The 144,179-nt window shown below is 48.6% G+C and overlaps 1 protein-coding gene across 3 annotated transcripts; it reads left to right on the plus strand.

The window, feature by feature from the left end:
* The first annotated feature begins 9,157 nt into the window (after window positions 1-9,157).
* Window positions 9,158-87,053, plus strand: lpar2a (lysophosphatidic acid receptor 2a). 3 transcript variants are annotated; one of them, XM_041177233.1, is made up of 3 exons: window positions 9,158-9,214; window positions 52,221-52,996; window positions 86,508-87,051. In XM_041177233.1, the coding sequence occupies exons 2-3, from the start codon at window positions 52,264-52,266 to the stop codon at window positions 86,813-86,815; spliced, it is 1,041 nt and encodes a 346-aa protein (XP_041033167.1). In that variant the 5' UTR covers window positions 9,158-9,214; window positions 52,221-52,263; the 3' UTR covers window positions 86,816-87,051. The 3 variants fall into 3 exon arrangements, with proteins under 3 accessions (XP_041033167.1, XP_041033168.1, XP_041033166.1); XM_041177234.1 differs by lacking the exon at window positions 9,158-9,214 and adding an exon at window positions 11,756-11,854 and having other exon boundaries at window positions 86,508-87,053; XM_041177232.1 differs by lacking the exon at window positions 9,158-9,214 and adding an exon at window positions 48,173-48,234 and having other exon boundaries at window positions 86,508-87,053.
* Window positions 87,054-144,179: the final 57,126 nt, after the last annotated feature.

The raw sequence follows: 144,179 nt of genomic DNA on the forward strand, positions 1-144,179 counted from the left end.
GAGAGAGAGAGAGAGAGAGAGAGGTGGAGTGGGGGTGTGGTTGTAGGGACAAAGAAGCAGTGATAGAAGCAGATCATCAAAAGATGTCAACAACAATAATACAAAAGAACACATAGGTGTTAAAGTTGGTGATATTATCTAAACGAATGCGCTAATTAAGAATGGATGGTAGGGCACTCAACGTATAGCTCTAGTGGGGGTGGGGAGAGCATAAAAGATGTAAAAAAAAAATTAAAATAAATAATTTTTTTTTTCTTTTTCTCTTTTTATAATGGAAATAGGTGGGAAAAGGAAAATCTTTATAATTTATTGGAAAAAAATTTATTTCCAATAAATTATATAGATTTTCCTTTTCCCACCTATTTCCATTATAAAAAGAGAAAAAGAAAAAAAAAATTATTTATTTATTATAATTTTTTTTTTACATCTTTTATGCTCTCCCCACCCCCACTAGAGCTATACCTTGAGTGCCCTACCATCCATTCTTAATTAGCACATTAGTTTAGATAATGTCACCAACTTTAACTTTAACACCTATGTGTTCTTTTGTATTATTGTTGTTGACATCTTTTGATGATCTGCTTCTATCACTGCTTGTTTGTCCCTACAACCACACCCCCACTCCACCTCTCTCTCTCTCCGCCCCCCACACACACACCTTAAACCAGCTTATATTTCAACTCTTTCTTGGACTCGAACTCAAGTTCTGTCGAAGGGTCATGAGGACTCAAAACGTCAACTCTTTTCTTCTCCGCCGATGCTGCCAGACCTGCTGAGTTTTTCCAGGTAATTCTGTTTTTGTTTTTGTTTTGGATTTCCAGCATCCGCAGTTTTTTTGTTTTTAGCCCCGATGCCATGCTCGTTGATGCATTTCCCAGTGCGGTGCTGAACTGTACAGAGAGGGGACTTTCAGCATTCAGAGAAGGGGTTGTTATTGGCCTCAGAGTTTCTGGAGGTGAGGGGTAGGGAAACAGCTGTGGTTCACACTCCCTCAACCCCCACCCACCTGGACCATCCAAGTATCCGGCCATCCAGTGAGGGCTGGATTAGGCTTGGTGGTGCTGCCCTTCAGAGTCAATTAGTTACACTCGCTTCTGCTTGTTCATAAGGAATGGCTACATGGCTGAGATCCTTGGCTGTGAGACTTGTAGCCCAGGAGGGGAGGGGAGGGGAAGGGAGAGGACATGAGCCAGGGGAGGCCAAAGTGACCTTTCCATTTTTCTGGACAACTGGTGAGAGTTTATACTTCAGCCATGGGATAATTGCAGCATTCTCCAGCTCCCATCTGCTGCCACTTGCTCTCTTATACGACCTCTTAATCTGCTATTTCCACAAGATTTGGATCTGCCCTTGGGCTATCAGGCAGTCCGAGGCAGACAGTCAGATTGATGCAAATCTGTCCAGAACCCAATCGGCACCTGTTTGAAAGGAGCTGTGATTTCCCCCCTCCATAAACTTGCAGTTATATAGCACCTTTAACATAGCAAATGTTCCAAGGCACTTAACAAACACAATTTATCAGACAAAATTTGACACAAGAAGACAAAAGGTAGTTTTTAAGGAGCATCTTGAAGAAGGCGAGCCAGACAGCTGGAGAGGTTTAGGAAGGGAATTCTAGAGCTTAGGGCCCAGGCAGCTGAAGGAACGGCTGCCAGTGGTGGAGCAACTAAAATTGGTGAAGAGCAACAGGCCAGAATTGGAGGAGTGCAGAGATCTCGGAGGTTGGTTAGACTTCAGGAGGTTGCAAAGATCAGGGAGGAGTGAAGCCATGGAGGGATTGGGGAGGGGACATGGATGAGAATTTTAAAAATGGACCAGCAGCCAATGTTAGCTCTGTTAGTCGTTGTGGAATCACACATTGCTTCGAAGGGATGAGGGTTTATTTGGGCAAACTTCGCCATTGGTGTCAGGGTGTCTGACACCAGTCCATTGCACGCCGTCTCTAATTCTTCATCCTTTTGTCCAAATCATCATCAAACATTAACTCTTTTAAAAAGAAAACTTGCATCTCTATAGTGCCTTTCATAATCTCCCACAGGGCTTTGCAACCAATGAAGGAACTTTGAAGTATAGTCACTATTGTAATACAGGAAAACTGGCAGCCAGTTTATGCACAGCAAGATCCCACAAACTGCAACGTGGTCGTGACCAGGGTTTCCTTTAATTGATGTTCGTTGGTGGGTGGAGAGTGGGAGAATAAATGTGGGCCAGGGCATTCAACATCAGTGATCTGTACATCTTACTATGTGATTATACCCTCCCATGCTCTCTTCTTCCCCCCACCCCCACGCACTCTATGCTCTTCTTTTCCTCCCACTCTTCCCCCTTCCCTTCCTTTCCCTCCCTTCCAACTCTCCACTCCACTTCCCTCCTCCTTCCCCTCCGTTGTCTTCACTCCTCTTCCCTTCCCTTGCCTCACACCCCCTGCCTCTCCATTGCATCCAGCTCTCTCTTTTCCTTGCCCTCGCCCCACATCCAATCCCTCCTCTCACCATGCTTTTCCTGCTGCATCCTCCCCAACCCTCCCCTCCTGGTCCTGCGCACTTAGAATAATATCGTGGGATCTATGAATTAGAGTTCTGGGATATTTGAATAGTTATGGATACCTTTGGATACTCCTCTTGAACTCCTGAAAAATTGAACTTTGGTTTAATATCAGCACCAAAGGATATCTCTGGGACTCTTGCCTGCTGTAGCCAGTTGTTTTGATCCCAGCTGAGGTTACTTCTGGACAAACCTGATCCCAGGGTGGAACCCAGCTTGGTAGATCCTAACTTTTATTTTGTTTAGATACGTGGGGATGGGCTACTGAACAGAGTCACAGGAGTCAGCTGATGAACTTTTAATGGAAGAATAAAACATTTATTAAACAAGAAAAGATGAACTATGTTAATACTCCTTCACCCACAGCTATATCTTTACAGATATATACAAATTTGTAAGGATAACACAAGTTGCAAAAGCTATCTTATACTTTAATGTTCACAGTAAGTACACAGTCCATGTAAACCAAAAGGTGACCTGTGGTCAGACACACCACACTCTGAAACCAAGTGAAAGATGCCACCTCAAACGGGTGCTATAGATCTCTCACCAACTCCCCCCAGACACTAGTCACACTGTGTGCCAACCGGTCTTATTGAATTCCATCTTTCACACAAGAGCTTCTAATCTCCACTCTCCAAGAACTTGCTTTGGAATCTCCTCCCAAATCAACGCTTTCTCTCGGACACCTTCCCTGAGGGTCCATCTCCAGGGTTTCGAACCCTCCTTCCAATGTTCCTCTCTCTCTGGATTGCCACATGCGTTCAAGCTTTCTTCCATGCACACTGTCACTGACTTAGCTGTCAGTAGTACACCACTGCTTCACATGCCCATAGCAGAGTTACAGACCAGGGAACTATATTGTTTCTTAGGTGCAGAGCTTTGGCATGGTCTCATCAAAGCCCTGCACAATTGCAGCAAGACTTTCTTACTCTTATACTCCAACCTCCTTACACTGAAGGCTAACGAACATATCATTTGTCTCCATAGTCACTTGCTATACTTCCATTTTAACTTTCTGTGGTTTGTTTACAAGGACGCTCCAATCCCTCTGATACCTGCATTTCCCTGTCTCTCACCATTTAAAAAATATACTGCTTTTCCATTCCTTACACAATATTAGAATGTGGTCTTGTGGTGCAGTGGGTAGCGTCCCTACCTCTGATTCAGAAGCTCTGGGTTCAAGTCCCACCACAGGACTTGATGGTCAAGAAAGTTGCATTCATAAGGCAGCCAAACAAGTTGAGTATCAACCTGCAAATCCCTCCAACATATGCCACTGGCAGGGCGGTAAGAGTGAGAGTGATTCCTGGTCAGCCATGTGACGGAAAGAAAATTGGAGCCTCCTGCCATGGCTCCAGACAACATGCATGTAAAAATGTATGTAGCCACAGCAACTTTGACTCCTTGGGGACTGGTTGGCTGGACAGCCAGTGTGGAGATCAGTGCCAGCAGCACGGGTTCAATCCCTGTTTCAGCTGAGGTGGATTTAGGATCTGCCTCCTTGCTCTACCCGTGGTGGAGGTCGCTTTGGGTTGGATCTTGCTTCGGCTCGGGCAGACAATTGAAGGGGATGAACATGATAATAGGTCAAAAATAAACTTTTTCCTACTTGAATCCTTAGCAAATTGTTCCAAGAAACTGTTGAATGAATTCCATGAACTTATCCTCCTAGCTCCTTTTGCCAATTTATTTTGCCCAGCTACATGAAGATTAAGTTTCCCATAATTATTTCACCACCCTTGTTATAAAGTCCTCAAATTTCCTAATTTATACCAACATTCACCCCTCCAATCCTCTTAGTCACAGAATCTCCTAGATTTGGCAACAAAGAAAAAGACTTAATTAAGAAATATAACATAATATTTATATAGCGGTTTTGTTGTAGAAAATTGAACAATATATCTGCCAGACTGGGTCTGCAGCAGGGGGTAAGAGAACCAACCAGAAGGAAAAACTTGCTTGTCCTCATCCTCACCAATCTACCTGTTGCACATGCATCTATGCATGACAGTATTGGTAGGAGTGACCACCACACAGTACTTGTGCAGATCAAGTCCCATTTCCACACTGAGGATACCCTTCATTGTGTTGTCTGGCTGTACCACTGTGCTAAATGAAATAGAATCAGAACAAATCTAGCAGCTCAAAATTGGGACTCAGTGAGGTGCTGTGTGCTATCAGCAGCAGCAGAATTGTATTCAACCATGATGTGTAATCTCATAGACTGGAATATCCCCCACTCTATCATTACTATCAAGCCTGATTCAATGAGGAGTGCAGGACAGCAGGCCTGGCATACCTAAAAAAATAAAGTGCCAACCTGGTGAAGCTACAATACAGGATTACATGCCTGCAAAACAGTGGAAGCAGCGTACAATAGAGCTAAGCAACCCTACAACCAATGGATCAGATCATGAAAGGTGGTGGACAATTAAACAACGAAGTAAGGAGGAGGCTGCAAAAACAGCCCTATCCTCAATGATGGAGGAGCCCAGCACATCAGTGCAAAAGACATTACTGAAACGTTTGCAACCATCTTCAACCAGAAGTGCCGAGTGGATGATCCATCTCAGTCTCCTCCTGAGGTCCCCAACATCAAAGATACTAGACTTCAGCCAATTTGATTCTCTCCATGAGTTTCATGAAATGGTTGAAGGCACTGGATACTGCGAAGGCCAGGGGCCCTGACAACATCCTGACAATAGTACTGAAGACTTGTGCTCCAAAACTAGCCATGCCCTTAGCCAAGGTGTTTCAGTACAGCTACAACACTGACATCCACCCAGTAATGCAGAAAATTGCCCAGGTATGTCCTGTCTACAAAAAGCAGGACAACTCCAACCTGGCCAATTACCACCCCATTAATCTACTCTCGATCATCAATGAAGTGATGGAAGGGGTCATCAACAGTGTTATCAAGCAGCACTTGCTCAGCAATAACCTGCTCACTGATGCTCTGTTTGGGTTCTGCACAGTGCTCCCTCTCAGCTGTGCAGCTGCATAACAGCCCAAAAGGGAAGTCTACAAAGGGCTATAGATAGGGGCCAAAGATCTGGCAATGGAGTATAATGTGGGGAAATATGAAATTGTCCATTTTGGCAGGGAGAATAAAAAGCATATTATCTAAATGGTGAGAGATTGCAGAGCCCTGATCTGCAGAAGGATGGTGAGAGGCTTGGGCTGATAAGTGGCAAATAACATACATGCCATGCAAGTGCTAGGCAGTGACCAACAAGTGGGAATCTAACCATCTCTTTTTGACATTCAGCGGCTTTACCATTGTTGAATTCCCCCACCATCAACCTCTTGGAGGTTATCATTGAGCGGAAGCTGAACTGGCAAGCCATATAAATACTGTGGCTACAAGAGTAGGCCAAAGGCTGGGAATTCTGCAGTGACTAACTCACCACCTAACTCTTCAAAGTCTGTCCACAAGACAAGTCAGCAGTGTGATGGAATACTCTCCACTTGCCCTGATGAGTGCATCTCCACTTACCCTCCAGAAACTTGACACCATCCAGAATAAAACAGTCCCTTTGCACTCCATCCACCGTCTTATATATTCGCTTCCTTCCCCACTGACGCACGGTGGCAGCAGTGTGTACCATCTACAACATGCTCCACGGTAACTCACCAAGCCTCCTTCGACAGCACCTTCTGAACCTGTGACCTCTACTACCTAGGGGAACATGGGCAGCAGGTGCATAGGAAGACCACCACCTGCAAGTTCTCTTCCAAGCCATACACCATGCTGGGTGTACCCACACCACATGGATTACAGTGGTTCAAGAAGGCTGCTCACCACCACCTTCTCAATGGCAGTTAGGGATGGGCAACAAAAGCGAAGCAAAGGATGAGCAAAAATTGATAAAACGGGGAAAAACGAATATGAGAGTAAACTGGCAAGATATATAAAATCATATTGTTAGAGCTTTTACCAGTATACAAAAAGGGAGAGCTAAAGTAAAAGTAAATATTGGCACTTTAGAAGCTGAGACAAGAGAAATTATAATGGAGAAAAATGAGCTGGCAGAAATATTAGATAAATATTTTGTATCTTGTCTTCACAACAGAAGACACAAAGCATACCCAAAAATAGTTGGTAACTGAAGGTCTATTGAGAGTGGATTCTGTCCCTCTCCCCTTCAAGTCTGCTATTGTCGCCTCTATCCTCAAAAATAACTAGCCCTTCAGCCCACCGCCTTTGCAAGCTACAGCCCCCTCTCCAATCTCCCTTTCCTCTCCTAAGTCCTTGAATGCATTGTTGCCTCTCAATTATATGCCCATCTTTCCTGGATCTCCATGTTTGAATCCATCCAATCAGATCTCTGCCCCTGCCACAGTGCCAAAACGGCTCTTATCCAAGTCACAACTGACGTCTGATGTGACAGTGACAAAGGGTAAACTTTCCCTCCTGATTCTTCTCCATCTGGCTGCAGCCTTTGACAGGGTTGACTGACCATCCTGCTCCAATGCTTCTCCACTGTCATCCAACTGGGTGAGACTGCTCTCACCTAGTCCCGTTCTTCTCTCATTGTAGCCAGAGTATCACTTTCAAGGGTTCCTCTTCCCCCTGCTTCTGCAGCAACACCTCTGGTGTCCCCAAGAATCTATCCTTGGCTCCCTCCTATTTCTCACCTGCACCAATTCCACTTCCCCTCAACAAGACCATCTGAAGGCATCTGTACGCTGACGACACCCAGCCCTATCTCACCATCACCTCTCTCGACCCTCCACTGACTCTGAACTACACAACCGCTTATCGAACATCCAGTAGTGGATGAGCACAAAATTCCTCCAATTAAATTTTGGGAAGACTGAAGTCATTGTTTCTGGTTGCCATTCCAATCTCCATTCCCTAGCTTCCAACTCCCTGGCACCTGTCTGAGGCTCAACCAGCCTGTTCACAACCTCGGTGCCATATCTGACCCCAAGATAAGCTTTCAGTCACTTATTGGTGCCATCACTAAAACTGCCTGTTTCTACCCCCATGACATGACCTGACTCTATTCCTGCCTTAGTTCATTTGCTGTTGAAACCCTCATCCATGTGTGTGTTACCTCCAGACATGACTATCCTAATGTATTCCCGGCTGGTCTCCTCTCTGCAAACTTGAGGTCATCCACAAATCTGCTGCCCGTGTCCTTACAGCAAGTCCCGTTCACCCTCACTCCTGTGCTTGGTGACCCACATTGACCCCTGGGTTAACCAACTCCTTGTTTTCAAATCTCTCTGTGGCATCACCCCCTCTTTAAGACCATAAGATATAGGAGCAGAAATTAAGCCATTCGGCCCATCGAGTCTGCTCCGCCATTCAATCATGGCTGATAAGTTTCTCAACCCCATTCTCTCACCTTCGCCCCGTAACCTTTGATCCCCTTACCAATCAAGAACCTATCTATCTCGGTCTTAAATATACTCAATGACCTGGCCTCCACAGCCTTTTGTGGCAATGAATTCCATAGATTCACCACTCTCTGGCTAAAGAAGTTTCTCCTCATCTCTGTTCTTAAAGGTCTTCCCTTTACTCTGAGGCTGTGCCCTTGGGTTCTATTCTCTTCTACTAATGGAAACATCTTCCCCAGGTCAACTCTATCCCAGACCTTTCAGTATTCTGTTAAGTTTCAAGCAAATCCCCCCTCATCCTTCTGTAATCTCCTCCAGCCCTCCGAGATATCTGCGCTTCTCTTGTTCTGACCTACTGAGCATCCTTTGATTTTAATTGTCCCGCCATTGGTGGCCGCAACTTCAGCTGCCTGTGGCCTATACTCTCCCTGTACCTTTCTCCCTCTTGACCTCATTTTCCTTCTTTAAGGCACTTCTTAAAACCTACCTCTTTGACCAAACTTTTGATCACCTCCTTGTATGGTTCAGTGTCATATTTTGTTTTACAATGCTCCTGTGCAGTGCCTTGGGATGTTTTACTATGTCCAAGGTGCTATATGAATACAAGTTGTTGTTTTTGTTGTTGTCTGGCTTAACATTGTGCTGGCTTATTGGTGGCAGCCAGTCAGCCCCTTGAGCTTGCTAAATCATTCCGTTAGTAGTGTGTCTCTTAACTTTTGCCAGGCACTTTTACTCCATATTCCTATAAATCATAGACTAGCAAATTTAAAATGATTAACTTAAAAAGATTTACCACTTTTTGTGGGAGAGTTCCACACATCTAGCACCCTTTGAAGCAGTGCTTTCTAACTTCTCTCCTGTACGGTCTGGCACTGATTTTCAAGATATCTTCCCCCCCTTCTCCCAGACTTCCCCCAGCCAGCAAAAATTGTTTCTACCTTCAACTTCTCAATTCCTTTAAAAATCCTAAGAAGCTCACTCCTAATATTCCAGGGAATCTCTCCTCACAATCCAAGCCCCAGTGACGTTCTGGTGAATCCAGAAACTAGGGATGGGCAAATGAATGCCAACATCCCAAAAGGAAATGAATGGCCCAGCATCACTACCTCCTACTTGACTTGGTTGCAGTGAATGAGAGTGTCGGGTCAGCTCAAGGGGGAGGGGGGCGTGGTCACCAGTGGTGGGGCGTGGCCTTCCATGCTAATGAAGTGCCTTCGGATTGGTTGCTGCTGTTGTGATTGACTGGGACAGACAAAGGGGGCGGGGCCACAGCTCCTGGAGCCCCCCCAGACAACCGCGAGCGTCCGGAGGAGCAACTCCTGTGAGTAACTTTTCAAAAAGTTTGTCTAAAACTTTCTTATGGAAGGGAAGGGGCTGTTTTTTTCCCCTCCCTCCTAAGGATGATTCCACTTCTGTTTTAAGACAGCAGGGATGCGAAAGCAAATTTGGTTCCTCACCAGCAGACAGTTTCAAAATTTATTTCAGGAGTTGCAGGTAACCAGAGGGACCGAAACTAACCAGATTGAAACTGACGGAGGCAAATTAGTTTGTGCACATGGTGAAACTTTTTCCTTTGAATTTCCGACTCTCTTTAACCTTTGTTTTTCGAACCGTCCCTTTGTGTGTGTGTGTCAAGGAAATCTCTTAATTTGCTCTCCGAAAATCGTTCTGCGGTTCGGTTAGAGAAATGTGGGATTAAAACCTAGATCTGAAGCCGCATCAAACTTTTGCAAAGTCCAGCCTTATGGGTTGCTGTCTCGCCCTTAAAGCGGTGTCTCCGGTTACCTGGGAGAGTTCCTGTGCACTGTAAATCTGGCTGCATCAACGCTGGAGTGGCGCCTTTAAGAGTGTGTGAGGGTTGGGGGGGGGGGGGGGGGGGGGAGGAATCCTGAGGCGTGTATCCTGTGTCCAGGCAAATGGGAGCGGATTTGAAAATCCCTTGGCGAGGTTTGAGAGCGCCTAGGGCAGAAGCCAGTACCTCCCCTCCCCAGTGTGATAAGAAATGCCATCGCTGGGCTCCCCGGGGGAGTGGGGAGGTGTTCCCTGGCAGAGATTCTCTATGCCTAGCAGGGAGCTCCTGCCCCACTCTTGCATAGCCCTCATTAACACAGAAAACAACTCGACACACAATCCTGGTCACTTAGCAAGGGAGAGGGCTCCCTTTCTGAGGCTGCTAACCAGAGAGATGAAAACATTTCCCCATCTATCTTCTCCTTATAATGCCCCCTCTTTTCCTCCCCCTCCTCTCTCTCTCCCCCCCCCCCCCCCAACCACCAGATCCACTGTCCAACTTCTTTCCCAGCTATGATCACCCTAGACAATGATCTGGGATGAAATTATAACATCCCATCATCGCTGGTCAGTTTTCAAGTCTTGACAGGAGCTGGCACTTTGTGTATTGAAAGCATTGCTTGAAAACTTGTTATAACCTGGAGAAGGGGTTGTTTGTTTGTTTTGTCCCCCCATTATGATTCTTTTTGGGATGGGGGCGTTTTGCCAGCACCCCAGTGTAGTGCTGAGAGAGTGCTGCACTGCCAGAGGTGCCATCTCGAGACTCGGTCTGCCTCCATGAGTTGATGTAAAAGATCCCACTGCCTCTGTTTAAAGATGAGCAGGGGAGTTTGCCTTGGGTGTCCTGGCCAATGTCGACCTCTCAACCAGCAGTGCAAAAACAGATTATCTGGTCGTTCTCACTTGGTACTTATGGGAGTTTCCTGTGTGCAAATTGGCGGTAGTGCTTCGTTTGTTATAACAGCGACTGAACTTAATTGGGCGTAAAGTGCTTTTGTCTGCCCTGAGGTTTTATAAATGAAAGTCCTTTCTTGTGAGGTGGTCAGTATGGAAGCCTGGGGACAGGCTGGGTGTGGGCGTTAACCAGCCTGCTGTACATGTATGTCTCTGTTCTAACTGGATTGTGTGTGAGGGGCTGCTGTGTTCGCACGCCTGTGAGTGTTTCCCTGCAAGCGCAGTCTCCCATAGAAGCATAGGACTTAGGAGCAGGAATAGGCCATTCGGACCTTTAATCCTGCTCCGTCAGTCAATAAGATCATGGCTGATTTGACTGTGGCCTCAACTCCACTTTCCTGTCTGCCCTCCCCAATAAGCATTAACTCCCTTGCCTAACTCAGCCTTGAATATATTCAAGGACACAGTCTTCACTGCTCTCTGGGGAAGCAAGTTCCACAGACTAACTGAGAAAAAAAATTCTCCTCATCTCTGTCTTGAAAGGGAGACCTTTTATTCTTATACTGTGTCCCCTGGTTCTAGTCTCCCCCACAAGGGGAAACATCCTCCAGCTATCCATGCTATCAAGTCCCCTCAGGATCTTGTATGTTTCTATAAGATCACCCCTCATTCTTCTAAACTCTAGCGGGTATAGGCCCAACCCCTTCAACCTTTCTTCACAAGACAAGCCCTTCATCCCAGGAATGAGTTGAGCAAACCTTCCCTGAATCCTTTTTCAAATAAGGGGACCAAAACTGTACACAGTATTCCAGATGTGGTCTCACCAATGCCCTGTACAGCTGCAGTAAAACTTCCCTACTTCTGCATTCCCTTCCCTTTCAACAAATGCCAACGTTCCATTTGCTGTACCTGCATACGAACAGTTCTGGGTTAAGTCGCAGCCGTGACTTTTAATTCACTGGACCTGGGCTCAGATGCCCATGGTTTATGGTTAAGGGGAACCCAAAGGCACATCGGAAAAGGAGAGGCCATTCAGCCCCTCAATTCAATTAGATCTTGGCTGATCTACACCTTCCTTTCATTTACCTGACTTTGCTCCATAGTGTTTGATCTACACTAACCTAACAAAAACCTATCGATCTGAGTCTTGAAAATGTCAATTTTTTTAATACTTCAGGGAGTATAAGCTGAGTCTGTGCAGCTGGAAATATCTGTTGAGAAAGCTTCATCCTGGATCAGACTCGGAGAAGCTTCGTCCAAGCAGTCAGCCTGAGAGGTACTGGTCCGAATTTTAGGGCAAGGACAGGATCTGGAGTGATACAAATCTGGTGTTGGAAAGGATTGCCTTTATTCCTCAGCCGCATTCTGGCATTTCCAATGACGGCCACTGGGTGCTGATCAGGAGCTCTGACAGCCAGCCACAGCTCCCTGGCTGTGATTGGCCAGCTCGGCACTGAATGGAGGGATCAGCCAGGTACCCTCTGCGTCTGGGGTCGAGCTGTTGGGTGTTGTCATGACATTGTCTGCTGTGTGATTTTAATCTTAACTCTCTCTCTCTCTCTCTCTGTCCCTGTGAGGAATGCTCACTTTAAACTTCTAAATTTTCTCTCTCTCATTCTTTTCCTTTTAAACAAATCTGTTTTCCACGCTCTCGAGCAGGGGCTCTTGCTGGGGTTTGATTCCATGGGTACAAGCTACTGTGAATGGGTGGACTCTGTGTGAGCTTGGGCGCAGTGTGTTTGCAGGTACCTTCCCTAAGGCAGTTAGGGATGGGCAACATACTACATCACTTTGGCAGGAAGAGCTGAAAAGCAGAGTACTACTTAAATGGAGAAGGCTTGCATAATTCAGAGGTGCAGAGGGATCTAGGTGTTCTAGTACATGAGTCACAAAAAGATAGTATGCAAGTTAGGTTAGTTAGGTACAGCCAGTAATTAAGAAGGCTAATGGAATGCAATCCTTTATTACGAAAGGGATTGAACATAAAAGTAAGGATAAAAACAAAAAAACTGCGGATGCTGGAAATCCAAAACAAAAACAGAATTACCTGGAAAAACTCAGCAGGTCTGGCAGCATCGGCGGAGAAGAAAAGAGTTGACGTTTCGAGTCCTCATGACCCTTCAACAGTTCTGTTGAAGGGTCATGAAGACTCGAAACATCAACTCTTTTCTTCTCCGCCGATGCTGCCAGACCTGCTGAGTTTTTCCAGGGAATTCTGTTTTTGTTTTATAAAAGTAAAGATGTTATGCTTCAGTTATACAGAGCTTTGGTGAGACCGCACCACGAATACTGTGTGCAGTTTTGGTCTCCTTATTTAAGGAATGATGTAAATATATTGGCGGTTCAGAGGAAGTTTACTAGACTGATGCCTGGAATGAGTGGGCTGTCTTATGAGGAAACGTTGGACAGACTGGGCTTGTTTCCACTGGAGTTTAGAAGAGTGAGAGGTGATTTGATTGAAGTATATAAGATCCTGAATGGCCTTGACAAGGGGGATGTCGATAGGATGTTTCCTCTTGTGGGTGAGTCCAGAACTAGGGGGCACTGTTTTAAAATTAGGGGTCGCCCTTTTAGGACAGAGATGAGGAGAAATTTTTTCTCTCAGAGGGTTGTGCACCTTTGGAACTCTCTGCCTCAGAAGGTGGTGGAGGTGGGGTCATTGAATATTTTTAAGGCAGAGGTAGACAGATTCTTGTTCAGCAAGGGAATCAAAGATTATCAGGATTAGATGGGAATGTGGAAATCGAAACACAAGAAGATCAGCCATGATCAAGAGGCCGAATGGTCCACTCCTGTTCCTATTTCTTATGTTCTTACTGGCCTTGCCAGCAATGTTCTGTTCCCATGGAAGAATGAAAAGTATTTGATCACAAAGGGTATTGTGGTACAGTTAAATCTGCCCTTTAATGTCCACCTAACCCATGTATCCCTCTCCACTCTCCCACCTTATCCTCCTCCTCTCCCTTCTTCTTCATCTGCCGCTGACCATTTAGACCATAAGACATAGGAGCAGAAATTAGGCCAATCGGCCCATCGAGTCTGCTCCGCCATTCAGTCATGGCTGATAAGTTTCTCAACCCTATTCTCCCGCCTTCTCCCCATAACCTTTGATCCCCTTACCAATCAAGAACCAATCTATCTCGGTCTTAAATACACTCAATGACCTGGCCTCCACAGTCTTCTGTGGCAATGAATTCCATAGATTCACCAATCTCTGGCTAAAGAAGTTTCTCCTCATCTCTGTTCTAAAAGGTCTTCCCTTTACTCTGAGGCTGTGCCCTCGGGTCCTAGTCTCTCTTACTAATGGAACATCTTCCCCACGTCCACTCTATCCAGGCCTTTCAGTATTCTGTAAGTTTCAATCAGATCCCCCCTCATTCTTCTAAACTCCATCGAGTATAGACCCAGAGTCCTCAAATGTTCCTCATATGTTAAGCCTTTCATTCCTGGGATCATTCTCGTGAACCTCCTCTGGACCCTCTCCAGGGCCAGCACAACCCTTCCTGAGATACGGGGCCCAAAATTGCTCACAATATTCTAAATGTGGTCTGACCAGAGCCTTATAAAGCCTCAGCAGCACATTCCTGCTTTTATATTCTAGTCCTCTCGAAATAAATGCCAACATTGCATTTGCCTTCCTAACTAACGACTCAACCTGCAAGTTAACCTTAAGAGAATCCTGGACTAGGACTCCCAAGTCCCTTTGCACTCCAGATTTCTGAATTCTCTCCCCATTTAGAAAATAGCCTATGCCTCTACTCTTCCTACCAAAGTGCATGACCTCACACTTCCCCACATTGTATTCCATCAGCCACTTCTTTGCCCATTCTCCTAACCTGTCCAAATCCTTCTGCAGCCTCCCCACCTCCTCAATACTACCTGCCCCTCCACCTATCTTTGTATCATCTGCAAACTTAGCCAGGATGCCCTCAGTTCCTTTATCTAGATCATTCATGTATAAAGTGAAAAGTTGTGGTCCCAACACTGACCCCTGCGGAACTCCGCTAGTCACCGGCAGCCATCCTGAGGAGGACCTCCTTATCCCCACTCTCTACCTCCTGCCAGACAGCCAATCTTCTATCCATGCTAGTACCTTGCCTCTAACACCATGGGCTCTTATCTTACTGAGCAGCCTCCTGTGCGGCACCTTGTCAAAGGCCTTCTGGAAGTCCAAGTAGATAACATCCATTGGCTCTCCTTTGTCTAACCTACTCGTTACCTCCTCAAAGAATTCTAACAGATTTGTCAGGCATGACCTCCCCTTTATGAAACGATGCTGACTTTGCCCTATTTTACCACGCACTTCCAAGTATTCTGAAATTTCATCCTTAATAATGGACTCTAAAATCTTACCAACGACCGGGTCAGGCTAATCGGCCTGTAATTTCCCATCTTTTGCCTCACTCCCTTCTTAAACAGGAGGGTTACATTAGTGATTTTCCAGTCCTCTGGGACCCTCCCTGACTCCAGTGATTCCTGAAAGATCACCACTAACGCCTCCACTATCTCTTCAGCTATCTCCTTCAGAGCTCTGGGGTGTAATCCATCTGGTCCAGGTGCTTTATCCACCTTCAGACCTTTCAGTTTTCCTAGCACCTTCTCCTTGGTAATGGCCACCATACTCACCTCTGCCCCCCGACTCTCTTGAACTTTGGGGATGTCACACATGTCTTCCACTGTGAAGACTGAAGCAAAGTACCTGTTCAGTTCCTCCGCCATTTCTTTGTTCCCCACTACTACTTCTCCAGCATCGTTTTCCAGCGGCCCAATGTCCACTTTTGCCTCTCTCTTACCGTTTATATGTCTAAAAAAACTCTTGCAAACTTCTTTTATATTACTGGCTAGTTTACCCTCATATTTAATCTTCTCCCTCCTTATTTCTTTTTTAGTTGTCCTCTGTTGGTCTTTGTAGGCTTCCCAATCCCCTGGTTTCCCACTGCTCTTCGCCGCATTGTATGCTTTCTCTTTAGCTTTTATGCTGTCCCTGGTTTCCCTTGTCAGCCATGGTTGCCTCGTCCTCCCTTTAGTAAGCTTCTTCTTCCTAGGGATGAATTTTTGCTGTGTCTCCCAAATTATTCCCAGAAACTCCTGCCATTGCTGTTCCACTGTCTTTCCTGCTAGGCTCATCTCCCAGTCAATTCTGGCCAGCTCCTCCCTCATGCCTCTGTAGTTGCCTTTATTCAACAGTAATACCGTTACATCTGATTCCAGCTTTTTCCTCTCAAATTGTAGGGTAAATTCAATCATATTATGGTCCCTTCCTCCTAAGGGTTCCTTCACCTTAAGCTCCCTTATCAAATCTGCCTCATTACACATCAATAAATCTAGAATTGCCAGTTCCCTAGTGGGCTCCACCACAAGCTGCTCCAAAAAGCCATCTCGTAGTCATTCCACAAATTCCTTTTCTTGGGATCCACTACCAACCTGATTTTCCCAGTCTAACTGCATTTTGAAATCCCCTATGATCACTATGACCTTGCCGTTCTTACACACCTTTTCTATCTCCTGGTGTATCTTGTGCCCCACATCCTGACTACTGTTCGGAGGCCTGTACATAACTCCCATTATGGTTTTTTTACCTTTGCGGTTCCTCAACTCTACCCACACAGATGCTACATCATCTGACCCTACATCATTTCTTGCTATTGATTTAATTTCATTTCTTACTAACAAAGCAACCCCAGCCCCTCTGCCAACCTGCCTATCTTTTCGATAGGATGTATATCCTTGGATATTTAGCTCAGTCCTGATCCCCTTGCAGCCATGTCTCCGCGATGCCCACCACATCATACCTGCCAATTTCAATCTGTGCCACAAGCTCATTTACCTTATTTCATATACTGCGTGCATTCAGATACAACACCTTCAGTCCTGTGTTTCCTGTCCCCTTTCTCATTGTCGTCCCTTTATCTGATGTGCTTGAAGTTAGATTCCTGCCCTTTCCAAACACTCTGTCCTATTTTGTGTTCTGGAGACTTTAATAGCCTCTCCTGGGCTCTCCTTTCTTTTCAGTTTTTTCATAATTTTCCATGAAGTTGTATCCACCTCCCCCACTTGCTAACCTGCTGCTTTGCTTCCCATTAGTCATCCTTCTTGGAGTTTTACCCTTCCCTCCCCCCACTTTCTAGTTTAAAGTCCTGTTGACCACCCTATCTACCCTTTTCACGAGAACATTGGTCCCAGATCAGTTCAGGTGGAGACCGTCCCAACGGTACAAATTCCCCTTGTTCTCCTCCTGATCCTCTTCCTCTCTCTCTGTCTCACACACTAATGTTCTTTGGGAAGGAAATCTGCTGTCCTCACCTGGTCTGGCCTACATCTGACGCTAGATCCACAGTAATGTGGTTGACTCTTCAATGCCCTATGAAATGGCTGAGCAAGTCACTCAGTTGTATCAAACCGCTAAAAAGTCAATGAAAGGGAATGAAAAAGGATGGATCACCCGGCATCAACTTAGGCACCGGAAATGACAATGGCAAATTCAGCCCTGTCAACCCTGCAAAGTCCTCCTTAATAACATCTGGGGGCTAGTGCCAAAATTGGGAGAGCTGTCCCACAGACCAGTCAAGCAACAGCCTGACATAGTCATCCTCATGGAATCATACCTTACAGATAATGTCCCAGACACACCATCACCATCCCTGGGTATGTCCTGTCCCACTGGCAGGACAGACACAGCAGAGGTGGCGGCACAGTGGTATACAGTTGGGAGGGAGTTGCCCTGGGAGCCCTCAGCATTGACTCTGGACCCCATGAAGGCTCATTGCATCAGGTCAAACAGGGGTAAAGAAACCTCTTGCTGATTACCATGTACCGCCCTCTCTCAGCTGATGAATCAGTGCTTCTCCATGTTGAACACCACTTGGAGGAAGCACTGAGGGTGTACTCTGGGTGGGGCACTTCAATGTCCACCACCAAGAGTAGCTCGGTAGCAACACTACTGATTGAGCTGGCTGAGCCCTAAAGGACATAGCTGCTAGAGTGGGTCTGCAGCAGGTGGTGAGGGAAAAACATACTTAAACTCATACTCATCAACCTGCCTGCTGCAGATGGATCTATCCTTGACAGTCTCGGTAGGAGTGACCACAGCATTGTGGAGACAATGTCCCATCTTCACGTTGAGGATACCCTCCATTGTGCTGTGGCACTACCACTGTGCTAAATGGGATAGATTTTGAGCAGATCTGGCAACTCAAGACTGGGCATCCATGAGGTGCTGTAGGCCATCAGCAGCAGCAGAATTGTACTCAAACACAATCTGTAACCTCATGGCCCAGTATATCCCCCACTGAACCATTACCACCAAGCCAGGGGATCAACACTGGTTTAGTGAAGATTGCAGGAGGACATGCCAGGAGCAGCACAAGGCCAACTAGAAACGTGGTGCCAACCTGGTGAATCTACAACACAGGATTACTTGCGTGCCAAACAGCATAAGCAGCAAGTAATAGAAAGAGCTAAGCGATTCCACAACAACAGATTAGATCCAGTCATGAATGGCGGTGGACAATTGAACAACTCACTGAAGGGGGAGACTCCACAAATATCACCATCCTCAATGATGGGGGAGCCCAGCACATCACTGCAAAAGATGAGGCTGAAGCATTAGTAACAATCTTCAGCCATAAGTGCCGAATGGACGATCCATCTTGGCCTCCTCTAGAGATCCCTGGCAATACAGGTGCCAGTCTTCAGCCAATTCAGTTCATTCCACGTGGTATCAACAAACGGCTGAAGGCACTGGATAATGCAAAGGCTATGGGCCCTGACAATATTCCGGCAACAGTGCTGAAAACTTATGCTCCAGAACTTGCCGCACCTCTAGCCAATCTGTTCAGTACAGCTACAACACTGGCATCTACCTGGCAATGTAGAAAATTGCCCAGGTATATCCTGTACACAAAAAGCAGGACAAATCCAACCCGGCCAATTACTGCCCCATCAGTCTACTGTCCATAATCAGCAAAGTGATGGAAAGGATCATCAGCAGTGCTATCAAGTGGCACTTGCTTAGCAATGACCTGTTCACTGACACTCAGTCTGGGTTCTTTAGCTTCTGACCTCATTACAGCCTTGGTCCCAACATGGACAAAAGAGCTGAACTCCTGAGGTGAGGTGAGAGTGACTGCCCTTGACATCAAGGCAGCATTTGACCGAGTGTGGCATCAAGGAACACGAGCAAAATTGGAGTCAATGGGAATCGGGGAAAATTCTCCATTGGTTGGAGTCATACTTAGCACAAAAGAAGATGGTTGTGGTTGTTGAAGGTCAATCATCTCAGTTCCAGACATCACTGCAGGAGTTCCTCAGGGTAGTGTCCTCGGCCCAACGATCTTCAGCTGCTTCATCAATGACCTTCATCATGAGGTCAGAAGTGGGGATGTTCGCTGATGATTGCACAATGTTCAGCACCATTCGCAATTCCTCAGATACTGAAGCAGTCCATGTCCAAATGCAGCAAGATCTGGACAATATCCAGACTTGGGCTGACAAGTGGCAAATAACATTCGTGCCACACCAGTGCCAGGCAATGACCATCCCCAACAAGAGAGAATCCAACCATCGCCCCTTGACATTCAATGACATTACCATCGCTGAATCTCCCACTATCAACAGAAACTGAACTGGACTAGCCATATAAATACTGTGGCTACAAGAGCAGGTCAGAGGCTAGGAATCCTGTTGTGAGTAACCCACCTCCTGACTCCCCAAAGCCATCTACAAGGCACAAGCCAGAAGTGTGATGGAATACTCTGTACTTGCCTGGATGAATGCAGCTCCAACAACACTCAAGAAGCTTGATACTGTCCAGGACAAAGCAGCCTGTTTGATTAGTACCCCTTCCACAAACATTCACTCCCTCCACCACCGGCACACAGTGGCAGCAGTGTATACCATCTAGAAGATGCACTGCAGAAGCTCACCAAGGCTCTTTAGGCAACACCTTCTAAATCCATGACTGCTACCATCTAGAAGGGCAAGGGCAGCAGATAGATGGGAACACCACCACCTGGAAGTTCTTGTCCAAGCCACTCACCATCATGATTTGGAACTATATTGCAGTTCCTTCACTGTTGCTGGGTCAAAATCACAGAATTGTTCTGGCACAGAAGAAGGCCATTCGGCCCATTGTGTCTGCATTGGCTCTCCAAATGAGCATTATGACTCAGTACCATTCTCCTGCCTTTTCCCCATAATCCTGCACATTGTTTCTATTCAGATAATCATCTAATGCCCTCTTGAATGCCTTGATTGAACCTGCCTGCACCACACTTCCAGGCAGGGCATTCCAGACTTGAACCACTTGCTGTATGAAAAAGTTTTTTTCTCACATCACATTTGCTTCTTTTGCAAACCACTTTAAATCTGTGCCCCCTCATTCTTGATCCCTTGACAAGTGGGAACAGTTTCTTCTGATCTACTCTGTCCAGCCCCCTCATGATTTTGAACACCTCTGTCAAATCTCCTCTTAGCCTTCTCCTCTCCAAGGAGGACAGTCCCAATCTGTCCAATCTATCTTCATAACTCAAGTTTCTGATCCCGGTAACCATTTTTGTAACCTTTTCTGCACTCTCTCCAGTGCGATCACATCCTTCCTATAGTGTGGTGCTCAGAACTACACAGAATAGTCCAGCTGAGGTCTAACTAATGTCTTATATAAGCTCAGCATAGCCTCCTGCTCTTGTACTCAATGTCCCTATTTATAAAGTCCAGGATACAGTATGCTTTATTGCGCTCTCCACCTGTCCTGCCACCTTCAATGACCTATGCACATATACACCCAGGTCCCTCTGCTCCTGCACCCCCTTAAGAATTGTACCCCTTACTTTATATTGTCTATCTGTGTTCTCCCTCCTAAAATGCAACACCTCACACTTCTCCGCATTGAACTTCATCTGCCACCTATGTGCCCACTCCACCAACTTCTCTTTGTCCTTTTGAAGTTCTATATTGTCCTCCTCACAGTTTGCAATGCTTCCAAGTTTTGTATCATCTGCAAACATTGAAATTGTCCCCTGCACACCAAGATCTAGATCATTAATATATATCAGGAAAAGCAAGGGTCCCAATACTGACCCTTGGGGAACTCCACTGCAGACCTTCCTCCAGCCCAAAAATTATCCATTAACCATTACCTTCTGTTTCCTATTACTCAGCCAATTTTGTATCCACATTGCTGCTGTCCCTTTTATTCCATGAGCAATAACTTCTCACAAGTCTGTTGTGTGATACTGTATCGAATGCCTTTTGAAATTTAAGTACATCACATCAACAGTATTACCCTCATCAACCCACTCTGTTACTGCTTCAAAAAACTCCAAGTTAATTAAACACGATTTCCCCATTAGAAATCCATGCTGGCTCTTCCAAATCAACCCACATTTTTTCATGTGACTACTAATTCTATCCCAAACCATTTTCTCTGGAAGTTTCTCCACCACCGAAGTTAAACTGACTGGTCTGTAATTGCTGGGCTTATCCTTAGGACCTTTATTGAACAAAAGCGTAACGTTTATAATTCTCCAGTCCTCTGGCACCACCTCTAAATCTAGGGAAGACTGAAAAATAATGGCCAGAGCCCACACAATTTGCGTCAATATCCTTGGATGCATCTCATCTGGTCCCAGTACCATGTCAACTTTAAATAATGACAGTGTATTCAACACTTCCTCCTCATGAATTTTGAACCCTTCTAGTGACAGTTTCCTCCTCTGTCACCATGGCCTCAGCATCTACTTCCTTGGTAAAGGCAGGTGCAAAGTATCCATTTAACACCTCAGCCAAATGCCCACTGCCTCCATGTGTAAATCCCCTTTTAGGTCCCTAATTGGCCCTACTTCTCCTTTTACCGCCCTCTTACTAGTTATGTGCCAATAGAAGACTTTGGGATTTCCCTTTATGTTGGCTGAGATGTTCTCATGAACACTCTTTGCTTCTCCTATTTGCTTTTTCACCTCCACTCTGAACCTTAAATCCTGGAACTCCCTAACAGCACTGTGGGTATACTGACACCAAAGGGACTGCAGCGGTTCAAGAAGGCAGCTCACCACCACCTTCTCTAGGGTGATTGGGGATGGGCATTAAACGCTGGCCCAGCCAGCGGCACCCATATCCCGTAAAAGAAATGTAATTCTGCAAAATGGTCTTTAGCGCGTCAAGGGTTAAATTGTTGTAGGTTGAATATTTGTCAGTATAAAAATGCTGTTTGGAAGTGAGGGGTGGTGCTTTTGACGCTGAGGACATTGTGTGAGTGGAGAGTTAATTGCTAACAGGAACATGCTGGCATGGTGCCTGTGAAGCTTCCCATTCATAAAGCTCCGAAATTCCCCCTGGGCTGTGTTCTTCCCAATCCTGGCACAGCAGCCTAAAGCATTTCCCATAATGAGTAAGTTTAGTGAGGAAGAGCTCATATCATATGAATGTACATGAACGATGACAGACTGGGAAAGAGCCCTTGGTCTGTCCAGCCCCTGCACAGCTGTGATACCTTATACACCACAATATACACACTCCCCATTCCAACCAAAGCCACCTGATCTGCTGCGGATAAAATAAACCCAGGCCAAACTGAGGTTGGGGGGAGTGGGGTGGGGGGAATCTAGGAAATTCCTCCCTGAATCTCCCCTCCCCCTAGGTGATCAAAACTATTTCAGGAGTCCACGCTTGTCCTGATAATTCTACGCCCTTTCTACACTTTGTACAAGGTGATAACTTCTTAGAGCTTAAAAATTACGAGTCCCTGACCTCCTTAATTGGGATAAACTGTTAGCTCGAACACAATCTACTTCCTCCATCGTTTTAGAAACCTCAATCTGATCAACTTTGAAGTCTATGCTTCTGTAAATGGTAAAGTCCCAACTCTCCGCCTGTCTTGCCAACTAAGATACCTCCCCCCACCCAACCACCCTTAGCACCTTTTCCAAAGTCTCAATCACCATGTGTAGAGACTAAAATTGGACACTGTATTCCAAATGAGGCCTGACTGAGAGCATGTGCAAGGACAGGATAATGAGCCCTGTTTTATAGCGGTCTGTAAAATATTTGTGGTCAAATTATTATCTTTATTGCAACAGCACTTCTTTAAATACAGGACATCTAGTTATTCTGGTCACCAAAGGATTTAACACGATGAAAACTTATCACTCTGGAAAAAGCTACATAAAGCTGTCCGTGTGTAAGATCTAGGGATAGAAATACGAGGTTTGCCAAGAGTCTAGCCTTGGGGCTTTTTATAGCCTTAGAATATGAAAGCCTAATAGGGAACTGTATTTCCCTGAGTTGGAAAGGCATAATGCAACTGATGGGCTCATAATAATTGAGGAATAAACACTCTATGAAATTTGTCCGTTATAATTTCAGCATCTTCCTGGAAGAAACCAGCTTCCTAACAACTAATCTTGTCCCATGGCACAGTCTTTGTTTAGGATTCAAATTCTGTGGCACCATTTTAACTGCTCCCTCTCTGACTTTAGGTTTGTGTGGTGATATGCTCATTGGACTTGGACTTTGTAGAAACACTCCAGGGTATAGAATGTTATCATTTTCTTCATCCATAGAGTCATCGCTGACGTATTTTAATTTATCCGAGCTTTTCTGGACCCTTTTTGTTCAATTCTAGTGAGTCTTCATTTTTAGCACCAAGAGCGGCTTTTGATTAATAATTTGTATCAAATTATTGTCCCTCACGTTTTGCCACATTTATAACCAATTCCATCATCTCATCCGCATCCCTTTCCTCCCATCAATCTTATCCCATCACTCATGGAAACAAATATCTCCAGCGAGGGGAACTTTGTTGCTGGGCTCCCCTGACGTTCCGCTGTTTTTATTCTCCACTAAATTCTCCCCCCTCCACCCCCAACCCCGTTACCACTGGCATCACCAATTCTTGGCAGCTGCACACGCGTTATCTGCTTTGATCCACTGTGTGCCTCTGTGTGCGCCAGGCACCACTCACCAACCAACGTACCCTTTCTATGGACCAATCTAAACAGGCTGGACAGATGAAATCTATTATTATTACAGAACATTGTCCTTTAAATGCACTCCAATGCCCTGTTCACTAGCCATTGCTTCACGGCACTGCTCATGTACTTTTAGAGCTGTATGCACTAGAACGTCAGGTCTCTCATTTTCTCCCCTTTCCTTAATGATTTCCCCTGAAGGGCATGTGAATGTTGAAAACGTTCCTGCTGCCCAAATGCGTAACCATAGAAACTAGGAGCAGGAGTAGGCCATTCGGCCCTTCGAGCCTGCTCCGCCATTCATTATGATCATGGCTGATCATCCAACTCAATAGCCTGCTCCTGCTTTCTCCCCATACCCTTTGATCCCTGTAGAAACTAGTGGGCCTATCGTTACCCAAGTCTGTCTTGGCTCCTCTTTTTTTTAAAGATTGGTAGCCTCCTCCCTCCTTACAATCCAAAGGAACAGGCGCCGTTAAAGATACAGGCATGAGTTTCCAGCAGCACCTTCCCCATCTCCCTGCGGGTGGCTATTATCTGGACCAGCTTTCTCATAGTAGCTAACACAATATGCTCACCTCTGTTAATAGTATTGGTCTGATCAGCGTCACTGAATTCTGATGGTCAAGGGAAGACTGCTGCGAAAAACTATTTTAGTATTTCCTCCAACCCCATGATCTTTTGTAAATGGTCTGTGATCATCCGTCGCTCCAGCCTTTGATGGCTCTGTAGCTCTTCACATCACTGAGAAAAGCCTCTTCTCCATTACGCCCACAATTGCTTCCAATCCTCTTCTCCATTTGCCTTTCAGCTGGAGGTCTTTTGAAAGGGCAGGACTTGCATTTAGGTAGCGCCTTCCACATCCTCAGAACCTCCCAAAGAGCTTTAAAGCTGATGAGATCATCTGAAGTGCAGTCACTGTTATATAAGCGAACGTAGCAGCCATTTTGTGCACAGAAAGATCCCACATATAGCAACAAAATAGCGGCCAGATAACCTTTTCTTAAATTCTTTCATGGGATGTGGGCATTGCTGCCATTTCAGAAGGCAGTTAAGGGGCAACCCACATTGCTGGGGGTCTGGAGTCTGTTTCAGTGATGTCAGTAGAGGGGAGAATATTAGCCCAAGGACATGAAGGAGAGCTCCCCTGCACCTCTGTGAATAATGCCATGGGATCTACCTAAGGGGCCAGATGAGGGGGAGGTCCAGGTTGAACATCTCATCCAAAAGAAGTAACCTCCAACAGTGCGGCCTGCCCTTGGTACTTCACCAGGAATGTCAGCCTGGATTATGAGCTGAAGCTTGTGGGGTGGGATTGAACTCATGACCCCCTGACTCAGAGGTCAGAGTGTTACCCACTGAGCCATGGCAGACGCAAGATAAGAACATAAGAAATAGGAGCAGGAGTAGGCCATTCAGCCACTCAATGAGACCATGGTTGATCATCTTCTTCAACACCATTTTCCAGCACTATCCCCATTCCCTTGATTTTTTTTTAATATGTAGAAATTTATCGACCTCAGTCTTGATGGCTGATCCTCCACTGCCCTCTGGGGCAAAGAATTCCAAAGATTCACCGCCACCTGAGCTAAGAAATTCCTCTTCATCTCAGTCCTAAATGGCCTGCCCCTTATTCTGAGGCTGTGTCCCCTGGTTGTAGATCCCTGTGCACCACCCCCCCACACCAGCTAGGGGAAAGATCCTTTCTGCATCGACCCTGTTGAGCCCTGTAAGAATTTTCTATGTTTGAATGAGAGCACCTCTCATTCATCTAAACTCCAGAGAATGAAAGCCCAGTCTGTTGAATTGTTCCTCATAAGACAATCCCTCCATCTCAGGAATTAATTTTGTGAGCCTTCGCTGCATGGTCTCCATGGCAAGTATGTCTTTCCTTTGGTAAGGAGACCAAAACTGCACATAATACTCCAGGTCCGCTCTCACCAAGGCTCTATACAATTGAAATAAACAGTAAGATGCATAAGAGAAGAAATGTTTGAACACAAAGTTGCCCCATTTAACCCAGGTATACTGGGGTAAAGCTCCTGGTGACTGGGCCAAGACACACAAGGGTCTGGTCTTGAATCCTGGCCTGTGCTGATTCTCACTAGTGGGCTGACAGGTGGGCTGTGTAGGGAGGAAATAAACCTCCTTTATCTTCTATTATCAGAAATGCCCATGACAGGATGTAAACTGGGTACCCAGTGGCCTTAGCTGTTGCTTAGTGGGTTTAACTCTCACTTCGGAGTCAGAAGGTTGTGAGTTCAAGTCCCCACTCCAGAGACTTGATGACATAATCTAGGTTGACGCTCCCAGTGCAGCACTGAGGGAGTGTGGCTCTGCCAGAGTTGCCATCTGTCGGCTGAGAGGTTAAAACGAGACCTTGATGGACGTAAAGAATCCCACCGCACTAAGAGCGAGGGGTGGGTGGTGGTTAACCCTGGTGTTGTGGCCAATACTTATTTCTCAATTATTATTTAAAAAAAAAATGGAGGTTGCTGTGAAAGGCACTATATAAATGCAAGTCTGCTGGGAACCTGGCATCCACGTGCTCTCTGTCTGCTCACCAACCTACTCACTCTCTCTGCTCCCTATCTCTCTCTATCTTGCCATCACATCCGCCTTCCAATTCACGAGGAGTCTGTGTGTGTGTGTTTCTCTCTCTCTCTCCCTCCCCCCCTCTGCCTGCCCATCTTTTCTCCTCTCACTCCGCCCCTCCTCCCCCTCACAGAGATCATGAGCCGTGCTGTTTGTGCTGTGCAGTAAAATACCAAACCTGATTAAACCAGATGTAACAGTCTATTGTTGTAGCTTAATACCTGGCTGTTACCTGATGAAGGTTCTGTTCTTGGTTTTCCTCCGTTCTTGCCTCACTAGCTATCTCTTATCCCTACCTTGTTTATCTGCTGTCAAGGCTGCTGCTGAGATACACTTGCTCCATGCTTCACTAATGCTGCCTCTGGTTGCTCCTTGAATGATTCTATTGTTTTAGTTTCCCTTACTCTGCTTGGACTTTGTTCTGTGCACACGAAGGACTTCCAGATACCAGTCTTCCATTTCAAAGCAGAAAGACAGACTTGCATTCATATAGCACCCAGTTTCTTCAGCTGCACTCCATTTGCTTTAAATGGTGCACAAGACTTTGGAGTTTTGATCCGTGACCCCTTCCTTATTCTATTCGCACTGTTTAAATTAATATTCCACATTAACCCTTTCCATATTATTTTACTGCCTTGTCTAACTCTCACCCCTAAGGGTGCTAGCATTCTCGCCTCTGAGTCTGAAGGTTGTGTTTGAGTCCCACTCCAGTGCAGTACTGAGGGAGTGCTACACTGACAGAGGTGCCATCTTTTGGATGACAGTTAAATTGAAGCCTCAATGCACCAGTGAGCAACGGCCCTACCTAAAATTCCTGTTTCTTGCTGTGCTTCCTTTTCTTGCTCCTCTCCACACCCCCAGCTCTCACCTCACTCCCCCTCCCCTCACCTCGCTTCGCGCCCCCCCCCCCCACCATGGTCTCAATTCCACCAGGTCTTCCAGGGAAATGAAGAATTTATTGGGACGTTTGACAAGCACCTTTGAAATATGTCAATGATTCACCATCTCCTTTATTACCTTTTTGTGGTTAATCTATTTATAGGTGGCTTTATATTTCTTCAATATCCCTTGACCTTAATGTGACTGTGAAATTTTATTTGACGATGTACCTACGGCTGATTCACTATGTTCACTGGTCCTACAAGTTTTGTTGGTGACGTCTTCCATTTTCACCTGTGTGAACCCTACCTTGTTTGTATATCCTCCTCACTCCAGATGTTACCTGTTACTTTGTACTTTGCAAATAATTACTAACATTGGGCAATCTTCCCCACATATTCATAGCTCAGTCAATCTTACTCTAGCTTTTTGAGTCAGAATTTTATTCAATGCCTTTGACAAGTGCTTTGCAGCCATTGAAATATTTTTGACGGTTTTAATTTAGGAACTTAGAAAAGTTCTGCACAGCCAGATCCCACAAACAATGATTGAGATCATGACCACATGATCTGGCCTAGTGATGGTGGCTGACAGGGGTCCTCCTCCAGTTCTGTCTCCAGGGTATGTGAAGATCATCCATGTCTGTGCCCAGAACTGAATCCAGTGCCCTGTGTGTTTGTCTGTCTGTCTGTGTGTCTGTGTGCACAAGTGTGTTTGTCTGTCTGTGTGTCTGTCTGTCTGTGTGTGTGTGCATGGGTGTGTGTCTGTGTGTGCGGGTGTCTGTTTGGCTGTGTGCATGCGCGGGTGTGTGTGTTTGTCTGTCTGTCGGTGTGCGTCCCCCCTCCCCCCTCTCCGTCTGTCTATGTGTGCTCCAAACCCTGTCCTGTGGGGTTCACTGCCTCCTCTGATTTGTATTCCGCTGATTAGATGTAGGTGTTCATCCTGTTAGCTTTGAGTGCCAATGTATAGACTGCCATTCACTGTAGCATGTGACAGATGCCTTTAAAATTCCATTTCCTGCTCCTTTCATTGTCTTCCTTAGAATTCCACTCCTAATGTTGTTTTAATCACCCTTCAGCCTGCTGGGTCATTCCTCGACTCATTTTCTTGCACACGTTTCCTCCTCTCCCTATTTATTCCCCATCTCCCTCTCAAAAATAAAATAGTCATAGGAATAGTCTTCCTGTAAATTCGCACTTGATAACCGGGTGTCTGTTTTTGTTGTTTCATGGAATGTGGGAATCACTGGCAAGGCTGGCATTTGTTGCCCATCCCTAATTGCCCTTGAACTGAGTGACTTCCCAGGCCATTTCAGAGGGCAGTTCAGAATCAACTACATTGCTGTGGGTCTGGAGTCACATGTAGGCCAGACCGGGTAAGGATGGCAGATTTCCTTCTCTGAAGGCCATCAGTGAATCAGTTGGGTTTTTACAACAATCATGGTCACCATTACCGAGAATAGCTTTATCTTCCGGATTATGAACTGAATTTAAACTCCACCAGTTGCCATGGTGGGATTTGAACCCGTGTCCCCAGAGCAATGATCTGAGCCTCAGGATTACTAGTCCAGTGACATTACCACTACACCATCATCTCCCCCTTTGTTGGTTTGCATGCTCCATCTTGCACACTCGTTTGTCAGGCCTGAATCCAATAGGATGCTTAATTGCTTAATCCTGTTAAAGTGTGACCTACCTGGATCCGAGTGGTGGGACAGCAAAGACTGAGGGGTGTTCGGATCATTTTTGTTTTCAATTCCCTCCATGGCCTTGCCTTTCCCTATCTCTGTAATCTCCTCCAGACCCACAAATGTCCGAGATGTCTGCACACTCCTAATTCTGGCCTCTTGTGCATTCTCACTTATAATCGCTCCACTGTTAGTGGCTGTGCTTTCAGTTGCCTCAGCCCCAAGTTCTGGAATTCCCTCTCTACCTTGCTTTCCTCCTTAAAGATACTCAAATGTTGCTGAAAATAAAGACATGTTGCTGAAGTTTTTCATCTTGCACTCATCAGGACAAACTCAAAAATGCCAAATTTCAAACCATCACGACAATTTATACCACAGGAGAAAAGTGCTGATTGGCCAAAGCGTTGCCATGGAGAAGGCAATGGGGAACTAAAGGCACAAGGCTTGAACATGTACCTTCAATCGTTCCTGATAGGCAGAGTACAGACCACACTCATCCAGCCTGTGCTGGCTAAACTTGAAATGTAACTGAAGGAACATGTTCAAACCTGCTTATAGTTCCCCATTGCTTTCTCCATGGCAATGCCTTAGCCAATCAGGGTTGAATTACCAACCAATCCACTGTTATTCTGTGGTTGGGTAGCACTTGCTGAACAATCCTGAGTGTGCTAATAACTACATTAACAAGCAATTTAAGATAATCAGTGGAGCCCATAAAGCAGCTCATTTCTGCTTGCTAGAAGTGACATATGTTCAGACACAGGGACCCATTCTCTATAAACAAAAAGAATATTCGAGCCTTGGGCATTTTTTGAATCACCCAGGAGCTTGGGGAGCCTATAGTTCCCTGCTGCTTTCTCCATGGCAATGCCTTGGCCAAACTGATTTGACTTGCTTATCAATCAGCACCCTTTTCCCCTGCAGTATAAATTGTTGTGATCATTTGAAATTTGGCATTCTTGCATTTGTCCTGATGAGTGCAAGACAAAAGCTTCCACAACTTGTCTCTCTCTCCAGCAATATTGAAGTTCTGTGTTACCTTGCAAAATGAGGAGAAACTGTTTCTGGTGGCAGAGAAGGGGGCAGGGATTTAAGATAATTGGCAAGAGCCAGAGTCAACATGAGGAAACGTGTTTTTTTTTAACACACAGCGAGTTGTCATGAGTTGGAATGCACCGCCTAAGGAAACAGTTTCTGTAGTAATGTTGAAAAGAGAATTGGATAAATTCTTGAAGGAAATGAGTTATAGGGCTACCGAGCATGTAAGGGGAGTGGGATTAAATGGTTAGAGCTTTCAAAGAGCTAGGATGGGCATGATGGGCCAAGTGGCCTTCTCTGCTGTAGGATCCTGTGAGAGAATGTTTGCAAAGCTCAGGATATTAATGCTGGTGTTTTTGTTGGAAAATAGAGGACTCTGGTCTAGTTCTCATAGTGATTGTGCTGGTGTGTTTACAGTAGCTGTTCAGCTGTAAATTGCAGTTGGTTACTGCCAGTCTGTCCTGGCCTTGTACCTAAGTAACTGTAAGGACTTACTCCTTCCTGAGGTGTCTGCACGCTGGCTGTTTTTAATGTGAATGTGAGTCAGAGTCCCTGCGTTTACCGGGCGGTGCTATATCGCACGGAATGAGAATATTCCTCTCACAAAATTCCAGGAGCACATGTTGGCCCAGATTTTGGAGCAGTTAGGAGAGTTTAGAGAGGCTGACAGATTTTGATTGAACTGTGTCCTCAGGTTATCAGCAGTCACGTTGTTTCTAATCTTCTCAGCTCTTAATTGGTTTGTTTATTGTTGGTTGTAGTGAGTGGTCGATTGGTCGGTCAGGCTGGTTTGTGTATTGAACTGTGATTGAATCATTCATATAGCTGTAACTATGAGATTGATGGATCATCCGTACTCTTAACTGTAGGGTTATTGCTCTACAGGGAATTACAGGAAAGCACTCTGCAGTCCATCTGACTGCACCCAATGATGACTCAGCTACCTACCATGTTCGTGCCGGTAGTAGTGATTGTGGTACAGCTGGGTCACACAACTTGTATCGATATTAAGTGGCAATTTTTAAAATGAATCGTTCAAGGGGTGTGGGTGTCGCTGACAAAGCAGCATTTGTTGCCCACCCTCAATTGCCCTTGGGAAGGCGGTGATGAGCTGCCTCCTTGAATTGCTGAAGTCCAGATAATGTCGGCACACCCACAGTAGTGACTCGATACGACTGAGTGGCCAAATTCAGAGGGCAGTTAAGAGACGACCACGTGAAAGATGGCAGAATTCCTTCCCTGAAGGACATTAGTGAGCCAGAAAGATTTTTAATGACAATCGGGTAGTTTCATTATTATTAATGTTGATTTTTTTTTAAATCCTCAGATTTATTAATTCATTGAATTTAAATTTCTTCTGTTTCTGTGGTGGGATTTGATCGTGTCTCCAGAGTGTTAGTACAGGCCTCTGGATTACTAGGTCGGTAACATTACTACCGGGCTACTGTTCTTCTGTGCACATCTGCCCTTTGCACTGAGCAGGAAGAGGCTGTTTACAGTTGGCCATTGTCCTCTGTGGATTTCTTGCATCCTGTCTAGTTCTAAGCCATGGACCATGCTTCTGTGTTGACATCTTTCCTCTCCCTGCCCAGTTCTGGTGGGTTGGTCACCTATTCTAGTGATTGATTTTGCCAAGGAGTTTGGGGACAGATGTGGGAGTTTAGCAGAGGGTACTGCTGTGAGGTACAGTAACGTTAAAGTGTATTGTGCTCACTTTATGGGTGAGCAGCCCAACTAACTCATCCTCCATCGGAAACCAAGCCTTCTCCCCAACCCCATCATTGACTTAACTGTCTTGTAACATTCTCCCCCCACTCCCCCACCACCACCACCATCCCTGCCCCAACCAGAGTCATTCAGAGGATGTGATGGCACTTGAGGAGATTTACAGGGATGTCTCCAGCACTGGAGAATTTTATTAATAAGGAAAGATTGAATGGACTGGGGTTGTTTTTTCTGGAACAGAGGAGGCTGAGAGGAGATTTAATTGAGGTGTATGAAACAATGAGGGGTCTAGAGAAAGTGGATAAGGAAGGAGCTGTTGCCTTTGGCAGAGGGATCAATAACCAGGGGGCATAGATTGAAAGTAACGGGCGAAAGAATGAGTGGGGAGTTGAGGAGAAATTGTTTTCACCTAGCGGGTTGGTAGGGGTCTGGAGGTCACTCCCTGAAAGGGGAGTAGAGGCAGGAGAACCCTCATCACATTGAAAAAAAATACTTAACCATGAACTTGAGGTGCTGTAAGCTACAGGGCTATGGACCACAGGCTGGAAGGAGGGATTAGGCTGGATCACTCTTTTTCCACTGGCAAGGACACAATGGGCTAAATAGCCTCATTTTGCGCAGTTGATCTTTGTGTTTCTCTTCCCAGGTGCCAAGCACCCTTCATGTGAAGGGTTTCCTGACATTCCTTGTAAGACTGTCTTTCTCCAGTCTGGACCTCTGCAACTGTGGTTGAGGTAATGACTGAAGACAAATCTTTCTCTCCTTGCTACAGGGTTCAATCACCAAGCTTGATGGTGATTGTTATCTTCCTGCAGTTTACTGTGCGGGGGGCGGGTGGGTCACAGTGACCAGGACAACATTGCAATAAATGTCCATCATCATTTTTGTGCTATTTCTCACCCCGACACTTCCTCGATCGTTCAGGTAAATCATTGCCAGTGATTGAGTCCTGTGGGCCAAGTAATTCTCTGGTTAATACCTGATCAGTGGTGCTTTGCTGCCTTGTCCTTCCATTTGGGAAATAGCCCTGCTGCCCCCTGCTGTTGTCCTGACTCCTCCACTTTCTCCCCAAATCCTTTCACTCCCTTTAATGTCATGATCTTCAGCTGTCTTGGCCCCACCTTGTAGAGCGTTCCCCCCGCCACACCATTTTAAGAGTCGGTCTTCACAAAATCTGTACCTAGCCTTCCCTGAAAGACTGTGCACTTGGTTTGGAGGGGGAGGTGTGGGTGTTGGGTGGGGAGGGGTGGGGGGAGGTGTGGGAGTTGGGTGGGGAGGGGGGAGGGGGTTGTCAGGGTCAGTTGTAAATTTTCAATGCTGGAGATGGTATCAAGGGACGTGGATCAAAGATGGGTAAAGGAAGTTGAGGTACAAGTCAGTCATGATCTAATAGAATGGCGGAACAGGATTGAGGGGCTGAATGGCTTGTTCCTCTCATTGGCTAACCAAGGAATATGATAGTGTACTGGTTACTGGACTAGCGATCCGGAGACTGGGAACACTCAAATCCCAACACTGGCCGTTTGAGAACTTGCCTTCAGTTAATGTCACTGTGAAACCTTTGGCCTGACGTAAATTCCTTCACCAGTCCTTAAGGGGAGGAGACTTGCACGTCCACAGCCTGGCCTGTATGTCACTCCGGTTCCACACCAACATCCGTGACTGACTTGGATGAGCAAATCACTCAGTTCCATCAAACATCCAGAAAGGAAGACCACATGGACTGCAGGGGTCCAAGAAGGCAGTTGGCCACCACCTCCTGGAGGGCAATGAGAGGAGTAGGCAATAATTGCCTGTCCTGCCAGCGACACCTGCATCCTGAGAAATGATCTTATGTAAGTCAAAGAAATAAGACCAGGAGTAGGCCATTCGGCCCTCGAGCCTGCTCCACCACTCCGTAAGATCATAGTTGATCTGATGGTGGCCTCAACTCCACTTTTCTGTTCCTCCACCATAACCCTCGACTTTCTTGTCAATTAAAAGTCTGTCTAACTCAGCCTTGAATATATTCAATGACCCAGCCTCCGCTGTTGTCTGCGGAAGAGAATTCCAAACACTAACGACCCTCTGAGGGAAGAATATCCTCCTCGTCTCTATCTTAAATGGGAGATCCCTTATCTTTAAACTGCACAATGTAGTTCTAGATTCCCCCGTGAGAGGAAACATCCTCTCAACATTTACCTTGTCAAGTTCCCATAGAATCTTGTGTTTCGATAAGATCGCCTCTCATTCTTCTAAACACTGATGGGTGGAGGACCAACCTGCCCTCAAAGGGCAACCCTGTCATCTCAGGAATCAGCTCCGTGAACCTTCCCTGAACTGACTGGTGATTTGTCTTGGACCTTCGGCTAAGCTGTAGCTCTGCTTGCCCTGTAACTGGGCCACTGGGTCTGTGAGAGGCAACAGCTTTCCCTCAACACAGGTGCCACCTTAGTAACTGGGACAACTTGGTCTCCAGTAGTTTTCTCTCTCTACCCTTTGTTGAGGAAAGGGATCAGAAATGGCACCGAGCCCAACTCATGACTGCCCCCAAAATCAAGGGCACAATACAGAACGAGACTGTTGTTAGATCAGTGAAGGAGAAATAGACAGAGTGTGTTGCTGATTGTGATCGAGAATTGTTAGCACATAGAATGCTACTTATAACTTAATGAAGACTTTGGTTTACTGGGCTCCTGCATGTCAAACCTGTATATTTATAGCACTCAGTCGCTAGTCAGTGTGGCTCTATCAATCTGTGGCTTTTGTGTTAGTCGTGTCTTTTTTTCTTTCAAAGCCATGCTGAGCGATTCCGCTATCTGAAGAGAGTTTGCAAAATGCCAGGCTGCTTCTTTCCAGTTCTAGTGTTTGTGGCTCTGAGGAGGACTGATGAGTCTCACAGCGTAGGCAACCACCCCTCCCCCACCACACACACACACCTTCCCCCCCCCCCCCCCCCCCCCCCCCCCCCACACCCCCCCACCACCACCCCCCACCCCCCCCACCCACCACCCCCCGCCCGTTTCGGGAGGAGAGAACACTTCATGTTTTGCTTCTGTTTGGCAGTGGCTCTGTGGGTAGCACTCTCAACCCTGAGTCAGAACATTGTGGCTTTGGTTCAGGGATTTGAGATCATAATGCAGGCTGACGCTCCCAGTGCAGTACTGAGGGAGTGCTGCACCATCAGGGGTGCTATTTTTAATGATATTCAGTGATTGGCGGGGTTGGGGAGAAGTTTCCCCGATTGGCAGGAGTGCAGGGGAGGCTGCCCTCTGATTGGCGGGGGCGCTGGAGGCTGAGGCGGCCCAGTGGTTGATGGGGCCACAGGGGAGGGCTCCCACGATTGGCGGGGGTGCAGGGAAAGGCTCCTGCGATTGGCGGGGGTGCAGGGGAAGGCTCCCGCGATTGGCGGGGGTGCAGGGGAAGGCTCCCATGATTGGCGTGGCCACAGGGAAAGGCTCCCACGATTGGCGGGGCCACAGGGAAAGGCTCCCGCGATTGGCGGGGGTGCAGGGGAAGGCTCGGTGGGGGTGCAGGGGAGGGCTCCCACGATTGGCGGGGGGGGGTGTTGGCAGGGGAAGGCTCCCTTGATTGGTGGGGGGGTAGGGGGGCGGCCCTGTGTTTGACATCAGAACTTAAAGGGATGATGCATGAGGGAAGATTAGTTAACCTTGGGGCCTGATTGCTCCTGAAAATCGTGACGATGTGATGGAAGTGTTTAAAATGTTTGGATAAATTGGTCCTGAGTGAGGTTTCCTGAGTGCTTTGTACATAATAGAAGCACAACGGGAGAGGGGTTGCAGAGAGACCCTATTTATAAATGCTTATTACTGTGTGGTTCCTTATTTCTGCTGGCCTGGTTCAGCACTTCTTTCTGGAGCCTTTCTCTTCCCCTCAGTTAAAGCTGGAGTAGGCAGCTCCGTGTGTTTAAATAAGCAGCAACAAAAACACAAAACAGCTGAAATTGCCACACTCCTAGAAAGGTGTTCGTAAACCAGTTGTTCAATGACCCAGTGACATCAATCCAGTAAACTCTCTGGTATGTGTTGTTTTGAGATGGTCCCTTTGACCTGTGGAATCTAGGCGTGGTAATTGGTTAGTAGACAAACTGTAGGCATACTCTGAAACTTGCTTAACACTTGTTTATTAGTACTCTTTCTTGCTCCCTCTCTCCCTCTCTCCCTCTCTCCCTCTCTCCCTCTTTCCCTCTTTCCCTCTCTCCCCTCTCTCCCCTCTCTCCCCTCTCTCCCCTCTCTCCCCTCTCTCCCCTCTTTCCCTCTCTCCCCTCTTTCCCTCTCTCCCCTCTTTCCCTCCCTCGCCCTCTCTCTCCCTCTCGCCCTCTCTCTCCCTCTCGCCCTCTCTCTCCCTCTCGCCCTCTCTCTCCCTCTCGCCCTCTCTCTCCCTCTCGCCCTCTCTCTCCCTCTCGCCCTCTCTCTCCCTCTCGCCCTCTCTCTCCCTCTCGCCCTCTCTCTCCCTCTCGCCCTCTCTCTCCCTCTCTCTCCCTCTCGCCCTCTCTCTCCCTCTCGCCCTCTCTCTCCCTCTCGCCCTCTCTCTCCCTCTCGCCCTCTCTCTCCCTCTCGCCCTCTCTCTCCCTCTCGCCCTCTCTCTCCCTCTCGCCCTCTCTCTCCCTCTCGCCCTCTCTCTCCCTCTCGCCCTCTCTCTCCCTCTCGCCCTCTCTCTCCCTCTCGCCCTCTCTCTCCCTCTCGCCCTCTCTCTCCCTCTCGCCCTCTCTCTCCCTCTCGCCCTCTCTCTCCCTCTCGCCCTCTCTCTCCCTCTCGCCCTCTCTCTCCCTCTCGCCCTCTCTCTCCCTCTCGCCCTCTCTCTCCCTCTCGCCCTCTCGCCCTCTCTCTCTCTCGCCCGCTCTCGCCCGCTCTCTCTATCTCCCTATCCTTCCCTGGTACCTGTCCTGCCTGATTCACCTTGAACGATCTTTAATCTTAGCTGTGTTTATTAAGCTGGTTCCCCCTGTGCACTATTGGTAGTGAGGGAGGGGTGAAGGACGGGAAGGGGTGGGGGTTGGCGGGGGGCGGCGGCAGTGGAAAACCTGCGGGTGGCTGCTTGTGCTCGCCGGGCGGGTGGCAGTGCCGGCTGGGCTGATGTATTGGGTCCAATTTAATGCACCCGCAAAGTTGTTGCAGGAGCAAGAGTTCACAAAATGCGTCAGAGACATCGCAGAGAGCCCAGGGTGGGTTCTCGGTAATGGGGGGGGGTGGTGGTATCATCAGTGATTGAGGGGTGGTGCCGGTAATGGGGGGAGGAAGTCCTAGTAATGGGAGGGGGGGATAGGGGGAAGATTCTGGTAGCAAGTTGGTGAGGGACGGTTCTGGTAATGGAGGGGGGAATAGTGGGGAGAGGTGCCAGTAATGAGGGATGGTGGGAGTCTGGGGAAGGGAGGCAGGTCCCAGTTAGGAGGAGGGGAGGCCCCATGATGAGGAGGGAGGGGCAGTCCCAGAACGAGGCAGGGGGCACAGGGGAAGGGGCCAGACCTGGTAACACGGAGGGGAGTTCCTGCTAATGGTGAGGAGCAATGGGAAGGGAGGAGGCAGATTGGGTAATGAGAGAGAGGGGAGGTCTTGATAATTGTGGGAATGGGGCGGGGGGGATGGGGGGTGGGGGGGTGGACCGGAGGGAGGGAGCGAGCAGCCCTGGCAAAGAGAGGAGGGGAAGTCCCAGTAATTTTAGAGGTGCTGGGGGAGGGGGCAGATCCAGTAATGGTGGGGGTGGGTGGAGGAGTGCTTTTGGGAGCTCCTGTAAACACTTGAGAGGTTTTACAATTTGAACAAGGACTTGAGTGAGTTACGGCCAGTTGGACAATGTGGGTCAGTGAGATACAGTTTGCTGGGCAGAGACTGGGAAAGCAGCAAGAGAAGCCGGATTTCTCCTGAGATTCAAATATCTAATGAGGCTGACAGCGCCTCTGAATTTAAAGAGTGGCTGCAGGTCACTGACCATCGCTGTACATCCACCCTTACTCAGAGGGAGGGAGGTTAAGAACTGATTAAAACTGCCAGAACTTGAAGAATGGAGCCAAAGCCTGTGGAGAAAAAAAAAATAAGGAAGGATGTGGTTAGGGACACAAACAACCAGCTGCCAGGAGTCTGAGGGTTTAAAGTCAAATTAGGGAATGTATGAGCTTAACTATAGAGCGGTGAGCTTAATGTCAGTGATGGGGAAAGTCTTCAGAATAATTTTTGAGAGATCGGGAGGGTGGAGTGGTGTTGAACACTTGGTAAAGTCTAAACATTACTGGCAAATGTTGACAAATGGACATCCGTCTGAGCTAACTGGCTTGTGTTCAAACAGATGATTGCCTTGGCAGACGGATTACATTCAATTTGTTATGTACCTGGCTTCTCAGAAAGCTTTGGACCCAGCTCCCTCATGCTGGCTCCCAATCTGGCAAAATCTCAATCTTAAAATTCTCATCCTTGGTTTCGAGTTCCTCCATGGCCTCGTGCCCAGCCCCGCCCCACCCCACTCCACCCCACCACAGCTCTATCTCTATAACCTCCAGCCCCATAACCCTCTGAGATAAATGCACTCCTCTAATTCTGGCCTCTTGAGCATTCCCAATTTTAATCACTCCACCATTGGCCGTGCCTTCAAGCCCCGGAATTCCCTCCAAGCCTTTCCTGCCTCTCTCTCCTCCCTTAAATCCACCTCTGACTACGTTTTTCGTCAGGAAGGATACATTGCTTTTTTTGACTGCGTCGGGGGATAGATGGGCTAGCAGGATGGGCACACAAGTGGCAGATGGAATTTGATACAGAGAAGTGTGAGCTGATGGATTTTGATTGAAGCGATACAGGCAATATAGACTAAATGGCACAGTTCTAAAGAGTGCGGAGGAACGGAGGGACCTCTGGGCGTTCATTGCGTATCGATCTTTGAAGGTGACAGGACATGTTGACAGAGTAGTTAGCAAAGCATATGGGTTCTCGGGCTCCATAAATAGAGGTATTGAACACAAAAGCGGCGAATTTATGCTGAACCTTTATAAAACTCTGGTACAGCTCGTGTATTGTGTCCATCTCTTGTCACTGCACTTTAGGAAGGATGTGAGAGTCCTTGAGAGAACCAGAGGGGAAGTGAAGAAACTAATAAGTAAAGCAAAGAGAGAGCATGAAAAGAGGCTGGCAGTGAGCATAAAAGAGAATCCCAAGGCCTTTTATAGGAATCTAAATAATAAAAGGGTGGTAAAAGAAAGAGTAGGACCGATTTGGGACAAAATGGGGAGCTTGCATGTGGAGGCTGGAGAAATAGCAAGAGGTGTTGAACCAGTACTTTGCGTCTTTCTTTACAAAGGAAGAACTTGCTACCCAGCCAAGGTGAGAGAGGAGGTAACTGGTATACTAGAATACCTTACAATCGAGAGGACGGAGGTGTTGGAAAGGCTATCTTTACTTAAAATAGATAAGGTACCAGGACCGGATGAGATGTATCCAAGGGTAAAACAAAAACAGAATTACCTGGAAAAACTCAGCAGGTCTGGCAGCATCGGCGGAGAAGAAAAGAGTTGACGTTTCGAGTTCTCATGACCCTTCGACAGAACTTGAGTTCGAGTCCAAGAAAGAGTTGAAATATAAGCTGGTTTAAGGTGTGTGGGGGGGTGCGGAGAGAGAGAGAGAGAGAAGTGGAGGGGGGGGTGCGGTTGTAGGGACAAATAAGCAGTGATAGAAGCAGATCATCAAAAGATGTCAACAACAATAGAACAAAAGAACACATAGGTGTTAAAGTTGGTGATATTATCTAAACGAATGTGCTAATTAAGAATGGATGGTAGGGCACTCAAGGTATAGCTCTAGTGGGGGTGGGGAGAGCATAAAAGATTTTAAGATATTTAAAAATAATGGAAATAGGTGGGAAAAGAAAAATCTACATAATTTATTGGAAAAAAAAGGAAGGGGGAAACAGAAAGGGGGTGGGAATGGGGGAGGGAGCTCACGACCTAAAGTTGTTGAATTCAATATTCAGTCCGGAAGGCTGTAAAGTGCCTAGTCGGAAGATGAGGTGTTGTTCCTCCAGTTTGCATTGGGCTTCACTGGAACAATGCAGCAAGCCAAGGACAGACTAGGCTGTCCCCCCCCCACCCACCCACACACACACACACCTTAAACCAGCTTATATTTCAACTCTTTCTTGGACTCGAACTCAAGTTCTGTTGAAGGGTCATGAGGACTCGAAACGTCAACTCTTTTCTTCTCCGCCGATGCTGCCAGACCTGCTGAGTTTTTCCAGGTAATTCTGTTTTTGTTTTGGATTTCCAGCATCCGCAGTTTTTTTGTTTTTATCTCTGTATCCAAGAGTAGTTCAAAAAGGGTGCAAGTATAAAGCCAGCAGCTACAGGCCAGTCAGCTTGACCTCAGTGGTAGGGAGACTTATGGAAACTGTAGTAAGGGATAAAAATCAGTAGTCACTCAGAGAAGTGCAGGACAATTAAAGAAAGCCAGTATGGATTAATCAAGGGAAGATCATATTTAAGCAACTTGCTGGAGTATTTTGAAGAGGTAACAGAGAAAGTTGATAAAGGAAATGCTGTATATGGATTTTCAAAAGGCATTTGATATAGTGCCACAAAACAGACTTGCGAGCAAAATTCGAGGTCATGGAATAGGAAAGTAGGCACTTGGATAAGAAATTGACAGGAAACAGTGGTGATAAATGGTTGTTTTTCACATTGGAGGAAGGTTTGTAGTGGAGTTCCTCAGGGGTCAGTGTTGGGACCCTTGCTCTTCCTGATATATATTAATGACCTGGACTGTGGTGTGCAGGACATGATTTCAAAATTTGCAGACGAAAAGAAGATTGGAAATGTTGTCAACTGTGAAAGGGATAGTCTTGAACTTCAAAAGGACATAATCATGTTGGAGGATTGGGCAGACAAGTGGCAGGTGAAGTTCAATGCAGAAGAGTGTGAGATGATTTGTTTTGGCAGGAACGATATGGTGAGACAGTATAAAATAAAGGGAGAGCCTCTAAAGGAGGTGCAAGAACACAGGGACCTCAGAGTATACATAGGTTATTGAAGATGGCAGGGCATGTTGAGAGAGCAGTTAATCAAGCATATAGTATGTTAGACTTTATTAATAGGGGCATTGACGCAAGAGTAATGAGGTCATGTTGAACTTGTATAAGACACTAGTTAGGCCTCATCTGTGGAATACTGTGTCCAGTTCTGGGCGCCTTACTTGAGGAAGGATATGAAGGCATTGGAGAGAGTGCAGAGGGGATTTAGAAGAATGATTCCCAGGGTGAAGAACTGCAGCAATGAGGGTAGATTGGAGAGATTGGAACTGTTTTCCGTGGAGAAAAGAAGGCTGAGAGGAGACTTGATAGAGGTATTCAAGATCCTGAGGGGGATGGACAGGGTAAATAGTGAGAAACTGTTCCCACTCAAGAGAACATCAAGAACTAGAGTGAACAGATTCAAAATAACTGGCAAAAGGAGTAAAAATGATGTGAGGAAAATTTTTTTCACCCAACGGGTGGTTGGAATCTGGAACAAACTTCCTGAAAGGGTAAAACAAAAACAGAATTACCTGGAAAAACTCAGCAGGTCTGGCAGCATCGGTGAAGAAGAAAAGAGTTGACGTTTCGAGTCCTCATGACCCTTCAACAGAACTAGGTGAATCCAAGGAAGGGGTGAAATATAAGCTGGTTTAAGGTGTGTGTGTGTGTGGGGGGGGTTGGGTGGGGGGAGAGAATTGGAGGGGGGTGGTGTGGTTGTAGGGACAAGCAAGCAGTGCTAGAAGCAGATCATCAAAAGATGTCACAGACAAAAGAACAAAAGAACACATAGGTGTTAAAGTTGGTGATATATATCTAAACGAATGTGCTAATTATGAATGGATGGTAGGGCACTCAACGTATAGCTCTAGTGGGGGTGGGGGAGCATAAAAGATTTAAAAATGTTTAAAAATAATGGAAATAGGTGGGAAAAGAAAAATCTATATAATTTATTGGAAAAAAACAAAAGGGGGAAGAAACAGAAAGGGGGTGGGGATGGAGGAGGGAGTTCAACACCTAAAGTTGTTGAATTCAATATTCAGTCCGGAAGGCTGTAAGGTGCCTAGTCGGAAGATGAGGTGCTGTTCCTCCAGTTTGCGTTGGGCTTCACTTGTTTTTATTCCTGAAAGGGTGGTGGAGGCAGGTTCGATTGAGGTATTCAAAACAGAATTGGATTGCTACCTGAAAAGACAGAATGTGCAGGGTATTGGGGATAAGGCAGGGGAGTAGGACTAGGTGGAATGCTCTATCAGAGAGCCAGTGCAGACTCAATGGGCCGAATGGCCTCCTGCACTGTAAAGATCCTGTGATTTACCAGAATGGCTCCAGGGATAAGGGATTATCGCTACAAGATTAGATCGGAGGAGCTGGGGGAAGATTTGATCAAGGTGGACAGAATAATGACAGACGTGGATAAGGTGAACAGAGAAAGAGAAAAATGTTCACATTAGCTGATGACAGAAGGACCAGGAACACCCAGCTGTAAGGTTTTGGGCAAGAGATGCACGGGAATGAGAGGAAGAATTATTTTTAAGCAGGGAGTGGTAATGACCTGGAACTCGCTGCTCATGAGGGTGGTGGAAGCCAAGATGATCGATAATTTGAAAAGAAAATTGGAATGGACACTAGAGGGAAAGAAACTTTCAGAACTATGGTGATAGAGCGGGGGAAATGGGACTGATTGGTTGCTCTACAGCGAGCTAATATGAGCCGAGTGGTGTCCAATGCAGTTTTGACAGAGTGGAAACATTCTTTCTACGTCTATCTTGTACGAAGCATTCATAATTTTAAAGACCTCTTTCAGTTACTTAAGAAAAAGGCCCCAATCTATTCAATATTTCCTGACAGCTATAATCTTTCAGTGCTGGTACCCTTCTTGAAAATTTTTTTTTGCACTTTCTTCAGTGTTTTAATGTCCTTTATATACCATGGAGACCAGCACTGTGCACAGTACTCTCAATGCAGTGTGACCAGCGTCTTAGACCAGTTTACCATGGTTTTTTTTAATGCTATACCCCTAGAAATAAATCTCACTGTTTTGGATGTATTTTTAATTGCCTTGGGACATCTGGAGGTCACGCAAATTGCTTGTATGAGTCCAAGTCTTTTCTCCTTTTACTTGTGAGCTTAATGCCAAAAGATTCGCTCTGGAGCTAACCTGAACGGGTTGTAGGACAAGAGGCAGTCGAGTATGGAGTGGAGCATTTGTTCATCGCTGCTCCTGGGTACGGCCAAAGTCAGGGGTTGATAATTCCTGTGGTTGCCTGGAACCTTGACTATGGTGGTGACTGGAGGAATGCTGACTGCAACTGATGAATATCTTTGGTCCTCCAGGGCTTTGAAATGAACTTGTGTTTTTGTAGGATGTGTGGGATTCATTTGAAGGAAGGAGTGGGAGGCCAATCTCCTCCCAGTCCCTTCAGCTCTTTTTGTTTTAAATCTATTTTTAGCTAGTTTCAATGTAGAACCTCCTAGTTTCCCCAAGTTACCACTCCCTCCTCTCCTCCTGTTCCTTTCTGCTGGCTTTCTGGAACCTTGGACAAGAGGGAATGTAGAATAGAATCACAGGAAATTTACAGCACAGAAAGAGGCACCTTGGCCCATTGTGTCTGCGCTGGCTGAAAAAAACCAGCCTCCCAGCCTAATCCGACTTTCCAGCATTTGGCCTGTAGCCCTGCAGGTTACTGCACTTGAGGTTCATATCCAGACACCTTTTAAATGAGTTTGGGGTTTTAGCCTCTACGTTTTCAGGTGGTGAGTTCCAGATTTTGTATCTCAGTCTTGTCCCTCAATGTCCTTGTCTGGAAACCAACCCAGTGATCTTTCCACATGGGGGACAGGAGCAGAGACCCTTGACGCTGAGTCAATGGGATGAAACCAGCCAGGGCAGGTTTTGTAAGAGATGCTGAGCATGCTGGCAGGAGCTGTGATATGTAGGGGTCTGTTAAATCTGAGTGGCGTTAGGAATGAATTCAATCATGATACAATCAGCTTAATGCACCGCTTACTCCCATCTCTGTAATATCGCCTGTCTGTGCCCTGCCTCAGCCCACCATCCAGACTCCACTCTTCCTGCACTTCCCTGCTCCATCTCTCATCTTCCACTCAACCGTGACCTTAAACTTGTCTAAAATTTTCGTAGTGAATCCCGGTTGCCTATCACCCCTTTGCTCGCTGACGTACATTGGCTCTCCGTCTGACAACACGTGGAATTTAAAATTCTCACCCTTGTGTTTAAATACCTCCATGGCTTTGCTCCTCTCTCTGTCTATAATTGCCTTCAGCTCTAAAAGCTCTCCAAGACCCCACTCTTTCAAATCTGACCAACTGTGCATCCCCTGCTTCCTTCATTCCACCATTGACGGTAAGCCTTCAGCTGCTTGGGCCCGAAGGTAAGGAATTGCCCCTCTGCCTCCCTCGCTCTTCTTTAAGATGCTACTTAAAAAACCTACCTCTTTGACCAAGCTTTTGCTCACTGGTCTTAATTTCTTTTCATGTGGCTCAGTGTGAAATATTTGTCCGATAATGCTCCCCTCAAGCCCCTTGGGACATTTTACTATGAATGACCAGCCAATCGCATTGACCCTAGTTCAGCAAGCTGGCAGTTTTAAGCTCATGTGTCACCTTGAGCAGTCTGTCCACCTTGGCCACTGGGATCACAGGAGGGAGGCCATTCAGCCTTTTTACTCTATTCCACCACTTAATTACACCATGGCTGATATGGTATCTCGATGCCGTTTCCAGATCTTTGCTCCATTATCACCGAAGACAGAAAGCATACTGAGTTCAGCCTTGTAAGTTTCAATTCCAACAACCCTTTGGGAGTGGGAGTTCCAGATTTCCACTACCCCTTGTGTGGACTTCCCAATTTCATTGACCTGACTAGGATGCAAAGGTGACATTGGACTCGTGCAGGCTGCCTGGACAAGAGGCTGATCCCTCGTGTCGGAAGGGAGGCTTTGGCACAGGGTGGAGGCGAGGTGGGCACAGGACATTGGAGGTAGGTGTGATGACCACACAATGACTGGCGGAGATAAACGAGATGGCAGATGATGTTAAAGGGGTGGCTCTCAGGAGTGGGATACAGGGGTGTGGGTTTGGGGTGGGATGGGATTGTGCAGAAGGCTTTTCAGGCACAGCCAGGAATGGGCTTCTGTTAGTGTAATGAGTTAAACCCAGGTTGCTATGATAGGGTAGCCAGGGTTGGGTGACTGAAATGGAGATGGATGTCCTTATTCACCCTAATATCGATAAATCCATCCAACCTAACCTGTGCTGCATTTCCTTCATTATTCGTTCATAGGCTGTGGGTGTTGCTGCCTAGCCCAGCGTTTGTTGCCCATCCCTAATTGCCCTTGAGAAAGTGGTAGTGAGCCGCCTGCTTGAACTACTGCAGTCCATGTGGTGTGGGTATACCCACAGTGTTCAGAAGGGAGTTCCAGGATTTTGACTCAGCAGCAACGAAGGAACAGCAATTATAGTTCCTGTGAGGTTCTTGGGATGAGCAACAACCAGAGATGGACCCGAATTACAAGTGGCTTCCTTTATGAAGCAGCTTCTTCAGACTCTGCTTCTGCTTGCAGACTCTCTCTGCTGGTACAATTCTGTATGGTAGCTTCATGTGACCAAATGTACATTGCACTTTTCAAAACACTGATACACTTTAGTTCCAAGTCAGGAGGCTTGGAGGGGAGCTTGCAAGTGCACAGGGAGGGAGACTGCTCAAGGGTGAATTCTGAGCATAACACCTGAGTCAAGGATGGCTGGTCTGGCACTTGTGCTGGAAGCAATCAGGATGAGGTTTTTGAATAAGAATCAATCTGACATTTTAGATCCTGGGAGATAGGATCCTTGCTCCCCCACACGGCGTCAATGAGCAGCGTTACTGTCAAATTAGTTGTTCGCATTTATTCGCTCACCTCCCCTCAACCGCAGCCTCCATAGCAATACAGAGCACCCTCCCTGTGGAGGCTGATGAATCATGAGCGAATAATATTTGGTGAGGCCCTGACTCTTGGCCACGGGAACCTGTGAAAATGGAGCAACCTGGAGTAACAGTGGCTGGAGGTGGTGGGGTGAGGGCAGAGGGAGAGTTGGACATAGGACAGGCTCCTCACTGGGCAGTCTGAATAACTAGTATTCTTTAGTTGGTTTTTCCACCACCCCCAAGAGGGTGTGTGTGTGTGTCGCTCATATTCTGCAAGAAACTCAGCAGGGCTAAGATTGAAGGGTTTTCCTGTTTTGGTTAATTTTAGTTCATTTCCATGGGGGTGTAGGTCACGGTCAAGGCTATGTGTGTCTCTTTCTTGGTCCAAATGCTGATGTAGATCCCCTGTCCCTCCCCCTCCCTCACAGCCACATCTCCGAGGTGAGAGTGTTGGCACTGTGCCATGGCTGGTGTCTCCTTCGTACTCGATTAACCTTTCCCCTGGATTTTGCAGGTCCTTGGTGTTTTGTTCTTGCCCAGGGCCTCCTCAGTCCCACTGCCGCTGAACCATACGGGCACTGAGAACGCATCTGCCTTGTCCTCCCTCGCTCTGCCCCACCTGCCCTGCTATCACTCAGCTCCCATGTGACAGGAAATCCACTCCGAAATTCTCATCCTTCTCTCTGGTCCTGCCCATGTCCTGGGCTCTGGACACACTGTGCTTCCAACACCTCTAACAATGGCTCTGTTGTCGGCTGCAACGATCCCAGGGCTTCAGACTCTCAGCTGTCCTGATAAAATTCCAATGAGTCGCTCCCCTTTGTCTTCTCTGCCTCTCTCTCTCTCTCTACTACGCCCACTGTCTCTCTTTCCCTTTTGCTCATTCTTGCTCTTCACCTTTCATGTGCGCTCCCTTTACCCTCTAATCTTTTTCCTTCTCCCCTTCTTTCTCGCTCTTTTCTTTCCCCATCTCTCTGTATCCCATCTCCGCCTGTATTTTGTTTCAAGTTAAGTTTGCCTTTGGGCATAGACAATACTGAAGCAGGATGTTTGCTACTTTGCAACTACTTTGTGCCTATCCAGGGCCCAGCTCCAGAGTTTCCCTTTGTGTTGCTGCCTGTTGCATGATGTGTGTGGCCATCGATGTTTAAACTTGTTCAGTATCAGAATGGAAATAATCGCAGCCCAGTGAGCTGACCGATGCAAGGCTGAAATGATTCGATGAACCAGTTACACTGATCAGTGTCTGCACCTGTCTCTCCCTCTCTCTTTCTGCCTGCGCCTGTCTCTCTCTTGCTCTCTCTGCCTGCGCCTGTCTCTCCCACTCTCTCACTCTGTCTGCGCCTGTCTCTCCCACTCTCTCTCTGCCAGTGCCTGCCTCTCCCTCTCTCTCTGCCTGCGCTGCTCTCTCCCTCTCTCTCTGCCTGCGTCTCTCTCTCCCTCTCTCTCTCTCTCTCTGCCTGCGCCTCTCTCTCCCTCTCTCTCTCTCTGCCTGCGCCTCTCTCTCCCTCTCCCTCTCTCTCTCTGCCTGCGACTGCCTCTCCCCCTCTCTGCCAGTGCCTGCCTCTCCCTCTCTCTCTCTGCCTGCGCCTCTCTCTCCCTCTCTATCTGCCTGTGCCTCTCTCTCCCTCTCTATCTGCCTGCGCCTCTCTCTCCCTCTCTCTCTCTCTGCCTGTGCCTCTCTCTCCCTCTCTCTCTCTCTCTCTCTGCCTGCGCCTCTCTCTCCCTCTCTCTCTCTCTGCCTGCGCCTCTCTCTCCCTCTCTATCTGCCTGTGCCTCTCTCTCCCTCTCTATCTGCCTGTGCCTCTCTCTCCCTCTCTATCTGCCTGCGCCTCTCTCTCCCTCTCTCTCTCTGCCTGTGCCTCTCTCTCCCTCTCTCTCTCTCTGCCTGCGCCTCTCTCTCCCTCTCTCTCTCTCTGCCTGCGACTGCCTCTCTCCCTCTCTGCCTGCGCCTCTCTCTCCCTCTCTCTCTCTGCCTGCGCCTCTCTCTCCCTCTCTGCCTGCGCCTCTCTCTCCCTCTCTGCCTGCGCCTCTCTCTCCCTCTCTGCCTGCGCCTCTCTCTCCCTCTCCCTCTCTGCCTGCGCCTCTCTCTCCCTCTCTGCCTGCGCCTCTCTCTCCCTCTCTCTCTCTCTGCCTGCGCCTCTCTCTCCCTCTCTCTCTCTCTGCCTGCGCCTCTCTCTCTCCCTCTCTCTGCCTGCGTCTGTCTCTCCCTCTCGCTCTCTGCCTGCGTCTGTCTCTTCCTCTCTCACTCTCTGCCTGCGCCTGTCTCTCCCTCTCTCACTCTCTGCCTGCGCCTGTCTCTCCCTCTCTCACTCTCTGCCTGCGCCTGTCTCTCCCTCTGTCTCTCTGCCTGCGCCTGTCTCACCCCCTCCCTCTCTCTGCCTGCGCCTGCATCTCCCTCCCTCTCTGTCTGCCTGAACCTGCATCTCCCTCCCTCTCTCTCTCTGCCTGGGCCTGCATCTCCCTCCCTCTCTCTCTCTCTCTCTGCCTGCGACTGTGTCTTCCACCCTCTCTCTCTCTCTCTGCCTGCACCTGTCTCTCCCTCTCTCTCTCTCTCTCTCTCTGCCTACGCCTGCGTTGCTCCCTCCCTTCCTCTCTGTTCCTCTCTCCCTGTTGGCATCTGTGTGTGTCGCTCCCAGACACTTTCCTCTCTTCGCTCCCAGCCCCTCCTTCCCTCTCCTGCTTGCACCCAACGCCCCCATTCTCCCCCCCCCCCCCCATCTGTGCTCCTCTCTTTGTCCACCTGTTAGTATCATGAAGTGTAAGACTGAAAGATGAACAGATTCCCCATGGGGAGCAGTCAGACTAAATCATTTGACTGACTGTCAACACAAGCTGAAGGGAGCTGAGCAAAGGTATATGGGTTGGGGGCGGAGTTGGGAGAATTTCTGGAAGTGCCAGCAGGGTGTTGTTCATGGCTTGGGAAGATCAGGCCCCATCTCCCACCTCGGTCAGGGGAAGCATTGTGTTGGGAAGGCCCTGATGAGTGTGGGTGGGAGCTGGCAGCCCTGGTCTGTTGTGTTTGTGTTGTCCACTTGGAGCGGGCACTCTGGTGGGGGAGTGGGTAGCTGCATGACCTCACCAACCAGCAGCCAGAGCTCTGCTTAACAATGGCCCCCAGTGTTCAGGAGTTGGCACGGCTGCTCCCAGAACGGCCATCTATCCCCAGCTCGGAACAAGGCTGGTTTTAATCTCCTTATTTATGTGGTGAGAGCCTTGACTCTTCCCCCAGTCTGAGCTGTGTTCAGACTCACCTTGTTGTGACTGTCCCAAAGGCCCTTGGCCCAGTTTCTCCTCCTCCTGGTTTTATTTGTGCGACTCACAAGAGCTCTCTCTGTGCCCCTGGGCAGGACGACCAGACACGAGCAGTAAATAGCGTGATGTTTACTCGTGGGCGCGCTGGGTTTACACCACGTCTGAGTCCCGTAGAGCACCTCTGTCTCCCCCCCCCCCCACGAAAGATCTGATTTGCCCCTGTGTCCGGGTCACTGTTTCGGAGGATGAGGCCACATGGCCAAGGTCGCCCCAGGCTCGTTGCTGAGGCAACAGCCAGGGAGGCGATTGGGTTGCCAACCCTGGCCAAGAATTGAAGATTAATCTATTGATTAATTGAAGGTCTGGTGAAGACTAATCCATCATTACAGCGGCCTCGTAGTCTGTACTTCTTTCATTTTCTTTGAGCACTTGCGTTAGTTATATAAATATTGCAGATGGAGTGAGGGAATAAAGCTGTTTAACAGACAGGAGTCATCCAATCGAGCAATGCAGAACCTCCCTTTCCATTGACTGTAGGCAAGTAGGTATTGTGGGAAGGGACATATCAGGCAGCCAGTGGCGTTTGCAGGGAGGGTCATGTGATGAACCTTGTTTAACTGGAGTTGGCAACCTTAGCAAAGGAAGGAAACATAACTCCTTAAGGCAGAATGAGTTGAGAGTTGTGTCTCATTGGTTTTATTTTTTATTATTCTTTGAGATGTGGGCGTCACAGGTAAGGCCAGCATTTGTTGTCCATCCCTCATTGTCCTTGAACTGAGTGGCTTGCTGGGCTGTTCCGGAGGGCAGTTAATCAGCCACGTCGCTGTGGGTCTGGAGTCACATGTAGGCCAGACTGGGTAAGGACGGCAAGTTTCCTGCCCTAAAGGGCGTTAGTGAGCCAGACGGGTTTTTACAACATTCAACGACATTTTCATGGTCGCCACTACTGAGATTGGCTTGTTTTTCCTGGAAATCCATGTTTAAATCCCTCCAATCGGGTTTTTCTCCCTGCCACAGTATTGAAGCACAAATGATGTCCTATGTGACTGTGACAAAGGGTAAACTTTCCCTCCTTGTCCTTCTCGATCTGTCTGCAGCCGTTGACATGGTTGACCACACCACCCTCCTCCAACGCCTCTCCAATGCTGCCCAGTTGGGTGGTACCTGCCCAGTTGGGTGGTACCTGCTGCCACCTGGTTCTATTCTTATCTCTCTAATCATAGCCAGAGTATCACTTGCAATAGCTTCCCTTCCTGCTCACACACCGTTACTTCTGGCATCCCCAAGGCCCCATTCTCATCTCCTCGGCAACGTCATCCAAAAGCACAGTGTTAGGTTTTACACGTATGCTGATGACACCCAGCTCTACCTCGCCACCAGTCCTCTCAGCTCCTCCAATGTCTCTAAATTATCAGATGGCTTATCTGGTATCCAGTGCTGGATGAGGAGAAAGCTCCTGTACCTAAACATTGGGAAGACTGTGAAGCCACCGTCTTTGGTCCCCACTCCAAACCCTGTCCCTTAACAACAGACTCCGTCCCTCTCCCTGGCAAACTGTCTGAGGATGATCCGGCTCTTTGGTGTTATATTTGACCCTGAGGTGAGCCCCAATCACATCCTTTGCCATCTCTAAGACCACCTATTTCCACCAATGTAACCTCACCCCTGTTTTAGCTGCTCTGCCGCTGAAACCCTCAGTCATGTATTTGTTACCATGCAGTAGGTCCCTGCTGCACTGACCACGATTTTTAAATTCTCACCCTTGCTTTCAAATCCCACCAGGGCCCTGGTCCCTCCCCATCTCTGTAATCTCCTCCAGCCCCACAACTCTCCGAGACATTTGCACTACTCCGATTCCCATCTCTTGAGCTTCTCCAATTTTAATCACTCAACCATTGGCAGCCGTGCCTTTAGCTGCTCGGCTCCAAGCCCTGGAATTCCCTCTGTAAACCTCTCCAACTTTGCTTTCCTCCTTTAAAGTGCTCCTTACCTCTTTGCCTAAGCTTTTGGCCTTCTGCCCTAATATCACCTAATATGACTGTCTAATTTTGTTAATCTGTCTGTGAAGTACCTTGTGGTATTTTGTTCCCATAAAGCACCATATAAATAAATCCAGTTTGTTGTTTATAAACTGGTAAGACTGGAATGATCAAACAAAAGTTTTGAACTGGTTTGAATTTGCGATTTGGAAATTTTATATCTCTACTTCAGAACTTAACTGTACCAAACAGCTTGTGGTGAATGTTCAAGAGTTGTCGGGGTGGTGTAAATCGATTTAAAAACAGAGACTGCAGTTCAACAGTGGCTGTAAAAGCTCTTTGCAATGTGCCCTGCGGACCCCCTCCCATGTGCCCAGTGCCCCACAGACCCCCTCCCCATGTGCCCAGTGCCCCACAGACCCCCTCCCCATGTGCCCAGTGCCCCACAGACCCCCTCCCCATGTGCCCAGTGCCCCACAGACCCCCTCCCCATGTGCCCAGTGCCCCACAGACCCCCTCCCCATGTGCCCAGTGCCCCACAGACCCCCTCCCCATGTGCCCAGTGCCCCACAGACCCCCATCCATGTGCCCAGTGCCCCACAGACCCCCCTCCATGTGTCCAGTGCCCCACAGAGCCCCCTCCATGTGCCCAGAGCCCCACAGAGCCCCCTCCATGTGCCCAGAGCCCCACAGAGCCCCCTCCATGTGCCCAGAGCCCCACAGAGCCCCCTCCATGTGCCCAGTGCCCCACAGAGCCCCCTCCATGTGCCCAGTGCCCCACAGAGCCCCCTCCATGTGCCCAGTGCCCCACAGAGCCCCCTCCATGTGCCCAGTGCCCCACAGAGCCCCCTCCATGTGCCCAGTGCCCCACAGACCCCTCCCCATGTGCCCAGTGCCCCACAGACCCCTCCCCATGTGCCCAGTGCCCCACAGACCCCTCCCCATGTGCCCAGTGCCCCACAGACCCCCCTCCATGTGCCCAGTGCCTGGCAGGGAGCCCTTGTGCCTGGTGGGTGGGGGGGTGGTGAGAGGTTCCCAGGGGGTCAAGGGGGTACCCCCCCAAGTGCCTGGAGCAAGAGGTGAGGGTGTGCCCCCATGTGCCAGGGGGGAGGGAATGTGAGGTTGTGCCCCCCCCATGTGCCTGGGGAGACACGAAGGGGTGCCCCCACCATGTGCCTAAGGGGGATGGGTGGGGGTGCCCCCCAGCTGCCTGTGGGGAGCCCCCTGTGGCCAGCACTCCCTTTGCACCCCCCTCCCCCCTTATTCTGCAGATCAACATATGACAAAGCCCTACTTGAAATACTTGAGCAATTGTTTAGTAACCATGATCTTCTGAGAGAAAAATTTCTCCTCATCTCCGTCTTAAATGGGAGACACTTTATTCTTAAACTGTGCCGCCTGGTTCTATTTCATGACTGGGTCATGCTTTCTCTTTGCTGTTGTTTGAGGCCTGAACATTAAGGAAATAAGGGGAGGAACTTGGTGGATGTAGAGGTGGGCAGAGAGAGAGAAATGAGTTGGTTTAGAGATGATTGATCATAAACCAGATCAAGTTTGAAGAATAAATTGTGGTTTTTTTTTAGGTTTGACATTGTTTTGATTTTCAGGTGCAAGCCAGGATTGGCCAAGTGAGAGAGGGAGGGAGACAATATGGGGGAGTGCCACTACAACCAGTCCGTCTGGTTCTTCTACAACAGCACAGGCAAAGAGCTGAGCCCATTTTGGAGGACCAAGGACAAGCTGGTGGTCTCCCTGGGCCTCTTGGTGTGCGTGATCATCATCCTGGTCAACCTTCTAGTCATCGTGGCTATTGCCATCAACCGGCGTTTCCACTATCCCATCTTCTATCTGCTGGCTAACCTTGCAGCTGCTGATCTCTTCTCCGGCATCGCCTACATGTTCCTCATGTTCCACACTGGGCCCCGCACCATCCATCTCAGCGTGGGCACCTGGTTCATTCGACAGAGCCTCCTCGACATCAGCCTGACTGCCTCAGTTGCCAACCTCTTGGCCATCGCAGTGGAACGCCACCAGACTATCTTCCAGTTTCAGCTGCACAGCAAGATGAGCAATCAACGGGTGATCATCCTCATTGGCTGCATCTGGTGCACGGCTGTATTGATAGGCTTCATCCCGCATTTGGGTTGGAACTGCATCTGCCATTTGGACAGCTGCTCGCGGATGGCACCTCTCTACAGCCAGAGCTACCTGGTTTTCTGGGCCATCTCCAACCTTGCAATCTTCTGTGTTATGCTGTTGAATTACCTGCACATTTACTACTATGTCAAGCAGAAAACCAAGCTAATGTCCCGGCACACATCCTTCCAAAGTCGACACAAGGAGACCGTGATGAATCTCATGAAGACTGTGGTCTTTGTTTTGGGTGAGTCTTTTCATGCTCCCATTTTTTTATACAGCATTTCATAGTATTTCCAGCACAGAAACAGGCCATTTGGCTCAGGTGGTCTATTCTGCATCTTCCCATCCTACTTCATCGAATCCTAGCCGCATCCTGCTATTCCTTTCTCCCTCCTGTGTTCATCTAGCTTCCTCTACACTATTGGCCTCCACCACTCCCTGTGGCAGAGAGTTCCATTTTCTCACCACTCTCTGGGTAAAGAAGTTATTCTGAATTGCCTTCTGAATATATTTATGACCCCTAGTTTTGGACTCCCTACAATTGGAAACAACACCTCCACATCCATCCTCATCAAACCCTTCCATAATTTTACAGACCTCTACCAATTCCCTCCTCGATCTGTTTTTATTCTGGGGATAAGCGCCCAAACCAGTTCATTCTGTCCTGATATCCAGAACCTCTCAGACCTGGTATCACCTTTTGCACCTCCTTCAGTGCCTCAATATCATTTTTTCTTTTGTAAAGTGAAGCCCAGAACGGAATACAATATGCCAAGTGTGGTCAAACTAAGATTTGATCCAAGTTTGACATAACCTCTCTCTCTCTTCCCTAATTCCATTCCTCTAGGAGTCAACCCCAGTGCTTTGCGTTAATTTATGACCTGTGTTGCCACCTGTAATGATTTGTGAATCTGTACACCTAGATTCTTTTTGCAGCTCCTACCCCTTTTACATTCCTATCCTCCACAGAGTATGTGCCCCCCCCAACCTTTTCCTCTGTGTTCCACCTCACATTTAAAGTATATTGAAATACCTTCAGCTCTGAAGAGTCATCGTAAGGACTTGAAACATTTTTAATGCTTCTCACTCCACAGACGCTGCCAGAACTGCTGAGTTTTTCCAGCATTTTCTGTTTTTATTTCAGTTTTCCTGCATCTGCAGTATTTTGATTTTATATTATATTAAAATTCCTGTTGCTTAACACCTAGTCTACAAGTATATTAATGTTGTCTTCTATTTTGTTGCAGCCTCCCTGAGTATTTCATATACATTTCTAAACCCTGAGCTTATTATTTTTAAAAGTTTATGTAGAAAGATTAACTTGCACAACATGTTTAAAAAAAGTTTGTCTCAATAAATATATTTATTTGTATATTTTTATATGTTGTGTGTGTCTATATATATTTACATATAATGATAGAGATGTATAATTATAATGCCTTTCACCTCTTTGAGATGTCCCAAATGCTTAAAGACACATTGGAAGAATTTCTGAAGTTTAATCACAGTTAGGGAGCATTCTTGGCAACTGGGTAGTGCACAGTGGACCACCCCCCCCACAGAACAGCGATTGAGATGAATGAGTGAGTAATCTCCCTCTCTCTAGCTGAGAGAGGAATCTAGGCCAATGTACCCTCCATTTCGAACAGTACTGTGGGATCATTTGTCTTGTCCAAACAATGTGCCTTCTTTGACAGTGCAGCACTCCCTCAGTACGATGCTGGGAATGCCGGTCTGGATTATGTGGGAGTTGAACCCACAATCGTCTGACCATGCAAGTGACAGTTCTGCCTATTGAACCTGTAGTGGAATTGCTTTATCCACAATCCAACCGAAGCAGATGAGACCTTGGGCCTCAAATGGAAGTACTGAGAACAAAAGTAGGGAAATAAGAGTGTAAATGTTACACTGAGGCTTTATAAAGCTCCAGTTAGGCCACAACTTGTGTATTGCGTCCAGTTCTGGTCACCACACTTTGGGAAGGATGTGAGGACCCTTGAGTGTGGGCAGAGGAGATTTATCAGAATGGTTCCAGGGCTGAGGGATCTTAGCTGCAAATTTAGTTTGAAGAAGCTGGGGATGTTGACCTTGGAGCAGAGAAGATTAAGAGAAGATTTGATAAAGATGTACAAGATTATGACAAGTTTGGATAAGGTAGACAAAAACTGTTTGCATTAACTGATACGACAAGAACTAGTGGACACACATTGAAGATTTTAAGCAAGAGATTGGAGGGGGTGGGTGGTGCAGTGTGATGAAGACGAGCTTCTTAATGCAGTTCTCTATTCCAGAGAGCTGCGGAGATTCAAGTCATTGAGTATGTTCAATACTGTGATCGGTAGATTTCTAGATATTACAGATATTGAGAGATATGGGGATAGTGCAGAAAAAGGGCATTGAGGTAGATCATCAGCCGTGATCTCATTGAATGGTGGGGCAGGCTCGAGGGGCCAAATGGCCTACTACTTCTCCTAGTTCCTATGTAATGCCCTGGAACTCTTTGCCTATGAAGAAGGTGGAAGCGGAGATAATCAATGATTTCAAAAGGAAATTGGAGGGGCACTTGAGGGAAATAAACTTTCAGGGCTATGGGGAAAGAGTGGGGGAATAGGATTGAATAGATTGTCTACAGAGAGCTGACGTGGACTTGATGTGCCTTATTAACCCTAAGCCTCTGACTCTAAGGTGTCTCCATTGAAACTTGATGAGTTGGAAGCAGAAGTTGAGGCTAAAATGGCGCAGTGTATGTAGAGGGGTTTGGGATATAGCGAAAGAAAGAAACAGCAAGAGAGAGAGAGAGAACAATGGTGGAGGTGAGAGAGCAGTTCTTGGCAGGTATATCATGGATAGAGTTGTGACCGTGGGAACCTCTGCCTCCACTGCTTGAACACTGACTGATTTATTATCTCCAGTACTGTGGACAGTAGTTCGGTTCCAGCAAGAGTGACTCATGGCTTAGGCTCAAGTACGTTGAAACACTAAGTAGATTAGTTCGAATGAAATTAGTTATTTACTAATCAAGTTTCCTCAAGTCTTAGTTCCACTTCCGATGTCTTAAACAAAGAGGATAGTTTAATTCATTCACCACACCAATATCTGCATTTCCCATCATTGTTTGCCATCACACAATTGACTTGGGTCACATGAGTCACAGAGGTCGACAGCACAGAAAAAGGCCCTTCGGCCCATCGAGTCTGCGCCGGTCAAACAAGTTCCTGACTATTCTAAGATAAAAGCAAAAATAAAAGCAAAAAACTGCAGATGCTGGGAATCCAAAACAAAAACAAAAATACCTGGAAACACTCAGCAGGTCTGACAGCATCTGCGGAGAGGAACTATTCTAATCCCATTTTCCAGCACTAGGCCCATAGCCTTGTATGCCACGGCATTGCAAGTGCACATCCAAATACTACTTAAACGTAACGAAGGTTTCTGCCTCTACCACCCTTTCAGGCAGTGAGCTCCAGATTCCCATCACCCTCTGGATGAAAAAATTCTTCCTCACATCCCCTTTAAACCTCCTGCCTCTTACCTTAAATCTATGCCCCCTGGTTATTGATCCCTCCACCAAGGGGAAAAATACCTTCCTGTCTACCTATCTGTGCCCCTCAGAATTTTATACACCTCAATCATGTCCCCCCTCAATCTCCTCTTCTCTGAGAAAAATAACCCCAGTCCATCTAATCTCCTCATAAATAAAACTCTCCAGCCCAGGCAACATCCTGGTAAATCTCCTCTGCGCTCTCTCTAGTGCAATCACATCCTTCCTATAATGCGGTTTCCAGAACTGCACGCAATACTCTAGCTGTGGCCTAACCAACGTTTTATACAGTTCCAGCATAACCTCCCTGCTCTTATATTCTATGCTTTGGCTAATAAAGGCAAGTATCCCAAACGCCTTCTTAACCACCTTATCTAACTGTCCCACTACTTTGAGGGACTAGTGGACATGCACACCAAGGTCCCTCTGATCCTCGGTATTTCCCAGGGTCCTACCATACATCGTGGATTCCCGTGCCTTGTTTGTCCTGCCCCAGTGCATCACCTCACACTTATCCGAATTAAATTCCATTTGCCATTGATCAGCCCGTCTGACCAGCCCGTCCATATCCTCCTGTAATCTAAGGCTATCCTCTTCACTATTTATCACCCGACCAATTTTCGTGTCATCCGCGAACTTACTGAACAACCCTCCTACATTAAAGTCTAAATTCTTATATATACCACAAACAGCAAGGGACCCAATACCAATCCCAGTGGAACCCCACTGGACACAGGCATCCAGTCACAAAAAACACCCCTCAACCCCTCTGCTTCCTGCCACTCAGCCAATTCTGGACCCAATTTGCCAAATTGCCTTGGATCCTATGGGCTCTTACCTTCGTATCAGTCTCCCATGCGGAACCTTATCAGAAGCCTTGCTGAAGTCCAAGTAGACTACGTCAAATGCTCATCTACACACCTGGTTACCTCTTCGAAAAATTCAATCAAATTGGTCAGACATGACCTCCCCTTAACAAAACCATGCTGACTGTCCTTGATTAATCCCTGCCTACCCAAGTGTATATTAATTCTGTCCCTCAGAATTGCTTCCAATAGTTTCCTCACAACTGAAGTTAGACTGACTGGCCTGTAGTTCCCTGGTTTATCCCTTCCTCCCTTCTTGAATAACGGTACCACATTGGCTGTCCTCCAATTCTCTGGCACCTCTCCTGTGGTCAGAGAGGTATTGAAAATTATTGCCACCGCCCCTGCTATCTCCTCCCTTGCCTCACGCAACAGCCTGGGATACATTTCATCTGGGCCTGGAGATTTATCTACTTTTAAGACCACTTAGAACCTCCCCCCTGTCTTAGCCCATTTGCTGAAAGCCTCATTTGTGCCTTTGTTACCACGAGACCCTACTAGTCCAATACACTCCTGGCTGGCCTCCCACATTCTACCCTGTGTAAACTTGAGGTCCCCCAAAATTCTGCTACCCGTGAATTAACTGGCAATAAGTCCCCGTTCCTCCATTACCCGTGTGCTCGCTGAACTACGTTTGCTCCCAGTCAATGATGTCTTGATTTTAAAATTCCCATCCTTGTTTTCAAATCCCTCCATGTCCTCAGTCTTCCCAATCTCTGTAATCTCCTCCAGCCCCATTAACCTTCTGAAGTATCTGCGCTCCTGTAATTCGAGCCCCTTGATCATCCTCAATTCTCGTGTCTCCTCCATTGGTGGCCGTGCCTTCAACTACTTAGGCCCCAAGCTCTGAAATTCCCTCCCTAAAACTTTCTACCTCTGTCCCTCACTTCCATCCTTTAAGACATTCCTTAAAACCCACCTCTTTAATCAAGCTTTCAGGTCATCTTGCCTAATATCTCCCCTTATATGACATTTGTTTTCTGATGTTCTTGTGAAATATTTGCGGGTGTTTTGTTGCGTTAAAGGTGCTATACAAATATAAGTTGTTATTATTTCTCATTTCCTTCATGTATATCTCCAATCATACACTCCAAATGTCATTCCCTCAGTATCCTTCAATTCCCCAAACACAAATCTAGCTCCCTGTTTGTTCTCCTCCAATTGATTTTGAAGGTATAGCCAAAATTGCAGACCCTATCCTTGCCTCCTCCTTCATTACCCAGAAATAAGAACATAAGAATTCTTTTTGTTCATTGATGGGATGTGGACATCACTGGCCAAGTCCAGCATTTGTTGCCCATCCCTAATTGCCCTCGAACTGAGTGGCTTACTAGGCCATTTCAGAGAGCAGTTAAGAGTCAGCCACAATGCTGTGGGTCTGGCATCACCTGTAGGTCAGACTGGGTAAGGATGGCAGATTTCCTTTCCCTAAAACACATTAGTGAACCAGATAGGTTCTTACAGCAAATGGTAATAGTTTCATGGTCACCATTACTGAGACTAGCTTTCAATTCCAGATTTAGTAATTTGAATGTAAATTCCACCAGCTGCCATGGTGGGGTTCGAACCTGTGTCTCCAGGTTAAGGATGACACACACACTCTACAGAGGGATTATAGACAGGTTAAATGAGTGGGAAAAAACTTGGAAGATGGAATATAATGTGGCAAAATGTGAAGTTATGCACTTTGGCAGGAAGAATAGAGAAGCTGAATATTATTAAATGGAGAAAGACTGCAGAAAGCTGCAGCACAGAGGGATTTGGGAGTCCTCATGCATGAATCCCAAAAAGCTAACATACAAGTTCAGCAGGTAATAGGAAAGGCAAATGGAATGTTGGCCTTTATTTGAAAGGGAATGGAGTATAAAAATAGGGAAGTCTTGCTAAAACCATACAGGGCACTAGTTAGACCACACCTGGAATACTGTGAACAATTTTGGTTCCCTTATCTAAGGGAATTATACTGGCATTGGAGACAGTCTAGAGAAGGTTCACTAGGTTGATCCCTGGTATAGAGGGATTTTCTTATGAGGAGAGGTTGAGTAGGTTGGGCCTGTGTTCATTGGAGTTTAGAAGAATGAGAGATGACCTTCTTGAAACATATAAAATCTTAGAGGGTTTGACAGGGTAGATGCTGAGAGGACATTTCCCCTTGTGGGAGAGTCTCGGACCAGAGGGCATAATCTCAGAGTAAAGGGTCACTCATTTAATACAGAGATGAGGAAGAATTTTTTCACTGAGGGTAATGAACCTGTGGAATTCTTTACTGCAGAGGGCTATAGAGGCTGGGTCACTGAATATATTGAAGGCTGAGATAGACAGATTTTTAATCAGTAAGGGAATCAAGGGTTATGGGGAAAAGGCAGGAAAGTGGAGTTGAGGTTTATCAGATCAGACATGATCCCATTGAATGGTGGAGCTGACTCAATCGGCTGAATGGCCTACATCTTATGGTCTTACAATACTCTGGGCCTCTGGATTATGAGTGCAGCGATATTACTATTATGCCACCATTTCACCAAAATAGGAAGAGGAGTCGTCTAGAGACTAAAAATCTTGAATGTACTCAACGACAGAACATCCAGTGATAGATAATTCCAGAAGTTCACATCTCTGAAGAAATTTCTCTTCAGGCCATCAGCTTCTAACTCAACTAGGTCAGTGATCCTGTTTGCTGGTTATTTGTGGTTTTTGTTGTTATTGGCTATAGCACCTGGCTAATTGTGGCCAAATGTGAGTTCTCCACAGGCTCCCCGCCCCCCCCCCCCCCCACACACACACACCCTTGTTTCAATGGGAAAGATTTTTTTCTAAATTTGCTCACTGTTACTTTCACATTCTTGTATGAACAAGAGGAACACAGCACCGAAAGTTTAGCTCAAAGAGAGAGGCTCATTGATTAGCTCAACTGCACAAGAAGATCCCAAAATCCATTCTGTGGCAGCACGGAATGGTGCCCATTGTTCGGTCAGTGATGGAACAGGTATGTGGCTGGAGGCTGATCTCAGACCCAGATATGACAGCAAGTTTGTGGGCGGTCTGGTTCAGCCTTAGACAATTGCCATGGAGGGGGATAGAGTTGGTAGCTGGGGAATAGAGTTTGTGGTGGAGACTGAGGACAATGGACTTGGTCTTTGCATTAATTAAGTCAGATCTGGGTTTAGTCTTCCCAACACTTATTCTGTCGATCTAGGAGTGGATGTTGGTCGAGTAGTCCGCCAAGCCTACTTTGACTTCTCACCCGGCAACACCTCAATTTTAAAAAAATCTCTTCTTTTTTCAAATTTCTTAGTCCCTATCTCTCTCACTTGCTCCAGCCCCACAACCCTCCGAGATATCTGCACTCCTTAACTCTGTCCACTTAAGCATCCCTGATTTTAATCGCTCCATTATTAGTGGCTGTGCCCTCAGCTGTCTAGGCCTTGTGCCCTGGAATTCCTTCCCTTAATCTCTCTGCCTCTATCTCTCTCTCTGTCTCTCCTTTTAAGACACTCTTTAAATTCTACCTCTAGGTACTTACACTTTATCAGATTTTGTTTGATAACACTCTTGTGCAGAATCTTTGGGATGTTTTACTGGTTTGAAAATGCTATATGTATGCAAATTGTTGGAGAAAGAGAGAGGGGGAGGGAGAAAGAGAGAAAAAACAATGGAAGGGGGAGGAGTGAGAGGGAGAGAGAGAATCCAAATGTGGGGGAGGGTAGGAGAGGAAATCCCCTAGAAAGCGTGCAAGGATGTTAAGCTTTAGACTACCACACAAGATACCATCTTTAACTCTTTGCCTGGGTAGAGGTAGATAAAGGCTAAAGAGGAAAGGCAATTAAGTTGGCTGCTTTGCCTTTTTAAGTTGCTAAGGTTGGAGCTTGAGTTTAGGAAAGCTGGTCAGGCTCCCAGAACGGAGCCGGTGTCTGTCTGGGTGCCGTACTGTGGCTATATGTGAAATGTGATCTGCCAAGTTTACTTTTAGCCTTTTGTTCCACCCTCTAATCTCTCAACCACCAAAATGTTTTCCAGGGTTTTAAGAAATCTCGTCATAAACTGATCCTTGAGATGTGGTGGGTGTGTATACGCGCATGTGGTTTATACTTAAATGGTTATTTTTCACTGTTGCACGCCAGCCCAAGGGCCTGATGCTTGCTGCCAAGCCTGAGGCCTACACGGCCAAACGTTTTTATACGTTGGTGGGTGGTTGGCGGGGGGGGGGGGGGGGGGGGGGGGGGGGGGGGGGGGGCGCGTTGGGTTGGGGTGGGGGGCGGGGGGGTGGTGTGGGGAGGTTCTATTTTGATTCAGATGTCGGTGGATGAGGGAGACTTTTAGCTACCAGCATGCATAATTTGGTTCTCAATACTGGAGATTCACCACCTTTTCCTCCACCCACATCCCAAAAAAAAACTTGGCCCAAGAACAAGCCTCAAAGTTTGGGGAACTAGGTTGGGTAGTTTACCCACAGAGAGTCAGCTCAAGGAGACTGGCCTTCTCTAATCTGAGCGTTGCAATGTTAAACTTTGTATTTCCAAATTTCAACTGTCTGGTAATCCCTACCTAACACCAACAGCAGATGGCCAGTAATCTGTGGGAATTCCCACAGATATAATTAAAGGTGATGAGGCAAACCACAGTACACTGAGCTTGCCTGCTTGCCCCTAAAATAGAGCTAAGCATCTCTCTAAATCACCAGACTATTGTTTTGGATTAGTTGAAGAATTAAGAGCTAGATTGACCGTGGTCATATTCTGGGCTGGGTTTTACCTGAGCTTTGCATTGTGGTGTAGGGGTAAAGGTACGTGAGGTGGTCCCTGTTTATTCTAAGCTGTGCCTCTCTGAAAGCTGGGAAGATGCCTTTTCTTTGGGTGTCCTCTGAATAGAGATAGAAGGGCAGAGTTGTTGTCTGTCCCCCAATTCGAGGTTGACATCTACTCAAGAGTTGCGAATTTCTGCCAAGGGCCTTCATTTGACTGAACAGGGCAATTCTTGATCCTCATGGGGCAGGATGTCTCATGAGGTAGTGGGATCTGGAGTACAGGATTTGGCATCCTTTTCTTTCCTCCTCTGTCATTGCTCTGCCTCAGCGTTAAGACATTAGAACTCGAAGTGTTGATGGACAAGTTGTCGACATTCTGAGTTAGCCAGCTCCACTCAGTCATTAAGGTCATTGCTGCTGCACTTCAAGGAGAACTTCAGAGTGCCTTTGACGCATTTTCTTTGTCCTCCCCTGGAATGTTGGCCATTCGAGAGTTAGGAAAAGCGAACCTTGTCGGGGAGGAGCCACCCATTCCATGTAATCGCAGTCGGAGATTGATGGATATTGAGAGTTTGGACTGATGTGCCTTTTTTGATATACCATTTTTAGATCTTGTTTATTGACCTCGGAGCGACCCAAAGTAGCTTGCAAGAAACGATATCGGAGCAGGAGTAGACCATATGGCCTGTTGAGCCTGCCCAGACATTCATTATGACAATAGCTGGTCTTGGGCTTCAACTCCATTTTCCTGTATGCTCCCCTGATTTCCTGAGAGACCAAAAATTTGTCTATCCCAACCTTAAATGTAGCTAATGATGGAGCATCTACATTTGGGGTAGAGAATTCCAAGATTCATAATCTTTTGAGTGAAAGAATTTCTCCTCATCTCTGTCCTAAATGATTAACCCCTTATACTGAGACTCTGCCCCCAGCCAGGGGAAACAACCCCTGTGTCCACCCTGTCAGACCCCTTCGGAATCTTGTATGCTTCAATGAGATTGACCCTTTTTCTTCTTAATGCTAGAGAACTCATTTTCTAGACCCTTACCAATTTGGTCCAGTCTAAATGATGATTAATGTCCCTTGCTCCTCCCTCCACACAACTTACTCAGCCTATCATCTTAGGACAATCCTCTCATCTCAGGAACCAGTCTAGTGAACCTTTGCGGAACTGCCCCCAACACAAGTCTATCCTTCATTAAATATAGAGACCAAAACTGCACACGCTACTCCAGATGTGGTCTCACCAAAGCCTTGTACAATTGTAGCAAGACTTCCTTATTCCTGTACTTCAATTCCCCTGCAATAAAGGTCATTTGCTTTCCTAAATGCTTGCTGTACCTGCATGTAAACTTTGAGTTCCTTGCACGAGTACATCCAAGTTTCTTTGAACATCAACATTTAGAAGTTTCACCCCTTATTAAAAAAAAATTTTCTTCTATTGCCATCAAAGTGAATAACCTCACACTTCCCTACATTATACTCCAGCTGCCATCTTGTTGCCCACTCACTTAACCTATCTGTATCTCTTTGCGGCATCTCTGCGTCTCCCCCGCAACTTACATTCCCATCTAGCTTTGTATCATCAGCAAACCTAGGTGCGTTACTCTCCATCTCTTTGCCTAAGTCATTAATATTCGATTGTAGACAGCTGAGGCCCCAGCACTGATCCTGGTGGCACTCCGCTAGTCACATCCTGCCAATTTGAGAATGCCCCATTTATGGCTACTCTTTGCTTCCTGTCCATTGATCAATCCTCTACACATGCTGATATAATATCCCCAACTCCATGAGCCCTTATCTTGCCTGTTAACCTTTTTGTGTGGTACCTTGTTGAATTCTTTTTGGAGATCTAGGTATACTACATTTACTGATTTTCTCTTTATCCACCATACTAGTTGCATCCTCAAAAACCTCTAATAAATTTATCAAACATTATTTCCCTTTTGTAAAACCCATGCTGACTTTGTCTGATCATATTATGATTTTCTAAGTGCATTGTTAAAACTTCTTTAATGATAGGTTCCAGCACTTTCCCAATGACTGATGTCAGACTAACTGGCCTGTAGTTCACTAGCTTTTCCCTCCCTCCCTTTCTTGAATAGCACTGTTAACGTTCCAATCTGCTGGGACATTCCAGAGTCTACGGACAGCTAGCATACAAATTCAGCAGGTAATAGGAAAGGCAATGGAATGTTGGCCTTTATTTCAAAGGGAATGGAGTATAAAAATAGGGAAGTCTTGCTAAAACTATACAAGGCACTAGTTAGACCACACCTAGAATACTGTGAACCGTTTTGGTCCCCTTATCTAAGGAAAGATATACTGGCATTGTAGGCAATCCAGAGAAGATTCACTAGGTTGATCCTGGGTATGGAGGGATTTTCTTACGAGGAGAGGTTGAGTAGGTTGGGCCTGTACTCATTGGAGTTTAGAAGAATAAGAGGCAACCTTATTGAAACATATAAGATTCTTAGGGGGCTTGACAGGATGGATGCTGAGAGGTTGTTTCCCCTTGTGGGTGAGTCTAGGACCAGAGGACATAATCTCAGAGTAAAGGGTCGTCCATTTAAGACAGAGATGAGGAGGAATTTCTTCTCCGAGGGTAGTCAATCTGTGGAATTCTTTACCACGGAGAGCTGTAGAGATTGAGTCGTTAGGTATATTGAAGGCTGAGATAGACAGATTTTTAATCAATAAGAGAATCAAAAGTTATGGGGATAAGGCAAGAAAGTGGAGTTAAGGATTATTAGATCAGCCATGATCTCATTGAATGGCAGAGCAGACTTGATGGGCCAAATGGCCTACTTCTGCTCCTACGTCTTATGGTCCTTACTGATGCACAATTACTGTTAAACTCTCTGACCCTTCCTGTCCCACTCTGCTTGCTTTTATCAGCATCACTACACTGTTCTGTTGACATGATTTTTCTCTTTGGGTTTCTCAATCTCCCTTTGCCTGCTCGCTGTGCTCCTACTCTTGCAGCCAATGAAGTCTTTTTTGAAGTGCAGTCACTGTAGAAATGCAGGAAACGAGGCTGACAATTTGCACGTGCAAGATCTATGAGCAGCAGTCATGTAAATGGGCAGACAGTCTGGTGATGTTGAAAGGAAATGCTGAAAATACTCAGGTCCAATAGCATCTGAAGAGAGAGGAAGAGAGTTGAGGTTCCGGGTCGGAATTTGCTTATGTGGTGTTGATTGAGGGGTAAATACTGTCCAGGCTGGTGGGGTGAAAGAATGCCCGTTCAACTACTCTTTGTTGTAATGCTGTGGAATCTTTTACATCATCCTGGGAGGGCAGAAGGGGGCCTGAGTTTAACGTCTCCTCTGAAAGTTGGCATCCCTGGCAGTTGTCAGGAAGATCTAATAATTTTCATAATGTTATTGGAATTTATTGTATAATAGTTGTGTCTGTGTGTGTGTGTCTTAATTGGATTAAATGCAGCTGGTCTGAAGGCATTGATGTGGTAGAAGATGAGCTAGGTTTGAAATGTTAAGTAGGTCAACATTGGTGTGAAGAGAATATTTGCATTTTTAAATAAACCAGGCTAGATTGTTATCAAAGAAGGGGTGAAATGTGTCAACTAGCCAGATGAAGTTCAGAAACAGTGTGTTTATTTTACCCAAAGGTTACTGGTAAAACTTAGTAATATGCAAGATTTTTATTATCAGAAAGGTAAAGTCCAAAGACATTGTGAAACAATGGGAATTTGAATTCAACAGGGAAAATATGTATAAAGAAATGAAAGCTGCGTGTAAAGGTAGGTATTTTAAGATCCAACAAGTGTGAAAAGCCTTCAGCATCTATGCCTCAAGCTGCTGTCTACAAGTAACTGAAATTAAGGAAACTCACTTTGAATTTGACTGTTCAGGGTATCATGTTTCTTTGCCTGGGTCTTTTAAAATCCAAGTGTCTTACTGTTGCCTTAACAAAAGTGTAACTGGGAGTTAGATTAAGTACGGGATTTAGAAGTTATCAGAGTGGTAATTTGTAGATCTATGTATGTGCTTAATCATTTTTCTCATTAATAAATGTTTAATCCAGTTTTGTATCAACCAATGAGACTTGGTCTTATTACTACTGAATTCAAGGCACGCATCTCGAAATTTATACAATATGCAAAACAAGTTGTGGCAGTTATTTCAAGTTTCCCTTCCCTTGTGTCCTTGGCTACGTCTGTCACCTATGATTGGTATTTCTCAATCTGCTGATTTAGTAGATTAGCAACTTGTCTTTAAATTAAATGAGGCAGTATGGCGAGTGGCTGGGGAAAACCCATCGGGTAGGAGGTGTTTTCTAGGGTGGCTGCTTCATTGTTCATGTACACCTGCATCTCTCCTTGTTTATATCTGATTCTATATGGGGGGGAGGGTTGGCTGGCAGGGGGTGGAGGGTGTAAAATTGGGTGACATGGTGAGGGGGGGGTGGTGTAACCATCACCTACCTGCCTCTGCTGGAATTTTACCAGCTGGGTAGGTGTCAGGCACCTGCATTTGGGCCAGTGGGCCTTAGGTGGCCAGTGAACATTTCATGTCTCCTGCCTCGACTGGTAAACCCTGGTGGCCTTGTTATGAGCTGGTGCGGGGTGGGCGGGGGTCCCTTAGTTAACTGAGGCTCCCTTCATGGTACTCCCTGCCCCCACGTGTTTTCTTCCCCGCTCCCCTGATTGTTGCACCTTCCTTCCCTCCAAACCCACCAGCGCTGGGGTCTTCCAGACAAGACCCGGCGAAACACCTCCACTCGCCTTGTGACACCTAGCTCCAGCATTGATGGGCATTGACTGTGTGCGGTCGCAGCAGTGGTCACCGTTCCTGGTGGCGCTGCTGAGACTAGAGAGCTGTCAGCCAACTGGCTCTTTGAGGGGGTGGTTGGGCAAGATCCTGCCCTGAGCCCGTTAACACCGTGATAGCTATTTAATCGCTGTGGGGCTTCCCGGCTGCCCCCCACCACCCCCATCCTGAGTTTTCAGCTGTCGAATTCCAGCCTGTGTGTGTTTGTGTGTGCTCAAATTTCTAAGGCCAATTGAGCTGCAGGACGAGATATTAGTGTGGGGTTAACATTTGGTTTGAAGGAGAAAAGTGAAGTGGAGAGGTTGAGGGAGGCATTTACAGAACTTGGGGCCTGCTGAGTGAGAGCAGAGGCTGTACTGAATGCTCAATGAATTCTGAACTCCAGTTAATTGTTGACGAATATTGACCAGTGCTTAAAATGGCAGCAGACTGATTTTTGAACAGAGAGCAGTAATGTAATTGCTGGGAAGCCAATCCCACCACATCATCCAATCAGGTACTTGCTATTCAGGTAGATAACAAAATGGAGGGGAGCTATGCTAGATTTAGATTATAATTTAGAAAGGCTTCTCCATTGGGACATCCCACATGAGCCTGATCTCTGTCCTCCCTGGATTTACCCACATAAAACTGGAAGCGAGAACCCCTGCCTTACCTGCCCTGGGATAATTCAGATAATTAAAGCTTCCCTCAGCATTGGCAGTGTTTGGTGGGCAGCACTCACGCCTTGGAGTCAAAAGTTGTGGGTTCAAGTCCCACTCCAGGATTGGAGCACAAAACCCAGGCTGACAATCCGGTGCAGTACGGAGGGAGTGCTGCACTGTTGGTGATGCAATTTTCTAGATGTTCATCTGAAGCCCTGCCTGTCCCCTCAGGTGGATGTAAATGATCCCACCATGTGTTTTGAAGATGAGCAGGAATGTTATCCCTGGTGTCCTGGCGGATATTTATCCTTCAACTTAGAGCTGATGAACTATCCATTCATGTCCTTGCTACTGGTGGAATCTTGCTATGACAGAGTGGCTGCTGGGCTCGCTTTTTAACAGTGGCTGCCCATCGAAGTAGTTCATTGTGTATGAAGTGCTTCAGGAGATAGATAAGACACCATAGAAATGTGGGTTCTACATCTGGCATCTCAACCGAGGTAAACTAGCTCAGGATAGCCCAGTCACTGTGGGTCATCTGTTCACTGGACGATGTCTGTGACGCTGGTTGGCCGTTTCTTAGTGTAGTTTTAAAACTCTGACTCTGGTGTTCAAATTCTTCCATGGCCTCATCCCTCCCCATCTCTGTAATCTCTTCTAACCCCACAACCCTCCACAATATCCGCACTCCTCCAATTCTGCCCCCTTGTAAATCCCTGATTTTAATCGCTCCACCACCAGCAGCCTTGCCTTCAGCTGCTGAGGCCCCACGTTCTGTAAATGCCTCCGTCAACCTCTCCACTTCACTTTTCTCCTTCAAACCAAATGTTAACCCCACCCTAATATCTTGTCCTGCAGCTCAATTAGGCAAATTAGGCTAAGGGATAGGTCAAGAGAGATACAGTGGCTGACATTTAAGGGGATATTACAGAATAGATACATTCCAACGAGAAAAGAAAAATTCTAAAGGGAGGACCCACCATCCATGGTTAACTAAAGTAGCTAAAGATAGTATCAAACTTTAAAGAGAAAACAAAATTGCGCAAGGTTGGATGGCAGGTTCGAAGATTGGGCAGAATATAAAAAACAGCAAAGAATGACTAGAAACAAAAATAAGAGTACGAGAGGAAGCTAGCTGGAAATATAATGATAGTAAAAGTTTCTACAGATATTTCATTTAAACAAAGAGTTAATTAGTTGAGCGTCGGTCCCATAGAAAGTGAGTCTGGGGAATTAATGATGGAAAATAAGGAGATGGCAGGCGAATTGATCAGGTATTTTGCATTGGTGTTCACTTTGGTGGATACAAGTAACATCCAGAAATAGCTGTAAATCAGGAATTGGAAGGGAGGGAGGGACTCAAGAAAATTATGATCACCAGGTGTTATGACACAGCAGATGGTTAAATGCTGAGCTGTTCAAATCCCAGTGGGAAACTTGAAACAACTAATTTTCAATTTGTATGTTTCGAGATGCGGGCTTTGAATTCAGTAATAAGACCAACGAGACTTAATAGGTTTTTATAAGACTAAATTAAACATTTATTGATAAGAGAAATGATTTTAAATACTTACATAGGTCTACAAATTACTACTATGATGACTTCTAAATCCACCAATCAATCCACCTCCCAGTTACACTTTACTTAAGGTAACAGTAAGACACAGATTTTAAGATAAAAGCAAAAAACTGCGGATGCTGGAAATCCAAAACAAAAACAAAAATACCTGGAAAAACTCAGCAGGTCTGGCATCTGCAGAGAGGAACACAGTTAACATTTCGAGTCCGCATGACTCTTCAACAGAACTTAGGAAAAATAGAAAAGGGGTGAAATATAAGCTGGTTTAAGTGGCGGGTGGGGGTGGGGGGAGAGAGAAGAAGAGCTGGATAGAGGGCCAGTGATAGGTGGAGATAACCAAAAGATGTCACAGACAAAAGGACAAAGAGGTGTTGAAGGTGGTGATATTATCTAAGGAATGTGCTAATTAAGGGTAGAAAGCAGGACGAGCAAGGTACAAATAGCCCTAGTGGGGATAGGGTGGGGTGAAGGAATCAAAAAAGGCTAAAAGGTAGAGATAAAATAATGGATGGAAATACATTTAAAAATAATGGAAATAGGTAGGAAAAGAAAAATCTATATAAATTATTGGAAAAAACAAAAAGGAGGAGGAAAATCGGAAAGGGGGTGGGGATAGAGGAGAGAGTTCATGATCTAAAATTGTTGAACTCGATATTCAGTCCGGAAGGCTGTAAAGTGCCTAGTCGGAAGATGAGGTGCTGTTCCTCCAGTTTGCATTGAGCTTCGCTGGAACAATGCAGCAGGCCAAGGACGGATATGTGGGCATGAGAGCAGGGTGGAGTGTTGAAATGGCAAGCGACAGGGAGGTCTGGGTAATGCTTGCGGACAGACCGAAGATGTTCTGCAAAGCGGTCACCCAGTCTGCGTTTGGTCTCTCCAGTGTAGAAACTGCATTGGGAGCAACGAATACAGTAGACTAAATTAAGGGAAGTGCAAGTGAAATGCTGCTTCATTTGAAGTGAGTGTTTGGGCCCTTGGACAACCGTAAAAGATGCAACACCTGCCCCTTTACTTCCCCTACGCTCACCGTCCAAGGGCCCAAACACTCCTTTCAAGTGAAGCAGCATTTCATTTGCACTTCCCTTAACTTAGTCTACTGCATTCGTTGCTCCCAATGCGGTTTTTACATTGGAGAGATCAAACGCAGACTGGGTGACCGCTTTGCAGAACATCTTTGGTCTGTCCGCGAGCATTACCCAGACCTCCCTGTCGCTTGCCATCTCAACACTCCACCCTGCTCTCTTGCCCACATATCCGTCCTTGGCCTGCTGCATTGTTCCGGTGAAGCTCAACGCAAACTGGAGGAACAGCATCTCATCTTCCGACTAGGCACTTTACAGCCTTCTGGACTGAATATTGAGTTCAACAATTTTAGATCATGAACTCTCTCCTCTATCCCCACCCCCTTTCCGATTTTCCTCCTCCTTTTTGTTTTTTCCAATAATTTATATAGATTTTTCTTTTCCCTATTTCCATTATTTTTAAATGTATTTCCATCCATTGTTTTATCTCTACCTTTTAGCCTTTTTTGATTCCTTCACCCCACCCCACCCCCACTAGGGCTATCTGTACCTTGCTCGTCCTGCTTTCTACCCTTAATTAGCACATTCCTTAGATAATATCAGCACCTTCAACACCTCTTTGTCCTTTTGTCTGTGACATCTTTTGGTTATCTCCACCTATCACTGTCCCTCTATCCAGCTCTTCTTGTCTTCCCCCACCCACCCCCCTTAAACCCCCCCTTATATTTCACCCCTTTTCTATTTTTCCTTAGTTTTGTTGAAGAGTCATGCAGACTCGAAATGTTAACTGTGTCCCTCTCCACAGATGCTGCCAGACCTGCTGAGTTTTTACAGGTATTTTTGTTTTTGTTACAGATTTTAAGATACCCTGAACAGTCAGATTCAAAGTGAGCTCTTAACTTAAGTCCCTGGAGGCAGCAGCTTGGCACACACAGGCTGCAGGCTTTTCACACGTTGGAACTTACAAACAGTTTTCTCTCCTTTATACATATTTTCCTCTTTGCATGCAAATTCCCTTGTTTTATGATGTCTTTTGAACTTTATCTCTCTACTAATTAAAAAAAATCTATCCTGGTACCAATTCCACCAGTAATCTTTGGGGGAAAATAAATAAACACACTATTTCTTACTACTTCGGCTGGCTTTGTATACATTACACTCCCTCCTTTGAATTCGAGCCACTATAGTTTGTTTAAAAATGCAAATGTTCCCTTTGCACTTCACACCTCAAACTTCCAATGTTTACCTAATTAACAGTTCAAACCTAACTTTCTCTTTTTACATCAAAGTGCCCAGATTAGCTGTCCCTAATTCAATTAAGTCTCTCACAGACTCCCACATAGACATATCCCACTACTACTATTTTACAATAAATTCCAATAACATTTTGGAAGTGATTATATCTTCCTGACGCCAGGGAAATGGTAGTGAGCAAATTGTTAGAGCTGTGAGCTGACAAGTTCCCAGGCTCTGATGGACTTCATCCTAGGGTCTTAATAAAGGGGCTAGTGAGATAGTTGACATTGGTTTTAATTTTCCAAAATTCCCTAGATTCAGGAGATGTTCCATTAGATTGGAAAATAGCTAATATAACTCATTTGTTCAAAAAGGGAGGGAGACAGAAAGCAGGAAACTACAGGCCTGTTAACTTAACATCTGTCATAGGGAAAATGTTAGATGCTGTTATTAGACATTATAGCAGGGCACTTAGATGTTTAACCTAATTATTAGATTTCTCTCAAGAAGTAACATGTGCTGTGGGTAAAGGGGAACCGGTGGATGTTCTGTACTTAGATTTTCAGTTCGCATTTGATAAGGTGCCACATCAAAGGTTATTGCAGAAAATAAAAGCTCATGGTTTAGTGGGTAACATTTGCCATGAATAGAAGATTGGCTAGCTAATAGGAAACAGTAGGCATAAATGGGTTATTTTCTGATTAGCAAGATGTAGCAACTGGTGTGCTACAGGGATCAGTGCTGGGGCCTCAACTTTTACAATTTATATAAATGACTTGGATGAAGGGACTATGGTTGCTAAATTTGCTGATGACACATAGGATAGTAAGATGCAAAGAGGACATAAGGAGGCTACAAAGGGATATAGATAGGTTATGTGAGTGGGCAAAGATCTGGCAAATAGAGTGTAATGTGGGCAAATGTGAAATTGTTCATTTTGGCAGGAAGAATAAAAAAGCATATTATCTAAACAGTGAGAGATTGTAGAGCTCGGAGATGCAGAAGGATCTGGGTGTCCTAGTGCATGAATTACAAAAGATTAGTATGCAGGCACAGCATGTAATTCAGAAAGTTAATAGTAAGTTATTACTTATTGCAAGTGAACAAAAACATAGAGAGATTATGCTTCGGTTATACAGGGCGTGAACACATCCCGAATACTATATACAATATTGGTCTCCTTATTTAAGGAAGGATTGCTGAAAAAAGACATTTTTGTCAAAACTTTTCATCTTGCACTCATCAGGATGATTTGCAAGTAAATACCAATATCTGGGGAAATAACATATTTATACTGTATGTGAAGAGAGTGCTGATTGGTTGGCAAATGGACTCTAATTGTTAGAGGCATTGCCATGGAGAATGCACAAGTTGATGGTGACTGACAGTTAAATGCTGAGCATTGTTTGAAATTTAAAGCAGGCAGCCTGACTGATTGGTTAAGACATTGCCCTGGGGAGTGAACCAGTGAATGGATGTCACTTATTTTGTTTAGCTGAAATAGGCGCAATGTGTATACATGTTCTTCCAATCTGCCAATCAGCATTGACTTCTCATACAGTATAAACATGTTGTTTCCCCTGACATTGGTATTTTGTTGTGAATTGTCCTGATGAGTGCAAGCTGAAAAGCTTTGACAAAAGAAGTCTCTCTTTTTCAGCAATACTCAAGTTCTTTACTACGAAACGAATGTTAAGGAAGGATTTAAAAGCATTGGAAGCAGTTCAGAGAAGGTGTGCTAGAATAACACTTGGAATGGGTGGCATGTCTTATGACAACCTTTCCTTCCGGGAGCGGAAACAGCAGAGCCTGCGAGGGACACCTCTACTTGGGCAGTAGGCTGAGTTTTTAAAAATCCAGGAGTGACATCCACAGGGAAACTGTAAGTTCATTGTCTGGTGAGAAGCTGCTGTTAGGAAGCGTGTTTAAATAGTTTAAAATGAGAAAAATGTATCATTTATAGTAGATGCTTTGATTTCAGGAAGGAACACTAGCAATAGGGAAGTAAAGTTAAATCAAGTCAAAGTGAAATAGAATAATAATGGAAACCAAAGTAAGATAAAGTTAGCCTAAGTGTACTAAAGTCGTTACTAGTCATTTATTCTATTCATTCTACTTACTCTAAGTGCAATTCATAGTTTTTAGAGTTACAGGATGGCAGGTTGACTCGGCCAACTGCAGTGCACATCCTGCGGTACATGTGAAGTTGTAGACAAACCCATGTATTCCAGACAAACACGTCTGGAGGAAGTGTCACCAGCTGCACAAGCTTGAGCTCTGGGTTTGGGAACTTGAGCGGCGGCTGGAGTCACTGTCCTGCATCTGTGAGGCAGAGGACTGTGTGGATAGCACGTTTAGGGAGGTGGTCACACCGCAGGTCAGAAGCATACAGACGGAGAGGGAATGAACCAGGCAGGTAGTGCAGAAGTGCCCTGAGTCTATCCTGCTTGCTAATCGGTTTTCCATTTTGGATGTTGATGAGAGTGATGGTTCCTCAGGGGAGTGCAGCCAGAGCCAAGCTTGTGGCACCACAGGTGGCTCAGCTGTACAGGGGGAGGAAGGAGAATGGAAGGGCAGTAGTGATAGGGGATTCCATAGTCAGGGCATCAGGCAGGCGTTTCTGCAGCAGTAAATGTGCTTCCCTGGTGCCAGGGCCAAGGATGTCACGGAGCGGCTGCAGGACATCCTTTGGAGGGAGGGGGATCAGCCAGAAGTCGTGGTCCGAGTTCTGGTCCACATTGGTGCCAGTGGCATAGCTAGGAAGAGGGACGAGGTCCTGAAAGCAGATTTCAGGGAGTTAAGAAGGAAATTTAAAAAGCAGGACCTCAAGAGCAGTAATCTCAGGATTACTCCCAGTGCCACGTGCTAGTGAATAGGAGGATTGATCGATTAAATACGTGGCTGGAGAACTGATGTAGAAGGGAGGGCATCAGATTTCTGAGGCATTGGGACATGTACACGCTGGACGGATTACATCTTAACAGGACTGGGACTGATAAACTTACAGGGAGATTTGCTAGTGCTGTTAGGATGGGTTTAAACTAGCTTGTCAGGTGGGTAGGAACCTGAGGCGTGGCCCAAATTGGAAGGAAGTAAAGTTGGTAACGGAGTAATAGTGAGACTAGAAGGCAGGAGAAACAAAGCAGAGCATTGAGTATGCTTCAAATGCGTAATGATGTCAAAAAGACAAGGGCACGCTACCTGAATACAAGCAATAAGGTGGATGATCTCTAAAGGCACAAACAGAGGTAAGTGGATATGATATGCAGACACATGGCTGCAGGGTGACCAAGACTGGGAGCTGGATATTTAAGGATGTTCGACATTTAGGAAGGACAGGCGAGAAGGGAAAAGAGGTGGAGTTGCACTGATAATAAGACATGGGATCAGAGCATTAGCAAGAGAGAGGATCTCTGATCGGACGAACAATGTATGGAATCTGTTTGGGGGGAGTTAAGAAACAGCAAAGAGCAGCAGACATTGGTTGGAGTTGTTTATGGGCCGCCTAATGGTAATGTTAGGCATGGTGTTAATCGGGAGATGAGAGAAGCATGCAGCATGGGCAATACAGTAACCATGGGTGACTTCCATTTGCATGTAGACTGGTTAAACCAATTGATCACTAATGCTGTGGAAGACTAGTTTCTGGAGTGTGTTAGGGTTGGTTTTCTAGTGCAGTATGTTGAGCCGACTGTAGGACAGGTTATTTAGATCTAGTATTATGTAATGAAAAAGGGCTAATTAATAATCTTGTTGCAAAAGAACCTTTAGGGATCAGTGACCACAATATGATAGAATTTTACATTATGTTTGAAAGTGAGGTAGCTCACTCTGAGGCAAGGGTGTTAAAGTTGGATAAAAGAAATTATGAAAACATGAGAGACAAATTGGCTGAGGTGGATTGGGAAAATACATTAAAAGGTATGACTACACAGGCAATGGATAGTCTTCAAGGAGCTATTACATAGCTTACAGCACCTATACATCCTTCAAGGTGTAAAAACCCCAAAAAAGTCAGTTAACCGTGGCTGACAAAGGAAGTTAAGGGTTGTATAAGATTAAAAGAAAAGGCTTATAAAGTTTCCAGAAGTAGTAGTAACCCTGAGGATTGGGAGGTTTTTAGAATACAGCAAAGAAATACCAAGAAACTGGTGAAGAAAGGGAGAATAGAATATGAATGCAATCTAGCAAAAAATATAAAAATGGACTGTAAACGCATGTAAAAAGAAAGCATTTAGCAAAGACAAATGTGGGTCCATTACATGCAGAGTGAGGAGAATTCATAATGGGGAATAGAGAAATGGCGGAGAAGCTAAATGATTACTTTGTGTCTGTCTTCACTGAGGAAGATATGAGAAATCTCCCAGATTTAGAGATCCAAGGGACTTGGGAGAATGAGGAGTTGAAGGAAATTTGTATTAGCAAGAAGGTTGTATTGGAGAAATTAATGGGACTAAAAGTTGATAAGTCTCCAGGACCTGATATTTTGCATCCCAGAGTGTTGACAGAGATTGCTATGGAGATAGTGGATGGATTGGTGATCATTTTCCAAAATTCTACAGATTCTGGAATGGTTCCTGAAGCTTGGAAGATAGCAAATGTCATTCCACTATTTAAGAAGAGAGGGAGAGAGAAAACAGGGGAACTACTGACCTGTTAGCCTTACAACAGAAAATGCTAGAATCTATTATAAAGGATGTGATAAATGGATACTTGGATACTCATGATCAGATTAGGCATAGTCAGCATGGATTTGCAAATGGGAAATCATGTTTGACGAACTTGTTGGAGTTTTTTGAGGGTGTTGCTAACAAAATTGATGAAGGAGAGTCGATGGACATAGTATACTTGGATTTGCAGGAGGCTTTTGATAAAGTCCCCCACAGGAGGTTGATTAGCATAATAAAAGCACATGGGATAGGGGGCAATATACTGGCATGGATTAATGATTGGCTAACAGTCAGAAAACAGAGAGGAAAAACAGGTCATTCTCACATTGGCAGGCTGTGGGGTATCGCAAGGATCACTACTTGGCCCCAGCTGTTCACAATATATATCATTGTTTTGGGTGTGGGGACCAAATGTAATATTTCCACGTTCACAAATGATACATTCCCACCTAGCTTTGTATGTTGTTAGGAAGACGTAAAGTGGTACAGGAGGATTTGGACAGACTTAGTGGTCAAGAACATGGCAGATGGAATATAATGTGGAAAAATGTGAGGTTATCCACTTAGGTAAAAGGGGCAGATGTGCAGAGTATTTCCTAAATGGTAAGAGATTGGGAAGTCCATAAGTCACTGAAGGTTAACAAGCAGGCGCAGCAAGCTATTAGAAAGGCTAATGGAATGTTAGCCTTTATCACAAGAGGGTTTGAGTACAGGAGTAGTGAAGTCTTGCTTCAATTGTGTAGAAGCATGGTTAGACCACACCTGGAGCAGCATGTGCCGTTTTGGTCCCCTTACCTCAGAAAGGATAATATTGGCATAGAGGGAGTGCAACGAAGGTTCACCAGACTTGTTCCGGGGATGGCAGGGCTATCTTATGGAGAGAGATTGGGAAAACTGGGCCTGTAATCTCTAGAGTTTCAAAGAATGAGAGATGATCTCATTGAAACCTACAAAATACTTAAAGGAATAGACAGGGTAGATACTGATAAGATGCTTCCCCTGGTTGGGGAGTCTAGTACAGGGTACACAGTTTCAACATAAGGGGGGAGCTACTTAGGACCGAGATGAGGAGAGTTTTTTTTAACTCAGAGGGTTGTGAATCTTTGGAATTCTCTCCCCCAAAGGGCTGTGGAAGCTCAATCATTGAGTATGTTTAAAGTAGAGAGTGGTAGATTTCTAATTAACAATAACATAAAGGGTTATGGGGATATTGTGGGTAAAAGGCATTAAGTGTTCAATCGGCCATGATTGTATTGAATGGCGGAGTAGGCTCAGTGGGCTGAATGGCCCTCTTCTGTTCCTATGGGCAGGCTAGGCTTGTATCTGTTGGAGTTTAGAAGAGTAAGAGGCAACTTGATTGAAACATATAAAATCCTGAGCAGCCTTGACAGGGTGGATGTGGAAAGGATGTTTCCTCTTGTGGGAGAATCTAGAACTAGGAATCACTGTTTAAAAATAAAGGGTCGCCTCATTTAAGACAGAGATGAGGAGAAACTTTTTCTGAAGGTTGGGAGTCTTTGGAACTCTCTTCCTCAAGAGGCAGTGGAAGCAGAGCCTTTGAATGTTCTTAAGGCAGAGGCAGATAGGTTCTTGGTAAGCAAGGGGGTGAAAGATTTTTGGGGGTTGGTGGGAATGTGAAGTTGAGGCCACACCAGATCAGCCATGATCTTATTGAATGGCAAGGGGCTGAGTGGCCTACTCCTGCTCCTAATTTGTATGTTTTATAACGCTTCTGTGAAGCAGCTTGGAATGTTTTACGATATTAAAAGCGCTACATAAATACAAATTGTTGCCAACAGGAATCACATTCTAAGGGTGAGGTTGTGCATTCTCTCCCCATTGTTCTCCTGTTTCCAGGGTCCTGCCACCACTCAAATGAGATGAAGAGAGGAAGTAACAAGGAGATTTAACAGTGGTAGTTAACATCAAGAGATGGGACAAGATGGACAGAATCGGACTGTTTCCAATACTTCCTCGGTCTCAAACAGAGCTTTTGAAAGTTTTTTTCAGCTCTCTCGTGGGATGTACGTGATGCTGACAAGGCCAACATTTATTGTCCATCCCTAATTACCCTCAGTTACTAATTACTAGGCCATTTCAGAGAGCAGTGAAGGAGTTAATCACATTGTTGTGGGTCGGAGTCGCATGTAGGCCAGACCTGCTAAGGACAGATTATTTCCTTCCCTAAAAGACATGAGTGAACCAGATGTGTTTTTATGACAATCAGTGATAGTTTCATGGTCACTATTACTGAGACTACCTTCATATTCCAGATTTATTAATTGATTTTAAATTTTGCTGAAAAAAAGAGACACATTTTGTCGAAGCTTTTCGTCTTGCACTCATCAGGACAGTTCACAAACATACATGTTCTTTGTGGACAGAGCACGTAAGCACACTGCGATTGTTTCAGCTAAACAAAATAAGTGACAGACATTCGCTGGTTCATTCCCCAGGGCAGTGCCTTGACCAATCAGTCAAGCTTCCTGGTTTAAATTTCAAACAATGCTTTGCAGTTAACTGTCAGTCACCATCAACTGGTGCATTCTCCATGGCAACGCCTCTACCAATCAGAGTCTACTTGCCAACCAATTGGCACTCTCTTCTCATACAGCATACCTTTAGATTTGGTATTCTTGCGAATTGTCCTAATGAATGCAAGATGAAAAGCTTTGACAAAAAATCTCTTTCTTTCAGCAATACTCAAGCTCTATACTACCCAACGACTATTTGAATTTAAGTTCCACCAGCTGCCAAGGAGTCTCAAAAAAGGTTGAAATGGATATAAGTTTACAGGAGAGGTTTAGAACAGGACAGGAGAAGCATTTATTCTTTGAACAACTTTGTGGGAATTATGAAGCAGCTTGTGAAATTTACTGAGTTGGTGGCTGAACCCGAGCATGTCAACGTTTAGGAATATGCTAGCTAGGCAGTTGGAAGAAAGAGAGGCAAAGGGATATGGGAATCGGGCAGGTACATGGGATTAGGATACTTTGAGTCAAAAGGTTATGGGTTCAAGCCCTACTCTCAAGACATGAGCCCATAATCCAGTGTCACACTCCCAGTGCAGTACTGACGGACTGCTGCAGTGTCGGAGGTGCCAGCTCTCAGATGAGATGTTAAACTGAGGCAAAAACAGAATTACCTGGAAAAACTCAGCAGGTCTGGCAGCATCAGCGGAGAAGAAAAGAGTTGATGTTTCGAGTCTTCATGACCCTTCGACAGAACTTGAGTTCGAGTCCAAGAAAGAGTTGAAATATAAGCTGGTTTAAGGTGTGTGGGGGGGTGCGGAGAGAGAGAGAGAAGTGGGGGGGATTTCCAGCATCCGCAGTTTTTTTGTTTTTATTTCTGTGTTAAACTGAGGCGTCGTCTGACCTTGAGGGTGGAAGTGAAAGATCCCATGGCTCTATTTTGAAGAGGACCAGGGGAGTTCTTGTCCTGTTCAATAATTACCCATCAATCAACATCACAAAAACCGATTGGTCATGATCCCATTGCTGGTTTGTAGGAGCTTGCTGTGCATAAATTTGTGGATGGGAGTTCCTTACATTACCAACAGTGACTACGTTTCAAAAGTACTTCATTGGCTGTAAAGCGCTTTGGAAGGAGAAAGGCATTATAGAAACACAGGCCTATGTTTGTACATGTAGACAGCGAATACAATCGCTATCTGGTTACACTGAATGGGAAAGGAGGCATTAGCTGAAGATTTAGCAATATTTGCTTGTTTCTGAATCTGTGCATTTTGGGAATTGTTTTATTTTGCACTTTGTGGAGGAGTGTGATTTCCTGTTAACGGTAGTTTGTTAACTCTCCCTACTGGTTGCCTGGGCAACAGGTCTGCCTGGATCAGTATGTAGATAAAAACTAAAAACTGCGGATGCTGAAAATCCAAAACAAAAACAGAATTACCTGGAAAAACTCAGCAGGTCTGGCAGCATCGGTGGAGAAGAAAAGAGTTGACGTTTCGAGTCCTCATGACCCTTCAACAGAACTGATTGAATATTAGAAGAGGGGTGAAATATAAACTGGTTTAAGGTGGGGGAGGGGGGGTGGTGTGGTTGTAGGGACAAGCAAGCAGTGATAGGAGCAGATAATCAAAAGATGTCACAGACAAAGGAACAAAGAAGTGTTGAAGGTGGTGATATTATCTAAACAAATGTGCTAATTAAGAATGGATGGCAGGGCAGTCAAGGTACAGCTCTAGTGGGGGTGGGGTGGAAAGACTAGCAGGGCCTACAAGATTTAAAAATAATGGAAATAGGTGGGAAAAGAAAAATCTATATAAATTATTGGAAAAAAACAAAAGGAAGGGGGAAGAAACGGAAAGGGGGTGGGGATGGAGGAGGGAGTTCAAGATCTAAAGTTGTTGAATTCAATATTCAGTCCGGAAGGCTGTAAGGTGCCTAGTCGGAAGATGAGGTGCTGTTCCTCCGGTTTGCATTCACTGGTCAGGATGTAGATAGCCCAGCCTGCAATGCAAGCAGAGACTAGGAAGGCGTTAATGTACCCAGTGTTCTGAGGGAAGTAGCATTGGAGTGGCTTGCTCTTAAATTCTTTCTGCTTGTCTCTCTCGTCCTCTCCCTGAGGGTGTCAGTCTCCTAGAAGAGATTGCAATGTAAATATGCCCCTCCCCCTAATCTGAACACTAGCCCATTGTCTTGGAGACAGGTTGACCAGAAGTTGTGTGTTTCTCAATCCCAGCTCTTGTCTCCCCCCCGACCCCTCTCTCTCACAAACACATGCACACACACATACTCTGTAAGGTCATGCCACAAGATTGATGCCTCACTGTCCAACAGAAGCAGAAACCTCGACATGACAGTGAGCTGTTTTCAGAGTTCACTCCACGCCGATCCATACAATGCCAAGACAGCTATAGTGAACCTTCATAAATCACTGGTTGCTGTGTTCCTTTCTGGGTACCACACAATGCCCACACTCTTGACAGGATGTGCAGAGGAGATTTACTGGAATGGTGACAGACATTGAGGGTAGGACCCACGGATTCTGGTGTATCATGGGTATCATGTGACTTTTGGCTTAGGCTGGCAAGCAGAGGCATACCAGTCGGGTGGGTTGGGGAGGGCAGTCGGGCCTGTGTCTGATCCATGCCACAAGCACTGGGGTGGTTGGCACCAAGCCACTTTCAGCACGGGGGGTGGGGTGGGGGGATTGCAGTGGTGTAGTGTCAGCACCCTCTCCACCAATTAATGCTTGTGTTTCTTGCCCCTTGAGTTAGAGTTTGAGGGGATGGGGTAAGACCCCCACCCCCCACCCCACTTGCTACTGCTGTGTGGGTGAGGGAGCTAGACAGAGTGCAATGCAACGAACCTTCAAGGCTGCCCCACAAATCCCTCCCTTCCCATTCCCCAATCTCTTCAAACACACACGTAGCAAAAATAGTTAAACAAATGGCTCCATCGAATGTTTACAATCTGCCTTCAGAATGCATTTTGCTAAACTCAAACAGCTGCAGTGGTTGCTAAGGGTCATCGTGGTGAATCACTGCAAACAGGCCCTGTAGGCTGTTGCATCAATCCAGGCCTCAAGCTGGAGTTTACAGGGAGCGGCCAAAGTCTGCCAGGAGTGGGACAGCAGGAACACTTAGCGCCTCAGGGGAAAGGCTTTGGGGAAGAGACTCGGATTATCCGTGTGTGTGTGGCTTTGTCACATCTCGAACCTTTTGGCGCACTCTGGACCGGCATTCCTGCTTTTGCCCTTGGTAACCGTGATGGGCAGGGCATCATTTTGTCAAGAGGAGATACGGAACTTGCGTTTCTGCAGTGCCTTTCACCATCTTGGGGTGTCCCCAAAGTGCTGAGCAGCCAGTGAAGGACTTTTGAAGTGTAGCCACTTGTTGATGCGGCGGTCAGTTTGAGCACAGCAAGATCCCGCAAACTGCAGTGGTACGGGTGGATCATCTGTGTGAGTGATGACGGTTGAGGGTTCAATACTGGCCAGGGCACCGGAGTTCGAGGGTGGGCGATCTGTTTGCTCCCTACAGCAGCTGTGCCAGCGATCACGAGAAGCCCCGTCCCTCTGTTTGGGGAAAACATCGTGGTGAAGGAAGGATGTTCCCCCTCTGCTCAGGGTTGTTCATCAGCAATCGTTCCTCCTTCTCATTTGTGGAGCCCTTCAATGGCACCAGGATTTGGTGAGGGCCTCTCGCTTCGGGCTATCTGGCTGACCCACATGCTTGCCCTTTGACCTGGAAGCAGAGTGCAGCATGATGTGAGTCAGGGCCACATTGGCCTGAACAGGACCTTTTTAACGAGCAGCAGATGTCGGAAGTGTTACTTAACCTCGTGCTTCCCTGGAGTTTAGAAGAATGAGGGATGATCTTATTGAAATATCTAAAATTCTTGAAGGGCTCGACGGAGTAGAAGCTGAGATGATGTTTCCCCTGGCAGAAGAGTCGAGAACAAGGGGTCAGAGTTTCAGGTTAAAGGGGGTGGGGTGGCATTTAGGATTGAGATGAAAGCTTTCTTCACCTGGAAGATTGTGAATGTTTGGAATTCTCTACCCCAGAGGGTTTTGGAAGTTCAGTCAATGAGCATATTCAAAATGGAGATCTTTGAGTGTTATGGGAGTTAATTGATAGGGGGATTGTGCGGAAAGGTAGAGCTGAGGCACAAGATCAGCCATGATTTTATTGAATGGCAGAGCAGGCTCGAGGGCTGAATGGCCTGCTCTGTATCTTGTCATTATTATTGGAGGGCCGGAGGAGGAGGAGGAGGGCAGGGAGAGGGGGTGGGGGGCGCTGCTGCTGCTGGCTGTTTCAACTGTGGTGCTCGGTTGTTGCGCTGAACGACTTGAATCTAACCACAGGCTGAGCGATCAAGTTAATCCACGATGAGAATTTCCTAGCAGCTCGACTGCATCTGTCCAGTTGGCTGCTGAGCCGGGCAGAGCAGAAATATTCCGCTTTGGTCCCCTATTGGCTGTGGGGTGGCAGTCCCCCGGGGCCTCCCTAAAGCAAGGGAGGGGGAAATTTAGCATGAGATTTGCCCCTTCGGTAGGTGGTCGAGTCACAGCGTCCCACCAGTGCGTGTGGCTGGTGAGCGCAGGATTTCTCTGCTGTCATTGTATAGCCCATCAGGCAGAATCATAGAGTGGTAACAGCACAGGAGGAGGACATTTGGCCCATCATGTACTTGCTAGCTGTGAGAATGATGAAGTGGGGGGCAGTTGTTGGAGGGCATCAGGTCCCATGCGATTTCCGACACAGAAACAGGCCACTCGGCCCAAGCAGTGCATGCTAACTTTTATGCTCTGCTCAAGCCTCTTCCTGTCTCGAGGCTCGGGGCTTCAGGGCAGACCCCACTGATCTCTGCAAGCTATTGGGGAAAGGGGGGGTCATCAGGAAACAGAGCAGAAGAGATCTGTTTCCCCAAGGGAGAAATTATATAAAAACTGGCGCCAGGAGAATATGCTGCTCAGGGGGAGGAGATTTGGAATAATGTCACGTGAGGCAGTGCAGATTGAAAAGACAGGCTACTCGTGGGATGGACAGACAAGAGTTGGGGTAACGGAGGGATGGGTTTAGGGAACTGTGGGAAGAGGATTTTCAAGCAATGTGCGACCTTCTCTTGTCCTTGACCTGTGTTTGTGTGTGTGTGTGCTTGTTATACAAATACACATATAAACATGTTACAACCTCCATTGGCCTAAGAGAGGGCACATTAGACATTGGAATGTAAGATATTCAAGCCTGTATGGTGAGTTTATTACCAGGCCTCAGCAAGTTGAAAGTCGCAGTGCCTCCAGGTACAACTGATCCAATCTATCTCTCACTCACTTGCCTGACGTGTGTTTGGAAATCTCTGCTCTGTTTTAATGTCTGCTTGACTGATTCCCCCTCAGTCTGGCAATGCCCTGGGCCTGTGGCACAGGCTTCCCCTCGCTCCTGGCCCCTCAACCCGGTGGCTGTGCGCTCTGTCCTCCCTGTCTTTGTGTTTCTCTTTCTACTTCTCCAAGCGGCTATGACCCCCTCTGCGTCTGGGGGTTTACCTCGTGCCAACTGGCTGATGCACATTTGATAAAAGGCCGGATACGCTGAGTTCACTTAAATCCAGCATCACTGTACCTCCCTGGGAGCCATGTCCACAAACACGCACACTCCAGTAGGTGTCTGTGGTTAATTTAACTGTGGAGTGGAAGTCCTGTCTCTCTCTAATGGGTGACATGTTGTGTTTCTGTGTTTGCTTAATACAAACTTAATCTCGCACAGGAGTACTAAACTAAATGTAGATTCTGTTTATTTGAAGATGTCGTACAAGATTGCTCAGCAGACATGTTTACTATAAAGATTCAACAGCTATTGTTAACAGGAAAGTAGAGCTGCAATTCCTTCACACCACATGCTGCCAGCAAAACGGGAAAACTCCTCTGAACGTCTATTGGTCACATGGTTTACATCCTGGCTATTTACTTATTAGAATATTCTCCTCTTAAAGTGATATCGCAACAAGGCCAACTCTGGATTCCATGCCCACCCCACCCAGCCCCATCTATTTGTCAACTCAACATGAAGGCAAAATGGAACCTGGCAGCCAATTTGCTCCTAACGCCCAGAACTTGATTTTTTAATGATTTTGGTTGAGGGATAAATATTGACCAGGACGCTTGAGGAGAACTCCCCAGCTCTTCAAAATAATGCCATGGGATCTTTTATATCAACCTGAGGACGGGCAGAATCTCAGTTTAAAGTCTCAACTGAAAGATGGTATCTCCAGCAGTGCAGGGCTCCCTCAGCACTGCACTGGCAGTGTCAGCCTAGCTTTTGGGGTCAAGTCTCTGGAGTGGGGCTTGTACCCACAACCTTTTGACATAGAGACAAGTGTGCTACCCACTAAACAGCGCCTAACAACCTGAAAGGAACTTAAAAGAAAAAACAAGGCTGTAACCTTCGTGGAGCTGGTTTGATTGAAAGCTGGATTTGTTTGGTATTAACATTCTATTAACTCAGACAGGTACAGACAAGCTGCAGTTGATAGGAGGTGCAGACTCTTGGTATTAACCTGATGGTGCCTCACATAGGGAGCAAAAACCAATTCATTGCATTTCACAACTTATGCCCAAACCTCGGATATTGCAATGGTTATCGTTTGATTGTCTCTGAATTCTTTTGGTTTGACTCCTCACTTGACCCAAATGCACATTGCTGTGAAATGGGAAGTCCCATCTAACTGGCAACATCTGTTTGAACTGAAAGAACACCTCACATTACTAATTCCTGTAACTATTTTTTTCTTTTGAGGAGCAGTTATTAACGAGGGCTGTTCCAATTGGAGAATTCGTTAGGTAGATTTTGTGGTTGATGAGAATAGCAGCTTATCAAATATAAATTAGATTATTTGTTGATTCGATGTTATTTTGTATATGTGTGTGTCCGAGTGAGTGCATTTATTGGTCAATAAGTTAGTTTGGTAGTTAATGCCTGGTAATCTGTCACTGCTGCTGATGGGAGTTAAAGGGAGAAATCCTGTAGAGGTACAAAATGGATTCCTACAGCTTTAGAGCAGGTTTCTGCTGGTTATCCATATAACCAGTGTAACTAGTGGCAATCTGGAGCACTCTTTCCAGCCAAAACTCTCGAGGCTGGTGGGGGAGGGGAAGCAATTGTAAACCCTCAAAACCGAGTGATCGATCTTTGTTGGGTGAGAACTGTAGCGGTTAAATGGAGTTAAGTTACGGATCGGCCATGGTTCAACTGAATGGCGAAAGCGGTCCGAGATGCTGAATGGGCCCGCTCCTTGTCCCTGTCCTAATTGTCTAGGAAATGGTAGCCATGGGGACTGAGTTTCTCTGCCATGGTGTGACGGTAAGGCCAACGATGTGTCCAAAGTAAGAGTGAGCCACACAGGAATGCAACAGTTCATGATGCTAAATGTTTACCATTCATGCCAAGGTTGGCCAGGTTAGATGTGCCCAGCGGCAATGCAGTTGATTGGGAAAATAAAAGGCTTTGGTGCTTTGTTTTGTCTGGAGCATTCCGCAGGTTTCCGGCCAGTCCCAGCGTTGCAGCTGAGGGTGAGCTGGACTCTTTTTCTCCCCACCCCCCCCGCCTCCCAATGGCAAACATACTTACAATTCCAAGTTCTTATGTTCTCCCTGTGTTTATTGTTGATGCTGTGATCCACTGTCGGAAGGTCACATCACTGTTTACAGCTGCTTCCCCAAGATTAGATTTCAGCCTGTAACTTGCTCCCTATGCCCCGTTTCTACTCTAGAGCTGCAGTCTGCCCAATTTTTAATCTGAAGGTTGTCCCTTTGTGCTAAAATAAATCTGAAATTTAAAAAAAAATGATTATTAATTTGCTCGCAGGATGTGTGGGCGTTGCTGGCTGGACCAGCCATTTATTGCCCATTCCTAATTGCCCTTGAGAAGGTGGTGGTGAGCTGGCTTTGAGCAGCAGACTATAAGTGAATCTTATTTGTCGTAGGAGCAGGAGGCCATTCAGCCCCTCGAGCCTGTCCTGCCTTTCACGACCGACTTGTGTCTTATTGACCTGCCTTTGCACCATATCTCTTGGTGTCAAGAGATGCCTAAAAACATTTTGGGAGGGGAGCACAATGTCATGTTGTGGGGAGGCGGGGTATGTTGTCCTTCCACTCGCACTCTGCGTGCCCTGATCTTTCTCTTTCCTCTTCCTTCCAGGTGCATTTGTTATCTGCTGGACTCCGGGGCTTGTAGTCCTGCTGCTGGACGGCGTGGACTGCAAGAGCTGTGACATTCTGAAGGTGGAGAAGTACTTCCTGCTCTTAGCCGAGCTCAACTCCCTGATCAACCCCTTCATCTACTCTTACCGGGATGAGGAGATGCTCCAGACCTTCAAGAAGATCCTCTGCTTCCCATGCCATCAGGATGTCGACTTCAGGGACCCTGTCAAATCCCACATCCTGATGCAGCAGATGCTGTCGACCAGTCAGAGACCCTCAACATCTCACGAAAACTCCACTGTGTAAAGACAAGGACTTGCGCTGCCTGGCTCAGCGACAAGAGGGGGCCCCTTCACCCAGCTGAGGATCTCTGTGCCCGGTCACAAAAGAGGCCAACAGGCAGGAAATGACTTGATCCCTGACGAGGTGAAACTGTCCCAGAGATCTATTTTTATTTGGAAGACGCATTTTTTTTGTGGTAGAATGTATGAAAGATACGGGTGTTGGGGAGGGGGAGGGGGTGGGGTGGAGAGACAGACTTTCCCAAGTCGGCGTGCTTTCTTCTGAGGGCTCAGTCAGCTGGGGGAACCTCGGAGCACCGCTTCTGCCTGAACTGACCTGAGGCCTAGGGCTTATACCGCAAAGGTGCGAGTGGCTCTTTCGGGGCCTTATTTTTCCTTGCAGGGCCCCCGCCCCGCCCCCGAGCTCCGCCCCGCTGGCCCCGCCCCCCGAATGGTGGTGCTGTCCTTTCTATTTTGCCAACGCTATCACCGCTGTCCCAAGAAAGAAGCCCAGCTTGTTCGTCTGTGCAATCAGGAAAGCCCGAAGTGTCCCGCTGTCCAATCAGGAAAGCCCGACGCACGCGCGCGCGCGTGTGTGTGTGATCGGCTGCCAAAGTTGCACGTTGTGGGCGGGGTCCGCCTCCAGGCCTGAGGTCGCGAGGGGGAGGGGAGGGGGGGGGGGGCCGTGCTGGATGAAAGCGAGGGCCGTTGCTTGGAGACGCCCAAGCCCTAGCCCCGGCCCCGCCCCGCCCCAGGGCCGGCCGAGTGGAGGTTGAGAGAATCCGGGACTTCTGCTGGCCGTCCCGCGGACCTCCCGAAATGAGCGCTACAGCTCCCCCCCCCCCCCCGACCGGGCGAGAAGCCAGCTTTCCGGAGAGGGAATCACTTCAGCTCGGACAGGTGTCCCCGTTCGTTTGGATCCACGTCCATCAGGACGTGTGGGGGGGGTGGGGGGGGGGGCCTGGAGATTTTGTTTTTTGGGGGGGGCCGGAAAGGAGCCGCTGGCGATGAAGAATCGAACTGTGTTCCTGCACTTGGCGACCGCACAATTCTGGGTGTGTTTTATGAATCCGAACGCGAAAGCTGTACTGAAATATCACAGTGTATAGTGATCGACAGGGCGTCAGGTTGTACACTGCAGAATGACTGTGTCTCTTTGGATAGGCTTCAAAAACATTTCCCCTCATGATCCTAATGTCTTGCCTGTCCCTGTAGCCTGGTCCTGCAGGTGGAGGGGGGGAGGGGGTGCTTCTCTAGGAAGGGTGTGGCTTGGGGTACTGCTGCCCACTCTCAACGGCTGAGCCTGGCGAGGGCCCTCCTGCAGGCAGCACGGTCGCCGCCGTACACCTGAGACCCCGGGGGCGGGCGGGGGGGGGGTTTCGGGTGGAAGTCGGTACCGGTAACGACCCTGAACTCGGACTTGTTCTGAAAGGGCGCCTAAGCACCTTTTTATTAAACAAGCTCCGTGCTGTTCCAAACTGGGTGGTGGGTGGGTGGGGGGGGGGGGGGGGGTGGAATTTGGAACCACTTGCATCCACAACGGTGGATATTTTCAATCGGGCGGAGGCAGCAAGTGTGCAGTTGCTTCCTTTTCGCGTGATCCAACCCCCCACCTTCCAACCATGTGACCCTCCCCATTCCAACCATGTGACCCTCGCCCCCATTCCAACCATGTGACCCTCGCCCCCATTCCAACCATGTGACCCTCGCCCCCATTCCAACCATGTGACCCTCGCCCCCATTCCAACCATGTGACCCCTGCCCCCATTCCAACCATGTGACCCCTGCCCCCATTCCAACCATGTGACCCTTGCCCCCATTCCAACCATGTGACCCTCGCCCCCCATTCCAACCATGTGACCCTCCCCCATTCCAACCATGTGACCCTCCCTTCCCCCCCCCCCCATTCCAACCATGTGACCCTCCCCACCCCCCATTCCAACAATGTGACCTCGTGGGGTTTGCCGTGGTTCGGTGGGAGGTTTTGACACCGGCAGTGATCCTGGTGTCTTGCACTGGAGGAGCCGTGCGTTTGCCAAGGGGGTTGGGTTGGGGGGGGGGGGGGGGGTGGGGTGAAATGCTGTCACATTGGATCCGGCGTCTCACCCCCTGGAACTGGGCTGTGTAGGGTTGCCGACTCTGGCTGGACATAACCCTGGCGACTTGGTCACCGGGATCTCTCCGGCCGCCTCGTCCAGCCTCGCAGCTTTTGTGGTGTTTTTTATAACTTGGAACCAAAACGGTTCAGAGCAAAATGAAGCAAGCAGCCAGTTATTTGGCACCTCCTGTGAGTTTGCCCCCAGAGTTCTGCCTCCAGCTGTATCCTGGAGATTGACCTTCAGTTCCTGGAGACTCTTGGGCTGTTTTGGGGCCATTTCGCACCCTTTTGCACTGGAGGCCCCAGGTGGAGGTGAAAGTTCCGGAAAGAATCTCACCGTGCCAATGACTTCCTGCCGTGGTCCCTGACACTGTTTACTTCCTGTCACGTGGGCCTCAGCTGACTGGGATGGCCATGCACAGCAAGAGCTCAAGTTCCAGCTTTGATGTGGAGGCCAGAAAAGGCAGTGGGTGAGGTTTGAAACCTGAGTCTGCTGATCTCCAGCTGACAGTGAGTCACCTTGGGGCTTGGGGGGGTGTATGTGTGTGGGGGGGTGTGGTGCGTGCGTGTGTGTGGGGGGGAAAGGATTACAGTTGTGAGTTAGCCTTGTTTGGGGAGACAGGTGTCTGCCATCCAGAGGTTGACCTGATTAGAACTGGCCCCAGCACCATTTCACGCCCCCTCAACAACCAGGCCGAATAGCTGTCTGATGCTTGGCCGTGGATCAAACCTGGGTCAATGCCTTCAAGTAAGATTAAACAATCTGAATGGGATAGTGTGACTGATCTCAGTTAGAAATATCCTGCAACCTTGTAATGTATTCCTAGTGTCCCTCTCCACACGCTGTGTGTGACCCTCTCCGTCACTCTGTCTCTCTCTCCGTCACTCTGTCTCTCTCTCCGTCACTCTGTCTCTCTCTCCGTCACTCTGTCTCTCTCTCCGTCACTCTGTCTCTCTCTCCCTCACTCTGTGTCTCTCTCTCCCTCACTCTGTGTGTCTCTCTCTCTCTCTGTCTCTCTCCTTCTCCCTGTCTCTCTCTCTGTCTCCCTCTCTCTGTCTCCCTCTCTCTCTCCCTCTCTCTCTCTGTCTCTCTCTCCCTCTCTCTGTCTCTCTCTCCCTCTCTCTGTCTCTCTCTCCCTCTCTCTGTCTCTCTCTCCCTCTTTCTGTCTCTCTCTCCCTCTTTCTGTCTCTCACTCCCTCTTTCTGTCTCTCTCTCTCTCTCCCTCTCTCTGTCTCTCTCTCCCTCTCCCTCTCTCTGTCTCTCTCCCTCTTTCTGTCTCTTTGTCTCTCTCTGCCTCTCTCAGTCTCTCTCTGTCTTTCTCTCTCCCTCTCTGTCTTTCTCTCTGTCTTTTTCTTTCTCTCTCCCTCTCTCTGTCTTTCTCTCTCCCTCTCTCTCTTTCTCTCTCCCTCTCTCTGTCTTTCTCTCTCCCTCTCTCTGTCTTTCTCTCTCCCTCTCTCTGTCTTTCTCTCTCCCTCTCTTTGTCTTTCTCTCTCCCTCTCTCTGTCTTTCTCTCTCCCTCTCTCTGTCTTTCTCTCTCCCTCTCTCTGTCTTTCTCTCTCCCTCTCTCTGTCTTTCTCTCTCCCTCTCTCTGTCTTTCTCTCTCCCTCTCTCTGTCTTTCTCTCTCCCTCGCTCTGTCTTTCTCTCTCCCTCGCTCTGTCTTTCTCTCTCCCTCTCTCTGTCTTTCTCTCTCCCTCTCTCTGTCTTTCTCTCTCCCTCTCTCTGTCTTTCTCTCTCCCTCTCTCTGTCTTTTTCTCCCTCCCTCTCTTTGTCTCTCTCTCCCTCCCTCTATCTGCCTCTCTCTCTCTCTCTCACACTAATACACACTAAAACCTATAATCCTTTGCATTTACAGCTAAGCTGTCATTTGTTCACACATGAATAGAGCCTGTTGTATTTAAGTTATTGCACCCACTCCTTAACCAGCTGATCGTGTGGGTAACTGGTGCAGTTCTCCTGTCTCCCTGTGTGTGTGTGTGTGGGGGTGGGGGTGGTGGGAGCGTTGGATTCTCTGTGAGGTGCCCCCCCCCTCGCTGGTTCTGCTATGTGTTACTGGGCTGAGCTCCACAGGCTGTAACTGAGCAGCAATGAGGTTGGCATTCATCTGAAAGGAGAAGTCTGCCTGTCTCCAGTCTGCCCTATCACCCACCCGCTGCCTGCTCAAAGGGAAAACTCCCTGGCAACGAGCCATCAGTCCCTGCCACTTCTGCTTGTGTCTGCAAGCTGTCCACTTTCTTGACCTTTGAGATCCCTGTCAATGGGCAGGTGAGAAATGGTGCAACTCCCTTGAGGAGACTGCAGTGGGAGGAGGAGGGGTGTGGGGGGGGTTGCAGGGGGGTGTGGGGGGGTGGTGGAGCAACTTGTGGAATAGGCCTGTGCCTTAAATCTAGTGTGTTGGCTGTGCCACAAGCCTTGAGCAGGCACAAGGGAGCACGTGATGGTGGCAGTGGGTACCCCATCCCTCTTTCCCCCATCCCCCGCTCCCATTCTTCTCCTCACAATCTTTCCTTGCTTATCTGACCCACCCCCGCCTCCCCTCCCCCCCTGCCCACCACACAGCTATTATGCAGTATCGGTGTCCTCCACTGCCAGGTTTAAACTTCCCCCTTCAAATTGCGCCCCCCCCCCCCTTTGATAGCGATGAGTTGGGACCGCTAAGCAATGATTGGTGTCCCTTAAGTCGAGTTGAGATTCCCCCACCCCCAGCACCGTCCCTGGTGTCAAAGTGGCTTCTGAATCAGTTCACAAGATAAAGATAATGGATCCAAGTGCTCCTACCTCACATAGTCAGAAGCCCCTGACTGCGCAGGTACACGGAGCTATGTTGTACCTTTTCATCGAATAGTGTTGTCGTCTTTGATATTTTGTATTGCGTTGTTTTGTGGCTTCTGTAAAGTTTTAACTTTTAATTATTGACTTTTTATTAAAGGGAAAAAAAATTGCTGACGACTGAAATTTCTATTATGAAACCAGGGATTCGCAGTCTGAACCCTCTGCGTAAAGCCTTTTCCCCCTCCCCCAACTGTAAAACTCCGGTCTCACCTAGCAACCATCTCGAGGTTAGTGGGGGTCATGCCTAGATGGCTCAGAGTGAGTCTTGTTTTTTCAAGTTGCAAGTTTGCCACATCCTGACCCCTCACCTGAGGCACTAATGCTGTGTTCAGTCGAAACCACCCCTGAAGCCGGTCAGTGGTTAAGAGAAAACCATTTTGGCTGCATGATTGAATTTTAGTCGAAAACCCCTTGAACACAATATGTGAATATTTACTCAACAAGCATCCACTGCCACTCAGTGACCAAGGAAGTAAAGCAGCCACAAAGAGCAAAAATAAAACGCACACACATTCAGATTGTCACGTCACTGTTTTACCAACAAAAAGTTAACTCTCACTTGTGTACGCTGTGTGCTTACTATTGATGCTCACTGTGCTTGATTGGTTAAGCCTGGCTGTGGACTCCGAGCAAAGAAAACAAACTGTAGAAGTTGCTGGAAGTTAAAGCTGCAGCATGAGTGCTGACATTTTGTGAATGCAGTGATATTTTAAAACTCTAGTAAATAAATTTCCTACACACACAAAATCTGGTGTGTATCATCTCTGCATAGCTCCAAGATAGAAAATGCACAACAAAGCAGCGCCTACAACAGCCACACACTGTATTCTACATGTCGTCAGTGGTGACTATATTGAATAACAATGATAGAGGGATTCAGATTATAACAGTAATACCCTCACTGCCCTTTCTCTTATCCACTCTATATCAATCACTGAGAGGGTGGACCCAGCAGACTGAGGCCAGGTGAATGCTGTGTGGTAACACAAACATGCCGAATAGCTAATGTGATCGGATTAACTTATCTCAAATCAGTAAAGCTTAAATTTTACGTATTAAAACAAAATAATGAATGTTCCATGCCTCCTCCGCATCAATGTGTCACCTTGCCTGATTTAAACATGCTGTATGCGGAAGGTCTTCTGGCAAATCATCTCTCCTTGACTCAGTGGAGGCTCTCGATGTTGTCTTTTAAAAACCTGACTAACTGCTTGACTCCATGTCTATTCCTCCATGGTTCACGGCCGGACCAATCAGCCCTGTCTGGCGTCCTCTAGCCTGAACACTTCATAGAATCACAGAATTGTTACAGCGCAGAAGTAGGCTATTAGGCCCATCGTGTCTGCACCGGCTCTCTGAATGAGCAACTCACCATTCTCCCCAAAACCTTGCACATCCTCCCTTTTCAGATATCAGCCTAATTCCTTTTTATTATTTAATTCTCTTCAAGGCAATAGAGAGAGAATATCTCTCTTTCTCCCGTCTATCCACTTAATCCTCACCCTGCACTTTAAGGCTTGCCTCATCTGTTTACAGCAGTGTGCGCACGCGTGTGTCCCTCTCTTTTCTAACCCCCAACCCTTTAATGTTTACCTATCACTTTAAATATGCCCTTTCCCTTTTAATAATTTAACCTTTTAAGGCATTAAAATAGTGTGTGTATGAATGTGTGTGTCTCTCTGTCTCTCTCTCCCTGTCCTATTAAATTCAGCTTGCCACTTTAAGGTGTGGCCTTTTTAAGTCTCACTGGTCCTTTCAAGATTTGCCCTGTGATTTAAGGCTCATGTGCCCCTTTTAAGGTTTGCCCCCTCTGTTCAAAGCAATAAAATTGTGTGTCTGCCTCTCTCCCCTCTGCCCGATTAGGACTCTGTCCTGCCCCTTTAAGGTATGCTCTGTTGTTTATGACTGGTCCCTTTAAGACCCATTTAGCCTTTTTGGTGCAGTAGTGCACATCTTTCTCTCTTTCCCTGCCATTAAACTTCCCATCACATTAAGTATAATGTTGCCCATTTAAGACACGTTTGTGCCTTTAAGAGTTTCCTTGCCAGATTTGTCTTGCCAGTTTGGTAATGTCCTGTACATTTAAGACTCACCATCCCTTTCCAATTTGCCCAACCACTTTATATAATGCTCTGTCCCTTTTAAGACTTGCCTGGCCTTCATGAATTGCCCTGTCACTTCAAGTAATGCCCTGCCCCTTTTAATAATGTTCTCTCCCTTTCAGGCTAATCTGTCCCTTTTAAGATTTGGCCTGTCCCTTTAAGACTCACCTGCCCTTTATGATTTGCCCTGCCAGGTTTAGTATCGTAGTATTCTCTTGTTTTAAGACTCAACAGCCCCTTTAAGATTTGCCCTGCCACTTTTTATAATGCTCTGTCCGTTTAAGACTCATCTGCCCCAAAGATTTGCCCGCTACATTTAATGATGTCCTCCACCTTTAAGGCCCAGTTGTCCCTATAAGATTTCCCCATCCCTTTAAGGCTCAACAGACCCTTTAAGATTAAAAAAAATGCTTGGTCCGGAAATGAAAACAGAAGATGCTGGAACACTCAGCAGGGCAGGCAGCATCTGTGGAGACCCTTCATCAGAACTGATTCCCAGCATTTTCTGCTTTATTTCCGATTTCCAACTAACTTTTTGCTCTTGTGCTTGGTACCAGAAACTTGCTTCCAGCCAGCATTTGCTCTTCAACCGATGTTGCTGTCATAGATGAAATGATCGTTATCAAAATGCAGCTTGTGGGATCTTACTGTGTCAACTGGCTGCTGCATATCCTACATTCCCACAGCGATTGCACTTCAAAAGAGTGAAGTGATCGTTATTAATCTTTCATGGGATTGTGGGTGTCCACTGACAAGGCCAGCGTTTGTTGCCCATCCCTAATTGCCCTTGAACTCACTCGGCCATTTCAGGGGACAGTTAAGAGTCAACCACATGGCTGTGGGTCTGGAGTCACATGTAGGCCAGACCGGGTAAGGACAGCAGATTCCCTTCCCTAAAGGTCATCGATGAACCAGATGGCTTTATACAAACTATCGACAATAGTTGTCATGGTCACTAGTAAGGAGACTGGCTTTAATGTTCCAGATTTATTAATTGAATTTGCAGATGCCGTGGTGGGATTGAGTCCATGTCCCCACCCCGAGCATTCGCCTGGGCCTTTGGGTTGCTAAGCTAGTGACATTACCACAACGACGCTATCTCCCTATATCAACTACCACCCATCGCCGAGTCCTTTCCTGCCCCTGTGACTGAGCAGCTGCCACATGCATTGTGGTGTTATTAGACATAAATGTTTGTTGCAACAAATACGCTATTAATATGAGGATTAGTTTTCCTTTACAATGTAAAACATTCACATATGAGGCCCCCCCATCATGAGTCACTGAGACAGTCTGGATTTGGTGACTGTTTACTTCACTCGGGTGAGGGATCTACCCTGCAGCGGGCAGTGGCCCTGCCTCCGAACCAGAAGATCTCCCAGGACTTGATTGCCAAGGGAGATGTGTCCATAACGCAGCCATACAGGCGGAGTATCAATTTGTAAATCCTACCAACATACGCCAGTGGCAGGCGCAGGAGACATCCCTGCTCAGCCATGTGATGGGAGGAAATTCACAGCCTCCACCATTACTATCTGTAGCTCCACGCTACAACATGCATGTAAAAGCGCACAGCGACTCAGACTCCCAGAGTGAACTTTTTTTTATTCATGGGCGTCGCTGACTGGACCAGTATTTATTGCCCAACCCTACCTGTCCTCGTTCAGAGGGCATGTGAGAGTCGACCACCTTGCTGGGGTGGGCCTCGAGTCGCATGTAGACCAGACAAGTGGCAGATTTCCTTCCCCAAAGGGGCAATAGTGAACCAGGTGGGTTTTTAAACAGCAAACAAGTGGTTTCATGGTCATCATTAGACTTTGAATTCAAATTCCACCATTTGGTGTGGTGGGATTCGAACCCTGGTCCCCAGAGAATTACCCTGGGTTGTCCAGATTACTAGTCCAGTAACAATACCACTACGCCATCGTCTCCCCTGTAATATGCCACAGCTTTGCTTAAAGTCCCTCACTGATTTTGCCCTTCCTATTCCTCCATAAATAATAATATATAATCATATGTTGCAATATAATAAAGGAGTGAACAGTAAGAAAAAGAAATGGAACATTTTGAAGTCAAACACTGCAATTTGCTGCATTCCTGGAGACGGCAGTTGTAAGTTCCTTATGGGCGATCTCACTCCACACAAGCAAGAAGCTTCTGTCCTACGTGTAGTTGCACTGCCATGGTAGTTATGTTCTTTAGCATGACCAGGATATTTACTGAGGTATTGAAGTTCCGCAGATTGGCACTTAATGAAAACTGGAAAAGCAATGGCTTTCCAGCCAGAAGGAACATCTGAAGAATTCTCGGAGGGAGATGAGACTTTGTCTTGCACAATCCCCACCGGTGTGTTTCTTGGATTATGTATCTATGTCCATGAGTGAGTGCTAGCTGTTAACTGGTAACAGAAGGCTGCTAGAAACCTGTGCAGGGTGAGGAACTCTTAAATAATGTTTGATCTTAAAAATGAGGGTTGGCATCAGCAGACAAGAGACACTTCATTTCAGGAAGGAAACTATGATCTTTACGTGTGTCTGCGAGTGAAATGAGTAAGCCCCATGTGTGCCAGTTCTCTGAGTTAGAAGCTGTGTTCGGATCTCACTCCAGAGACTCGAGCAGAAAGCCCAGGTTTCCTCCCAGATGCAGTACCGAGAGCGCGCTGCACTGTCCGAGGTGCAGTTTCTTTTTCGGGCGAAATGCCAAATCCAGGGCCCACTTGCCCTCCAGGGTGGGTGTAGTGGATTTGAACGCCACTGCCGATATTTATCCCGCGAGCTAAACGCCTGGCCGTTGTTGCAGTGCAGCTTGCAGGATCTTGCTGTGAACTAACTGGAGCAGTATTTTGTGGGCTGTGATCACGAAAGGTGCTATGTTAGTGAAAGAGCATGGTTGTTGGTTAACTGGTTACTTGCTCCATCCAAGCCGTGTTCAGCAATGGAAAATGTATAGGATTGGTTGTTTTGGAGGGTTTTCACGCTTTAGGTGTTGTGCTGCATTTCGGCATTGGTGACCTCTTGCATTAGTGGACCCCGTGCTCCTAGGACCTGGGCTGAACCTTTAACTGCCCAACGTCATAGCCAGACCCAGAGTGTGCCCTCAATTCAGTGGCTAGCATGTGCTTTAGATTGTCACCTACCCGTCATTGTTTGTGGGCTAAATAACTGAAGCACAATTCAGTTAACATCGAATGGGTCAACGAACTCGACGCAAAAGGGTATTTATAGTAACTGAGGAACCGTCTAATCATTCACGGTGAATTAGAACAACTTTGATTAGTGCCTGAGCTGACTTTGTGACATCAACAGACCCCTGAAAATGTGCCCTGGCAGGCTTGCATTTTTCTGGTGCCTTTTGCATCCTCATCATGCCCCAAGGCACCTTACAGCCAATGATATGCTTTTGAAGTGTAGTCACTGTTGTAACATAGGGAAACGTGGCAGCCAATTTGCGCATAGCAAGCTCCCACGAACGGTGACCAAATTATCTATTACAGTGATGTTGGCTGAGGGAAGAATATTGGAGAACTCTCTGCTCTTCCTAGAATAGTGTCACATGGGATCTACCTGAGAGGGCGGACGGCTCCTTCGGTTTAGACGGCTCCTCTGACAGTGTTGTATGCCCTCAGTACAGCACTGGGGCATCAGCTTCGATTTTGGCTTCAAGTCTCTGCAGTGGGGCCTGAACACACAACCTCCTGACTCGGGAGAGAGTGCCACACACTGAACCAGGGCTGACAGTACCCTAGACTGGCTGAACTCTATCTCCTGATACACATCTGATGGGACTACAGAGCTGTCAACCAAAGAACTCTAGCCATTCATTGACCTTTAGCTCTTCCAAAGGACTGAGAGGCACAACTGTCATTCGAAATCAGCACCCCTCCTCCTCCCCCAGATAACTTGACTATCCTACTTCCAATTGAAATCTCCTTCTAAGGCAGACCCTCGGGATCGAGGATGGCTCGGTCCCACTCCAGTTCGATGGGTTATGAGATGGTTCATAAGTCCAATGTGCGATCTGCAGACTCTGCCACATGGGGGTGTTAGAGGGGAGGGGCGGGTGATGCTTGGAAGGTTGAGTGGGCTCTTTGAAGGTTTGAGCGTTCGTTCAGAGTCACAGAATTATCAGAGCCATTCAGCCCGTTGTGTCTGCGCTGGCTCTCCAGATGAGCAATTTACTTAGTGCCACCCCCGTAACCCTGCACGTTCTTGCTTTTCAGATCCCCCATGAATGCCTCAGTTGTACCTGCCCCCACCACACTCTCTCATGCAGCACGTTCCAGTTCCTAACCCCTTGCTGTGTGAAAACATTTTTCCTCATGTCTCCATTGCTTCTTTTGCCGATTACCTTAAATCTGAGCCCTCTGGTTCTCAATCCTTCCACCAATGGGACCAGTCTACTCTGTCCAGACCTCCCCACCCCCCGCTCCCCCCCCCCCACCTCCCATGATTTTGAACACCTCTATAAAATCTCTTCTTAGCCTCCTCCAAGGAAAACAGTCTCAACTCTTCCAATCTTTTCTGCACTCTCTCTCCAATGCATTCACATACTTTCTAAAGTGTGGCACCCAGAACTAGCTGACACTGCGACTTTGTCCCTGTATGCTCCTGCCCTAGTCTCTCGGCACCTTCCTGAATGAACATGCTCCCTTTTCCTTGGGTCGTGATGACGCAGATGCCATGAAAAGTGCATCAGTGCACCTTAGGCTGGCCAATGCGTTCAAACAATGCCTCAGAAAAAGATACATGGGATCTGATCCCCGGCTTGACTTGTGAGATTAAACCAACTGAGGATTCCACCTTCTCTTTACATGATCTACCTTCTGTCTGAGTGAAGCCAGCAATTAGTGCATGTTAGTTAACTTTGTTTTTACAGACTGAAATGTAGGTCCCTGCATTCTGCAGGAACAGTTAGTGGAAACCAAATAAACCTGCAGCGTCAGAAAATGCTTTGATTTTTGGTGCAAGGCTATAAGGTTATATCAGCAATTTTGTTTAAGAAACACACTTTATCCATAAACTTTACATAAGGGTTCAAACTCGACATTACTAAGTGCCAAGGCAATCTGTTTCTTTTAGTAGAGCACGTGCGGTGGCTCGCTGCACCAAGCCATTGCAGGTTATGTTAATGTGCATTTAAATCCATATGCATAACTCACGAGGGGTTTTACATGGTTCCCAGCCCCTCGGTGTACAATGGCCAGTGTACCTAGACAGTGACCTTTCCCCACTGTGCCTTTGCGGCGGCTGCCCCAAGCTTTAGTGCGTCCCTCAGCACGTAGTCCTGGACTTTGGAATGTGCCAGTCTGCAATTCACATTAATACTTGCAGTACCTACGCCACATGGACTGCAGCGGTTCAAGAAGGCCACCTTCTCAAGGGCAATTAGGTTTGGGCAATTAATGCTGGCCCAGCCAGTGAAGCCCACAGCCCATGAATGAATTTTAAAAAAAGTTGACTCGGTCACGGTCAACCCTTTGCACTGGAAGACCAACATGTTTCAGGTAGATCAATGAGTGTCTTTCACTGAGCTGATGGTCCTCCAGCAGCAGTTTATATCAGCAAAGTAGTTCCAGCTGGTATGGCCTCTTGAGGCTGCTGCAAGCCTTTAACTGCTGCAGCAATGCGCTGGTTCCTACTCCTATCCCTCCTGAATGTGACTGGTCCCAAATCACTGGCATAATTAATGCATGGACTCAGCTGGTATTTATGTAAATGAGGAAGGTCCTGGAACTTGCAGATAAGATATCTGCGCATGGAAATAACCTTTCTCTATTTGCCCAATCAAATTGGCCAGGAATTGACAAACTTCTGTTAACACCCCTTATTAAATCTTCCCTGGTTGTTATGTTTATTTTCCAATTTTCTGGCTTGGGTTTTCGGCCCAGAGTTCAGGCTTTGTTGATCTGTTGTTGACAATAGTGTCTTGGTAATACAGAACTTGAATATGGCTGAAACGAGAGATATGTTGCCAAAGCTTTTCATCTTGAACTCATCAGGACAAATACAAGAATACCAAATTTGAAACAATCGCAACAATTTATACTACAGGAGGAAAGGGGTGCTGGTTGGTTGGTTGATTGGTTAGAAGCTTGGGGAGACTATAGCTCCCCATGCCTTTCTCCATGGCCACGCCTTGGCCAATCAGAGCTGGCTTGCCAACCGAATAGTATCCTGTAGTATAAATTGTGTTATGTTGGTCTTGGAGGGCGCTCAGTCCGTTGAAGCAGTGACATCAAAACAGTATTAGGAGTTGGGGCACAGTAAATCCATTCTAAGCCTAGAACAAAGCCACCAATAAGCATGACTTATTAAATTAAATATAATTTTGAATATTGATGTCAATACGTTAAGGATGTTGACTTGGCTGTTACCTATCTTGAGAGGAAACCACATTGAGGTATATCTGGGCATACGGGTATTGATGAAAAGTGTACACATTGGCAAATATGCAAAATACATCGCGTTAATCAGTTATAAATTTCATTTACTTTTTGTCTAAAGGTCACCTGACTTCTTGGAACTTTTTCATAAATTATTGTGGTAGCTCTGAGGTTTTTACCGATTGCGGGAAGTACTCCTCCTAGTGTTGCAGTGTCATTGGATACGGGTTACGGTTTTAAGCAAGTGAACAAGAACGTATGAACTAGGAACAGGAGTAGACCATTCGGCCCTTCGAGCCTGTACCGCCATTCGGTAAGATCAGGGCTGATCTTGTGTTTTGTTTTCCACATTTCCATCTAACCCTGATAATCTTTGATTCACTTGCCTAACAAGAATCTTCCTACCTCTGCCAACCTTTGATTCACTTGCCTAACAAGAATCTATTTACAAAATAAAAATAAAAATACCTGGAAAAACTCAGCAGGTCAGGCAGCATCTACAGAGAGGAACACAGTTAACGTTTTGAGTCCGTATGACTCTTCAACAGAACTAAGTAAAAATAGAAAAGAGGTGAAATCTAAGCTGGTTTAAGGGGAGGGTGGGACAGGTGGAGCTGGATAGAGGGCCAGTGATAGGTGGAGATAGCCAAAAGATGTCACAGACAAAAGGACAAAGAGGTGTTGAAGGTGGTGATATTATTTAAGGAATGTGCTAATTCAGGGTAGAAAGCAGGACAAGCAAGGTACAGATAGCCCTAGGGGTGGGATGGGGTGAAGGGAAGGGATTGAAATAGGCTAAAAGGTAGAGATAAAACGATGGATGGAAATACATTTAAAAATAATGGAAATAGGTGGGAAAAGAAAACTATATAAATTATTGGAAAAAAAGTGGGGGGGATCGGAAATGGGGTGGGGATGGAGGAGAGAGTTCATGATCTAAAATTGTTGAATTCAATATTCAGTCCGGAAGGCTGTAAAGTGCTGAGTACCTCTGCCTTAAAAATATTCAATGACTCCGCCTCAACCACCTTCTGAGGCAGAGAGTCCCAAAGTTGCACAACCCTCTGAGAGAAAAAAATTCTCCTCATCTCTGTCCTAAAAGGGCAACCCCTAATTTTAAAACAGTGCCCCCTAGTTCCCACAAGAGGAAACATCCTTTCGACATCCACCTTGTCAAGGTCATTCAGAATCTTGTATACTTCAATCAAATCACCCCTCACTCTTCTAAACTCCAGTGGAAACAAGCCCAGTCTGTCCAACCTTTCCTCATAAGACAGCCCACTCATTCCAGGCATCAATCTAGTAAACTTCCTCTGAACCGCCTCCAATATATTTACATCATTCCTTAAATAAGGAGACCAAAACTGCACACAGTATTCGAGGTGCAATCTCACCAAAGCTCTGTATAACTGAAGCATAACATCCTTACTTTTATGTTCAATCCCTTTCGTAATAAAGGATTGCATTCCATTAGCCTTCTTAATTACTTTTTGCATCTGCAAAATAACTTTTTGTGACTCATGTACTAGAACACCTAGATCCCTCTGCACCTCCGAATTATGCAAGCCTTCTCCATTTAAGTAGTACTCTGCTTTTCAGCTCTTCCTGCCAAAGTGATGTAGTATGTTGCCCATCCCTAACTGCCTTAGGGAAGGTACCTGCAAACACACTGCGCCCAAGCTCACACAGAGTCCACCCAATCACAGCAGCTTGTACCCATGGAATCAAACCCCAGCAAGAGCCCCTGCTCGAGAGCGTGGAAAGCAGATTTGTTTAAAAGGAAAAGAATTACAGGATTGCAGTCTACGGTCAATGTTGAGTCTGGAAGTCTGTAAAGTGCCTAATTTCTTCCTAACTTGACTCTACTTTTTTATCCCCTTATTCAGTTTCTCCCACCTACGTTTGTGGCTCTTCCAATGCCCTCCTTTTAACTTAGCTGTGGCCTGTGTGTGGAATTCTCTTTCCCAGAGAGCAGTGGAGGCAGGGCCATTGAACATTTTTAAGGCCGAGTTAGATAGATTCTTAACTGACAAGAGAGTCAAAGGTTACTGGAGGTAGGCAGAGTGTGGGCTGCATTTTTCAGATCAACCGTGATCTTATCCAATGGCGGAGCAGGCTCGAGGGGCTGAATTACCTAATCCTCCTAATTCCTATGCTTGGATGTAACCATTTCCATTTTCCTGGCCCCAGCTGCCTCTCCTTTATCATGGGCGTCCAATCTCTCTACACCTTTATTCCCCACCAGGACAGTCTGAGAGCTCTTCCTTCAACCGAGACCCAAACAGTCCCCATTCACACCCCTCCGCCTGGCCGATCTTGTTTTCACTCTGAACAACCTCTCCATTAACTCTACTCTGGTCCTCCCAATGCAGGCTGGCCCTATGGGCGCCCACATGGTCCGAGCTATGCCTGCCTTTTTGTGGGCTATGTGGAATGTCCCACTCAGACCACCTTCCCCAACCCTGTTTCCGGTACATTGATGACTGTCCAGGTGCTACCTCTTGCCTTGAATTAGAAAAATTCATCAAGTTTGTTTCCAATTTCCATTCTTCTCTCACCTTCGCATGCTCCTTCTCTGACTTTTCCCTTCCCTTCCTTGATTTCTCCGTCTCCATTTCTGGCAATAAGCTGTTGACCAATATTCTCTATCAGCCCACTGATTCTGATAGCTACCACAACCACACTTCCGCATACCTGCTTCCTGTAAGGACTCCATTCCTTCCATTCTCCCTGTTTCCCCATCTCCATCACGTCTGTTCTGATGATGCAACTTCCACAACAAAGCTCCCGACATGTCTTCCTTCTTCCTCAACCGAGGATTCTCCCCACTGCCGTTGACAGGGTCCTTCACTGGGTCTGATCCATTTCATGCACTTCTCTTCTCAACCACTCCCCCACCCCTTACTTTCCCTCCCAGAGCCACAATGGGGTTCCCCTTGCCCTCACCTTCCACCACCACCAGCCTCTGGGTCATCTTCCTCCATTTCTGCCAGCTCCAGCACACTCGCTACCACCGAGCATACTTCCCCCTCCCCTCCCCTGTCAGCATTCTGAAGGGACTGTTCCCTCCACGGAACCCTGGTCCACCCTTCAATCATTCCCAACTACACTGCCCTTCCCTGCAGCACCTCTCCATGCAAGAGCAGGAAATGTAACATCTGCCCCTTTACCTCCTCCCTTTTCACCATCCGAGACCCAAAACACTCATGCCAGATGAAACTTGTACTTTTCTCAATTTAATGTATACTGTACCCGCTGCTCCCAATGCGGTCTGCTCCACCTTGGGGAGATCAAACACAGATTGTGGTGACCGCTTTGCAGTACACCGCCAGTCAGTCCGCAGGCACCACCCCGCCTGTCATTTTAATTCTCCATCTTGCTCGCACACTGACCTTTCTGTCCTTGGCCTGCTGCAGTGTTCCAGTGAAGCTCGAGGGACAGCACCTCCTCCTTCAATTACGCACTTTGAAAACTTTCGAACTCATTACTTGAGTTGAACAATTTCAAACCATCACCTCTGCCCCTGTCTTGTTTCCTTTCTCCTTTGTAGGTTTTGATTTCTATCTGATCTTTCTCTTGTTCTCACTTTCAGATGACAGCTGTACATCATTCCATTATTCACACCTTCTCTCGACATACCTCTTTGTTTCATTAGCCCCATTACCATGTCTTTTGGCTTTGCACCACCAACTCTTATCATTTCTCCTGTCTTCCATCTTAACCAGACCTTCCCTTGTGTTTTTGCCACCCTCCCAACTTTCACCTGCTTAAGATTTACAGTATTACATTTCTAACTTTTCCCAGTTCTGATGGAAGGGTATACACCTGAAACGTTAGCTCTACTTTTCTCTCCACGGATGCTACCAGCGTTTCCAGCATTTTCTGTTTTTATTTTGGATTTCCAGCATCTGCAGTATTTTACTTTTGGATCTGTTTTAGTTATGTTGGTTGAGGGATAAATATTGACCACGGCACTGGGGTGGAGTCCCCTGATCCTCTTCGAAATGTGCCATGAGATGTACCCACTGACGTACCCATGGCCTTGGCTTCCAATCACACCTGAAAGATGGCACCTCTGACAGTGCAGTACTCCCTTGGTACTGCAGTGGAGTGCAGGTCTGCACTTCTGTGCTTGAGTCTCTGCATTTTAAAAAAATTTATACTTCTGTGGGATGTGGGCATCGGTGGCTGGGCCAACATTTGTTGCTCATCCCTAATTGCCCTTGAGAAGGTGGTGGTGAGCTGCCTTCTTGAACCGCTGCAGTCCATGTGGTGTACGTACACTCACAGCGCTGGTAGGGAGGGAGTGCCAGGATTTTGACCCAGTGACAGCGAAGGAACGGCGATATATTTCCAAGTCAGGATGGTGAGTGACTTGGAGAGGGACTTGCAGGTGGTGGTGTTTCCCATGTATCTGCTGCCCTTGTCCTTCTAGGTGGTAGCGACCGTGGGTTTGGAAAACGCTGCCTAAGGAGCCTTGGCAAGTTGCTGCAGTGCATTTTGTAGATGGTACACACGCTGCTGCCTCTATGCATCAGTGGTGGAGGGAGTGAATGTTTAAGGTGGTGGATGGGGTGTCAGTCAAGCGGGATGCTTTGCCCCAGTTGGATTCGAGCTTTTTTGAGTGTTGTGGGAGCTGCACTCATCCAGGCAAGTGGACAGTATTCCATCACATGCCTGACTTATGCCTTGTGGATGCTGGACAGGCTTTGGGGAGTCAGGAGGTGAGTTACTCGCCGCAGAGTTCCCTGAGATTGTCCCTTGAATGTTGTGATTGCACCTACAATATTGATGTACAAGGCATTAGTTGAAGACTTTCAACATATCAAACCTTTAGATAAACTTTATTTCTCAGCCTCAGTACCCAGTCTGCTGCCTATATTGTAACCCTGAGTCTCCAACATGCACTGAATGACTGTATGAGACAAGCATGTAAGAACATTAGGCTACTAATATGGTTGCCAACTGTGATTAAATTGTTTTATCACATGTTTTACCCCCCAGGCTTCAGCCATCCTTGTGACGCACGACCTTCCTGTGCCAATTGGAAAGCAAAAAGACTCATTACCCAATTGGATGAGGCTTCACAGTCAGCCAAACAGCCTTTTTGCTAATGCTTGTGTTTTATTCGCTCATGGGGTGTAAATGTCACTGACAAACCTTCCATTTAATGAGAGAGGTCCAAATAAAGTCATGGCTTTAATAATATAATTTGTCATTTTAATTTGAAGAACTACATGCACGCAGTCTGTGCCATGCCTGTAAAGATTTGGGGGTCTTGCACCCCTTTAAGGCAGGGGCAGATGGTAGCAAAGCTTTGGTGTGAATCGACTCCATTGAGACAAAGTTAAGACAAATGTGTAAAGTTCTCAGACAACCTATTGGCATAAACTTGGATGGTGATTTACAATTTAACGGGAATTATACTACCCAGTTAAAGATCTGGACTGTAGAGCGCTCAAGTGGTTTCCCTTGTAGGTCTTTTGGCCTTTAAGCCTCTCTCTCTTTCTCTTTCCCTGAATCTTGTTTGTTCTGTCTCTGGATGGTCTCTCTCTGCCAAACAAAAAGAAATGAGGGGATCTTTTACCCTGGCTGTTATCTAATTAACCCCTCCCTTACCCCAATCATCTTCACCCCCCAGCCATGTGTGAGGATACTTTCCCTGACCAGGTATCTCCCATGTAGTGATATGATGATCATGTGGTGTCTTTTGCATCCCCAGCTATAATTCTGATCTCCATGCTCCATGCTCTTATCTCTTACAGGGCCTAACCATACCAATCCTGTTTTCGCACTGGCTTACGGACAGGTTCAAAGTCTCAGCTTCCTGTTGCAAGTGAGCTCTTTAGTAACTTGACATAATTTTCTCATTGTCCCACTACCTTGGCATTTTGCCCTATTCTTAAGTTTCCTCACTTCACTATCTTACAAAAAAAAAGCTGTCTAATAAAGTCAAGTGTTAGTAAAGTACAAGGCTAGATGATAGTTTCTGATAATAAAATTCAATTTTAACAATTAGTAGGTTTGCCAACCCTCCAGGATTGGCCTAGAATCTCCATAAATTGAAGCTCGATGTCCAGGACACTGATGTTTGCAACCCTGGGGAAAAATCATTGGGATATTAAAAAATAATTTTTTTGGTCACTTTTTCTTTAAATGTTTACATACAAACATATGAACCTAAGAAGTAGGAGCAGAAGTAGGCCATTCGGCCCCTCAAGCCTGCTCCACCCTTCAATAAGATCAGGGCTGATCTGTTTGTGTTTCGAATTCCACATTCCCATCTAACCTCAATAACCTTTGATTCCCTTCCCTAACAAGAATCTATCTACCTCTGCCTTAAAAACATTCAATGACCCCCGCCTCCACCACCTTCTGAGGCAGAGAGTTCCAAAGTCGCACAATCCTCTGAGAGAAAAAATTCTCCTCATCTCGATCCTAAAAGGGCGACCCCTAATTTTAAAACACTGCCCCCTAGTTCTGGACTCACCCACAAGAGGAAACATCCTTTCGATGTCCACCTTGTCAAGGCCGTTCAGGATCTTATATACTTCAATCAAATCACCTCTCACTCTTCTAAACTCCAGTGGAAACAAGCCCAGTCTGTCCAATCTCGCTTCATTCCAGGTGTCAACCTGCAGACAAGACCCTTGATATCATCCCAATCCTGATGAACAGCAGGGACTCAACAACTTAGTAAACTTCCTCAGAACCACCTCCAATGTATTTACATCCTTCCTTAAATAAAGAGACCAAAACTGCACACAGTATTCGAGATGCGGTTTCAACAATGCCCTGTATAACTGAAGTATAAAATCCTTACTTTTATATTCAATTCCCCTTGTAATAAAAGATAGCATTCCATTAGCCTTCTTGATTTCTTGCTGTACCTGCATACTAACTTTTAGTGATTCATGCACTAGAACACCCAGATCCCTCTGCACCTTGGAATTCTGTAGTCATTCTCTGTTAAGTAATACACTGCTTTTTTATTCTTCCTGCCACAGTGAACAGCTTCAAAATTTCTCATTATTATCCATCTGCCAGATCTTTGCCCACTCACTCAACTTATTGATATCCATCTGCAAACTCCTTATGTCTTCTTCACAATATACTTTCCTACCTATCTTTGTGTCAGCTGCAAATTTAGCTATCATGTCATCACTCCCCTAATCTAAGTCATTGATATAAATTTCTCTTTACTGGAATATAAATATATTGAAAATAGCAGTCAGGCATCATCCAATTGGGTAATGAGTCTTTTTCACAGTGCAGAAGGAGGCCATTTGGCCCATCGAGTTTTTCAATTGGTGTAGGAAGACAGTGAGTCACAAGGATGGGTGTTTTGGCCAACTAATGGCTGGAGTTTGGGGGCAAGCCATGTGTTGAAACCTCCAGGAATACATTTAATCACAGTTGGCAACCTTATTAGTAACCTAATATTCTTACATGCCTGTCTCCTACAGTCATTCAGTGCATGTCAGAGGTTGAGGGTTGAAACATGGACAGTACAGGCATGGGGAGTTGTATTGTACTGGGGGCTTGGGGAGGTGGGATAAGTTGTTGAGTCCCTGCTGTTCGTCAGGGTTGGGGTGATATCGAGGGTCTTGTCTACAGGTTGAGGTGACAGCCCTGGGTTGGGAGAGGGATGAGGTATCCCAGTTGCTTGTCCTCCTGTCCCATCTCCGTGAGCTGGTGACTGGAATCAGGGTCTCTGTGTTCGCCTGTACGGTGGTGCTGTCACCTGCTGGCAGAATAGGGGAACTGCAGGGGAGAACAGACTGTCTTAAAATTGCATTTTACAATGAAAATTTACATCTCCACAGTGCCTTTAATGTAGAAAAAAGCACAAATGGTCACAGGTCAAAGAGGGAGATATCATTTTCTCAATTTCCCACTGCCTTGGCTTCTTGCTCTATTCTTAAGTTTCCTCAATTCACTATCCTACATAAAAGGCTGTCTAATAAAGTCAAGTGTTAGTAAAATACAAGGTTAGATGATAGTTTCTGATAATAAAGTTCAATTTTAACAATTAGTAGGTTTGCCAACCCTCCAGGATTGGCCTAGAATCTCCAGGAATTGAAGATCGATCTCCAGGGCACTGATCTGTGCAACCCTGTGGAAAAAAGTCACCGGGTGTTAAAAAAGATTGTTTTTATTCTGTCACGTTCTTTGAACGTTTACATACAAACATATGAACCTAAGAAATAGGAGCAGGAGTAGGCCATTCGGCCCCTCGAGCCTGCTCCGCCCTTCAATAAGGTCAGGGCCGATCCGTTTGTGTTTCGATTTCCACATTCCCAACTGCCCCCGATAGCCTCTGATTCCCTTGCTTTGCTTAACAAGAGTCCGTCTATCTCTGCCTTAAAAATATTCAACCATCCCGACTCCAGCGCCTTCTGAGGCAGAATTCCAAAGTCGCACAGCGGTGGGCTTTAACAACAACAGTTAAACATCTCTGAAGGAGGGTTATCAAACAATACTTTTGCACGGAGCCACTTAAGAAGATATCAGGGCAGGTGGCCATAAGCTTGGTCAAAGGGGCAGGCTCTGAGGAGCGTCTTAAAGTGAGTTGGGAAAGGTTTCCGGACGGAATTCCAGGGCTCAAGGCCCAGGCAGGCTGAAGAGACGACTGCCGTGGGTAGGGCAATGGGAGCGGGAGGTGGAGGGGCTGGAGGTGGAGGGGCTGGAGGTGGAGGCGCTGGAGTTGGAGGGACTGGAAATCCAGGGCAGTTGGATGGGAGACAGGAAGAGACGAGGCCATTGGAGGGACTGGAAAACAAGGATGATCATTTTAAATTGGGGGTGTGGGGGGGCGGTTATGCGACTGTCAATGAATTTCCTGTGATGTTAATGCCTTTATTGTCCCAAACCATCACCAAGTTTGAGTGGTGACTTTAGCCCCAACTATGGCCAGAGATCCCCTTTGGGATCCTGTGGGAATGTCTCGTTGCCTTCACTTTGTCCACTTTCACAGGACTTTGGCTCTCATCAATCTTCCTGATCCCGGTGGATGCACAAATATTCTCCTGGGATTTTGGGGTATAAGTACTCAGAGCTGGCTCTCGATTCCCAGAATCTGGATTGAAACGATATCAAATTAAAATGGTTTTCATTCTGTCCCTCTTCTGACTGCAGTGCTCTCTGATGTACAGTACCTCATCTCTCTTTAGCCGATGGTGATGTTCTGCAGTACAGGCCTCGGCCTCAAGGGTGCGCAACTGTGGGAGGGATGGGCTGCTGCTGTCTGTGGAACGGTTCCCCAGTCAGTGCCTGCTGGAGATGGGGTGGTGGGGAGAGGGGGGGTGGGTTAAAGAAAGAAACTTGTAAAAACAAAAAGTGCTGGAAAAACTCAGCAGGTCTGGCAGCATCTGTGGAGAGAGAGACACAGTTCATGTTTCAAGCCTATGTGATTCTTCTTCAGAGCTGAAGAGAGGCATAAATGTGATGTGTGTAACGCTGTTGAAAAAGTGGGGAGGGTTGGGAGAGCAAAAAGGGATGGTCGGAGATACATCAGAGGGCAGGGGAGATTAACTTACAGAGACGTCATGGAACAAAAGGCAAAGGGAGTGGGAATGACAGTAGTAAAGGAACAAAGCATCAGTCTAGAGTAGGTGTTAATAGCACCACATCAACCTTCCTGTCGCTTGCCATTTCAATTCGCCATCTTGCTATCTTGTTGACATTTCTGCCCTCGGTCTGCTATAATGTTCCAGTGAAGCCCAACACAAGCTGGACAAACCAGCACCTCATCTTCTGATAAGGCACTTCACAGCTTTCTGGGTTCAACAATCTCGGACCACATCCTCCACTTTGTACTTTTTTTCTCCTAGGGCTAGTCTGTATCTTGTTCTCATGCTTTCAGGCTGCACTGACCTTTACTCTGCTATTAACACCTACTTTATTATTCTAGGTTCTAAGTTCTAGAGAAAGCATCGCTAATTTGTGTAACCTCTGCTCGTAACTGAACTCTTGGAGTTCGGGTTTCGTTCTACTCTAGTTACAATCTGTGCTCCGCTTCAACCCATTAGCTCTTTTGAACATCTGAAAGCACCTCAATTGATGGCCAGCCGATCAACTTCTATATTCAAGATCCAATATATTTAACCTCAAGATCCAATTCCTGACTATTAGGATCTGTGGGACCAGCCTGGGTTGGCACTAGTACAGGCAGTCTGGGCCCAATAGCCCCCTGCCACCTGTCGGGTTATGGGCATAGCTCTCTTTATAATACTGAGGGCTGTGGAACGATGTTTCATAATTGCTGCTGAGAACTGAAGCTGCTGCATGTTAGCGTTCCACAGTAATACCTATTTAACTGCCCATGATAAAATGGCCAATTACATGCTCGGCTTTTATTGGCTTCTCGCTGGTGATTTTTATTCTCAATTAAGTTGGAGTAAAAAAAAATAATGGGAGCAGTTTTCTATCGAGAAGCCTCGTGGACCTGCTCTCGCTGAACCCTGATTGGTGAGTCGAACAGAAGTGGCTGATGGTCTGTGACAGGTCCTGGGTCGGGGGTGGGGGGAGATATGGGGGAGGGGTGGGGGATGGGGAGGGGTCTGTGTTAAAGATGTGTAATAATAATAATGACTAGATCAGTAAGTATCTCCACCACCAACAGCCCCCCACCCCCGCAACCCCGAATCCTGTACTCTCACCACAGAGGAACCCGTCAAAACCAGCTCTCAAAACCCAACAGTTCCAGTTCACCGCCCTCCACACGTTTTGAGGCTGAGCCAGCCTTCAGTCAATCACTGCCTCCTTGCAGACAGCGAGGCTCCACAAGGGGTATTCAAGTGAATCCGTCATGGATCAGCTTCCGGGGTTCCTCATTGTGGGCGGGAGTCATTCAGGTTGTCTGAGAGGGACAGAACCTGAAAGACACTGCAGCACCCCATCAGCGCCGCCACTGGAGTGTCAGCCAAGGTTTTGTGCTCACCTCTCGGGTGAGAGTGCTACTCACTGAGCCACGGTGGGCACAGTTTCATACTCAATCTATCCAAATATTTATCTCCCAATCCCAATTTAACCAGGTTATCATCTCATTGTTGTTGGTGGGAGCTTCCTCTGCCCACATTTGCTGCTGCGTTTCCCATATTGTAACAGTGCCCAAGAAGGTGCCAAATGTGCCAGACTCAACATGTTGGGGGTTGTCCAACTGCTGCTCGCCCCCACTGGGCAAGACGCAGCTCCATGGTCGAAACCTCTTCACCCACGAACTTCCTGCTGCATCTCTGCTCCCACCCCGCACTCTGCTCACTCCCACTCACTGGTTTAAAAGCGTTTCCCACATTCAGTCCGGCACCTCACGAGGTCAGCCACCCTGTGCATAGGCCCAACCCACTGAACAGTGACAGGCTGTTCAGCTACAGAGGCATCATAACTCCTCTTGGCCTTGCACTGAGCAACGTCTGTGCTCACTAATAAACGCACGCATCAGCAGCAGGGACGCCCCATTAATTAGGATCAGCAAGCTTGGCTGAAGACTCGTTTAAGAGTTACTTTGGTGCTATTTGTCAAACCAAAGGAATACTGATAGCAGGCTGCATTTCATTGAGGACAATAGGGGTGAGGAGGGAGTCACACTAAAATCTCACTGATTCAGAACAAAACTGGGTCCTTATGCGCTCTCTTATAAATTGGACCCCTGCTTTTAAAATTTGTTTTCAGGATGTGGTTGGGCCAGCATTTATTGCCCATCCCTAATTGCCCCTTGAGAAGGTGGTGGTGAGCCGCCCTCTTGAACCTGCTGCAGTCCATGTGGTGTAGGTACACCCACAGTGCTGTTAGGGAGGGAGTTCCAGGATTTTGACCCAGTGACAGTGAAGGAACGGCAGTATATTTCCAACTCAGGATGGTGAGTGGCTTGGAGGGGAACTTCCAGGTGGTGGTGCACCCATCTATCTGCTGCCCTTGTCCTTCTAGATAGTAGCGGTCATGGGTTTGGAAGGTGCTGCCTGAGGAGCCCTGGTGAGACACTGCAGTGCGTCTTGTAGATGGTACACATGCTGCTGCCACAGTGCATTGGTGGTGGAGGGAGGGGATGTTGAAGGTTGTGGATGGGGTGCTGATCAAGCGGGGCTGCTTTGGCCTGGATGGTGGTCGAGCTGCTTGAGTGTTGTGGGAGCTGCACTCACCCAGGCAAGTGGGGAGTATTCCATCACACTCCTGACCTTCGGGGAGTCAGGAGGTGAGTGACTCGGAGGAGAATTCCGAGCCTCTGACCTGCTCTTGTAGCCGCAGTATTTTATGTTTCAGGAACAGGAGCGAAGTATTTGACTGAAGCAGCCGGTATGGAGGCTGGGGCACTAGAGGGTCAGTGTAGCAAACACGCGATGTTAGCCACTTGATTCAGCTGCACACGAGGCCACTGTGGGGAGAATGGGCACCAGGTTGGAATGGACCTGGGAGGGGGGATCTCAGGGCGTGATTCATGGAGATGGAATACCAGTGGGAGACGGAGCCAGGGGAAGAAGGGGATGTGGAGAGGGGACTCCCGGGGGGGGGAAGATCGGACTGCAGGGGAGGGGACACAATGGGAAAAGAGACCCAGGGAGGGGGAATGAAACGAGAGGGAAAGGGGATGGGGTTGGGGGGCCATCTGGGGGTGGAGGACATCTAAAAGTCGGGGCGGGGGGGGAAGAGAACGGTGGATAGAGGGGACCCAGGGGTGAAGGGAACAGGACCTGGGTGGGGGGTGTGGGGGAAGGAAACCTGGGAGGGAGATGGGGAGGGGGAGGGAACCAAGGGGGAGCAGCGATCTGTGTGGGTGGGTGGGGTGGGGTGCTGGGCTGGTGGAAGAAGGGGGACACGGGTGGGGTTTAGGGGTCAGGTTTGGGCGGTGGACCCAGGTGGGGCTCGGGGACCCTGGGGGTGGAGGACCCGAAGCGGGGGAGGGGTCCTGGAGGTGTTGACAGTCGGAGTGGGGGGGGGGTGGGGGGAGTGTGGGGAGTGGCAGATAGGAAGGGGAGCCCAGAGAGGGAGGGGTCCTGGAGGGGCAGTTGTTGTGAGGACGTAGATACTGGAGGGGGAGGGGGGAACCCAGTGGGGGGGGGGATCCCAGATTCGCCCTTAGATCTGGAGAGGCCCCTGTGGCCTGTGTCTGAACAAAGGCCTCCAGCACCATCTGTTGGCAGCAGGTCACCACTGCAGGCAGCGATTGGACAGATTGTCCCTCACACAAACAGCTGGCCCAGACCCTGCTGGACCGGTTTCTGAGCTATGTAATGCTGCTTTGGGTTTAATAAGTACCTCAACCTCATGGGTTTATGCCTGTGACATAAGCTGAGGCTTAGTGGTTAACAATCTGAGACTGAGGGCTGTGGGTTCAAGTCTCGCTCCAGACTGCACCATATCAGTTGAATCTCCAGTGCTGTATACTGAGAGAGAGCTGTACGCTCAGAGGTGACATCTCTAGGATGAGACATTAAAGTCAGGCCCTGCCTGTCTGCTTGGAGGAAGTAAAGGGTCGCAGGCAATTTTGAAGAACTGAAGGGACGTCTTCCTTGGTATCTTGGCTGATATTTATCCCTCAAACAACGTTATAGCCAAGTACAATCAGATCATTATCACATTACTGTTTGTGGTATATGACCATGCACAATTTGGAGGCTGTGTTTCCTAACATCACAGCGGCAACTACACCTCAAAAGTACTTCATTGGCTGCAAAGCACCTTGAGACGCTTAGTGGCTACGAAAGGACTTATGTTAAGTGAAGTCTTTACTATGTTAAAATTCTGTTGCCCATGTCTTAACTCGCAGCGAGTGTCGTTTCCTCTGTCACCCCCTTGTTTCGCTGATCTACACTGGCTCCCAGTCAAGCAACATCTTGATTTTAAAATTCTCATTCTTGTTTTCAAACCCTTCTACTGTCTCGTTCCCCCTGACCCTTCCCTATCTCTGCAATCTCCAGCCCCACAACCCTCGGAGATACCCCTGCTCCTCTAATCCTGGCCTCTTGTGCATCCCTGATTTTAGTCGCTCCAGTATTAACAGCAGCACTTTCGATTGTCTTGGCCCTTAATCTCTGGGATACTCTCCCGACTCCTCTCTGCCTTTTTGTTTCTCTCTCTCCTCCTTTAAGATGCAACGAGGGGAGGTGGTGACACAGCGGTATTGTCACTGGACTAGTAATCGAGACACCCAGGCAGATGGTTAAATTTGAATTCAATAAAAAATCTGGAATTAAGAGTCTAATGGTGACCATAAAAACCCACCTGCTTCACTTTAGGGAAGGAAATCTGCCGTCCTTACCTGGTCTGGCCTACATGTGACTCCAGACCCACAGCGATGTGGTTGACTCTGAAATGGCCGAGCAAGCCACTTATTCTCAAGGGCAATTAGGGATGGGCAATAAATGCTGGCCCAGCCGGCGATGCCTCCAACCCACGAATGAATTTAAAATAACACCTTTGACCAAGCTTTTGGCCATCTGCGTAGTTCTCCTTACATGGCTCGGTCTTACATTGTTTTATAATGCTGCTGTGAAGTGCCTCAGGATGTTTTATTATGTTAAAGGTGCCAAAGTTGTTTCTAAAGTTGCGCAGGATGGATTTTTAAAAATCCTTTTATGAGTTGTGCAAATCGCTGGCTGGGCCAGCATTTATTGCCCATCCCTAATTGCCCCTTGAGGAGGCGGTTGTGAGCTGCCTTCTTGAACCGCTGCAGTCCATGTGGTGTAGGTACACCCACAATGCTGTTAGGGAGGGAGTTCCAGGATTTTGACCCAGCGACAGTGAAGAAACGGCCGATATATTTCCAAGTCAGGATGGTGAGTGACTTGGAGAGGGACTTGCAGGTGGTGGTGTTCCCATGTATCTGCTGTCCTTGTCCTGCTAGATGGTAGTGGTCATGGGTTTGGAAGGTGCTGTCTGAGGAGCCTTGGTGAATTCCTGCAGTGCACCTTATAGATGGTACACACTGCTGCTACTGTGTCAGTGGTGGAGGGAGTGAATGTTTGTGGATGTGGTGCCAATCAAGCGGGGCTGCTTTGTCCTGGACGGTGTCAAGCTTCTTGAGTGTTGTGGGAGCTGCACTCATCCAGGCAAGTGGAGAGTATTCCATCACACTCCTGACTTGTGCCTTATAGATGGTGGACAAGGGAGTCAGGAGGTGAGTTACCTCTGACATGCTCTTGTAGACACAGTATTTATAAGGCTAGTCCATTTCAGTTTCTGGCATATGGTAATCCCCAGAATTGATAGTGGGGGATTCAGCGATGATAATGCCATTGAATGTCAAGAGGCAATGGTTGGATTCTTTCTTTATGGAGATGGTCATTGCCTGGCACTTGTGTGGCACGAATGTTACTTGCCACTTGTCAGCCCAAGCCTGAATGTTGTCCAGGTCTTGCTGCATCTGGACATGAACTGCTTCTGTATCTGAGGAGTCATGAATGACGCTGAACATTGTGCAACCATCAGCAAACATACCCACTTCTGACCTTATGATGGAAGGAAGGTCATTGATGAAGCAGCTGTAGATGGTCGGGCTGAGGACACTACCCTGAGGAACTCCTGCAGTGATATCCTGGGACTGAGATGGGCCTCCAACAACAACAACCATTTTCCTTTGTGCTAGGAGTGATTCCAACTAGTGGAGAGTTTACCCCTTGATTCCCATTGACTCCAGTTTTGCTGGGGCTCCTTGATGCCACACTCAGTCAGATGTGGCCTTGATGTCAAGGGCAGTCACTCTCACCTCACCTCTGGAGTTCAGCTCTTTTGTCCACGTTTGAATCAAGGCTGTAATGAGGTCAGGAGCTGAGTGACCCTGGCGGAATAGAAACTGGGCGTCAGTGAGAGGTTATTGCTAAGCAAGTGCTGCTTGATGGCTCTGTTGATGTTGCCTTCCATGGAGAGTAGACTGATGGGGCGGTAATTGGCTGGGTTGGATTTGTCCTTCCTATTGTATATAGGACATACCTGGGCAATTTTCCACATAGCCGGGTAGATGCCAGTGTTGTAGCTGTACTGGAACAGCTTGGCTAGGGGTGCAGCAAGTTCTGGAGCACAAGTCTTTAGTATTACTGCCAGAATGATATCAGGGCCACAGCCTTTGCAAATGGTAGAATAGAGATCAGAGAGACAGCGATCAAACTGTACAGACTGAGCACTGTGTCCTGCCTGAGTATGGATAGGGGAGATGCTGAGAGGTTGTTTCCCCAGATTGAGGGATCATGCAGGAGTGGCAGTGGCAATAGATGGGGAGTGGATGTGGAGTGGATGGAGAGTGGATGGAGAGTGAATGGGGAGTGGATGGAGAGTGGATGTGGAGTGGATGGGGAGTGGATGTGGAGTGGATGTGGAGTGGATGGGGAGTGGATGTGGAGTGGATGTGGAGTGGATGGGGAGTGGATGGAGAGTGGATGGGGAGTGGATGGAGAGTGGATGTGGAGTGGATGGGGAGTGGATGGAGAGTGGATGGGGAGTGGATGTGGAGTGGATGTGGAGTGGATGGGGAGTGGATGGGGAGTGGATGGGGAGTGGATGGGGAGTGGATGGGGAGTGGATGGAGAGTGGATGTGGAGTGGATGGGGAGTGGATGGGGAGTGGATGGGGAGTGGATGGGGAGTGGATGGGGAGTGGATGGAGAGTGGATGTGGAGTGGATGGGGAGTGGGTGTGGAGTGGATGGGGAGTGGATTTGGAGTGGATGTGGAGTGGATGGGGAGTGGATGGGGAGTGGATGGAGAGTGGGTGTGGAGTGGATGGAGAGTGGGTGTGGAGTGGATGGAGAGTGGGTGTGGAGTGGATGGGGAGTGGATGGAGAGTGGGTGTGGAGTGGATGGAGAGTGGGTGTGGAGTGAATGGGGAGTGGATGGAGAGTGGATGGAGAGTGGATGGGGAGTGGATGGGGAGTGGATGGAGAGTGGATGTGGAGTGGATGGGGAGTGGATGGGGAGTGGATGGGGAGTGGATGGGGAGTGGATGGGGAGTGGATGGAGAGTGGATGTGGAGTGGATGGGGAGTGGGTGTGGAGTGGATGGGGAGTGGATATGGAGTGGATGTGGAGTGGATGGGGAGTGGATGGGGAGTGGATGGAGAGTGGGTGTGGAGTGGATGGAGAGTGGGTGTGGAGTGGATGGAGAGTGGGTGTGGAGTGGATGGGGAGTGGATGGAGAGTGGGTGTGGAGTGGATGGAGAGTGGGTGTGGAGTGAATGGGGAGTGGATGGAGAGTGGATGGAGAGTGGATGTGGAGTGGATGGGGAGTGAATGGGGAGTGGATGGGGAGTGGATGGGAAGTGGATGGGGAGTGGATGGGGAGTGAATGGGAGTGGATGGGGAGTGGATGGGGAGTGGATGGAGAGTGGATGTGGAGTGGATGGGGAGTGAATGGGGAGTAAATGGGGATTGGATGGGGAGTGGATGGGGAGTGGATGGAGAGTGGATGGGGAGTGAATGGGAGTGGATGGGGAGTGGATGGAGAGTGGGTGTGGAGTGGATAGAGAGTGGGTGTGGAGTGGATGGGGAGTGGATGGGGAGTGGATGGAGAGTGGATGTGGAGTGGATGGAGAGTGGGTGTGGAGTGGATGGAGAGTGGGTGTGGAGTGGATGGGGAGTGAATGGGGAGTGGATGGGGAATGGATGTGGAGTGAATGGGGAGTGGATGGAGAGTGGGCATGCAGTGGTTGCACAGTGGATGGGGAATGGATGTGGAATGGATGTGGAGTAGGTGGGGAGTGAATGGGGAGTAGAAATGGAGTGGATGCAGAGTAGATGGGGAGTGGGTGTGGTATGGGGATGGGAGTGGGCATGGGGAGCGGATGTGAGTGGGAGTGTGAATGGATGTGGAGTGCATGTAGAGTGGATGTGGAGTGGAATGGGAGTGAATGCAGAGTGCATGTGGAAGGGGACTGGATGGGGATGGGATTGGGAATGTGGAGTGGATGGGGAGTGGTTGAGAGTGGATAGGGAGTGAATAGGCAGGGGGGTGGGAGTGGATGGGGAGGGGAGTTGGAATGGATGGGGAGTGGATGGGGAGTGAATGGGAGTGGATGGGGAGTGAATGGGAGTGGATGGGGAGTGGATGTGGAGTGAATGGGGAGTGGATGGGGAGTGAATGGGAGTGAATGGGGAGTGGATGTGGAGTGAATGGGGAGTGGATGGAGAGTGAGTGTGGAGTGAATGGGGAGTGGATGGGGAGTGAATGGGAGTGAATGGGGAGTGGATGTGGAGTGAATGGGGAGTGGATGGAGAGTGAGTGTGGAGTGAATGGGGAGTGGATGGAGAGTGGGTGTGGAGTGGCTGCGCAGTGGATGTGGAGTGGATGTGGAATGGATGTAGAGTAGGTGGGGAGTGAATGGGGAGTAGATATGGAGTGGATGTAGAGTAGATGGGGAGTGGATGTGGTGTGGGGATGGGAGTGGGAATGGGGGGCGGATGTGAGTGGGGGTGTGAATGGATGTGTGAATCGATGTGGAGTGCATGTAGAGTGGATGTGGAGTGGATGGGGAGTGGATGGAGAGTGGGTGTGGAATGGATGGGGAGTGGATGGAGAGTGGGTGTGGAGTGGATGGGGAGTGGGTGTGGAGTGAATGGGGAGTGGATGTGGAGTGGATTGGGAGTGGATGGAGAGTGGGTGTGGAGGGGATGGGGAGTGGATGGAGAGTGGATGTGGAGTGGATGGGGAGTGGATGTAGAATGGATGGGGAGTGGATGGGGAGTGGATGGGGAGTGGATGGAGAGTGGGTGTGGAGTGGATGGGAGTGGATGGGGAGTGGATGGGGAGTGGATGGGGAGTGGATGGAGAGTGGGTGTGGAGTGGATGGGGAGTGGATGGAGAGTGGATGTGGAGTGGATGGGGAGTGGATGGAGAGTGGGTGTGGAGTGGATGGGGAGTGGATGTGGAGTGGATGGGGAGTGTATGGAGAGTGGGTGTGGAGTGGATGGGGAGTGGATGGGGAGTGGATGTGGAGTGGATGGAGAGTGGATGTGGAGTGGATGGGGAGTGGATGGGGAGCGGATGGAGAGTGGGTGTGGAGTGGATGGGGAGTGGATGGGGAGTGGGTGTGGAGTGGATGGGGAGTGGATGGAGAGTGGATGGGGAGTGGATGGGGAGTGGATGGAGAGTGGGTGTGGAGTGGATGGGGAGTGGATGTGGAGTGGATGGGGAGTGTATGGAGAGTGGGTGTGGAGTGAATGGGGAGTGGATGGGGAGTGGATGTGGAGTGGATGGAGAGTGGATGTGGAGTGGATGGGGAGTGGATGTGAAGAGGATGGGGAGTGGACGGAGAATGGGTGTGGAGTGGATGGGGAGTGGATGGGGAGTGGGTGTGGAGTGGATGGGGAGTGGATGGGGAGTGGTTGTGGAGTGAATGGGGAGTGGATGGGGAGTGGATGGAGAGTGGATGGAGAGTGGGCATGCAGTTGTTGCACAGTGGATGGGGAATGGATGTAGAGTAGGTGGGGAGTGAATGGGGAGTAGAAATGGAGTGGATGTAGAGTAGATGGGGAGTGAGTGTGGTGTGGGGATGGGAGTGGGCATGGGGAGCGGATGTGAGTGGGAGTGTGAATCGATGTGGAGTGCACGTAGAGTGGATGTGGAGTGGAATGGGAGTGAATGCAGAGTGCATGTGGAAGGGGACTGGATGGGGAGTGGATGGGGATGGGATTGGGAATGTGGAGTGGATGGGGAGTGGTTGAGAGTGGATAGGGAGTGAATAGGCAGGGGGGTGGGAGTGGATGGGGAGGGGAGTTGGAATGGATGGGGAGTGGATGGGGAGTGGATGGGGAGTGGATGGGGAGTGGATGTGGAATGGATGGGAGTGGATGGGAGTAGATGGGGAGTGGATGGGGAGTGGATGTGGAGTGGATGGGGAATGGATGGGGACTGAATGGGGAGTGGATGGGGAGTGGATGGGGACTGAATGGGTAGTGAATGGGAGTGGATGGGAGTGGACGGGAGTGGATGGGGAGTGAATGGGGAGTGAATGGGGAGTGGATGTGGAGTGAATGGGAGTGGATGGGGAGTGTATGGGGAGTGGATGGGGAGTGAATGGGAGTGGATGGGGAGTGGATGGGGACTGAATGGGGACTGAATGGGAGTGGATGGGGAGTGGATGGGGACTGAATGGGTAGTGAATGGGAGTGGATGGGAGTGGACGGGAGTGGATGGGGAGTGAATGGGGAGTGAATGGGGAGTGGATGTGGAGTGAATGGGAGTGGATGGGGAGTGAATGGGGAGTGGATGGGGAGTGAATGGGAGTGGATGGGGAGTGGATGGGGACTGAATGGGGACTGAATGGGAGTGGATGGGGAGTGGATGGGGACTGAATGGGTAGTGAATGGGAGTGGATGGGAGTGGACGGGAGTGGATGGGGAGTGAATGGGGAGTGAATGGGGAGTGGATGTGGAGTGAATGGGAGTGGATGGGGAGTGAATGGGAGTGGATGGGGAGTGAATGGGGAGTCAGTGGGAGTGGATGGGGAGTGAATGGGGAGCGAATGGGGAGTGGATGTGGAGTGAATGGGAGTGAATGGGGAGTCAATGGGAGTGGATGGGGAGTGAATGGGGAGTGGATGGGGAGTGAATGGGGAGTGAATGGGGAGTGGATGTGGAGTGAATGGGAGTGGATGGGGAGTGAATGGGGAGTGGATGGGGAGTGAATGGGGAGTGAATGGGGAGTGGATGTGGAGTGAATGGGAGTGAATGGGAGTGGATGGGGAGTGAATGGGAGTGGATGGGGAGTGAATGGGGAGTGGATGGGGAGTGAATGGGGAGTGAATGGGGAGTGGATGGGGAGTGAATGGGGAGTGGATGGGGAGTGAATGGGGAGTGGATGGGGAGTGGATGGGGAGTGAATGGGAGTGGATGGGGAGTGAATGGGGAGTGGATTGGGAGTGGATGGGGAGTGAATGGGAGTGGATGGGGAGTGAATGGGAGTGGATGGGGAGTGAATGGGGAGTGGATGGGGAGTGAATGGGGAGTGAATGGGGAGTGGATGGGGAGTGAATGGGGAGTGGATGGGGAATGAATGGGGAGTGGATGGGGAGTGGATGGGGAGTGAATGGGAGTGGATGGGGAGTGAATGGGGAGTGGATGGGGAGTGAATGGGGAGTGAATGGGGAGTGGATGGGGAGTGAATGGGGAGTGGATGGGGAGTGAATGGGGAGTGGATGGGGAGTGGATGGGGAGTGAAAGGGAGTGGATGGGGAGTGAATGGGGAGTCAATGGGAGTGGATGGGGAGTGAATGGGGAGTGAATGGGAGTGGATGGGGAGTGAATGGGGAGTCAATGGGAGTGGATGGGGAGTGAATGGGAGTGGATGGGGAGTGAATGGGGAGTGGATGGGGAGTGAATGGGGAGTGAATGGGGAGTGGATGGGGAGTGAATGGGGAGTGAATGGGGAGTGGATGGGGAGTGAATGGGGAGTGGATGGGGAGTGAATGGGGAGTGAATGGGAGTGGATGGGGAGTGAATGGGGAGTCAATGGGAGTGGATGGGGAGTGGGTGGGGAGTGAATGGGAGTGGATGGGGAGTGAATGGGGAGTGAATGGGAGTGGATGGGGAGTGAATGGGGAGTCAATGGGAGTGGATGGGGAGTGAATGGGAGTGGATGGGGAGTGAATGGGAGTGAATGGGAGTGGATGGGGAGTGAATGGGGAGTCAATGGGAGTGGATGGGGAGTGGGTGGGGAGTGAATGGGAGTGGATGGGGAGTGAATGGGGAGTGAATGAGAGTGGATGGTGAGTGAATGGGGAGTCAATGGGAGTGGATGGGGAGTGAATGGGAGTGGATGGGGAGTGGATGGGGAGTGGATGTGGAGTGGATGGGGAATGGATGGGGACTGAATGGGGAGTGGATGGGGAGTGGATGGGGACTGAATGGGGACTGAATGGGAGTGGATGGGGAGTGGATGGGGACTGAATGGGTAGTGAATGGGAGTGGATGGGAGTGGACGGGAGTGGATGGGGAGTGAATGGGGAGTGAATGGGGAGTGGATGTGGAGTGAATGGGAGTGGATGGGGAGTGAATGGGGAGTGGATGGGGAGTGAATGGGAGTGGATGGGGAGTGGATGGGGACTGAATGGGGACTGAATGGGAGTGGATGGGGAGTGGATGGGGACTGAATGGGTAGTGAATGGGAGTGGATGGGAGTGGACGGGAGTGGATGGGGAGTGAATGGGGAGTGAATGGGGAGTGGATGTGGAGTGAATGGGAGTGGATGGGGAGTGAATGGGGAGTGGATGGGGAGTGAATGGGAGTGGATGGGGAGTGGATGGGGACTGAATGGGGACTGAATGGGAGTGGATGGGGAGTGGATGGGGACTGAATGGGTAGTGAATGGGAGTGGATGGGAGTGGACGGGAGTGGATGGGGAGTGAATGGGGAGTGAATGGGGAGTGGATGTGGAGTGAATGGGAGTGGATGGGGAGTGAATGGGAGTGGATGGGGAGTGAATGGGGAGTCAGTGGGAGTGGATGGGGAGTGAATGGGGAGTGAATGGGGAGTGGATGTGGAGTGAATGGGAGTGAATGGGGAGTGGATGGGGAGTGAATGGGGAGTGGATGGGGAGTGAATGGGGAGTGAATGGGGAGTGGATGGGGAGTGAATGGGAGTGGATGGGGAGTGAATGGGGAGTGGATGGGGAGTGGATGGGGAGTGAATGGGAGTGGATGGGGAGTGAATGGGGAGTGGATTGGGAGTGGATGGGGAGTGAATGGGAGTGGATGGGGAGTGAATGGGAGTGGATGGGGAGTGAATGGGGAGTGGATGGGGAGTGAATGGGGAGTGAATGGGGAGTGGATGGGGAGTGAATGGGGAGTGGATGGGGAATGAATGGGGAGTGGATGGGGAGTGGATGGGGAGTGAATGGGAGTGGATGGGGAGTGAATGGGGAGTGGATGGGGAGTGAATGGGGAGTGGATGGGGAGTGGATGGGGAGTGAATGGGGAGTGGATGGGGAGTGAATGGGGAGTGGATGGGGAGTGGATGGGGAGTGAAAGGGAGTGGATGGGGAGTGAATGGGGAGTCAATGGGAGTGGATGGGGAGTGAATGGGGAGTGAATGGGAGTGGATGGGGAGTGAATGGGGAGTCAATGGGAGTGGATGGGGAGTGAATGGGAGTGGATGGGGAGTGAATGGGGAGTGGATGGGGAGTGAATGGGGAGTGAATGGGGAGTGGATGGGGAGTGAATGGGGAGTGAATGGGGAGTGGATGGGGAGTGAATGGGGAGTGGATGGGGAGTGAATGGGGAGTGAATGGGAGTGGATGGGGAGTGAATGGGGAGTCAATGGGAGTGGATGGGGAGTGGGTGGGGAGTGAATGGGAGTGGATGGGGAGTGAATGGGGTGTGAATGGGAGTGGATGGGGAGTGAATGGGGAGTCAATGGGAGTGGATGGGGAGTGAATGGGAGTGGATGGGAGTGGATGGGGAGTGAATGGGAGTGAATGGGAGTGGATGGGGAGTGAATGGGGAGTCAATGGGAGTGGATGGGGAGTGGGTGGGGAGTGAATGGGAGTGGATGGGGAGTGAATGGGGAGTGAATGAGAGTGGATGGGGAGTGAATGGGGAGTCAATGGGAGTGGATGGGGAGTGAATGGGAGTGGATGGGGAGTGGATGGGGAGTGGATGTGGAGTGGATGGGGAATGGATGGGGACTGAATGGGGAGTGGATGGGGAGTGGATGGGGACTGAATGGGGACTGAATGGGAGTGGATGGGGAGTGGATGGGGACTGAATGGGTAGTGAATGGGAGTGGATGGGAGTGGACGGGAGTGGATGGGGAGTGAATGGGGAGTGAATGGGGAGTGGATGTGGAGTGAATGGGAGTGGATGGGGAGTGAATGGGGAGTGGATGGGGAGTGAATGGGAGTGGATGGGGAGTGGATGGGGACTGAATGGGGACTGAATGGGAGTGGATGGGGAGTGGATGGGGACTGAATGGGTAGTGAATGGGAGTGGATGGGAGTGGACGGGAGTGGATGGGGAGTGAATGGGGAGTGAATGGGGAGTGGATGTGGAGTGAATGGGAGTGGATGGGGAGTGAATGGGGAGTGGATGGGGAGTGAATGGGAGTGGATGGGGAGTGGATGGGGACTGAATGGGGACTGAATGGGAGTGGATGGGGAGTGGATGGGGACTGAATGGGTAGTGAATGGGAGTGGATGGGAGTGGACGGGAGTGGATGGGGAGTGAATGGGGAGTGAATGGGGAGTGGATGTGGAGTGAATGGGAGTGGATGGGGAGTGAATGGGAGTGGATGGGGAGTGAATGGGGAGTCAGTGGGAGTGGATGGGGAGTGAATGGGGAGTGAATGGGGAGTGGATGTGGAGTGAATGGGAGTGAATGGGGAGTCAATGGGAGTGGATGGGGAGTGAATGGGGAGTGGATGGGGAGTGAATGGGGAGTGAATGGGGAGTGGATGTGGAGTGAATGGGAGTGGATGGGGAGTGAATGGGGAGTGGATGGGGAGTGAATGGGGATTGAATGGGGAGTGGATGTGGAGTGAATGGGAGTGGATGGGGAGTGGATGGGGAGTGAATGGGAGTGGATGGGGAGTGAATGGGAGTGGATGGGGAGTGAATGGGGAGTGGATGGGGAGTGAATGGGGAGTGAATGGGGAGTGGATGGGGAGTGAATGGGGAGTGGATGGGGAGTGAATGGGGAGTGGATGGGGAGTGGATGGGGAGTGAATGGGAGTGGATGGGGAGTGAATGGGGAGTGGATTGGGAGTGGATGGGGAGTGAATGGGAGTGGATGGGGAGTGAATGGGAGTGGATGGGGAGTGAATGGGGAGTGGATGGGGAGTGAATGGGGAGTGAATGGGGAGTGGATGGGGAGTGAATGGGGAGTGGATGGGGAATGAATGGGGAGTGGATGGGGAGTGGATGGGGAGTGAATGGGAGTGGATGGGGAGTGAATGGGGAGTGGATGGGGAGTGAATGGGGAGTGGATGGGGAGTGGATGGGGAGTGAATGGGGAGTGGATGGGGAGTGAATGGGGAGTGGATGGGGAGTGGATGGGGAGTGAAAGGGAGTGGATGGGGAGTGAATGGGGAGTCAATGGGAGTGGATGGGGAGTGAATGGGGAGTGAATGGGAGTGGATGGGGAGTGAATGGGGAGTCAATGGGAGTGGATGGGGAGTGAATGGGAGTGGATGGGGAGTGAATGGGGAGTGGATGGGGAGTGAATGGGGAGTGAATGGGGAGTGGATGGGGAGTGAATGGGGAGTGAATGGGGAGTGGATGGGGAGTGAATGGGGAGTGGATGGGGAGTGAATGGGGAGTGAATGGGAGTGGATGGGGAGTGAATGGGGAGTCAATGGGAGTGGATGGGGAGTGGGTGGGGAGTGAATGGGAGTGGATGGGGAGTGAATGGGGAGTGAATGAGAGTGGATGGGGAGTGAATGGGGAGTCAATGGGAGTGGATGGGGAGTGAATGGGAGTGGATGGGGAGTGAATGGGGAGTGGATGGGGAGTGAATGGGAGTGGATGGGGAGTGAATGGGGAGTCAATGGGAGTGGATGGGGAGTGAATGGGGAGTGAATGGGAGTGGATGGGGAGTGAATGGGGAGTGAATGGGGAGTGAATGGGAGTGGATGGGGAGTGAATGGGGAGTGAATGGGAGTGGATGGGGAGTGAATGGGGAGTCAATGGGAGTGGATGGGGAGTGAATGGGAGTGGATGGGGAGTGAATGGGAGTGGATGGGGAGTGAATGGGATTGAATGGGGAGTGGATGGGGAGTGAATGGGGAGTGGATGGGGAGTGAATGGGGAGTGGATGGGGAGTGAATGGGGAGTGAATGGGAGTGGATGGGGAGTGAATGGGAGTGGATGGGGAGTGAATGGGGAGTCAATGGGAGTGGATGGGGAGTGAATGGGAGTGGATGGGGAGTGAATGGGAGTGAATGGGGAGTGAATGGGAGTGGATGGGGAGTGAATGGGGAGTCAATGGGAGTGGATGGGGAGTGAATGGGAGTGGATGGGGAGTGAATGGGAGTGAATGGGGAGTGAATGGGAGTGGATGGGGAGTGAATGGGGAGTCAATGGGAGTGGATGGGGAGTGAATGGGAGTGGATGGGGAGTGAATGGGAGTGAATGGGGAGTGAATGGGAGTGGATGGGGAGTGAATGGGGAGTCAATGGGAGTGAATGGGGAGTGAATGGGAGTGAATGGGGAGTGAATGGGAGTGGATGGGGAGTGAATGGGGAGTCAATGGGAGTGAATGGGGAGTCAATGGGAGTGGATGGGGAGTCAATGGGAGTGAATGGGGAGTCAATGGGAGTGGGTGGGGAGTGAATGGGGAGTGGATGGGGAGTGGATGGGGAGTGAATGGGAGTGGATGGGGAGTGAATGGGGAGTCAATGGGAGTGGGTGGGGAGTGAATGGGAGTGAATGGGGAGTCAATGGGAGTGGATGGGGAGTGAATGGGAGTGAATGGGGAGTCAATGGGAGTGGATGGGGAGTGAATGGGAGTGAATGGGGAGTCAATGGGAGTGGGTGGGGAGTGAATGGGGAGTGGATGGGGAGTGAATGGGAGTGAATGGGAGTGGATGGGGAGTGGATGGGGACTGAATGGGTAGTGAATGGGAGTGGATGGGAGTGGACGGGAGTGGATGGGGAGTGAATGGGGAGTGAATGGGGAGTGGATGTGGAGTGAATGGGAGTGGATGGGGAGTGAATGGGGAGTGGATGGGGAGTGAATGGGAGTGGATGGGGAGTGGATGGGGACTGAATGGGGACTGAATGGGAGTGGATGGGGAGTGGATGGGGACTGAATGGGTAGTGAATGGGAGTGGATGGGAGTGGACGGGAGTGGATGGGGAGTGAATGGGGAGTGAATGGGGAGTGGATGTGGAGTGAATGGGAGTGGATGGGGAGTGAATGGGGAGTGGATGGGGAGTGAATGGGAGTGGATGGGGAGTGGATGGGGACTGAATGGGGACTGAATGGGAGTGGATGGGGAGTGGATGGGGACTGAATGGGTAGTGAATGGGAGTGGATGGGAGTGGACGGGAGTGGATGGGGAGTGAATGGGGAGTGAATGGGGAGTGGATGTGGAGTGAATGGGAGTGGATGGGGAGTGAATGGGAGTGGATGGGGAGTGAATGGGGAGTCAGTGGGAGTGGATGGGGAGTGAATGGGGAGCGAATGGGGAGTGGATGTGGAGTGAATGGGAGTGAATGGGGAGTCAATGGGAGTGGATGGGGAGTGAATGGGGAGTGGATGGGGAGTGAATGGGGAGTGAATGGGGAGTGGATGTGGAGTGAATGGGAGTGGATGGGGAGTGAATGGGGAGTGGATGGGGAGTGAATGGGGAGTGAATGGGGAGTGGATGTGGAGTGAATGGGAGTGGATGGGGAGTGGATGGGGAGTGAATGGGAGTGGATGGGGAGTGAATGGGAGTGGATGGGGAGTGAATGGGGAGTGGATGGGGAGTGAATGGGGAGTGAATGGGGAGTGGATGGGGAGTGAATGGGGAGTGGATGGGGAGTGAATGGGGAGTGGATGGGGAGTGGATGGGGAGTGAATGGGAGTGGATGGGGAGTGAATGGGGAGTGGATTGGGAGTGGATGGGGAGTGAATGGGAGTGGATGGGGAGTGAATGGGAGTGGATGGGGAGTGAATGGGGAGTGGATGGGGAGTGAATGGGGAGTGAATGGGGAGTGGATGGGGAGTGAATGGGGAGTGGATGGGGAATGAATGGGGAGTGGATGGGGAGTGGATGGGGAGTGAATGGGAGTGGATGGGGAGTGAATGGGGAGTGGATGGGGAGTGAATGGGGAGTGAATGGGGAGTGGATGGGGAGTGAATGGGGAGTGGATGGGGAGTGAATGGGGAGTGGATGGGGAGTGGATGGGGAGTGAAAGGGAGTGGATGGGGAGTGAATGGGGAGTCAATGGGAGTGGATGGGGAGTGAATGGGGAGTGAATGGGAGTGGATGGGGAGTGAATAGGGAGTCAATGGGAGTGGATGGGGAGTGAATGGGAGTGGATGGGGAGTGAATGGGGAGTGGATGGGGAGTGAATGGGGAGTGAATGGGGAGTGGATGGGGAGTGAATGGGGAGTGAATGGGGAGTGGATGGGGAGTGAATGGGGAGTGGATGGGGAGTGAATGGGGAGTGAATGGGAGTGGATGGGGAGTGAATGGGGAGTCAATGGGAGTGGATGGGGAGTGGGTGGGGAGTGAATGGGAGTCGATGGGGAGTGAATGGGGAGTGAATGGGAGTGGATGGGGAGTGAATGGGGAGTCAATGGGAGTGGATGGGGAGTGAATGGGAGTGGATGGGGAGTGAATGGGAGTGAATGGGAGTGGATGGGGAGTGAATGGGGAGTCAATGGGAGTGGATGGGGAGTGGGTGGGGAGTGAATGGGAGTGGATGGGGAGTGAATGGGGAGTGAATGAGAGTGGATGGGGAGTGAATGGGGAGTCAATGGGAGTGGATGGGGAGTGAATGGGAGTGGATGGGGAGTGGATGTGGAGTGGATGTGGAGTGGATGGGGAATGGATGGGGACTGAATGGGGAGTGGATGGGGAGTGGATGGGGACTGAATGGGGACTGAATGGGAGTGGATGGGGAGTGGATGGGGACTGAATGGGTAGTGAATGGGAGTGGATGGGAGTGGACGGGAGTGGATGGGGAGTGAATGGGGAGTGAATGGGGAGTGGATGTGGAGTGAATGGGAGTGGATGGGGAGTGAATGGGGAGTGGATGGGGAGTGAATGGGAGTGGATGGGGAGTGGATGGGGACTGAATGGGGACTGAATGGGAGTGGATGGGGAGTGGATGGGGACTGAATGGGTAGTGAATGGGAGTGGATGGGAGTGGACGGGAGTGGATGGGGAGTGAATGGGGAGTGAAAGGGGAGTGGATGTGGAGTGAATGGGAGTGGATGGGGAGTGAATGGGGAGTGGATGGGGAGTGAATGGGAGTGGATGGGGAGTGGATGGGGACTGAATGGGGACTGAATGGGAGTGGATGGGGAGTGGATGGGGACTGAATGGGTAGTGAATGGGAGTGGATGGGAGTGGACGGGAGTGGATGGGGAGTGAATGGGGAGTGAATGGGGAGTGGATGTGGAGTGAATGGGAGTGGATGGGGAGTGAATGGGAGTGGATGGGGAGTGAATGGGGAGTCAGTGGGAGTGGATGGGGAGTGAATGGGGAGTGAATGGGGAGTGGATGTGGAGTGAATGGGAGTGAATGGGGAGTCAATGGGAGTGGATGGGGAGTGAATGGGGAGTGGATGGGGAGTGAATGGGGAGTGAATGGGGAGTGGATGTGGAGTGAATGGGAGTGGATGGGGAGTGAATGGGGAGTGGATGGGGAGTGAATGGGGAGTGAATGGGGAGTGGATGTGGAGTGAATGGGAGTGGATGGGGAGTGGATGGGGAGTGAATGGGAGTGGATGGGGAGTGAATGGGAGTGGATGGGGAGTGAATGGGGAGTGGATGGGGAGTGAATGGGGAGTGAATGGGGAGTGGATGGGGAGTGAATGGGGAGTGGATGGGGAGTGAATGGGGAGTGGATGGGGAGTGGATGGGGAGTGAATGGGAGTGGATGGGGAGTGAATGGGGAGTGGATTGGGAGTGGATGGGGAGTGAATGGGAGTGGATGGGGAGTGAATGGGAGTGGATGGGGAGTGAATGGGGAGTGGATGGGGAGTGAATGGGGAGTGAATGGGGAGTGGATGGGGAGTGAATGGGGAGTGGATGGGGAATGAATGGGGAGTGGATGGGGAGTGGATGGGGAGTGAATGGGAGTGGATGGGGAGTGAATGGGGAGTGGATGGGGAGTGAATGGGGAGTGGATGGGGAGTGGATGGGGAGTGAATGGGGAGTGGATGGGGAGTGAATGGGGAGTGGATGGGGAGTGGATGGGGAGTGAAAGGGAGTGGATGGGGAGTGAATGGGGAGTCAATGGGAGTGGATGGGGAGTGAATGGGGAGTGAATGGGAGTGGATGGGGAGTGAATGGGGAGTCAATGGGAGTGGATGGGGAGTGAATGGGAGTGGATGGGGAGTGAATGGGGAGTGGATGGGGAGTGAATGGGGAGTGAATGGGGAGTGGATGGGGAGTGAATGGGGAGTGAATGGGGAGTGGATGGGGAGTGAATGGGGAGTGGATGGGGAGTGAATGGGGAGTGAATGGGAGTGGATGGGGAGTGAATGGGGAGTCAATGGGAGTGGATGGGGAGTGGGTGGGGAGTGAATGGGAGTGGATGGGGAGTGAATGGGGAGTGAATGAGAGTGGATGGGGAGTGAATGGGGAGTCAATGGGAGTGGATGGGGAGTGAATGGGAGTGGATGGGGAGTGAATGGGGAGTGGATGGGGAGTGAATGGGAGTGGATGGGGAGTGAATGGGGAGTCAATGGGAGTGGATGGGGAGTGAATGGGGAGTGAATGGGAGTGGATGGGGAGTGAATGGGGAGTGAATGGGGAGTGAATGGGAGTGGATGGGGAGTGAATGGGGAGTGAATGGGAGTGGATGGGGAGTGAATGGGGAGTCAATGGGAGTGGATGGGGAGTGAATGGGAGTGGATGGGGAGTGAATGGGAGTGGATGGGGAGTGAATGGGATTGAATGGGGAGTGGATGGGGAGTGAATGGGGAGTGGATGGGGAGTGAATGGGGAGTGGATGGGGAGTGAATGGGGAGTGAATGGGAGTGGATGGGGAGTGAATGGGAGTGGATGGGGAGTGAATGGGGAGTCAATGGGAGTGGATGGGGAGTGAATGGGAGTGGATGGGGAGTGAATGGGAGTGAATGGGGAGTGAATGGGAGTGGATGGGGAGTGAATGGGGAGTCAATGGGAGTGGATGGGGAGTGAATGGGAGTGGATGGGGAGTGAATGGGAGTGAATGGGGAGTGAATGGGAGTGGATGGGGAGTGAATGGGGAGTCAATGGGAGTGGATGGGGAGTGAATGGGAGTGGATGGGGAGTGAATGGGAGTGAATGGGGAGTGAATGGGAGTGGATGGGGAGTGAATGGGGAGTCAATGGGAGTGAATGGGGAGTGAATGGGAGTGAATGGGGAGTGAATGGGAGTGGATGGGGAGTGAATGGGGAGTCAATGGGAGTGAATGGGGAGTCAATGGGAGTGGATGGGGAGTCAATGGGAGTGAATGGGGAGTCAATGGGAGTGGGTGGGGAGTGAATGGGGAGTGGATGGGGAGTGGATGGGGAGTGAATGGGAGTGGATGGGGAGTGAATGGGGAGTCAATGGGAGTGGGTGGGGAGTGAATGGGAGTGAATGGGGAGTCAATGGGAGTGGATGGGGAGTGAATGGGAGTGAATGGGGAGTCAATGGGAGTGGATGGGGAGTGAATGGGAGTGAATGGGGAGTCAATGGGAGTGGGTGGGGAGTGAATGGGGAGTGGATGGGGAGTGAATGGGAGTGAATGGGAGTGGATGGGGAGTGGATGGGGAGTGAATGGGAGTGGATGGGGAGTGAATGGGAGTGAATGGGAGTGAATGGGAGTGGATGGGGAGTGGATGGGGAGTGAATGGGAGTGGATGGGGAGTGAATGGGAGTGAATGGGGAGTGGATGGGGAGTGGATGGGGAGTGAATGGGAGTGGATGGGGAGTGAATGGGGAGTCAATGGGAGTGGATGGGGAGTGAATGGGAGTGGATGGGGAGTGAATGGGAGTGAATGGGGAGTCAATGGGAGTGAATGGGGAGTGAATGGGGAGTCAATGGGAGTGGGTGGGGAGTGAATGGGGAGTGGATGGGGAGTGAATGGGAGTGAATGGGAGTGGATGGGGAGTGGATGGGGAGTGAATGGGAGTGAATGGGAGTGAATGGGAGTGGATGGGGAGTGAATGCGAGTGGATGGGGAGTGAATGGGGAGTGAATGGGAGTGAATGGGGAGTGGGTGGGGAGTGAATGGGGAGTGGATGGGGAGTGGATGGGGAGTCAATGGGAGTGGATGGGGAGTGGATGGGGAGTGAATGGGAGTGGATGGGGAGTGAATGGGGAGTGAATGGGAGTGGATGGGGAGTGAATGGGAGTGGATGTGAGTGGATGGGGAGTGGATGGGGAGTGGATGGGGAGTGAATGTGAGTGGATGGGGAGTGGATGGGGAGTGAATGGGAGTGAATGGGAGTGAATGGGGAGTCAATGGGAGTGAATGGGGAGTGAATGGGAGTGAATGGGGAGTGAATGGGAGTGAATGGGAGTGGATGGGGAGTGGGTGGGGAGTGGATGGGGAGTGGATGGGGAGTCAATGGGAGTGGATGGGGAGTGAATGGGAGTGGATGGGGAGTGGATGGGAGTGGGTGGGGAGTGGGTGGGGAGTGGATGGGGAGTGAATGGGGAGTGAATGGGAGTGGATGGGGAGTGAATGGGAGTGGATGGGGAGTGAATGGGAGTGGATGGGAGTGGATGGGGAGTGGATGGGGAGTGGATGGGGAGTGAATGGGGAGTGAATGGGAGTGGATGGGGAGTGAATGGGAGTGGATGGGGAGTGAATGGGAGTGGATGGGAGTGGATGGGGAGTGGATGGGGAGTGGATGGGGAGTGAATGGGGAGTGAATGGGAGTGGGTGGGGAGTGGGTGGGGAGTGGATGGGAGTGGATGGGGAGTGAATGGGAGTGGGTGGGGAGTGAATGGGAGTGAATGGGAGTGAATTGGGAGTGAATGGGAGTGGATGGGGAGTGAATGGGAGTGGGTGGGGAGTGGATGGGGAGTGAATGGGAGTGGATGGGGAGTGAATGGGAGTGGATGGGGAGTGAATGGGAGTGGATGGGGAGTGAATGGGAGTGGATGGGGAGTGAATGGGAGTGGATGGGGAGTGAATGGGGAGTGAATGGGAGTGGATGGGGAGTGGGTGGGGAGTGAATGGGAGTGGATGGGGAGTGAATGGGAGTGGATGGGGAGTGGGTGGGGAGTGAATGGGAGTGGATGGGAGTGGGTGGGGAGTGAATGGGAGTGGATGGGGAGTGAATGGGAGTGGATGGGGAGTGGGTGGGGAGTGAATGGGAGTGGATGGGGAGTGAATGGGAGTGGATGGGGAGTGGGTGGGGAGTGAATGGGAGTGGATGGGTGTGGGTGGGGAGTGAATGGGAGTGGGTGGGGAGTGGATGGGGAGTGAATGGGAGTGAATGGGAGTGAATGGGAGTGAATGGGAGTGGATGGGGAGTGGGTGGGGAGTGAATGGGAGTGGGTGGGGAGTGGATGGGGATTGGATGGGGAGTGAATGGAGAGTGGATGGGGAGTGGATGGGGAGTGAATGGGAGTGGATGGGGAGTGGATGGGGAGTGAATGGGAGTGAATGGGAGTGGATGGGGAGTGAATGGGAGTGGATGGGGAGTGAATGGGAGTGAATGGGGAGTGGATGGGGAGTGAATGGGCAGTGGATGGGGAGTGAATGGGAGTGGATGGGGAGTGAATGGGAGTGAATGGGGAGTGAATGGGAGTGAATGGGGAGTGAATGGGAGTGAATGGGAGTGAATGGGAGTGGGTGGGGAGTGAATGGGGAGTCAATTGGGAGTGAATGGGAGTGGGTGGGGAGTGAATGGGGAGTGAATGGGGAGTGAATGGGAGTGGATGGGAGTGGGTGGGGAGTGAATGGGAGTGGGTGGGGAGTGAATGGGAGTGAATGGGAGTGGATGGGAGTGGGTGGGGAGTGAATGGGAGTGGGTGGGGAGTGAATGGGAGTGGGTGGGGAGTGAATGGGAGTCAATGGGGAGTGAATGGGGAGTGGATGGGGAGTGAATGGGGAGTGAATGGGAGTGGGTGGGGAGTGAATGGGAGTGAATGGGGAGTGAATGGGGAGTGGATGGGGAGTGAATGGGGAGTGAATGGGAGTGGGTGGGGAGTGAATGGGAGTGGGTGGGGAGTGAATGGGAGTGGATGGGGAGTGAATGGGAGTGGGTGGGGAGTGAATGGGAGTGGGTGGGGAGTGAATGGGAGTGGGTGGGGAGTGAATGGGAGTGAATGGGGAGTGAATGGGAGTGAATGGGAGTGAATGGGGAGTGAATGGGAGTGGGTGGGGAGTGAATGGGAGTGGGTGGGGAGTGAATGGGAGTGGATGGGGAGTGAATGGGGAGTGAATGGGAGTGAATGGGAGTGAATGGGAGTGAATGGGAGTGGGTGGGGAGTGAATGGGAGTGAATGGGAGTGGGTGGGGAGTGAATGGGAGTGAATGGGAGTGAATGGGAGTGAATGGGAGTGAATGGGAGTGAATGGGAGTGAATGGGAGTGAATGGGAGTGGGTGGGGAGTGGATGGGGAGTGAATGGGGAGTGAATGGGAGTGAATGGGAGTGAATGGGAGTGGATGGGGAGTGGATGGGGAGTGAATGGGAGTGGATGGGAGTGGATGGGGAGTGGATGGGGAGTGAATGGGAGTGGGTGGGGAGTGAATGGGAGTGAATGGGAGTGAATGGGGAGTGGATGGGAGTGGGTGGGGAGTGAATGGGAGTGGATGGGGAGTGAATGGGAGTGGATGGGGAGTGAATGGGAGTGGATGGGGAGTGGATGGGGAGTGAATGGGAGTGGGTGGGGAGTGAATGGGAGTGGGTGGGGAGTGGGTGGGAGTGGGTGGGGAGTGAATGGGAGTGGATGGGGAGTGAATGGGGAGTGAATGGGAGTGAATGGGAGTGAATGGGAGTGAATGGGGAGTGAATGGGAGTGGATGGGAGTGGATGGGAGTGAATGGGAGTGAATGGGAGTGAATGGGAGTGAATGGGAGTGGATGGGGAGTGAATGGGAGTGAATGGGAGTGGATGGGGAGTGAATGGGAGTGGATGGGGAGTGAATGGGAGTGGGTGGGGAGTGAATGGGAGTGGATGGGGAGTGAATGGGAGTGAATGGGAGTGGATGGGGAGTGAATGGGAGTGGATGGGAGTGGATGGGGAGTGAATGGGAGTGGATGGGAGTGGATGGGGAGTGAATGGGAGTGGATGGGAGTGGATGGGGAGTGAATGGGAGTGGGTGGGGAGTGAATGGGAGTGGATGGGGAGTGGATGGGGAGTGAATGGGAGTGGATGGGGAGTGAATGGGAGTGGATGGGAGTGGATGGGGAGTGAATGGGAGTGGATGGGAGTGGATGGGGAGTGAATGGGAGTGGATGGGAGTGGATGGGGAGTGAATGGGAGTGGGTGGGGAGTGAATGGGAGTGGATGGGGAGTGGATGGGGAGTGAATGGGAGTGGATGGGGAGTGAATGGGAGTGGATGGGGAGTGGGTGGGAGTGGGTGGGGAGTGAATGGGAGTTGATGGGGAGTGGATGGGGAGTGAATGGGAGTGGGTGGGGAGTGAATGGGAGTGGGTGCGGAGTGGGTGGGAGTGGGTGGGGAGTGAATGGGAGTGGATGGGGAGTGAATGGGGAGTGAATGGGAGTGAATGGGAGTGAATGGGAGTGAATGGGGAGTGAATGGGAGTGGGTGGGGAGTGGATGGGAGTGGATGGGGAGTGAATGGGGAGTGAATGGGAGTGAATGGGAGTGAATGGGAGTGAATGGGAGTGAATGGGTGTGAATGGGAGTGAATGGGAGTGGGTGGGGAGTGAATGGGAGTGAATGGGAGTGAATGGGGAGTGAATGGGAGTGGGTGGGGAGTGGATGGGAGTGGATGGGGAGTGAATGGGGAGTGAATGGGAGTGAATGGGAGTGAATGGGAGTGAATGGGAGTGAATGGGAGTGGGTGCGGAGTGGATGGGAGTGGATGGGGAGTGAATGGGGAGTGAATGGGAGTGGGTGGGGAGTGAATGGGAGTGGGTGGGGAGTGAATGGGAGTGGGTGGGGAGTGAATGGGAGTGGATGGGAGTGAATGGGGAGTGAATGGGAGTGAATGGGAGTGGGTGGGGAGTGAATGGGAGTGAATGGGAGTGGATGGGGAGTGAATGGGAGTGGATGGGAGTGGGTGGGGAGTGAATGGGAGTGGATGGGGAGTGAATGGGGAGTGAATGGGAGTGAATGGGAGTGGATGGGGAGTGAATGGGGAGTGAATGGGAGTGAATGGGAGTGGATGGGGAGTGAATGGGAGTGGATGGGGAGTGAATGGGGAGTGAATGGGAGTGAATGGGGAGTGAATGGGAGTGAATGGGGAGTGAATGGGAGTGGGTGGGGAGTGAATGGGAGTGGATGGGAGTGGATGGGCAGTGAATGGGAGTGGATGGGAGTGAATGGGAGTGGATGGGGAGTGAATGGGGAGTGAATGGGAGTGAATGGGGAGTGAATGGGGAGTGGGTGGGAGTGGATGGGAGTGAATGGGAGTGAATGGGAGTGAATGGGGAGTGAATGGGAGTGAATGGGGAGTGAATGGGAGTGAATGGGGAGTGAATGGGGAGTGGATGGGAGTGAATGGGAGTGAATGGGGAGTGAATGGGAGTGGATGGGAGTGAATGGGAGTGAATGGGAGTGGGTGGGGAGTGAATGGGAGTGAATGGGAGTGGATGGGGAGTGAATGGGAGTGAATGGGAGTGGATGGGGAGTGAATGGGGAGTGAATGGGAGTGAATGGGAGTGGATGGGGAGTGAATGGGAGTGAATGGGAGTGGGTGGGGAGTGAATGGGAGTGGATGGGGAGTGAATGGGGATTGAATGGGGAGTGGATGGGCAGTGAATGGGAGTGAATGGGAGTGAATGGGGAGTGAATGGGAGTGGGTGGGGAGTGAATGGGAGTGGATGGGAGTGGATGGGCAGTGAATGGGAGTGGATGGGAGTGAATGGGAGTGGATGGGGAGTGGGTGGGGAGTGAATGGGAGTGAATGGGAGTGGATGGGGAGTGAATGGGAGTGGATGGGAGTGAATGGGAGTGAATGGGAGTGGATGGGGAGTGAATGGGAGTGGATGGGGAGTGAATGGGGATTGAATGGGGAGTGGATGGGCAGTGAATGGGAGTGAATGGGAGTGAATGGGGAGTGAATGGGAGTGGGTGGGGAGTGAATGGGAGTGGATGGGAGTGGATGGGCAGTGAATGGGAGTGAATGGGAGTGAATGGGAGTGGATGGGGAGTGAATGGGGAGTGAATGGGAGTGAATGGGAGTGGATGGGGAGTGAATGGGAGTGGATGGGGAGTGAATGGGAGTGGATGGGAGTGAATGGGGAGTGAATGGGAGTGAATGGGGAGTGAATGGGAGTGGGTGGGGAGTGAATGGGGAGTGGATGGGGAGTGAATGGGAGTGAATGGGAGTGAATGGGGAGTGAATGGGAGTGAATGGGGAGTGGATGGGGAGTGAATGGGAGTGAATGGGGAGTGGATGGGAGTGGATGGGGAGTGGATGGGGAGTGGGTGGGGAGTGAATGGGAGTGGATGGGAGTGAATGGGAGTGGATGGGGAGTGGATGGGGAGTGGGTGGGGAGTGAATGGGAGTGGATGGGAGTGAATGGGAGTGAATGGGGAGTGGATGGGAGTGAATGGGAGTGAATGGGGAGTGGATGGGAGTGGATGGGGAGTGAATGGGGAGTGGATGGGGAGTGAATGGGGAGTGAATGGGGAGTGGATGGGAGTGGGTGGGGAGTGAATGGGAGTGGGTGGGGAGTGGATGGGAGTGGGTGGGGAGTGGGTGGGAGTGGGTGGGGAGTGGGTGGGGAGTGAATGGGGAGTGGATGGGGAGTGAATGGGAGTGGATGGGAGTGGGTGGGGAGTGAATGGGAGTGGATGGGGAGTGAATGGGAGTGGATGGGGAGTGGATGGGAGTGGGTGGGGAGTGAATGGGAGTGGGTGGGGAGTGAATGGGAGTGAATGGGGAGTGAATGGGAGTGGGTGGGGAGTGAATGGGAGTGGGTGGGGAGTGAATGGGGAGTGAATGGGGAGTGGGTGGGGAGTGAATGGGAGTGGATGGGGAGTGAATGGGGAGTGAATGGGAGTGGGTGGGGAGTGAATGGGAGTGAATGGGAGTGGGTGGGGAGTGAATGGGAGTGGATGGGGAGTGAATGGGAGTGAATGGGAGTGGGTGGGGAGTGAATGGGAGTGAATGGGAGTGAATGGGGAGTGAATGGGAGTGAATGGGAGTGGGTGGGGAGTGAATGGGAGTGGATGGGAGTGAATGGGAGTGAATGGGGAGTGGATGGGAGTGGGTGGGGAGTGAATGGGGAGTGGATGGGAGTGGGTGGGGAGTGAATGGGGAGTGAATGGGAGTGAATGGGAGTGGATGGGCAGTGAATGGGAGTGAATGGGGAGTGAATGGGAGTGAATGGGGAGTGAATGGGAGTGAATGGGGAGTGGATGGGGAGTGAATGGGAGTGAATGGGGAGTGGATGGGGAGTGGGTGGGGAGTGAATGGGAGTGGATGGGGAGTGAATGGGGAGTGAATGGGGAGTGAATGGGAGTGAATGGGGAGTGGATGGGGAGTGGGTGGGGAGTGAATGGGAGTGGATGGGGAGTGAATGGGAGTGAATGGGGAGTGGATGGGGAGTGGATGGGGAGTGGATGGGGAGTGGATGGAGAGTGGATGTGGAGTGGATGGGGAGTGGATGGGAGTGGGTGGGGAGTGAATGGGAGTGGATGGGGAGTGGATGGACCAGGGAGCGCTGACGGGTTGTAACCTCTGGGGAGTAAGAAGCTTCTGAGTGAGAGTTGGTGTGTGATTGGAGCTCAGCAATAAACAAGTGACCAATAAGGAGGTTGTGAGTGCCTGAGTTTTGCTGTGATGGTCTTAATGTTACCATTACTGACTTTAGCCTGAAGTGTGAAATGTATCAGCGTGAAAGGTTGATTCTTCAGTTTCCCAGTCCTCCTACAGCCCAATTTATACTCCAACATCGCTTGTTAACCTCAAATATTTCTCGAGAATATGTCTTGTGACAGGAGATTGGAAAATAACATCAAAGAGGTGGGATGAAACAGTAGATTAAAACTCCGGTTTAAGACACTCTCATTCATCCTGGGGAAGCCAGGGCTGTATCAGTCTGTCTTTATAAAGGTTTTACAGATGTCCTTTCTCCTTCACTGTTTTTTATGCCTCAGGGTTGGCTGGAGAATTGAGGAGAGGAATTGATGATTCTGCACTCAGAGCTACTCGGTCCTAATGAAAGAAATAACCTGCATTTCTATAACACCTTTCACATCCTCGGGATGCCTCAGAACACTTTGCAACCAATTAAACTGTATTTAAAGCATGGTTACTGTTAGTAATGTAGGAAACACAGCAGCCAGTTTGCGCACAGCAAGCTCCCACCAACAGTATTGTCAGAGTGACCAGATAGCTTGTTCTTTTTTTGCCATGTTGGTTGAGGGATAAATATTGGCCAGGCCACTGGGTCACCTGTGCTTCTTGCCTTGGGATCTTTATACACCCACCGGAGAGAGGAGGCGGGGTTTAAAGTCTCATCTGAAACCGAGAACCTCTGACAGTGCAGCACTCCCTCAGTGCTGGCCCAGATTTTATGCTGGAGTGGAATTTTCACCCATGACCTTCTGGCTCAGTTGAGAGGCTTTGGCACGTCGGGTAGTATTTTCCAGTGGGTTTCGGGACCCTAACGTTGGGAGCGAATGTGGACGTACCACGTTTCCCAGCAAGGAGACCAGCAGCGCAATCCCCCCAGAGGCAACCCCACAATCGGCCATCTCCGCACTCGATGCCCAATTAAAGATGGCAGACGGGCACCCGATGCCACTCGTTCAATCAGAGGCTCAGCAGCTCTGGAGTCTTAGGCAGCCCCACCAGGAGGGGTAGGTGCACCCAAGGCAGGTAAGAGACTGTGAGGGTGCCTCAACCTTGGTGGGGGGGGACACCCTCGGAAGTGTGGATCCAACACAAACTGAAGGCAGTAGCCCCCTCGGAGTGGAGGGGAGGAGCCCACCGGAGGAAGCATTCGGGCCAGAAGTGCAGCTTTCCTGCTATGGTTCCCTTTTTTGGGGCAGGGAACCTCTGACTTAGATAGGCCCCTTCCACCACCCGCCTCAAACCTGCCACAGGGAGGCAGCCTCCATTGAGCACAGGACATGTGCAGGGAACACACCACCTCCAGCAAAGTGCTGCCAAGGCCTCAAAATGGGCCCCTCATTGGGGCCTGAGCCAGGTTAACTGGCTGCCACCTCCTTAAAGCGGGCGGCCAATCCTAATCCCAGCCCTGCCTCTGGGAAAACTCCCTGGTGTTGGGAATATATCCCAATGTGGTCCCCCCCACCCACCACCATTTTGCCAGACCCCCCACCTCCCAGCTCACCATCATGGGAGCAGGAACTGTCAGCTTATTGTGCAGGCAATGGTCCCATTGCCAACAAACTGAGAGAGTGAGAGAGAGAGAGTGAGAGAGTGAGAGAGAGTGAGAGAGAGTGAGAGAGTGCAAGAGAGTGAGAGAGAGTGAGAGTGAGAGAGAGTGAGAGAGTGAAAGAGAGTGAGAGAGAGAGTGTGTGTGAGAGAGAGAAAGTGTGAGAGGGAGTGAAAGTGAGAGTGAGTGAGAGAGAGAGAGAGAGAGTGAGAGAGAGAGAGAGAGAGAGAGAGTGAGAGAGAGAGAGTGAGAGAGAGTGAGAGTGAGAGAGAGTGAGAGAGTGAAAGAGAGAGAGAGAGTGAGAGAGAGAGTGTGTGTGAGAGAGAGAAAGTGTGAGAGGGAGTGAAAGTGAGAGTGAGTGAGAGAGAGGTGTGTGTGAGAGTGGGTGAGAGTGAAAGTGAGAGCATGAGAGAATGAGTGAGATAGAAAGAGACTAAGGGAGAGAATGTGTGTGAGTATGTGTGTGTGAGTTTGTGAGAGAGAATGTGTGTTCTTATGAAAGTGTGAGAGAGAGTGTAAGAGAGAGAGTGTGAGAGAGAGTGAGTGTGAGAGGGAGTGAAAGTGAGAGTGAGTGAGAGAGAGAGTTGTGTGTGAGAGTGAGTGAGAGAGACTGAGAGAGAGAGAAAGTATGAGAGGGAGTGAAAGTGAGAGTGAGTGAGAGAGAGAGGTGTGTGTGAGAGTGAGTGAGTGAGAGAGAGAGAGAAAGTGTGAGAGGGAGTGAAAGTGAGAGTGAGTGAGAGAGAGAGAGGTGTGTGTGAGAGTGAGTGAGAGTGAAAGTGAGAGAGTGAGTGAGTCCATTACAAGCCTACCAACTCCCACAGCTACCTTGACTACAGCTCCTCACACCCCGCTTCCTGTAAGGACTCCATCCCATTCTCTCAGTTCCTTCACCTCCGTCGCATCTGTTCTGATGATGCTACCTTCAAAAACAGTTCCTCTGACATGTTCTCCTTCTTCCTTAACCGAGGTTTTCCACCCATGGTCATTGACAGGGCCCTCAACCGTGTCCGGCCCAACTCCCACGCATCCGACCTCACGCCTTCTCCTCCCTCCCAGAAACATGATAGGGTCCCCCTTGTCCTCACTTATCACCCCACCAGCCTCCGCATTCAAATGATCATCCTCCGCCATTTCTGCCAACTCCAGCATGATGCCACTACCAAACACATCTTCCCTTCACCCCTCTGTCGGCATTCCATAGGGATCATTCCCTCCGGGACACCCTGGTCCACTCCTCCGTCACCCCCTACTCCTCAACCCCCTCCTATGGCACCACCCCCTGCCCACGCAAAAGATGCAACACCTGCCCCTTCACTTCCTCTCTCCTCACCGTCCAAGGGCCCATAAACTCCTTTCAAGTGAAGCAACATTTCACTTGCATTTCCCCCAACTTAGTCTACTGCATTCGTTGCTCCCAATGTGGTCTCCTCTACATTGGAGAGACCAAACGTAAACTGGGCGACCGCTTTGCAGAACACCTGTGGTCTGTCCGCAAGAATGACCCAAACCTCTCTGTCGCTTGCCATTTCAACACTCCACCCTGCTCTCTTGCCCACATGTCTGTCTTTGGCTTGCTGCATTGTTCCAGTGAAGCCCAACGCAAACTGGAGGAACAACACCTCATCTTCCGACTAGGCACTTTACAGCCTTCCGGACTGAATATTGAATTCAACAACTTTAGGGCTTGAACTCCCTCCTCCATCCCCACCCCCTTTCCCCCTTCCTTTTGTTTTTTTTCCAATAAATTATATAGATTTTTCTTTTTCCCACCTATTTCCATTATTTTAAAATATTTTTAAATCTTTTATGCTCCCCCCACCCCCACTAGAGCTATACCTTGAGTGCCCTACCATCCATTCTTAATTAGCACATTCGTTTAGATAACATCACCAACTTTAACACCTATGTGTTCTTTTGTTCTGTTGCCTGTGACATCTTTTGATGATCTGCTTCTATCACTGCTTGCTTGTCCCTACAAACACACCCCCCTCCACTTCTCTCCCCCCACCCAACCCACCCCCCCCCCACCCCCCAACACACACACACACCTTAAACCAGCTTATATTTCACTCCTTTCCTATTTCTACTTAGTTCTGTCGAAGGGTCATGAGGACTCGAAACGTGAACTGCATTCTGAGACAGGCTGTGTGGGGAGTAACCCCCTTCCTGACTATTGATATAGAGGGAGTACAACAGAGGTTCACCTCAGGTGGCTGGATTGTCCTATATGGAGAGATGGAGGAAACTGGGCCTGTAATCTAGAGCCTCGAAGAATGAGAGGTGACCTCATTGAAACTTACAAGATTCTTAACAGGGCGTGTCAGGGTGGATGTAGATAGGATGTTTCCCCAGGCTGGTAAGTCTAGAATCAGGGGACATAGTCTCAGAATAAGGGGCAGGCTATTTAAAACTGAGATGAGGAGGAATTTCTTCACTCAGAGGGAGGTGAATCTTTGGAATTCTCTATCCCAGAGGGCTGTGGAAGCTCAATCATTGAGCAAATTCAAGACAGAAATCGATAGATTTCTGGAGACTAATGACATCAAGAGATATGGAGATAGTGTGGGGGAAAATGGCGTTGAGGTGGATGATCAGTCATGACCCGTTTGAATGATGGGCCGAATGGCCTACTCCTGCTCCTATGTTCCTATCACAAGGCACAAGTCAGGAGTGTGATGGAGTACTCCCCACTTGCCTGGATGTGTGCAGCTCCAACAACACTCAAGAAGCTCAACACCATCCAGGACAAAGCAGCCTGCTTGATTGGCACACCATCCACTAACTTACACATTCACTCCCTCCACCACCGATGCACAGTGGCAGCAGTGTGTACCGTTTACAAGATGCACTACAGCAACTCACCAAGGCTCCTTAGGCAGCACCTTCCAAACCCACGCCTGCTACCATCTAGAAGGACGAGTGCAGCAAACACATGGGAACACCATCGCCTGCAAGTTCCCCTCCGAGCCACTCACCATCCTGACTTGGAAATATATCGCCGTTCCTTCACTGTCGCTGGGTTAAAATTCTGGAACTCCCTCCCTAACAGCACTGTGGGTGTACCTACACCCCATGGACTGCAGCGGTTCAAGGAGGCAGCTCACCACCACCTTCTCAAGGGCAATTAGGGATGGGCAATAAACGCTGGTCTAGCCAGTGATGTCCACACCCCATGAAAGATTAAAAAAAACCCAGTTACTTTGGGCAAATAGGTGAGCAAAGTGAAAGAAGAGACAATCTTTCAGTGGGGGAAGGGTGCAGTGGGTGACACCAGCCAGCAGCATCATGATGCACAGCAGGATCCCACGCAAAGGCCCGGTTGTCCATTGACCAATTGGCAGCCGAGACATTGGCCCCTTTAAGCCGGGCGATGCCTCTAATTAATATCAGGCAAATTATTCATCATTTTGTCTCTCTGCTTAAGAAAATATTCTTCTTAATCATTTGCCAGGCACCAGAGCTGTCTCAGCTTCAGCCCCATTCCTGTATTTTTCTTTTAATGAAGTGATTTTTTTTTTCTCTCTCTCTCTCTCTCTGCTCCTATATTTTTTTCTGCTGACACAGGCAAACTGAGCTGCTAATTATACTCTGTACATTTCCTGTCGAAATTCCGGCGGTGATTTATCAGGAAACAGCAGACAAGATACCCTGCTCCCTCAGCTGCATCAGCAGAACCACAGCAACACAATTTAATTTCTTGTCATCTTTTAATCCGACTCCTTTTTTCCCCAAGGGCAGCTCGTGAATGGTAAAAGCAGCTTTATAAATCATTATTCTTCAAAAAAAAAGACAGAGAGTATTGGCATCCTTCCAAGCCCGAGAGCTTCATACTGCCCGGAACCTCCATCCCTCCATCTGTTTAGTGGGCTGCAT

The sequence above is a fragment of the Carcharodon carcharias genome, chromosome 30 (genome assembly GCF_017639515.1).
Source record: "Carcharodon carcharias isolate sCarCar2 chromosome 30, sCarCar2.pri, whole genome shotgun sequence".
Lineage (NCBI taxonomy): Eukaryota > Metazoa > Chordata > Chondrichthyes > Lamniformes > Lamnidae > Carcharodon > Carcharodon carcharias.

Coding starts and splice junctions, on each gene's coding strand:
- lpar2a (XM_041177233.1), top strand. CDS start 52,264: ATGGGGGAGTGCCACTACAACCAGTCCGTCTGGTTCTTCTACAACAGC. Junction 52,997..86,507: donor GACTGTGGTCTTTGTTTTGG/GTGAGTCTTTTC, acceptor TCTTCCTTCCAG/GTGCATTTGTTATCTGCTGG.